Source organism: Nannobrachium achirus (assembly GCF_963921795.1).
Source record: "Nannobrachium achirus genome assembly, chromosome: 12".
NCBI lineage: Eukaryota > Metazoa > Chordata > Actinopteri > Myctophiformes > Myctophidae > Nannobrachium > Nannobrachium achirus.
Window position 1 is genome coordinate 34,440,846 of NC_137832.1, and position 127,411 is coordinate 34,568,256.

Genomic DNA, 127,411 nt, shown 5'->3' on the forward strand with positions numbered 1-127,411 from the left:
TAGTGACAAAAACATCCTGGCACTTGGACCAGAAATGTCCTTATTTATTCATTGGTATTTAGTTGATACCATTTATGACGGCGTTGTTGGTGCTTTTCAACAATATTCTCTTCTCTAGAGTCTAGAATAGATAAGATCAGTGGTTCTCAACCTGTGGTACATGTACCACTGGTGGTACTTGAGCCCCCCTCTGGTGGTACACAGAGGATTCTCCCAAAAAAGACAAAAGTGGAGTGAAATAATTATACTACTACTAGTAGTTCTGACCAAGCACTTGGTTGAAAAATGCTCTCAATATCTGTCTCAATGTCTGTCTCAATGAATGTCTCAATGTATGTCTCTCAATGTATGTCTCAATGTCTGTGGCATTGTGTGACAACTGCAGGAGTTAAAGGAGCAGTTCACCAATTATTTCTATCGGCTACACACCCCATGAAGCCTTGAATTCATGGTGATGTTTTTGTTGCATTCCTAAGCCAATAATTTGATGACGGGCGGAGTCAATGTCTCAATGAATGTCTCAATGTATGTCTCTCAATGTATGTCTCAATGTCTGTGGCATTGTGTGACAACTGCAGGAGTTAAAGGAGCAGTTCACCAATTATTTCTATCGGCTACACACCCCATGAAGCCTTGAATTCATGGTGATGTTTTTGTTGCATTCCTAAGCCAATAATTTGATGACGGGCGGAGTCAGTCCTATTGACCGATGACCCGATCATCAAATTATTGGTTTGTGCATAGCGGAATAGGATGGGATAGGTCTACGCACCTGTATTATGGAGAGACAGATATTTTATGAGGTGGTACTTGGTGTGAAAAGTTTGAGAACCACTGGTCTAGATCATGCTTCATTTGTCTGACCATAGACACACATTTTTCTAATCAGACTCATGGCGGTGCTTTAACAGGTCAATTCACGTTTAGGCCTATACTGCAGTCTTGCATGGCCCTGGGCGGGTCTGTTTGGTCCGGACTGTCCCTCCACTTTTCATGCTATCGACCTATTTTTTTGTATTTTTGTCTGTCTTTTTCCCCCATAGTAAGGGGATTTTATAAGATATTTGACCAATCTGCGAAGTAAATCGTTACCAAGACATTTCTTCACCAATGTAAAAAAAAAACTGATTTGTGTTTGTGTCCCATTCATTTATTATACAAGAAAAAAATACAAGGGGGTCAAACTAGGGTTTTTTCCTTGGGCTAAAAACGGACCCACAAAACGATGGTTTAGTGATGAATCATAACTTTTCACCGTTTTGTAGGGGCCATTTGTAGCCCACGGAATGTTTTTCGTGCAAAACAAATGCTTGCGATGGATTCAGCATCATGAAAACCCCCTAGTTTGACCCCTCACATGCTACTTAGAGCATATTTATTTTTTGACTTTTTTTCTGTAACAAATCATTTTTTATGAGGTTTCCCCCGGGAGTTGAATTTCAACCTTTTAGTACATAATTATTATTACACACCTTTAGAAACACATTGGTGAAGAAATTTCTTGGTAACGATTTACTTTGCAGATTTTCTTATGTTCCCCTTTACTACCAATAGTCCCAACGTTCCCATTGTCTTGCTGGATGTTGCCGTGACCAGCGACCCTCTTAGACATGCTAATTGCTCTCAATACACAAGTACTTCTGTGCTAAACATGTTCAACCGGTTATAACATCTGCCACTCTGCCCCTTGTTGCCCCTCAGTGGTGTAAAGTAACTGAGTACATTTACTCAAGTCAAGTAGCCTGCTGCACTTTTATTTTGTTTCTTTATGGAGTAGGCCTATTTCCAAGATTCAATAGCCTACTTTTACGTCTACTCCACTACATCTCAGAGGCAAATATTGTAGGCTACTTTTACTCCACTACAATCTTTTAAAAACAGTTAAGTTACTTTGCCAATTTCGAATATTATAAGGGCATACATTAACCACTTCAGCCCTACATTTAGGCCGCGTGTTTCCTAAACCCACCAGGGTTGAGTTATGGCCCGCCTCACGGAAACGCCCCTCTCAATAATCTTAAAGCCATACTGTGTAAGATGCCCAACTAGTGTTCATTAGCCCTATAGCAAACCGCGGTCGCGTCCGCGTCTTTCGGACGTTTTTCGTACCTTCAGACCCCCGCGTCTGCCTCCACCTCGCTGAGATCTATCTTTTAAGGGGTCCCTTGTTCCTGTGCGTTCAGTAATTCCAGAGATACGGACTCCTTCACCCTGCCTGGTAGGCGAAATTACCTAGAGAAGGGATGGTACAAACGGGCGACAACAAATATGGCTGCCATAGCGACCCCACTTCAAGATGCGCTGTGATTGGCCGGCAGTTGTATAACCCTCGCTGTGATTGGCCGGTAGTGTGATGACGCAATTTTGGCGCGAGATCCGGTCCACGGCAAGGATCTCAGTTTACATACAGAGAAGGCTTTACAGGCTGAAATTCACGGCGCGGATCTTCTAAAACTTTTGTGATTTAATAGTTAGGAGAATTTTAAGATTTGTTTTATAAAAAAAGTTACATAGTACAACTTTAAGTATGAAAGTGCATATGAACGTTAGTGCTCTTAGTGCAAAGCAATACTGTACCTACTACCTACCGATCCATTACAATAATACACACAGCATAATACGCCCAAAGCCATATCCAAACTATAACAATTTAACTGATAGCTTAAGGCCACAGACCCCGTTGGGAAACAAGTTTGTTTTAAGTCAAGTTTTCCTGTTACTGCTGCTGAATCGCACTGACAGAGAGTGAGCGAGCCGATCGAGGCTCGATCAGCAAGGCCGTCAGTGATGAAAAAAGTACTCACATGTTTTACTGAAGTAGCCTAAAGGTAGAAATGCTCTGTTAGAAGTCCCATTTTCAAAATGTAGACCTTGAGTAAAGACGTTTTGGTATCAAAATGTATAAATAAAACGTAGCCTATAGTCATTATGCAGTCGCATTGTGAGCTTGTATTTTCAAATGGCCTAAATGGGGGTTCGTGGCCAAATACATATCATTCTGGGGTTCCTTGACATAAGTTTGAGAAACACACCTGGTGGGTCTCACGAACAGGAGATCTACCTGGTTCTACCAGTACAGTAACATGATTATGCATGTCTCAAAGGTTAAGCCAATGTCTACAAAAGGCTTGTACAGTGAAACTTACTTGCTAAAGTGGAAGCCATTATATTTTTAATTTTTGGAGGATGAAACAGTGTGCAGAGACTTTATTGTTTCTTTAGATGTCGCGTTCAGTTAAGTTGTCAAATATGTCAGTAATGTATTTGTATATTTAGGTTATGTGTCATATCTACCATTATGCAACTTCAAAGCCTAAAAGCCAAACAGAAATGTAATTATCAACGACAAATACACAATTAAATCGTTAAATCGCCAATTATTTGAGTGACAATTAATCGTCATGTAAAATGTCATATCGTGACAGCCCTACTTTCTTGTTTATATTTTGTAACTGCAAATTGTTGTAGCTTAGACTAGAAAAATTATTTCACTGGTTTGTTCTTTGCTATGTGATCGTTCCAGTTTGGCTTTGAATGCAGTTGCCAACTAAAATACAGTTGCCACTCTCCCCTGAAGTAACAGAGTTCATTCAGCTGATTAAATATGTAGCACCGCCGGTAAGCAAGTTTTGCGACCCATTCCTTGTCATTGACGTACTTAAACTTATACTCGCGTCACCAATGTTCCTGATGTACACTTGGAAATCCTGATTTCGATCATCGCTGCTTGTCGCTAGCCGAGCCCTTAGTATGGGGCCAACCTAAATGGAGAAGATGCATGGTGCCTTGCCTAAGCAGAATAGTGGGAGAAATATGTGAAAAAGGTGTTCACTTCCGGCAGAAAGCGTGAAAATTTGCACCTAGGGGTATTTTTGTGCGCTGAATTAAAAAATTGACTGTCCCAAGCACTTTTCTCAAATTCACTTTTCTCTAATTCACTTACCGTACAGGGAAAAAAGACCCCCCAAAAATCTTCTTTAAGTAGCATGTGAGGGATCTATCTAGGTGGTTTTCATGATTCTGAATCCATTCCAAGCATTTGTTTTGCACAAAAAACATTCCTTGGGCAAGAAATGGACCCCACAAAACTATGGTTTAGTGATGAGTTATCACTTTTAACAGTTGTGTAGGGTCCATTTTTAGCCCAAGGAATGTTTTTCGTGCAAAACAAATGCTTGCAATGGATTCAGAATCATGAAAACCCCTTAAATAGACCCCTCACATGCTATTTAAAGAAGATTCTTTGGGGGGTCTTTTTGAGCGGTGGTCACAACGCTCCTATACGTGGCCGTGTGTGTGGGTATGTCTGTCTCCGTCCGTGTCTGTCTGTCTGTCTGTATGTAGCCTGCCCTACAGTACCTTTTATGACCACACATGTTAAGGGAGGGGCGCTGTTTTCAGGCCAGGCCAGGCCAGGCACACACACGCACACACACACACACACACACACACACACAGGGGGGAAGGGGGGAGGGGGGGGGGGGGGGGTAAGAGGGTGCTGTTGAGACTAGCCTGGGGGGGGGGGGGGGGGAGACAGAATTCATAGATCTAGAACACATAGAATTCATAGATATAGAACACAGAATATGTACAGTACAGTACAGGGTTGGTGGGTAAACCACCGCTCAGTTCACACGGGTGTGATTTTTTCCCTAGTATGGTAAGTGAATTAGAGCCACCAGATCCCATGGGAAAAGTGCTTGGGACCGTCAATTTTTGAATTCGGCGCACAAAAATACCCCTAGGTGCAAATTTTCACGCTTTCTGCCGGAAGTGAACACATTAGCCTATTTTTGTTACATATTTCTCCCACTAGAAGACCTGATGATTATGATAAAGGCAAGCCTGACCAGAGTGACTGCATAATGAGAATCTTGGCATATACAGTATGTGGCTACAAAACTGGTTATAATTGGTAACACACTAATTATCCTAATCACCCTTGTCATCATAGCAGTTAGGGCCTAACCTAAAAGCAGTGTTGTCAAGATATGAACAAAGGGGCCTAAGAACCTCCCCGTCTGTCTGAGTCACACAATACAGTATGTGACCTGTATAGGCAGCGCCGTATATGCTCAAGCTAAAGTACCATGCATAGTCATACATAAGGACCGCAGGTCTACACTAGAAACCTAGGGGGAGAGAGATTTCTTCCGTTTGGTCCGTTTGGCGTCCGTTTTTTCTCCCTGTATGTAGGCTACTGGACAACGCTCAACCCGACATATTAAAACCGATTAAAACGTACGTCTGAACTACCCGTGGCGAACTTTTGTCAACCGTGGGGGCAGTAATGGGGGCAGTAATGAGGAAAATAACTTTTCCATGGCACGTGGCGTGCCATGAACAGCGTTCTCATCAAGAGCCCATGGTAAAGGGAAACGGCAGTGAGCCTCGATGGAGTCTACCTAATATGTTGAAAAAGACCCCATCTATTCCTTCCTTTTATGTAGACATTGTCCTTTTAATAAGACGGAAAATATTAAATCCTGTTGGTTATTGATTAATCGCCAGATTCGAGAGATGGGGCGGGCTACTGAGTGTGGTTCATGAAGCCAAAATCCGTCTCACTTGCGTTTGGAATCGCTCTGTTCTGCAGCTCTGCTGTCTGCTCTCGTGTGCTGCGAGGTGGTGCAATACAGGCGCGCGCTCCCAACGGGAGCGGAATTGGAGCAGAGGGCGGGGCGGCCCACACATAACGTAGAGGAACTATGCATTATGACACAATTAACGTATGTGCTCTCTCACCCAAAACATACACAAAATCAAACGTACAGAACTATAAACAGCCCTTAAGATGTTGACAAGAAAATTCTACATGTGTGCAGAGCAAGTTAAGATCTTACTTACTTAATTCTTTTCATCCCAGGTTGGACATAGACATAGACATTAACTCTAAAAAGCATCTAAACCTATTTGATCAATTAAATCTTCCAAAAGATAGCATACTGCACAACTCTTTACACTGCACCCTTGGGTGCCAAGTTATTTAGGCCATTAGTTTTAGGTTGCCTATAATTACTATAAATCTAGGTGGTGTCATGCAAGCGACTTGTTTTGTAATACAGGACAGGAGTCAAAGGTATTGGCTTTAGGGTCTACACTTGATGTGCAAATGTGTTTGTCTACTAAATTTCCCAGAATGCCATTATCAAGCTGTTGACAAACCCATCAAACCTGTTTAAAAGTACCTTATTTTAATAATACTTAAAAATAAATATTCAACACTTCATAAAATACTGAAATAGTACAAATTACAATGTACATATTCTTTTTAATTGCAATGAATCAATTGCTGTTTTTGAAATGTAGCCTTTAACAGACTGTCCAGATAATGTAAAAAATATACAAATAATTTTGAAAATAGCAGATCTACAAGCTCACGAATGCATCGTGATGCGGTGCAGATCAGCTATTTTCAGTATATATACTTACTTGTCTTGAACTCAAAAGTATAATATTTGTCTTTGAAATGTCGAGAAAGTCAAAGTCAAAATATCCAAAAATACAAATACTAATTAGTAAAGTATGGATATAAAAAAAAGTACAGTACTCAAATACCGGTAGTAGTGTCATGTATGTAGTTAGTAACTTACTGTACCACTGGTTTTCATGTTGTGCGATACAATTTGACCCTGTGGAGGCATTGTTATAGCTGCCTTTTATTAAAAAGTTTTTCCTTTCTGTGGAGGAATTCAGACTATGCACCCCTTATTCAGACTATAGCCCCTGATACACGTAGCAATCTTTTCATCAATATCAACCAGCAACGACCAGAGTTGCCAATTGGGTATGGCTAGGTATGGCAGTTAAAATAAATTCATGCCTGTTCATAAGGTATTAGCCGGGGAGCCACAGGCCCAAAAGCTCAAAGAATAGGGTTTTACCTGTGACGTCATGACATACTTTTTATTTTTGTTTTTTCTATTCATTTGGTGATTAAGGTACACAGAATGAGAGGCCTGCTCTGCTGGAAACTCTGCGAAAAAAAGTTATGGCCATTTGTATATTCACTCCATCGACTTCAATATACAGGAAAGAAACACACCAAAAAAAATATGCTTTAAGTAGCATGTGAGGGGTCAAACTAGGGGTTCTTGATGATTCTGAATCCATTGCAAGCATTTGTTTTGCATGAAAAACATTCCTTGGGCTAGAAAACGGACCAAAATAACGGTAAAAAGTGATGACTCATCACTTTTCACAGGTTTGAGAGGCTGAAATCTAGCCCAAGGAATGTTTTTCATGCAAAACAAATGCTTGCAATGGATTCAGAATCATGAAGAACCTTTAGTTTGACCCCTCACATGCTACTTTTTTTGGTGTGTTTTTTTCCAGTATAGTGAAGTCAATGGGAAACTTTTTTTTCACAGTGTTTCCGGCAGAGCAGGCCTCTCATTCTGTGTACCTTATTGACCAAATTAATAGGAACTAGACCAGGTCAACCTGGTTGTGCCAGACCCCCTGTCTGTCATCATCATTTATGACATCATGCCTTTTGTAGGCATGTCATCATCATGTCATCATCATATATACCCTTTATATAGAAAAGGGACAGACCGACATTTGCTTATGTAGGCCTACCCATTTCATGGGTCTGGCAAAAACTAAAATTTGGAGTATGTCATGACATCACAGGTCTTCTCTAATTTTGGCACAGTGGCTCCCCGGCTTTGGCAACATGACTGGTGTCTTGCACACGTGAAGGCACAAACAGATTAATCCAATGACACTGCCAATGGCCATACCCAATTGATGCCTCTGGTCGTTGCTGGTTGATGAAAAAATTGCTGTGTATGAGAGGCTTTAGAGTATGGATAAAAAGTTAATTGATTTGTTAATTTAATAATGTGTTGTAGGTTAGAAGCTGGTGTAACATCTTGTTCTTAAATTTATAGCATTGTAAATAGCAAATTGTTGAGGGTCTTTATTTCTAAGTCCCCACTTCCAGGGTCATAGGCACAGCCTATGTGCACACTGTGCACAAAGACTTTAGGCCAGTCAACAGTCAACATCAATGCAACTCCTTGTAACTGCCAATGAGGATAATGGTTACAAGTAGTTGCATGCAATGTCTTTTTTTTTTTGCAACCAGTTGCATTGGTGCGGTCTGGCCTTAAAGCTTATGACATTTAAAGACTGCAGCTATTTAAGAACAGTCATGTGGAAGATGACTGATACAGACGGCAGGAATGCCTTTTCACAGAACAATGGCTTCAGTCATTCTTTTGTGGTACTTCTTAAGGGTCTAGATAGAACTTTCTCTCTAGTGAGAGGTTAATTGTTAGGTTAACAGAGGTTGGCAGACAAACTAACTAACTAACAATCAGTCAAGAAATGCCTGAATCCTTTCAGAAGAACCATATACGAAGTACCAGTCTGACCATGTATGCAAGTTCCATATTTAAATTCAAATCTGTAGACATTGTGAATTAAGTATATGGGTGGCAGTGGCTCAGGGGTAGAGTGGCCGCTAGAGTGGCCGGATGGGAACCAGTTCGATCCCGGGCTCCCCCAGAGGAAGGTGCCCTCCACACTAGGCGCGGTCACCGCCTCCAAGATTAGAAATTCATTTTCAATGAGAGGCGGGCGGCTTTTTCAGCCGCGCAGCGAAGTTTTGGGCCAGCGAGGAGAGCGGGCACGGTCCCATGAAATCCCCGCGAGCGTGCTCGTTTGTGCATGCGTACGTGGGCGGTGAGAGATGGATTGTGTTCATCTTTGTGAAATACCGCGCAGCGTTTACTCAATGAGCGAGTGTGTTTGTGTCTCACCGCGGTGCAGCCACCGCTGATACTAGCGGCAGCCCCTACGGTGAGGGCACCTTAGTGTCAAAATGTCCTTGAGCAAGACTCTGAGCCCCTAGTTGTTCCCAGTGAGCAGGTTGGTGCCTTGCATGGTTTCCTCTGCCATCGTTGAATGGGTGCACATTCTGAGTGCTTTAGATAAAAAGCTTATATAAATGCACCATTTAAGATTCATATGTAACCATTTTGTAAACAAATCATGAATATATTTCAACAAAATAAAACATTGTCCTACTTTGTGTCAAGTACAATGTACTACAATCATGTAGGCTTATGCAATTAGTGGTCTTATGTCGAGGCATAATAGATATCAAAGTGTGGTCTTTGGGACTGTGAAATATATCAGATTATCCAATATAATAAATATATTTGAATGAATTAAATGAAAACAGAAAGATGTCACCATTGTATATACCACCACACACCACAGTGTTGTTTGTCAATTGAGAGCCAAAATGAGTTATCTTTTCTCAAATTAATATACAGGATGGATTAGAACACACAATCTCTTTCCTTCCGTCCTACTCGTTATTACTTACTTCACATGCCGTACATGGGTAGTACTATTTTTCTTCACTATTCACAATTTACAAATGTATTTGTGTTGGTTGTTTACGGACCCCGGACCCGTATGCCCTTGCACTACGACCCAAAGTTGGAACCAGCGGATGAGTGGTGTAACATATTTAAAAAGCTGTGAGGAAAAAGGAAAGGATACCATGCCATGGTTGCATAAAAAACACGGATTTATCGCACAAAAATGAATGACAACAAAAATAATCACAATTAACCACTAAATTATTTAGTGGTTATTAGTGGCCAAGGCCACGAAGTGGCAAAAGGCCACTCATTGTGGGCTCGCCTATAAGGCGAGCACACTTTAGATGTTGTCATTGTGGGCTCGCCTATAAGGCGAGCACACTTTAGATATTGTCATTATTTACTAGGCAGGCAGTCAGTGCAAGTATCAAAAAACTTCGGTTCCTTTCTACTCCTACATACTTAGTGAGAAAATGAAAAGAAAAACATCAATGTGTTCAGCTTACAGAGGCGAAGTGTGCTATTATTTTTTATAGCAATCGGCCAAATGGTGGCGCTGTAGGAAGCCTTCGAAAGTGCGAACTTTGAACAGGTAGAGCTCATGCTGTGTTTTAGGTACAGCCATGAAACCTGTATACACTTATGCGTCTCCTCATGCCGAACAACTTTTACCCTCTAACTTTTGACCTCTGACCTTTAGGTCTCCCACAATTCGGAATTATATGAAAAACAGTAAAAATCTATCTCCTCCTGGGATTTTCGCGTCAAGTGCACAAAACTTTTTTCACATGAACTTTGGACCAATACGGTCAAACTAATCTCGGCGGATTTCTTTTAAAGTGAAATATAATTTTTTAATAATTTAATCAATATTGCGGTTTTATGCAAATTATTCTTTGGCCTCTAAATCATACATGCAAAGTTACACGTTCATGGCATTTGGCAAAGATGTGGAGGGTTAGTCAAAGTATCACTGAAACCAATTTTATTCCAATCGGCCAAAGGGGGGCGCTATACGAAGCGTCTGAAAATTCAAACTTCAAACGGGCATAAGTCATGACTCGTTTCGTTTGAAGACATGCAACTTGTTACACGCGTGCTTTGACTCAAGCGGAAGACATCTGTGTCGTTGTAAAGTAAGCTCCGCCCTCTGATTTTCCGCCATTTTGAGCAGTTTGTAAAACGCGTAAACCCGCTTTTATTCTGGAATTTTCGCGTCACGTGCACAAAACTTTTTTTACGTGAACTTTGGACCGATATCTAAAGATCTGTCAGATCGGATTTCTTTAACATTGAAACATGCTTTTTTAAATAATTCAAACAATATTGCATTTTTATGCAAATTATTCTTCTGCCTCTAAAACATACATGCAAAGTCACATTTTCATGACAAAATAGTGTAGAGGGTTAGTTCAAATATCACTGAAACCAATCTTACCCCAAATGGCCAAAGGGGGACGCTATATAATTTTGAGCAGTTTGTAAAACGCTTAAACCCGTTTTTATTCTAGGATTTTTTTTAGCAATTTGCATGAAACATTCTACACGCAATCTAAGGACCTTTATCTAACATGCCTATGAAGTGCACACAAAAAAATTATAAAATAATAATAATAAATATAGCTGCAAGCAGCGATAAAGTGTCGAAAGCCAAAAACACCTCAAATCATGAACACAGCCTGGGATGTGCGTGAAATCTTGCAAGCACATTCCCAATAGGTCAAGGAACAGATACCAACCTTCTCACATTGGCCTGTTATAGCGCCACCAGCGGGTCAACTTTTGCACAACACATTTTTGGAACAAAATGGACCAATCTTTGACGTCAGTAACGTCAAAGAGAGCACTGCCTGCGATCTTGACATTTTTTGCTTTTATAGCCATTGTTTTCTGGCTTGAAGCGAGCCCACAATTGTTTCGAAGGAACAATATTTTTCTAGTTTTCTATAGCAATCGGCCAAATGGTGGCGCTGTAGGAAGCCTTCGAAAGTGCGATCTTTGAACAGGTATAGCTCATGCTGTGTTATACATACAGCCATGAAACCTGTATACACTTATGCGTCTCCTCATGCCGAACAACTTTTACCCTCTAACTTTTGACCTCTGACCTTTAGGTCTCCCACAATTCGGAATTATATGAAAAACAGTAAAAATCTATCTCCTCCTGGGTTTTTTTCGTTACGCGCACGAAACTTTTTTTTACATGAACTTTGGACCAATACGGTCAGATTTATCTCGGCGGATTTCTTTTAAAGTGAAATATAATTTTTTAATAATTCAATGTATATTGCGGTTTTATGCAAATTATTCTTCGGCCTCTAAATCATACATGCAAAGTTACACGTTCATGGCATTTGGCAAAGATGTAGAGGGTTAGTCAAAGTATCACTGAAACCAATTTTATTCCAATCGGCCAAAGGGGGGCGCTATACGAAGCGTTTGAAATTTCAAACTTCAAACGGGCATAAGTCATGACTCGTTTCGTTTGAAGTCATGCAACTTGCTTACACGCGTGCTTTGACTCGAGCGGAAGACATCTGTGTCATTGTTAAGTAAGCGCCGCCCTTCGATTTTCCGCCATTTTGAGCAGTTTGTAAAACGCGTAAACCCGCTTTTATTCTGGAATTTTCGCTCCACGTGCACAAAACTTTTTTTACGTGAACTTTGGACCGATATCTAAAGATCTGTCAGATCGGATTTCTTTAAAATGTAAACATGCTTTTTTAATAATTCAATGAATATTGCAGTTTTATGCAAATTATTCTTCTGCCTCTAAATCATCTTGCAAGCACATTCCCAATAGGTCAAGGAACAGATACCACCCTTCTCACATTGGCCTGTTATAGCGCCACCAGCAGGTCAACTTTTGCACAACACATTTTTGGAACAAAATGGACCAATCTTTGACGTCAGTAACGTCAAAGAGAGCACTGCCTGCGATCTTGACATTGTGTACTTTTATAGCCATTGTTTTCTGGCTTGAAGCGAGCCCACAATTGTTTCGAAGGAACAATATTTTCTAGTTTATTGTGGGCTCGCCTATAGGCGAGCACACTTTAGTTCTTGTCATTATTTATCTATCATGCATACTGTAGACGGGAACTTCGGTTCCGTTCTACTCCTACATACTTAGTGAGAAAATGAAAATAAAAACATCAATGTGTTCAGTTTACAGTGGCGAAGTGTGCTATTATTTTCTATAGCAATCGGCCAAATGGTGGCGCTGTAGGAAGCCTTCGAAAGTGCGATCTTTGAACAGGTATAGCTCATGCTGTGTTATACATACAGCCATGAAACCTGTATACACTTATGCGTCTCCTCATGCCGAACAACTTTTACCCTCTAACTTTTGACCTCTGACCTTTAGGTCTCCCACAATTCGGAATTATATGAAAAACAGTAAAAATCTATCTCCTCCTGGGTTTTTTTCGTTACGCGCACGAAACTTTTTTTTACATGAACTTTGGACCAATACGGTCAGATTTATCTCGGCGGATTTCTTTTAAAGTGAAATATAATTTTTTAATAATTCAATGTATATTGCGGTTTTATGCAAATTATTCTTCGGCCTCTAAATCATACATGCAAAGTTACACGTTCATGGCATTTGGCAAAGATGTAGAGGGTTAGTCAAAGTATCACTGAAACCAATTTTATTCCAATCGGCCAAAGGGGGGCGCTATACGAAGCGTTTGAAATTTCAAACTTCAAACGGGCATAAGTCATGACTCGTTTCGTTTGAAGTCATGCAACTTGCTTGCACGCGTGCTTTGACTCGAGCGGAAGACATCTGTGTCATTGTTAAGTAAGCGCCGCCCTTCGATTTTCCGCCATTTTGAGCAGTTTGTAAAACGCGTAAACCCGCTTTTATTCTGGAATTTTCGCTCCACGTGCACAAAACCTTTTTTACGTGAACTTTGGACCGATATCTAAAGATCTGTCAGATCGGATTTCTTTAAAATGTAAACATGCTTTTTTAATAATTCAATGAATATTGCAGTTTTATGCAAATTATTCTTCTGCCTCTAAATCATCTTGCAAGCACATTCCCAATAGGTCAAGGAACAGATACCACCCTTCTCACATTGGCCTGTTATAGCGCCACCAGCAGGTCAACTTTTGCACAACACATTTTTGGAACAAAATGGACCAATCTTTGACGTCAGTAACGTCAAAGAGAGCACTGCCTGCGATCTTGACATTGTGTACTTTTATAGCCATTGTTTTCTGGCTTGAAGCGAGCCCACAATTGTTTCGAAGGAACAATATTTTCTAGTTGTGGGCTCGCCTATAAGGCGAGCACACTTTAGATATTGTCATTATTTACTAGGCAGGCAGTCAGTGCAAGTATCAAAAAACTTCGGTTCCTTTCTACTCCTACATACTTAGTGAGAAAATGAAAATAAAAACATCAATGTGTTCAGTTTACAGTGGCGAAGTGTGCTATTATTTTCTATAGCAATCGGCCAAATGGTGGCGCTGTAGGAAGCCTTCGAAAGTGCGATCTTTGAACAGGTATAGCTCATGCTGTGTTATACATACAGCCATGAAACCTGTATACACTTATGCGTCTCCTCATGCCGAACAACTTTTACCCTCTAACTTTTGACCTCTGACCTTTAGGTCTCCCACAATTCGGAATTATATGAAAAACAGTAAAAATCTATCTCCTCCTGGGATTTTCGCGTCAAGTGCACAAAACTTTTTTCACATGAACTTTGGACCAATACGGTCAAACTAGTCTCGGCGGATTTCTTTTAAAGTGAAATATAATTTTTTTAATAAATCAATCAATATTGCGGTTTTATGCAAATTATTCTTCGGCCTCTAAATCATACATGCAAAGTTACACGTTCATGGCATTTGGCAAAGATGTGGAGGGTTAGTCAAAGTATCACTGAAACCAATTTTATTCCAATTGGCCAAAGGGGGGCGCTATACGAAGCGTTTGAAAATTCAAACTTCAAACGGGCATAAGTCATGACTCGTTTCGTTTGAAGACATGCAACTTGTTACACGCGTGCTTTGACTCAAGCGGAAGACATCTGTGTCGTTGTTAAGTAAGCTCTGCCCTTCGATTTTCCGCCATTTTGAGCAGTTTGTAAAACGCGTAAACCCGCTTTTATTCTGGAATTTTCGCTCCACGTGCACAAAACCTTTTTTACGTGAACTTTGGACCGATATCTAAAGATCTGTCAGATCGGATTTCTTTAAAATTTAAACATGCTTTATTAAATAAATTCAATGAATATTGCAGTTTTATGCAAATTATTCTTCTGCCTCTAAATCATACATGCAAAGTAACATGTTCATGGCATTTGGCAAAGATGTAGAGTGTTAGTCCAAATATCACTAAAACCAATCTTACCCCAATTGGCCAAAGGGGGGCGCTATATCATTTTGAGCAGTTTGTGAAACGCTTAAACCCGTTAGGATTTTTTTTTTGCAATTTGCATGAAACATTCTACACACAATCTAAGGACCTTTATCTAATATGCCTATGAAGTGCACACACACAAAAAAATAATAATAATGAATATAGCTGCAAGCAGCGATAAAGTGGCCAAAGCCAAAAACACCTCAAATCATGAACACAGCCTGCAATGTGCGTGAAATCTTGCAAGCACATTCCCAATAGGTCAAGGAACAGATACCACCCTTCTTACATTGGCCTGTTATAGCGCCACCAGCGGGTCAACTTTTGCACAACACATTTTTGGAACAAAATGGACCAATCTTTGACGTCAGTAACGTCAAAGAGAGCACTGCCTGCGATATTGACATTTTGTACTTTTATAGCCATTGTTTTCTGGCTTGAAGCGAGCCCACAATTGTTTCGAAGGAACAATATTTTTCTAGTTTATTTATTTATCTAGTAAGTAGACGGGATTTTCGGTTCCTTTCTACTCCTACATACTTAGTGAGAAAATGAAAATAAAAACATCAATGTGTTCAGCTTACTGTGGCGACGCGTGCTATTACTTTTTACAGCAATCGGCCAAATGGTGGCGCTGCAGGAAGCCTTCGAAAGTGCGATCTTTGAACAGGTATAGCTCATGCTGTGTTATACATACAGCCATGAAACCTGTATACACTTATGCGTCTCCTCATGCCGAACAACTTTTACCCTCTAACTTTTGACCTCTGACCTTTAGGTCTCCCACAATTCGGAATTATATGAAAAACAGTAAAAATCTATCTCCTCCTGGGATCTTTGCGATACGCACGTGAAACTTTTTTCACATGAACTTTGGACCAATACGGTCAAACTAGTCTCGGCGGATTTCTTTTAAAGTGAAATATATTTTATTAATAATTCAATCAATGTTGCGGTTTTATGCAAATTATTCTTCGGCCTCTAAATCATACATGCAAAGTTACACGTTCATGGCATTTGGCAAAGATGTGGAGGGTTAGTCAAAGTATCACTGAAACCAATTTTATTCCAATCGGCCAAAGGGGGGCGCTATACGAAGCGTTTGAAAATTCAAACTTCAAACGGGCATAAGTCATGACTCGTTTCATTGAAGACATGCAACTTGTTACACGCGTGCTTTGACTCGAGCGGAAGACATCTGTGTCGTTGTTAAGTAAGCTCCGCCCCCCGATTTTCCGCCATATTGAGCAGTTTGTAAAACGCGTAAACCCGCTTTTATTCTGGAATTTTCACTCCACGTGCACAAAACTTTTTTTACGTGCACTTTGGACCGATATCTAAAGATCTGTCAGATCGGATTTCTTTAAAATTGAAACATGCTTTTTAAAATAAATTCAATGAATATTGCAGTTTTATGCAAATTATTCTTCTGCCTCTAAATCATACATGCAAAGTAACATGTTCATGGCATTTGGCAAAGATGTAGAGTGTTAGTCCAAATATCACTAAAACCAATCTTACCCCAATTGGCCAAAGGGGGGCGCTATATCATTTTGAGCAGTTTGTGAAACGCTTAAACCCGTTAGGATTTATTTTTGCAATTTGCATGAAACATTCTACACACAATCTAAGGACCTTTATCTAATATGCCTATGAAGTGCACACACACAAAAAAAATAATAATAATGAATATAGCTGCAAGCAGCGATAAAGTGGCCAAAGCCAAAAACACCTCAAATCATGAACACAGCCTGCAATGTGCGTGAAATCTTGCAAGCACATTCCCAATAGGTCAAGGAGCAGATACCACCCTTCTTACATTGGCCTGTTATAGCGCCACCAGCGGGTCAACTTTTGCACAACACATTTTTGGAACAAAATGGACCAATCTTTGACGTCAGTAACGTCAAAGAGAGCACTGCCTGCGATCTTGACATTTTGTACTTTTATAGCCATTGTTTTCTGGCTTGAAGCGAGCCCACAATTGTTTCGAAGGAACAATATTTTTCTAGTTATTTATCTATCAGTCATATCATACTGTAGACGGGAACTTCGGTTCCTTTCTACTCCTACATACTTAGTGAGAAAATGAAAATAAAAACATCAATGTGTTCAGTTTACAGTGGCGAAGTGTGCTATTATTTTCTATAGCAATCGGCCAAATGGTGGCGCTGTAGGAAGCCTTCGAAAGTGCGAACTTTGAACAGGTATAGCTCATGCTGTGTTTGAGTTACAGTCATGAAACCTGTATACACGTATGCGTCTCCTCATGCCGAACAACTTTTACCCTCTAACTTTTGACCTCTGACCTTTAGGTCTCCCACAATTCGGAATTATATGAAAAACAGTAAAAATCTATCTCCTCCTGGGTTTTTTTCGATACGCGCACAAAACTTTTTTCACATAAACTTTGGACCAATACGGTCAAACTAATCTCGGCGGATTTCTTTTAAAGTGAAATATAATTTTTTAATAATTCTATCAATATTGCGGTTTTATGCAAATTATTCTTCTGCCTCTAAATCATACATGCAAAGTTACACGTTCATGGCATTTGGCAAAGATGTGGAGGGTTAGTCAAAGTATCACTGAAACCAATTTTATTCCAATCGGCCAAAGGGGGGCGCTATACGAAGCGTTTGAAAATTCAAACTTCAAACGGGCATAAGTCATGACTCGTTTCGTTTGAAGACATGCAACTTGTTACACGCGTGCTTTGACTCAAGCGGAAGACATCTGTGTCGTTGTTAAGTAAGCTCCGCCCTTTGATTTTCCGCCATTTTGAGCAGTTTGTAAAACGCGTAAACCCGCTTTTATTCTGGAATTTTCGCTCCACGTGCACAAAACTTTTTTTACGTGAACTTTGGACCGATATCTAAAGATCTGTCAGATCGGATTTCTTTAAAATTGAAACATGCTTTTTAAAATAAATTCAATGAATATTGCAGTTTTATGCAAATTATTCTTCTGCCTCTAAATCCTACATGCAAAGTAACATGTTCATGGCATTTGGCAAAGATGTAGAGTGTTAGTCCAAATATCACTAAAACCAATCTTACCCCAATTGGCCAAAGGGGGGCGCTATATCATTTTGAGCAGTTTGTGAAACACTTAAACCCGTTAGGATTTTTTTTTGCAATTTGCATGAAACATTCTACACACAATCTAAGGACCTTTATCTAATATGCCTATGAAGTGCACACACACAAAAAAAATAAAAAATAATGAATATAGCTGCAAGCAGCGATAAAGTGGCCAAAGCCAAAAACACCTCAAATCATGAACACAGCCTGCAATGTGCGTGAAATCTTGCAAGCACATTCCCAATAGGTCAAGGAACAGATACCACCCTTCTTACATTGGCCTGTTATAGCGCCACCAGCGGGTCAACTTTTGCACAACACATTTTTGGAACAAAATGGACCAATCTTTGACGTCAGTAACGTCAAAGAGAGCACTGCCTGCGATCTTGACATTTTGTACTTTTATAGCCATTGTTTTCTGGCTTGAAGCGAGCCCACAATTGTTTCGAAGGAACAATATTTTTCTAGTTGTGGGCTCGCCTATAGGCGAGCACACTTTAGTTCTTGTCATTATTTATCTATCATGCATACTGTAGACGGGAACTTCGGTTCCGTTCTACTCCTACATACTTAGTGAGAAAATGAAAATAAAAACATCAATGTGTTCAGTTTACAGTGGCGAAGTGTGCTATTATTTTCTATAGCAATCGGCCAAATGGTGGCGCTGTAGGAAGCCTTCGAAAGTGCGATCTTTGAACAGGTATAGCTCATGCTGTGTTATACATACAGCCATGAAACCTGTATACACTTATGCGTCTCCTCATGCCGAACAACTTTTACCCTCTAACTTTTGACCTCTGACCTTTAGGTCTCCCACAATTCGGAATTATATGAAAAACAGTAAAAATCTATCTCCTCCTGGGTTTTTTTCGTTACGCGCACGAAACTTTTTTTTACATGAACTTTGGACCAATACGGTCAGATTTATCTCGGCGGATTTCTTTTAAAGTGAAATATAATTTTTTAATAATTCAATGTATATTGCGGTTTTATGCAAATTATTCTTCGGCCTCTAAATCATACATGCAAAGTTACACGTTCATGGCATTTGGCAAAGATGTAGAGGGTTAGTCAAAGTATCACTGAAACCAATTTTATTCCAATCGGCCAAAGGGGGGCACTATACGAAGCGTTTGAAATTTCAAACTTCAAACGGGCATAAGTCATGACTCGTTTCGTTTGAAGTCATGCAACTTGCTTACACGCGTGCTTTGACTCGAGCGGAAGACATCTGTGTCATTGTTAAGTAAGCGCCGCCCTTCGATTTTCCGCCATTTTGAGCAGTTTGTAAAACGCGTAAACCCGCTTTTATTCTGGAATTTTCGCTCCACGTGCACAAAACTTTTTTTACGTGAACTTTGGACCGATATCTAAAGATCTGTCAGATCGGATTTCTTTAAAATGTAAACATGCTTTTTTAATAATTCAATGAATATTGCAGTTTTATGCAAATTATTCTTCTGCCTCTAAATCATCTTGCAAGCACATTCCCAATAGGTCAAGGAACAGATACCACCCTTCTCACATTGGCCTGTTATAGCGCCACCAGCAGGTCAACTTTTGCACAACACATTTTTGGAACAAAATGGACCAATCTTTGACGTCAGTAACGTCAAAGAGAGCACTGCCTGCGATCTTGACATTGTGTACTTTTATAGCCATTGTTTTCTGGCTTGAAGCGAGCCCACAATTGTTTCGAAGGAACAATATTTTCTAGTTATTTATCTATCAGTCATATCATACTGTAGACGGGAACTTCGGTTCCTTTCTACTCCTACATACTTAGTGAGAAAATGAAAATAAAAACATCAATGTGTTCAGTTTACAGTGGCGAAGTGTGCTATTATTTTCTATAGCAATCGGCCAAATGGTGGCGCTGTAGGAAGCCTTCGAAAGTGCGAACTTTGAACAGGTATAGCTCATGCTGTGTTTGAGTTACAGTCATGAAACCTGTATACACGTATGCGTCTCCTCATGCCGAACAACTTTTACCCTCTAACTTTTGACCTCTGACCTTTAGGTCTCCCACAATTCGGAATTATATGAAAAACAGTAAAAATCTATCTCATCCTGGGTTTTTTTCGATACGCGCACAAAACTTTTTTCACATAAACTTTGGACCAATACGGTCAAACTAATCTCGGCGGATTTCTTTTAAAGTGAAATATAATTTTTTAATAATTCTATCAATATTGCGGTTTTATGCAAATTATTCTTCTGCCTCTAAATCATACATGCAAAGTTACACGTTCATGGCATTTGGCAAAGATGTGGAGGGTTAGTCAAAGTATCACTGAAACCAATTTTATTCCAATCGGCCAAAGGGGGGCGCTATACGAAGCGTTTGAAAATTCAAACTTCAAACGGGCATAAGTCATGACTCGTTTCGTTTGAAGACATGCAACTTGTTACACGCGTGCTTTGACTCAAGCGGAAGACATCTGTGTCGTTGTTAAGTAAGCTCCGCCCTTTGATTTTCCGCCATTTTGAGCAGTTTGTAAAACGCGCAAACCCGCTTTTATTCTGGAATTTTCGCTCCACGTGCACAAAACTTTTTTTACGTGAACTTTGGACCGATATCTAAAGATCTGTCAGATCGGATTTCTTTAAAATTGAAACATGCTTTTTAAAATAAATTCAATGAATATTGCAGTTTTATGCAAATTATTCTTCTGCCTCTAAATCATACATGCAAAGTAACATGTTCATGGCATTTGGCAAAGATGTAGAGTGTTAGTCCAAATATCACTAAAACCAATCTTACCCCAATTGGCCAAAGGGGGGCGCTATATCATTTTGAGCAGTTTGTGAAACACTTAAACCCGTTAGGATTTTTTTTTGCAATTTGCATGAAACATTCTACACACAATCTAAGACCTTTATCTAATATGCCTATGAAGTGCACACACACAAAAAAAATAATAATAATGAATATAGCTGCAAGCAGCGATAAAGTGGCCAAAGCCAAAAACACCTCAAATCATGAACACAGCCTGCAATGTGCGTGAAATCTTGCAAGCACATTCCCAATAGGTCAAGGAACAGATACCACCCTTCTTACATTGGCCTGTTATAGCGCCACCAGCGGGTCAACTTTTGCACAACACATTTTTGGAACAAAATGGACCAATCTTTGACGTCAGTAACGTCAAAGAGAGCACTGCCTGCGATCTTGACATTTTGTACTTTTATAGCCATTGTTTTCTGGCTTGAAGCGAGCCCACAATTGTTTCGAAGGAACAATATTTTTCTAGTTGATATTGGACTTCATCATTATTCTTCCGCCACTTTTTCTCTAGCGGCTAGACCGTGCAGTCGCTTTTTACGAAACTCGGCAGTATGGCAGAGGACTATGCCAAACGGCTAAAACGCGAAGCTCGCAAAAATCGGCCAAAGGGTGGCACTGTAGGAAGCCTTTGAAAAATGCCAACTTTGAACAGGTAAAGCTCATGCTCCGTTTCAGGTACAGCCATGAAACCTGTATACACTTATGCGTCTCCTCATGCCGAACAACTTTTACACTCTGACTTTTGACCTCTGACCTTTACTTCTCCCACCATTTTGAATTATATGAAAAACAGTCAAAATCTATCTCCTCCTGTGATTTTCGCGTCACGTGCGCGAAACCTTTTTTACATGAACTTTGGACCAATACGGTCAGATATGTCTCGGCGGATTTTTTTTTAAGTGAAACACTATTTTTTAATAATTCACTGAATATTGCAGTTTCATGCAAATTATTCTTCTGCCTCTAAATCATACATGCAAAGTGACACGTTCATGGCATTTGGCAAATATGTAGAGGGTTAGTCCAAATATCACTGAAAGCAATCTTACTCCAATTGGCCAAAGGGGGGTGCTATACGAAGCGTTTGACTACATGGAATCTTTTTTTTATTTTTTAACAAACATGACTGACACCAAATGTGTGGCTGTCTAGCGGTTAGAGCATAATGCCTTTTATGCAGAAGGTTGGTGGATCAAATCCCGCCTGGGGTTGATATAAGCATAAAACCATGACATTTGTTAGACTTGTACAGTTTGGGTCCTTATGGAGCCTTCACAAAAATGCCCCTCCTTGATGCATATTTTTATATCCGCCATTACTAAAGGTATTTTGCATCATAACTCCTGAACCAAGCATTATAATACAAACTATGTGATGTCTACACCTACTCTATGTTGTCATGTCCAAGGATTACAATGATATCATGTACCAGCTCAGTGGCCTAGTGGTTTGAGTGTCTGCCCTGAGACTGGGAGATCGGGGTTCAAACCCCAGTCGGGTTATACCAAAGACTCTAAAAAATGGGACCCAGTGCCTCCCTGCTTGGCAGTCAGCATCAATGGTTGGATTGGGGGTAAGTCCCTGCGACATGCTAGCGTTATGTCAAGGGGGTGTACTTGTACATCAAGCTGCCTCACGCTACAGAAACAGGAGATGGGCTCCTGCCCTACGAGCCTCATGGCTCTGCTGAGTCATATGGGCCTCATGGCTCGGCAAGGCTTACTATGTACAGCACCATAAACTGTCCAGGTGAATAGTATCACAGTATTTTATGTCTGTTGCATATAGGCCTACAGTCTTTTGCATACATGTTGTGTAGAGGCCAATTTGTGCTTTTACCTATAACCACCGATTAGTGTAAAACTTTGTATGCACACTTCCCAGAGGCCAAGGAAAAACCTGTGCCCTGCATTTTTCACATCTGCCATTTATAGCGCCACCAGAAGGCAGACTTACAGTATGTAAAACACATTCTTCGATATTACTCCTTCAGATTTTATCCGAAAATCACACAAATCAGTACACAGTATCTCTACAGTGATGTAATCATGACGGATTTGTCCGATATCATATTCTATCTAATTGGCTAACATTGAATTCCAAGGTTTGCAGGATTGCTCCTTTTTGAACAAAATGTCTCAAACGCAGCCTGCTATGTGTGTGAGATTTTGCACACACATTCCCACTAGGCCAAGGAACAGATGCCACCCTTCTCACATTGGCCTGTTATAGCGCCACCAGCGGGTTAATTTTTGCAAAACACATTTTTGGAACAAAATGCCTCAAATCCCGCATGCAGCGTCCGATTGCCGTGAAAGGCCCAAGAACACGTGGTACCCTTTTCACTTTGGCCTATTATAGAGTCACCACTAGGCAAAAAACAAAACAAAAAAAACACCTGACCTGCCGGAGACCTGTTCGGAAGAACACTGCTTCTAGTTTTTCTTTGATTTCTTCTTTGCTTTCCCTTGATGCTTTTTTGCTTTCCTGCTTTTTCTGCCGTGGCCACTTTATCGCTGCTTGTAGCTATATTTATTATTATTATTACATAATTCACCAGGAACGTTACCATTAGCTCTGGAGACTGGCAGGTTTAACGCCAAAACCAGAGGAAAGAAGATATTTTATGTTTTGGTTGTTGAAGCCCTATAAATATGATGATAGAGAGATATTCGTTTTCGTTAGTAAGATGTCTTCTTTTCATGGTGATTTCCTTGAGTTTGATGATTGTGGAAAAACCTGAGGTATGTTTTTGTTAAAGGAGCTTTAGTTGTGGCATATTTTAGACAAGACAGGGACATGTACTGTAGTCAGCAGTTATACAAAACAAACATAAGAATACAGCAGGTATGCACAGGCAAATATGCTTTGCACAAAATGTTCAATATCCCAAAGACTTTTTCCTCTCTGTGATGGACTGATGGTTGCATGTGGACCAGTTAGGGAAGAAGCCTCATTAACCTATGTTTACATTTAATATCAGTATCAATATGAACAGTATCACTGGAGGGGAACCTCATCAAGTTATGTCAGCAGTGAGCACCTGTTTACATTTAACCAGTGGTGAAGAAAAATGAAGAGAAATGGCATGTGTTTATGGAAGCAACGGCATACTGTGAAACACGTGTTTCGAACATAACCCCTGTTTGTTAAGTCCTGAAAGAAGCATATTTTGAGTTAAAAGCACACACACACACACACACACACACACACACACACACACACACACACACACACACACACACACACACACACACAGATATGAAGATATTTTAATTTAGAGAGGTTATTTTACAGGTTCCAGTCAGTGTTTTATGTCTTTAACGCTGATGATCACCGGTTCAAGTCTCACCTCATGCGGACTATTTAAATTGCGTATTATAGTGTTTGGAAGAGCACTGCTTCTAGTTTTTCTTTTATTTCTTTTCCCACTTTTCCCTTGCTTTCCAGAGCTGCTTTTTTGCTTTTTTGCTTTCCTTCTTTTTCTGGCTTGGCCACTTTATCGCTGCTTGCAGCTATATTTGTGATTATTTTTGTATAACCTACAATCATGTAACAAAAAGAAATAACAAAAATAATGAATAAAGGACACCAACAACTTATGCAAGTGGAAGCACACTCCTAAAGAGAACCACACTTGCCTGTCACCACGGGTAACCAACCACTTACAGTAGTACATAAGTAAAACAAACTACTTTTACTAGGAGAGGCGAGACAGTCACAAGTCACTACAGGTAACTCACTACACCTAAAGCTCAAGTAAACTTAGAACAAAAAAACAGGCCCGGATCTAGGCCAAATAGCGCCCTAGGCAAGCTTTCTTTTGACTGAATATGGTACATCTTTTTAAATCCTCTAGGCAGTCACAAGTCTTTGGCTCACCTAGGTAAAGTTCAGATGTTTTATAAAGTTAAAGACCTGAACTTTAGCATTCTATTTCTTATCTCTCTGTCATTGGGTTGAACTATTTGTATAACCCCTTTGATGTTTCTTTCTCTCTCCAGCACAGATTGTATTTGTTTTTTGATCTCAGAGTATTGTTTGTAGAACTTTTTAAATATCCCTTTCATATTGCCAAATTAAATATCTAATATAAAGAGGATTTCTTGAGGGCTGTGGCTCATATAAAGCTCATGGCCTACATTATGGGGTGGGCAACCTTTTCAGGCACAAAATAATTTGTTGTTTTCCAAGGCTGGTGTGATCTACAGAAAACCACTGCGGCTTTTATGTCCAGTGTGTGTGTGTGTGTGTGTGTGTGTGTGTGTGTGTGTGTGTGTGTGTGTGTGTGTGTGTGTGTGTGTGTGTGTGTGTGTGTGTGCGTGTGTGTGTGTGAGAGAGAGAAACTAATACATATATTATTTCCAGAATGTTAATAATAATGTAAATGACTTTTTATGCAGTTATTCACCCATCTAGACTGTCAAGCACCAACAATACATACAAACGTGTCTGAGGCGAGCTTTTTGTCTTGTCTTTGTCATAAAATGTCAAAATCAATACAAATACTATTGAAAAATATATATATAATAATGTAAATGACAATATACACCATAAAATCCTCAGTGTTATCCATTTGTAACTCCGAAAGTGTACAAATTACTGGTCCATTTTGTTATTCTTGTACACGCTCTTGAGTTTTGTTTTACTGTGTATTATTGTGTATGACATAGGGACATAAAACAGGAGACGCTTGTTGAAATCTATCCTTCTGCTTTGGTTTCAGGTGCATTTCTGATTCCCTATCTTACAATGCTGTTCTTGTGTGGCATCCCTCTGCTCTTCCTGGAGTTTGCCATTGGGCAGTACACTCATTTAGGACCGGTACATGCCCTTGAGAAAGTCTGTCCCTTGTTAAAAGGTGAGTATCTTGACAGACAGTGGTTTCTCACAAGCACAGAGATCATCTGAACGACTGGCTCAGTATAGCACTGCATTCACAGTAAAAAGCCTCAGTGTCATTCTGAGAAAGTACAAATGTAAACAAGTGGACCCACACAGTTCCATTTGTACACTCTCAGAGTTGTAAATAGATACGTTAACAGTGGTGATTTTATTGTGTTCTCTCTTTATTATTTAGTTGATCTGAAACAGTCCAGAAAAGAGTCATGGTTCTAGTATAGAGTGGCTACATGTGCACAAAGCCTGTCGCTATGTCAAAGGGTAAATGATTAGCCATGAGTTCAATTTTGTATGTACGGTAAACACTGTACAACACAAACAAGTTATTGTGTCTGTGAATAAAATGTATAATTATATGAAATACCCATTCCACAGGGGATCTTTAATGAACAATTTGGACCCACTTCACAACAACCAAATATATGAATAAATAATAAAGTGCTCATCATATAAGTACAGAGATTGCTTTGTTGACATTGACTACAGAGAGAGATATCCCCCGTTTCGGATGTTATCATGCCATATAATGGCCGTTATCTGGAGATATGCAGATGTTGTTGTTATTTATTATTCATTTTCAGTTTTATGAATTCTGTGTGCATTCAATTGGCATAATCTCCTGCTTATTTAAGCTTTGAGTTATATAGTAGTTACTATTATCTACAACATCTTCATACTATACACAATAATTGGTGTATGTCTGTAAGATTGGGTAGTTGTTCTTGATTTTTATGAAACCGTTGTGTAAGACAAAATGTACCCACAACTATAATATGTATAGTATTCTACCCTGTATTATGTTCATTTTGTTGTGTATGCAGTTTAATGGTATTTTCTTCATAAAATTGCTTTACATTCCCAGTTGATGGCTGAGAACTTGTTCACAACAAATTCAGAGTCATTGCCAGAATTGGATTGAATTCAGTGATTTATTAAATCACCTAAAGTTTGATCTATTAATATTTTACATAAACTCAAATACATTTTTGTTCAAAATCTGACAAGAGCCCAGCCATCAACAGTCCCCTCTCTTGGGTCTGACTTGCAAAGGCTTTCTGTGTCCTGTTCTAACTTACGGCTTTTCTCCATAGTTTTTATCTCCTCAAAGACAGAGATAGTCTACCCGGTCAAAACTTATGGGTCCATCACTTGATTTATCGCTCATTTCTGCCTGGTTAATGCTCTGTGCTAAGCGAGGGGCAAAAGCAGGTAGTTCTCTCTACATATTCTTCTGCTTATTATATTCCACATGGTGCAGTAGAATGTGATATATTTGTGAGTAATTTTCCCCCCACAAACATCTCCTGCATTCATTACATATCTTCTCAACAGTGTATACAAATACTACCGGGTGTATATAATAAATAAATACAAATATTACATTCTTTCTCATTTTACTCACGGACGCCTTATTATTGTGCCTGTGTACAGTAAAATCCTCAGTGTTAATTTAAACTCTTATTTCTTATTTACATTTGCTTCCATTTGTACACAAATAAATGCATTTGGGCCAGAGATCGCATTAGGCTGATAATTGGCGGTTTTGGCAATTCTTTAATAACAAATGTCAGAAAATACAAATCCCTACAGACATCCTGGCCGATAAAAAAAAAGAAACTCGCCAATTTATTATTATCACCACCAATCAGACACATTGCAAATCCTCTGCTCCTTCACAATTCTCTCTCTCTCTCTCTCTCTCTCTCTCTCTCTCTCTCTCTTTCTCACATACACACACACAAGCAAGATGGAGAGATTGGCACATATGAGTAGTTCCGTGTGGAACTGTTACAGTACCCTGTGATTGTTCTTTATTCTGAAGAAAATGTGATGATTCATAATTCTGTTGATAACAAAATGTGAGAATTGTAATGTAGCTAATTAATCTGCTTCTGCAAGATGAAGCTGTTAGGCTATAGTACATTTTTATATTTCTACTTATATTCAAATTGTTTTCAATAATCATGCAACTGTTGGCTAAAATTATGTTTGTCGTTGTCATGTATCATGGATATGGACGTTATTTTTCATCAGATATATGGTAAACTGTAATCCTTCCAGACATTGTGGCAGGCAGTTTAAAATCCTAGTGTGACCTCTGATTGGGGCATAATGCCTTCTTCAACGTGTCCAGAGTTTGACCCCCAGTCGGCTGGACTGTTTGCTGTGTTTCAGTCCCCTGCTCTCTGTCCAGCTGTCCTGTCTCTCTCCCTCACTGTCGCATTCAGAAAAAAAACACTGGGGATGTTACTGTGTTATTAACACCAGGAAAAAAACAAATATCTTAACAGCAAAAGTATAATAAAATAGTATAACAAAGTCTCTTAATAACTTGAACTAATTTTCTCATTTTGTGGAGCAAGCTTCTAACTTGACAATGGACTAGTTTTGACCCAACACTCAAAAGAGTTTTCCTATTATTAAGAGTGGTAAATAATGATTCAGTTTAGTTCAGCAGCCAGCTCAGAGAACAAGATGATACCAGGCATTATCACACAAAAGGATCTAAAGATTATTAAGCACATAGAGCATATACTATATTTGCAGAGGTAGCTGGAAGATATGAGTTATGACTGATAGAGATAGATGAAGACAGGAACAGACTGTGTGCTGAGCATACAGGCATATGATAAAGGGAAAGATATACAGTACATTATGTACATTATCTAATAAGGAGATTAATTGTATAGTCACAGTGACATCTCATCTCTGGGCCTGCAGTAACTTTGAGAGCAAGCATATCTACATGCTTACGCAGCTACTAGAATTACTCAATATAGTTCATTACAGAAACTGACGCAGGTTAAACCTCAACTTTATTACGGCATTCGTGATGACAAGACTGGGATAAATGGTGAACCTGAGCTCAATATAATGTCCTCCATGTACTGTGGTGTCACTACAGTACATTATGCTGTTATGCCATGTTGTTTTATGTTTTGTTTTTTCTTTTTTGATTGATTTTGTTTGGTTGTTTTTTGTTTTATTCCATTCAGATATTAGATCTACATTTGACTATTAAGCACCAGTTATCAGCAAATTTCATTTCCTCTTCCATATGAAATAGGTTCCTCTTAGCACAGGGCCTTCTCATAGCTTCACTGTGCTGGGTTGTTTTTGAACACTGCGTATTGATACGACTTGACAGGGAGAACTGAAACATCATAAGCCACTTGCAGTGTATGTGGTCGGCCAATGAAGCGGACAGATATTTTAACTAGATGAAACAACAAGCACAGTGACAACAATAGCAGAGCAGCTTAACATGGAGTATGGCCAGTGGTTCTAACTGATCTCTGAGCTCAGAGGGGCTTGTCTGGACTCTGTCATTGTGTTGACTCAGAGGTGTTTTTCAGCAGCCTTTCCCTCTGTATTTACCAGATAGGGAGATAACATCCATTGAAGCAGAGCATTCCATCCGATCTCTGACGAGCGGGCACATTTGGAGGATATAAGGGATGTGGGAAAATATATATCCGGAATACTCACACACAGCTAGAGTAACAAAAACATTATGTCATCTTTGTTGTTTTTGAATAATGTCTGGTGTAAGTGTTTTATGCAGTACGTCAAAGACAGAAAAGGCTTACTTAATAATGAGACCATAATATAGAGATTTACAAACTGAATGTAGGTTACTGCTGGCAAATGCATTGCCAACACTTTTTATTGTGTGTGTGTGTGTGTGTGTGTGTGTGTGTGTGTATTTTTTAAATTCTATTGTTTTTATCGACCAGCTAAACATTAATACAGTAGATTCGGAATATAACTTATTTCACTAGTTACAATATGTTTGGACATGCAGCAAATTTGCCTTGGTGAGGTTGGTGCAGAGTAGTGAACATGGTCCCATCCTCTTTTACAGTACACTTTAAGACATAATAAGACATAATAAGACAGAATAAAGCCATAATAAGAAATAATGTGTTGGTAATTAGAGCTAATATATTTTATTAGACAGAAACAAAGACAGAATAGTAGAAAGAGCGAATACATTCTCTGGCACCGTCACCTGCCGCGGAACTGCAGCGGCAGACACTGCCGCACGACCGCTAGTTCGACCAGCAGTCGCACTGCATCGTCGGCGATAGGACCTACTGGCGGGACTGCTGGTCCTATCGCCGGCGATGCAGTGCGACTGCTGGTCGAACTAGCGGTCGTGCGGCAGTGTCTGCCGCTGCAGTTCCGCGGCAGGTGACGGTGCCAGAGAATGTATTCGCTCTTTCTACTATTGTCTTTGTTTCTGTCTAATAAAATATATTAGCTCTAATTACCAACACATTATTTCTTATTATGGCTTTATTATGTCTTATTATGTCTTATTATGTCTTAAAGTGTACTGTAAAAGAGGATGGGACCGTGAACATAAGCTAATTACAAAGATATTCAGTCTGTCCAAATGCTCAACCAAAAACTCCAGAGGTACTTTTCATTCACTGACTGTCGTCTTATATCCCTCTGGAAGGGGGCAGACAATAACATTTTTTAGGATAATTAGTTCTAATTTGCTATAATATTTAGTTGAATATAGTTAGTTGAATATATTAAGGCTTTTGAAGGTGTAAATAGTATACAGTATATTACAGCAACGTGTATTAATGAGAATCTGGTGAAGAAAATTGTCATATTTGTATTTTATTTTAATAGCAGAGCTATTCATGACCTAAATCTGTTAATCCATACTGGCATTCAATATTGTATGTAATTTTGCCCCCTCACTGGCCCAAAGGACCGTTGTTGAGTTATCAACTTGTCACCTATAGAACAGGTTACATAATAAAGTAATGTGGGCACTAACATTCCAGACTGTGCCTCCACAGACTCACTTAACAAAAACGAATGGCATTGTTATTCACACATCACCAGAAGAGAATGCAGTGCAGTATCCACCGCGGCTGTGCACTGCTCATGCATGACTCTGATTCCTGCCTTTTTCAATCCATGTTACTCTGCAGGTGTCGGCTTGGCAACAGTTGTCATCTCCTTTGTGCTCTGCACTTACTACAATGTGATAATGTCCTGGGCATTGTACTACTTCTTCAACTCATTTGAAGCCCCCCTTCCCTGGCAGTCCTGTAACAACACTTGGAATGCCATTGGCAACTGCTCCAGTGGTTTCCCTGGCAATGTGACGCACCTGCAATCTGCAAGTCAGCAGTTCTTTGAGTGAGTATTCAGTATTCATCACCCTTAAAAATAATTAATGTGAACTGAACTGAACTGTACAGTACAATACAGTACGGTCATTAATGGGGACAAGAAGTGAAATTGCTGAAGTTTTAATTGTTTGTATCACAGCCTTTAAGTCAATGTGAAATATTTGTATGCAATAATGAAAATAACTTGTATTTGTATTTTCATACATTGTATCCATATCCTCCCAGTCATAGACTTCTGGAGCTAACCAGGGGCATTGAGGAAACTGGTGGACTTCGCTGGGAACTCCTTGGCCTTCTCCTGATGGCCTGGACCATTGTGTATTTCTGCATATTTAAAGGTGTCAAATCCACTGGAAAGGTTAGGGAAACAGCATTATTTATACATGGCTTGATGACTAGCATTAGTACAATTTAGGTGAGACTGTATGAAAAAAATAATATCTTATAACCTGGCTAACCTTTCAACCAGCCGGCTGTCAATCAGTTTGATGGAGTGTACTATACAGTACTGCATCCCAGAATGTCTAAAGGCAGCTCTTAACCGTGCCGACGTCGGCGACGGAAGAAGGCGGAAAGTGTCTGCTGCCGACAGGGAGCCATCGGGAACTTGTCGGCAAGAGATGCTTGCCGTCGATAAAGCCGCCGGGACCCGTTGAACTGAAACTGGCGATTTTATACACCAGTATATTGTGGGTTAATAAAATAGGCCTACTAAAGAGGTTATTCCAATCGCCGATTGCTCACGTGCACGCGACCGCTCCACTAGATGAAAAATCCACAAGCACACAACTGATAGCCAAATGAGCCAAAAACTACTCACTCTCCCTGTGTCCTGTCTCTCTACACACTAAGTATCAAACTAGAAAAGTACAATTCTGGGAAATTGCAAGTGTGGCTGGCGCTGACGCGAGCAATCCGCTGGGAAATGAATTCCGTCTTACCATTTATATTAGATATTGTGATGTCAATTGAAGTATGACCAATCCTGTCTGATTGGACATTATATTGTCCAATCAGAAAAGTTCCATTGAACTTGGACTTTTGGGGTTTTGGGGTTACAGAAAGGTTCTCTCGTTGATGGCTCTTTTTCTGCCCTGCAGGTTGTGTATTTCACAGCTGTATTCCCATACTTCATCCTGTTTGCCCTGCTGATCAATAATGTGCAGCTTCCTGGAGCAAAAGATGGCATCCTCTACTTTGTGACGCCAGTGTGGAGTAAACTCCTTGAAGTGAAGGTAAAATGGATTGTGTTTTTGTTTTTTTACAAAGCATGCAACTGAGGTCATTCCTGTAAATATGGTAAATACCCCTGCTAATGACATGTGTACTTTAAATAATACAACTTTAGTATAGTTTGTGTGCGTTTAAATTAATCAAGAACCAGAAGACATTTTCAAGTTACATTGAGAAACAGCATAACATAAAGGGGTAGTTCACCCCCAAAATGAATTCCTTTTTTTATTTATCAATTATGTAGACTTGAATTCATGGAATTTTTTTCCTAAGCCAATAATTTGAGGAGACTCTTTTTGTCTCCTTACTTAGGCTATTTGTGTCTCCATAGGGAACCACTGCTGGTTATCAAATTATTGACTTAGGAATGTTTTTTTTGGGGTGAACTATCCCTTTAAAGGACCATACCAGTGTTTACATTACCGCCAACAATTATTTCAAAGTGTTACTGCCTGTAGTGTAATTGTCTCTATCATGACTCATGAACAAACTCAAAGTCCTGACAAAATCACACAAGTAATCATGGATCAAAGTAAAACAGATTCACCCTATATTAAAATTGGCTTAAGCAAGGACTGGCAGGTGGAACTCTCATGTCACCATGACTCAGCCATAAATAGTTATGGCTGAGTTATGGCTGAGTATGAGGTAATGTGACATGCAAGAGAGAGCGAGAGAGAGAGAGAGAGAGAGAGAGAGAGATGATTTCCGTTTGCTCGATTCAGGTGTGGCTCATCCTCCTGACACACCTCCTACACAAGGCTATGTATAGGAAAAGTCAAATACAGTATGACGAGTATGTCACATTCTAAGCATCCTAAAGCCCTTTGCACACAGGCGCGTTTATCCGTACGGATAAAACGGACAATTTCACTTTTTAAAAAGAAAACAATGATTCTCTACGACCTCATGCACACCGGATCTGAATTGGCCGTGCGACGAGTGGCTGCGGCCGTGCGTTTTTTTCTCGATCGAACCCAGTTCGATTTGTGCGTCTTGTCGCATGCGGTAAAAAACTCATCACTCCTTTTATGACTCCTTTTGGGATCCGCAGCGCCGATTCCGCACAGCATTGCACACCAAATCCAATGCGTTTTATTCATGCAGCAAACGAAAAAAACGCAACTGTCCTGTGTGCAAAGGGCTTTACTTGGAGACCCAAAGTTTGATGTAATGCATCGAAGTTAATGAGAGTGTATGAATAAACACTTTATTTGAATTATTGCTGCCTTTGTGAAATAAACGGTTCGGGAAAATAATCATGTGATATGTCTTCTTTTATTTTACTGAACCGTTTATTTGACTAATGTCACCCTAATTCAAAGATTTGTTTAGTTATACGCATGTCCACTGGACTCTCAATGACATAAATGCATTCCTTCTTGTAGGAATTTCCACAGAAATTGAATGAAGGGCAGCAACAACAAAAAAAGAAAAACGCTCAGTGCATGTGTAAACACACCGTTACACAACAGGGTGTTCACCATTCCCATTTAAATAAATGTTTTGTTACGTTCTGGTGGGGCTGAATACAGACCTCAGAGATCTCCATACAGTATGTATGCACAGGGGTGTAGTGGTGTTTGTTTTCTGTCAGGATGGTCATTTAATGTCTTAATGACGTCATGTGCACACACGCACACACACGCTCCTACAGCTGATACCAGAGCATGTGAGCGGAGCGCGAGCGATGTTTTTGGAGCGGTGAAAGCGCTCCCAATAGACAGGTATATCCGTGGGTATGTCCGTGGGTGGCTGGGTGGGTGGGTGGCTGGCTGGCCGTGTCCGTAGCCTGGCAATACCTTGAGTGGCCACACACAACACACTAGTTAAAGGAGGGGCGCTGTTTTGTGCAGGCCAGGCACACTCACCACTCACTCACAGGCACAGTTTACACTCACTCACTCACTCACATGGGGTACAGCTGCTCAAATTCACCGCTCCACTTCGAACCGAGGTTTGATTTTTTAGTTGAGCGTGAGCGAGCAACTTTTCAAATGGGTCTGAGTGGCTTTGGAGCGAGGATTTTCCTCCGCTCGTTGGAGCGCCGACCCTCCTCCGCTCCTCGCCGATCCTGTTGGGGCCGCGCGCCACATGTTTCCAACAACGGAGCAGCGTGGGCGGGGTTTTCCCAGATCTCATGTGCGATTCCAAATAACACGACAAAGACAGTGCAGAGTGCACCCAGACCAGTCCAGCACCACGGAAGAGGAGAGCAGACAGAGAATTCCCTTTATCACGATTTCACTCAAGTCAAATGTATCTATATCATCCACACAAGTAGGCTATGTTTATAATAAACTAGCCCTTACCCGTTCAAAGATATGAGCTCTGAAATGATGTGCAGTGTGTGGGTTATGGGGTGTGCACTCGTGCACACAGTATATGAGGGATGGAAAGTAACTTTAACTGGTGCTTACATGATAATATGTAGGAGCATCAATGTAAGAAATACCCGTTTCGTTTAATGGCTACAGAGATACTGTGTACCGATCTGCATGATTTTTGGACAACATCTGTAACAGGGCCAGACAACCCCCCCCCCCCCCCCCCCGCGCGCCCCCCCCCCCCCCCCCCCACACACACACACACACACACACACACACACACACACACACACACAGCTGGTTAAACATGTTGCCTCATGCTAGATGCAGAATAGATATGCCTCATGCTAGATGCAGAATAGATAGTAGATACACCAGAAAAATGCTAATATACAGCATACGATTTGTGAAAGTGACAAACGGGCTTCACAGTTATGTCAGGTGTGTTCATATGCTAATGGTGATGCGATTTCAGATCAATTGCTCCAGCCACTGAGGAGAAACACTGTTACAGACGGACACTCAGACAGACGGACGGACGGACAGACATTCGGAAAATTATATGTTTGATAGCCTCACCACCAGCCAGTCAAAGGATACGATTTGAAATGCAAGTGAGACTGATGCTGAATGAAAAACACACGCCACAAGTCGCCTCCCTCTCGAATGTGGTGATTAATCAATAACCAACAGGATTTAATATTGCCCGTCTTATTAAAAAATACAATGCCTTAGATGGCGTGTTTTGTAACATTGAAGGCAGCTCTCCATCAAGCCGAGGCTCACGTTACAGCAAGCATTTGTGTTGGGAACACTTGTGGCAAAGCAAAGGAGAAAGTGTTTCTGACATAGTAGCAAAATACCTTTTTTATACGTCCTAACTATGAAAGGAAAGCCAATAGAAGATAGTTTACTCCCCACGCTTCAAGTTCACTCCCATGTCCAGTCCCACGCAGACCACACACACATGCACACACCAACAAGCCCAGCAACATTTTGGTTCACTGTGGAACCATTATTACCATTTATTCTGTAAAGTAAGCTTGCAGTTGCAGCCTATGAGTGACGCCACACCAGACATTGTCACGAATGGAATATATTAATTTAACCCAATATCGGCGACGGCGCAGTGCGCGTTTGAGTGGTTACACAAAAGATAAATCATGGCTATTCCACAGGCTGCCGTGCATGCCATGTTACAGAGAGATACCGGTAGGCATACTGGTAGGAGGCAGTCATAATCTGAAGGTTTGGAGCGTCAGGTTTTCTCCTTAACACATAACTCCTTATAGGACACACTTCACTGTATTAAGTTGGAGACCTCACGGTCCACGGAAAGAAGCACCGCTGCGCCGCCCCGCTTGCAGCCCTCCGCAAAATGCTTGCGCCTCACATAAGCGGTCGGAGTGGGGGTGAAGCGAAGGTCGCTTCAGTTGGATTTTTCCAAGTGGGGCGAAGATACGAGGCCACGCCCATTCGCGTCGCGCGTCGTCTCGTCTTTGCATTCACTTTGTATGTAATCGCACTGCTCGAACCACCCAGGTTTGAACCCAGCTTCCATCTCGCTAGATTATAATTGCTTGTCATTGTAACTTGGAAATAAAATCGGTGTGCATGTCCATGATAGCCTATATAGCCTACCGTGCTATGCTTTTATAAAATGTTTTTCACAGGGATTATTTATTAGTGTGTTAGCTATATATATATACAAGATGCACTAATTATGCAACATTATAAACCAACACACAACATGAGGTTTGGGTTATTGGCCTTCAAGAGATAGCAGACAATTGCAAAAGCTATACTGAGGTGTTTTTGCATCAAAGGTTAGGGTTAGGCGTAAAATTGTTGTTTTTAATAGCTGATTCCAAAAGATGTAAGCATGGTTTGCTGGCCTCTACTACTTAATGTTAATTAATATGCTGTAGGAAAAAAAGTTCACTCATAGTGCCACACAAAGGGCTCAGACAAACATTCAGGCACGCTTCAGACACGTCAGACATGGCAGCCTCCGTGTTCAGTTCACTTCTTTTACGGGAGAAAGGAGGAGGAGCGTCCTATTCCTGCGTGTTGACAACACTGAAGCTTGTGGCAAACGCAAGATAACATCAGAAATGGAAGTCTCTGACTTATCGGCACGCGTTGCAGATGCGGTGGTTGAAGTGCACGTGTTTCTACCGGCAACTTAAGGTGGAATGTTTTCTGGCATTAACGTTACTCATTGCATGAGTTGAGAGATGCCATGAATCAACAACACACCTTAAATGTCAATATGACAACTTTGAACATTTCATTGTTTTGATTGGCTCTCCTGCATGACATAGGGTACATTAACACATCTGCGTCAGAAGCGTTGTCGCAAACACACACCGTGGCGTCAGATGGTGCTGTAACTCTCCTTCACAAAGCAACAGCAAAGATTTGTTTATGGTTATGTCTGAGTCATAGTGACATGGCCCATCAGTCTGTCCTCCCATTACATTTTAATATAGAACTCTGTAAGAAGATTGTAACAGGCTTATGCACACAACAGTAGGTTTCGCAGGAGAAATGATGCAGGAGTATGATTCAATGGTACGAGCACGGAATGACAGTCAGTGTTAAACTTTAGTTTTACATGGATTTAACCTGGCTAAGAACCCAAGAACAGACAAGACAAGTATCAAGCCAAATGTAATATATGCCTGCATGTACAAAGGATATAAATTATATCCAACAGAAACCACAACACAAATCACAGCTGCTGCCGAGCAGGGGGGGTCCAGAGTTCTCTTCTCGGTGGAGGGGGGCTTCACCATTAGTGCAGTTCAGGTCAGGACACACTAGTCCGGGCCCTCGGGGACAATGCAAGTCAGAACCGATGCAAGTTGGGAATGCATGCCCCACCTGCTTATTCACCATTACTGCAATTTAGGACACCTGGCTATATAGAGTGACACACATTATTGCATTATTGAGAGAGACACAGGAAACTAACCAACACATCCAGTAGTTTAATTTCAGTATGTTAATGTCTAGCCGAACTAAATTCAAAAGGTCATGCCGAGAAACAAAAAGATAAATAAAACAATGTTGTTAAATTGTATAATTATTCCAATTTATATAAGGTTTGGAAAATGGTTGGCTGTAATGTAAAGTTTAAGTGAGTATTTGAATAAAACATGCGTTTTAAGTTATGTAATATGTACTGTACTTGAAATAATTAATGATTAGGCTCCGGTGTCTTTCAAGATATCCTTTCAAGGTGTGACACAACATGATATCTAGCACAGCAAACCCATGTTCCTTGTGTCTAGAGCTCATTTTGGTCCGTGCTCCTTTATTCTATTGACCGTGGAATTGAATTCAATTGGAATTACATACTGTATCAAGTAGAGCAAAATCTAAAAAAGTAAACTAGGCCTGGAACTTTGGCCTTGCAGTCCGGGCACCTAGGCTCTAATGTAGCCTGACAGTGCATTGTGGGTTTGAGTCCCGTTCCCGCAGATTTTTCTCTCCCCATCTCTCTCTCCCTGTTTCCTGTCCATCTCCACTGTAAACTACTAAAACAATTAAAGGCAGAAAAGACCCATAACCGCACTTTAGACTTTAAGTAACTAAAATCTATCTCTTTCTTTGTGGTATCTTATCAACATAGGTATGGGTTAACGCTGCTGCTCAAGTTTTCAACTCTCTTGGAATAGGATTTGGCAGCATGATTTCGATGTCCAGTTACAACAAGTTTAACAACAACATCCTTAGGTAATTATTTTGTATTTCTATGTATAATAGTAGTATAAAACATTGTTGCTATCCAATTGCCTGTTGTCAGTGGCAACCTAATTGTTTTAAAATGGTAGTTCTGGGAACAAGTAGACTTAATGTGTTTTTCGGGAGTTCGGTGGTCATGGGAAATCATTGTTTACTTTTTTTCTACTTTTTCTTCAGGGACACTTTAATTGTATCCCTAACTAACTCAGCCACTAGTGTCTTGGCCGGCTTCGTCATCTTCTCAGCAATTGGTTACATGGCTCACATCCATAACCTCCCTGTGGACAACATAGCTACAGATGGTAAGGTCTTTGTGCTTCCTGGGGTTTATTTATTGTCATTTCTGTTTGCCTTAGTATTAAACAAAGGAAGAAGACAGCGTCATGGAAGTTCTCTCCACCACAAGAAGAGCATGCGAGCAGACTAGTATATAGAACTAAGAGAAATAGACCTTGGAACATACAGTAGTACACATAGAATACAACACAGCAATTCAAACTTAATATTTGTCCAGTTTGTCTGTGTGATTCTTTGATTGTTTGTTAGCAGCTTCAGGAATTCAGGAATGGTGTTCAATGGTCCCTAGACTACCTGTTAAAACTTGGTTAAGGTCAAACATCAAACTCATTTTGGGGCATAATTTAAAATATTGTCCAGTTAATTGAAAACAAAATGCTATTAGGTAATCAATACAACATCCAGCACACCACTTCCTTAATCCTGCAATGGTATGCAAATCCCAAGTGTGAGGCATGACTTCACCTGCCTTAAGAGAGTAGGGCACTTTTGTTGTTACCCATTGGTGGAGCAAAGCTGGGTCTGACTGGCTAGACAAAGGTGGGTTACCGTAAGCCAGGTTTGACCCACCTCACCACATGAGGAAAGTGCTCACTTGCATTACTGTAGTATTAGTTCTGTTTAAAGGACAACTTTGTTTTTTTACAACAAGGGTTATTATTGTCTCCACCAGCCGAAGGCTGAGGGAGAGTATGTTTTCCCCTCCGTCCGTCCGTCCGTCCGTGCGTGCGTCCGTGCGTGCGTGCGTGCGTGCGTCCGTCCGTCCGTTTGTCCGTTACCAGCTAATCTCCGGCGCCGTTGGCCCGGTCGCTGCCAAACTGTGCACACACACTCCCTCGACACCAATTCAGAACCTCTGCCCCAAATATTTCACATGGGCCTGTTCTTGTCTCCACCAGCCGAAGGCTGAGGGAGAGTATGTTTTCCCCTCCGTCCGTCCGTCCGTCCGTCCGTGCGTGCGTCCGTGCGTGCGTGCGTCCGTCCGTCCGTCCGTCCGTTTGTCCGTTACCAGCTAATCTCCGGCGCCGTTGGCCTGGTCGCTGCCAAACTGTGCACACACACTCCCTCGACACCAATTCAGAACCTCTGCCCCAAATATTTCACATGGGCCTGTTCTAGCACCACCAGGAGGCCGACTTTTGCAAAACTAACTTTTGCCAGTACTCCTACAGATTTTGTCCAAAAATCACGTAAATCAGTAGACAGTATCTCTACAGTCATGTGATCGACATGGATGTGTCAGATTTTCCATATTCCATCCTGATTGGCTAAAACTGGCTTTCAAAGTTTGCAGGATTGGTCAGTTTTGAATAAAATGCCTGAAATCCTGAACGCAGTGTGCGATTTTGGTGAAATTGTGCATGCACATTCCCAATAGGCAGAGGAATAAATGCCACTTAAGAAAAATCAAATCAGCCTCATGGTGGCGCTATAACAGGCCGATTCATATTTTCACCTATAACTCCACCGATTAGTGTCAAACTTTGTATGCGCACTCCTTAGAGGCCAAGGTAAAACCTTTTCCCTGCATTTTTTACATCAGCCTTTTATAGCGCCATCAGGAGGCCGACTTATGTAAAACACATTACATGCCTGACCTGGTGGAGACCTGTGCTCGGAAGAGCACTGCTTCTAGTTTTAGATTGTAATTAAAGAATATAAAAGATGAGTGTTAAAATGTTTTTATTTACTTCTTTCTATCGTTTTAGAGATTTTAATTATTTTGATTTCAGTGGCTGGGGGCATGCGAACAAGTGGTCTTTTTACACAGAATAAGCCCATTCCCAAGATATAACACAACCTTTCATGGTTAGATGTGACTTATGGGGGCTAGTAGTGTTAATGTAAATAGCAATAAAGAAATTGCTGGCTTATTGTGTCTAAAAATACATATTTAGCCACTTGTACGCATGCCTCCATGCGTACGCATGCCCCACATTTTATCCCGCTACACGTGATAAACTGATAGAAAGAAGTAAACGAAAACATTTTAACACTCACCTTTTCTTTTCTCTAATTACAATCTAAAATATGAACCCTTGTTGTAAAAAACTAAAGTTGTCCTTTAAGGGCGTAGAGATAGTTGTGCCTGTTAACACTTGTTTCTAATAATATTTATAGAAGATATTATTAATATTAATCTATTATATTATATTATTAAATTCCAAGGTTTTAAAACATTTAACTGTGGGCAGAACTTGATCAGCTTTCTTTTATGATAAATTCCGCTAGAGCAGTGTGTGGATGAAATGTTAATTATTATTAAGTAAAAGGTCTCATTTCTCTTCTGCCCTGCTCAAGTTGGCCTAACATACAGTCATTCATTATTCATTGAAACTCCACGTTGTGTCTTTTGCTGTGGTGTTACATTGTCTCTCTCATTACATAATGTGCCAGGTGACAGGTTGTTTGTTTGTTCTCTCATATCTTTCATGCCATGTGTGATACATTATTAAATTATCTTTATATATTTCAGGCCCTGGTTTAGTCTTTGTCATCTACCCTGAAGTCTTCTCAACCATGCCAGTGGCTCAAGTGTGGGCCCCCCTGTTCTTCTTCATGCTACTTTGTCTGGGTCTGGATAGTCAGGTATGACACGTCTCTATCTTTCTATCTCTGTAGATCCATGTCTTTCTGGCATGAAGAAAATAAGAGTTGGAACTCTAAACTCTAAGAGCTAGAGACTGACTCAAACCTGAAATGAGGGTGTACTTCCAGGGGAGTATGCTCTGAGTTGAAATGAGTGGGCAGAGATTTTCTGTGCCCTCTCCAGTTGTAGTATAGCTCAATGTTGTTAGCGTACTCAAGAAATGTTATACAAGATTAGGACCATGTGGAGCTAGCTGTGGAGAGACACACACAGGGAACTACACACTCTGATGGATAACCGGATAGTGTGTTGACCACATAATTGCAACATTGCTTGAGTTACATGTTGTTCTCCTTTTTCCCCTCAACATCCTTTCTTTCTACACCCTCCCATTTAAAAACAAAAAACATCAATTTGGAGGCTACACTTCTATTGACAATGTTAATCATAGCTTTAGCTTTCAACCATCACCTGTATTGCACATTGTCCTGCTCACAAATTCATCATCAACAGAAAATACATGGTCAATTGTAGGAAATTCCAGGGAACTGAACAGCATGTGTCTGGTCCCAATAATTACTGTATATCTTGAGACAATCCTGAAAGTAGCCTCCTCTGTTGCCCTCTACAGGCTGTTTGCAGTACAGCTATAACTGCAGTTTCAACCAAGCACAGTGTGTCCCAAGAACATTGCTGGCATCAACGCCACCAAACACAACAACTGATATCCTCAGAGTCCCTGCTGCTATAGAGATGTTGCTCATGACTGTTCCCATGACAAGCTCCCCCACCACACCACCAACAAGACATTCTACTCCAGACCCTCCTACTCTTATTCTAAATAAGGTATAGGCTACTCAATCCACCCTGCAAACATAGAACATTTGATATCTATTCTATCTATTCTATCCATTATTTCCCCTCACATATTTGGACCTTATTGCGACCGAAGGTCACAGTTTACCATGAGAAACATCACAGCTTGTCCGCATGTAGACGTGTACACACCAGGGTTTCCGCTAGGCATTTTTGGGGCTGGCCACGTTGGCCGGCAGGATTATATTTTACCGGCCAATCAATTAATTTATCGGCCATATTATAATGAACGTCACATACGTGTTTGCAGAAGAGATACTGTATGTGCGTGTGCATGGTGCACCCAACTGATAATTACACCATTTTATGTTAGCGCTGGGCTCCTCTTTATTACGGATGCAATTGCAATCTTTTCCTGAAATAATAGCCTAAACTATCTACTTATGTAGGCCTAGATCGCTTGCCAAAAAAGAAGTGAATACTAGTTAAAGTGGACGCAACTCAAGCGAACCGTTTGCGTGCCCTGCCACACAGTGGCCTACAAATTAATAAGTTAATAGTATATGATTTTGGCTTCACGTCTCATTAAACCTTAATATGCATACAACAAAGGCTGCAAACATACAACCTTTGTTTTGTATTGTTAATGTTATGTTACGATGGCGCAAGGAGGAAGGTTGACTTGCCTCTGTTGCTTTGACCACCACAGTGGCATCACATCCATGCGATCAGAAAGTCATTTGCGTGCTTGTATAATTAATCCATGTGATTCCAAAGAGTTCGGGGCCCTTTTTTATTATCGTCTACTGGGTCCAGCTTGGTCTAGATTACCTCGGAAGAACCCCAGTTCTGTTCGGATCATAACACTAAGCCCACGCTGTATTGCGCTGATTTGGACAAGCTGCTGGAATTGTCAGCTGTGAAACGTGATGTGTGCTTCTCCATATGGCCGTCCTGCGTATCTAAAATAGCAGACATACAAGCTCACAGCGCGGCACGTTGCTGACGTGTTGTGAGCTTGAAGCTCTGATATTTTCAATGCGCGAAACCATCGTACGACGAATATAGACTGATCTAATGCGCACAGCGCAGCATGAAGCAGCAGCAGCAGCAGCAGCGGTGAGCTTCGCTGTCGTCAGACTCACAGAACATGATACAAATTTAAAATTATGATAGGTTTTAATGGTTGTAGCTTTACTGCTTTAGACAAATAATTATGTGAATAATAAGATTAAATGATAAAATAGCCTAAGAGGCATTTTCCCAGCCGGCCACGGTGGCCGGTGGACTTTATAATTACCGGCCAATTAAACATTTAACCGGCCAATGGCCGGTAAATACCGGCTAACGGAATCTCTGGTACACACGTGTACACAGCGGCAAACCCATAGTCCGGTTTGCCACTCTGACATCACGCTCTGACTTCACTGTGATGTCAGGGAACCACTCTACCAGAATGGGTTTGCCGCTCTGACATCACACTCTGGTTTCACTGTGATGTCACACTAACAGAATCCCTTTTATGCCCATATATGGAGTTCCCTGATGTCATCAATAGTAATGATGTCCTGTTAGAGAGATCCCTGTGATGCCAGGGGGAACAAATCCCTTTATGCCCATATATGGAGATATGGAGATCCCTGTGATGCCAGGGGAACAAATCCCCTTTATGCCCATATATAGAGTTCTCTGATGTCCACATCGCTGATGTCCACATCGCTGATGTCCACATCACCGCGCCCTTTAGGACGAGGTCGCTTGTCGCCCTGAGGCGTCATACTAGTCTACCTCCATACACTGTCACCTTTGTTGCTTAGAATGGTGGGGATATATTCAAAATGTAATTTAAAATTTTTATGTAACCTTTTGTGTAACCTAGACTGGTATAGCTAATTCCAAATTATTTTTGTTACACATTGGTGTGGTGAGGACCCAAAATGTGCAGCAGAAAGACAGGAGGTGATCAAAACCTAAGATTGGGTGTTTTAATACGGGTGGCACAGGCCATTTAATACAGGTGAACAAAGACAGGAGCTCTCTAACATAAACTTGACACAGTTAACCCACAACAATGACTGTCTGGGCAGACAGGAACATAGAAAAGAAAACTAAACCAGGAAACATAATACACATATTAGGAATACAAAACCTAGACAAGAGTCTCAGCCATGACACAAATCATGGGGGACTGCCCATAAGTCTGAAGGTTCATTAGTCTGAAGGTTCATTAGTCTGAATTTAGTTAGGGTTACTGAGGTTAAGGTTAGGGTTAGGGTGAGAGTTAGGCATAGTATTCTTAACAAATTCGGACTTATGAACCTTCGGACTAATGAACCTTCGGACCAATGCCATGGCACCGAAATCATGTTTTATTACACTTTGGACCGATGGTCCACTTCTTTTCCTCTGACAGTGAGGAATATGCGGCAGCCAGTCTTTATGAGTAAGGCAACGCAAATGCGGGGTACATTTCCAACCATTAAAACAAAAGAAGTATGGAATACAGAAATCGCTTTGATAACTGGAGCAATGTAAGACCTAGCCCTGAAACAACAACATTGAACATAGTAGATGTAATTTCCTGTGTTCTGGTGAGTTTTGGGAGTTTGATACCAAATCCTGGAGAAATCCAGGAGAAATGGCTGGAGGGGGCTGCCGCACCGAGGGGAGGCAGTCGTTGCGAAAGGGCAGGCGAGTGCCTGTCCTCGCATAACGAAGTTCCGCGCCCGCTATGCGGCACCCATTGATGTGACGGAACACCCCTTCATCAGACACGACAGGACCTGCACTGTCTCTTTGCGTGATGATGAGTACGGATGATTTACGATTGTCAGTATGACTGTGTGTCAACAGAAGCAGACTGCACTGCTCAAGTGCAGTACAGCCTGCCTTGTTTTAAATGTTTTAGAAGACTAAATGTCAACCTATTACAAATTGGGGGTGAGAATGGGTTTCTGGTTATTCCAGTGTAGGTGGAATGACCAAGAGTGTTGAAAATGGACACAACAGCGAATCCCATCGCGTCAAACGGGTGAAGCATGGTCAGAATTTGTGTGGGAATGTTCTCAGATCAGTTCCCTACTGAACGGTGCCCTGACCTAGCCTAGCACAGCTAAACTATCCACCCATGTTAACACAAGGGTTCACACAGTTAACTGCAGTACGTGTGAATATAGTATGGCTAAGCCAGGCTAGCCCTGACCAACCTGTAGGATTCACTAGTGCAGCGAAGGAGATTGCCCTCTACAGCCAGCTTTCCACCCACAAACACAATATTGTGTTCATGGGAACACCTGGCCAAGCCAGATGCCCCGCAGAGGATCCACACTCGTAAATTCCACGGCGGTTGGCAGAAACTTTACTCCTGTGCCAATTAAGCTCCATTTAATGTTTTTTAATCATGATAATAATACTAATTATGCACACGATGGAATCTTTACAATATACATGTTTGCAGAGCAAAATAGATTCAGAGGGTGCCACAAATTCATGTTCTGTGGCAGTCTTGCATGCAAGGTTGAGTCTAGGTTTTACGTAAATGAAAAGCACAGATTGCTGAATGTGATGGAGCAACTGTTAGGTCAGTGACACATGACTTGAGGTTACTATTGTTGACTCAATTCTAACCTCAATGATAAAATGACATAAAAGTGTATGGCAGTCTTGCCTGCAATAAGCTTCCATTCCAGGAAGTTGAAAAATGTCAACTTATACAAATGACAAAGGCTGTACTAGGATTGTGATTTTATATATTCGCAGAATCCGATTTGTTTGCATTCAGACCTGTTTCACTGTAAGTTAATGTGGTAGAGACTATTTTGGATGATCAATTCCTAATCCAACAGATCAAGATATCTCAACAATATTTGCATTACATAACAGCTACACTACTGAAACCTCTATAGCTTCTATAAATCAAGGCATTCCTTGGACATTTTACAAAGACTGAAACTAAATAAAAACCAAAGAAAAAAGTAAATGTGTAACTAAAACTACATATGCGCACGTTAACCTATCTAAAATTAATCAAATAAACATCAAACAAAAAACAATTCTTTCACAATGCTCTGACAACATAAGTACTCTGACAACTGGTGCAACGAGTTCTATATATTAAGCAAGCAGAGGGTGTTCCCAACGTGCATCTTTCAAGCAATTATAGGAAATGTGCTATACACTTAATTGCCTTGCCTATTGCCGAGTATGGCAGCTTCGATGTGAAACACAGGTTTCAAATCAATACACATCATTGTTTATGATCAGAGGCACACTAGTATGGCAGGCACATGGTACTTAAATCTTTCCTGGGTAGACTGCTCAAGTAATGAAGTACTGACAAAATAGCCAAATCTCTGTGCTACAGTTTGCCATGGTGGAGGTGGCTGTGACATTCATCATGGATGGTTTTGGTGCCAAGGCTCTACATTTCCTGAAGAGACAAGAGATGATTGTCCTGGTTGTATGCTTAATTGGCTTTCTCCTGGGGATTCCACACGTTACTAAGGTAAGTGGCAACCAGTGAAACCCTGCTGACAGGTCAGTCAGGCAAAACTGAGTACACATTTTAAATGTTAAGCTTGATTTATTCAACAGTATTGCTGGCTGAAAACAGATTTCTGTTGTTTTCGGTGAGCGACACCATCGTGCTATTGAGTATAAATTAGGCTTTAATGTTTGCCCTTCATTTGAACACAGTTTTTAACCTGGGTTGTCCTGTTCCTATTGAGATGCTGAGCCCTTGCCTTTCTATTTTCAACCAGGGGGGCATATATGTGTTCCAACTAATGGACCACTACACAGCTGTGGTTTCCCTCATGTTCCTGGCTTTCTTTGAAGTTCTAGCATTCTGCTGGATTTTTGGTAGGAAGCACATGAATGATTAATTTACAAATGCTTTTAAAGTTGTTGTAGTTGTAGTTTTTTTTTTTTTTTTAGATTAGTCTAGACTGAATACTAATAATATTCAAATATTTTGTCACATATTTATGTGTATGAGCAGTGAATATCTCATTTTATTGTAAAATATTATATTGCAATTAAAATTAATCCCCTCCAACACACAAGTGATGAAATGAAATTGTTTTTATTAAATATTTTAAGTATGACCTTTTTATAAGTGCATCCTTCTCCCCTCAGGAATTCAAAACATCTCAATTATGATAAAGAGGATGCTGGGAAAGCCTCCTAATGTGTACTTCCGCCTCTGTTGGTTGGTGTTCTCTCCCGTGCTGGTGCTGGTGAGTATCATGTGTATGATAAATGCTATGCATTTAACTTAATTCCGTAACTTCATAAAGTTCATCTTTTTGATGAGTGTTGTGGAATTATTAACACAGACTCTGGAAATTATTAAACAAAACGGACAATGACAGTCACTGTTGTAGATTATAACAAAAGTAGAGTTGCTGGTTCAGGCTACAATCCAATATTACATTCGGCTACTGCAGTCATGTCCTTGGCTGTATCAGTCCCCTGGCGGTTCTTATCTATTTAGTTATAGCTATGTTCTCGCACAACACATGTGACTAACATAACCACACCTATTGGCCTGGATGCCTTGTTTTTTCCATCTTTAATTCTATCATATACTTTCGCCTCTTTGGCCCGCATTTATTTATTTTGCACAACATTAGGTTCAATATGAACCACACACCAGAATGGAACGCTGTTATTGACATATATCTCTTTTTTGTGACCAATGTGGTCTGCAGTATATTAAGACACTTTTATTATTATATCAAACCAATCACATACTATAAAATCAGTGTCTAATTTACAAAGAACAGAAAATATTATATATTTAAAGGTTAATGTGTTCCTTCTATCTAGACTATCCTCATTTCCAGCATTGTCCAGTACACTCCTGCTCGCTATGGGAAGTATACATACCCCGCTTGGGCAGAAGTGGTGGGCTGGGGCATTTCACTGGTTTCCATTGTGTGGATCCCGCTTGGAGCTATTCAAGAGATCTATAACAACAAAGGCTCATTTATTGAGGTGAGTATGAGAATAATGTAAACTACACACTCACTTACACAGATGTAAAATGCTAGTATAAAGTGCAGGCTAAGTGTTTTTTTTTATTTATTTGTACTTCCATGTAGTGTATTGTGGTTTTACATGCTAATGAAAACTGTATATTTTAATATTTGCAAGTAAAGCTCAAAAAAGGACAAGAGTTGAAAATTAACAATAGGTATAAACTGTACAGCACATGCGATGCTCTGTATTGTAACTACAGAGCAATTAAATTGCATAGTCCCTGTCACATAAAACTCAAATATAAAATCAACCCTGGAAGTAGGTTTTTCATGCATTTTATCCTATCTAACCCACAGAGAGTCAAAACCGCAATGGTTACCACAATAGATTTTGAAGTCAAAGATCACTTGCCGGAGAAACAAGAAGAGAACAACCCAGAGTCAGAAGACTTATTTACATCAATAGCATGACCAAGGATACAATATATGTGATGTGAGGTACAAGTCACATACATCTATACATACATACTAGCCATGATTCATAACTCTTGTAGAGTGTGTTTATTTTGAAGACGTTTTCTCTCTACAAGAGTTATAAAAGGGAGTCAGAACGCTCTTACTGGGTGAGCCCTTCCGTCCATTTTCGGCTCCAAACATGTACAAATCAATATATAAGGTGCTCACCGCATTGTCGAAACAGTTTTCTACCGACCTGTACACTCGTCGGTATGTGTTAGTCCATATGTTTCCAATAAAGTAATGTTTACTCAAACTTGGAATCTCGGAATCGCTTTCCTTGTTTACCACAATGTTGGGTGAAAATGGCCAAACATATCACGTGATGTTGATTCCCACATGACATTTTGTAGGCGGAAGTATTCCGACGTTTTGTAGGCAGAAGCATTCCGACGAGGAAACGCAAGACACCGAGAAGTTTGAGTAAACATGAATTTATTGGAATCATATGGACTAACACATACCGACGGGTAGGTAGAAAACTGTTTCGACAATGCGGTGAGCACCTTATATTGATTTGTACATGTTTGGAGCAGAAAATGGACGGAAGGGCTCACCCAGCAAGAGCGTCCCCGCTCCCCTTTGTAACTCTTGTAGAGAGAAACGTCTTCAAAATAAAAGCACTCTACAAGAGTTGTGATTTATGGCTACATACATACATACATACACACATACACACACACACACACACACACACAGTACATACATACATACATACATATATACATACATACATACATACATACATACATACATACATATGTTTCGTCATTATTTTACACTTTAAGAAATGTGTAGTTAATATGAGTTCTTTCACTTTCAAGATTGTAACAGACTGAAAAATGTCACTGAGGCTATTCTCAGCACCAGCGACGGTGCTGAGAATAGATCCAAACCTGCCAATAAACTTAAAGGTCAAATTTAAATGATCAGCCATCAGTATTGGCTGAGTTCACTGTGTAACTATGGTTCTGTGTATATTGGATGACATAGGTGAAGCTTTCTCTATGAGCCTGTGTTTTTCTACGTTGGTGCTCACACACTTTAAATCAAAGTATTTTTTTATCATTAAGGGGGGGACTTTGTAAATTCACAAAGTCTTGTATACATTCGTTAAGTTCTGGTAAACTCTTGGCCTCTCCTGTTTCTCTTTATTTACTCTAAGTGCTCGCCTACACCAGTAGTGCCTTTTGTCAGATATGCTGAAAACCTGCACTGAAAATAAATGCCAATGGCACTTCAATATTTACAAATGATGCAACAAAGAATCCAAGTTATATAGAGGTGTCTGTTAAGGGTTATTTTGTGTGTCCACCAACGTACTACTATTGTCAGATGAAAATGGCTGATCTCCGTTTTATGTGACCCTTTTTACATGTCTCTTGACATAGCCTACTACATGGTCATGGTCAAAACATTGCATAAGAACATAACATAAAAAATGTATGATTAGCAATCTAAAATAATACTTAATATTTTCTAGATACAAGATTTTCACCTGACAGCAGCAATTTGGGGGACATTCTGTCAAATGCCCGGCATCAAAAACAGTTATTTTAGATAATAATAGTATTTGATGAGACAACCCAAAGATGACTTTTTATTTATCTTTTTGAATGGTACGTGTGAATATCTGAAGGTGATTTAATGTAGAAAAAGTGATACAATTTAGTTCACTGTTTACGCTTTGCTCATTCTTTGAATAACGCTACCTGTAATTTCTATGTTGACCAAAAAGGACAAATTGTAAGCTATTAACATAATTAATTATTTTTGTTTTCTTAAGTTTGACAAAGGTGTTATGTTAAGAAGTGATGAATGATGTTACGAGAGTTCTGTAGAACTGAACAACAATCTGTGGCTCATGGTATTCATATCCTGCTTGTGTTATTACCTGCAACTGTATCATTCATCGTCGCTGTCGCGCAGGAACCTTGTATGTCTTAAAACCTTTACTTTAACCTGTTGCTATTCAGGAAATGGAGTAACAATCGTGTGTTCAATGGATCCAATGTTATTGTTTAGTCACAATCTCTCGTTAATACATTTCATACAACAAAATATAAAATAGGGCATTACAAAAGAAATATGAAATATGTTATTACAAGGTTTCTGCCCAACAGCGATATTATGCTGTCGTGATTTTACAGTTCTCAAGTTTTTAACAATGGGAAAGCCTACAATTCTTCATATTCAGAGTTCAGACAAGGACCACTGAATCTACATAGTAAAGCATTAAACTGCCTGGTATCTGTACTGTACACTGTACACATGGGAATTTATTGAAAAATGTGTTTGTAAACATTGTTTTAAGTTAAGCCTATAGTTTTATTGTATGTACTCTTTCTAGGATATTGCTACAGTGGCTGTTTATATACATATATATATATATATATATATATATATATATATATATATATATATATATATATATATATATATATATATATATATACTATCGTTACAGTTATATAGTTATATATAGTTAGTTATACATGGTTATATAAAGTTATTTTTTATTTTTTTACATTATCTTATTTTTCGACTCTTATCTCTTATCTAGAGAAAAAACCTTATTATCTGAATGATTTTGTTTTCACAGTAGTAAGAACAGCAGTGAACAATTGACAATGTTGGATTAAAAGTGAACAATGGTCAAGAGTTCAATTGTTCACCTTTTAACACAAGTTTACAATACAAAATGTTTTAAATTAACTGTGCTGCAATTTCTTCAATTAAATCAAACCAAAGCTGCATGTACATTTCCTAAAATTGTATTTACTAAACAAACGTGCATATGGTAATACAGGTAATGAGTCTGACTAAAACATGCTAGCATTATTTGTACAGATGGACATCTTGCCAGGTCCGGCTGAATTAGAAAGCTTGGTGGGCGAGGTTAGGCTGAATAGGAGTGCCCTATTGTTAGCAAAGGGGGGGAAATGATTAATGTAATGCACTCATGCATTTGAGAGCATTGTTTCATTGATGCCTCAGATGGACCACTAGGTGGTAGTATAACACAGGAGAAAGTGTGAGCGGATAAAAGCCATCAGCATGATCAACATTTTCCCCATTTCTCTTGCCTATGCTAATTTCTGTACTATTTCACTTTTAAATTATACTTATACTTATCCTCGGTTGATCAATAGTATAATACACACTCACTCATTCCTTGTCTAATTATTAATTATTATGTCTAGTTATTTTAATGTATTATTACCAAGTGATACTTTCATCATCTTGGAGGTGCATTCTGCATGCCCTTGACAATCTAAATACGCTCTTCAAACACAGGGGAGAAGAGAAAGGAAAAATATGACAGCATTTGATTTTAAAGCTTGCCAAGTTAAACCTGCAATATAACGTTGTAGTTTTACCCTGGATTTCAACCCTGGTCTCCTGCGCAAGTGCTGAATTTTTTACACAACCACACAATACGTTGTATTAACATACTCTACTATACATACAATATAACATTTTGTTCACAAAATACATCAACAACACAGTATGACCTTAATTAGACTTGTGTTTGAGTAGTCTGGTACCCTGAAAAGCAACTGTAATCAATATTCTCTCCCTGCCCCCCTTGTGACAGATCATGGGCACTAAATGACCACATGAAGCGTTGTTAGATCAATAATCATGGACTTTGCAGCCCAGGGGGCAATAAATGAATGGCTAGGCATGGCAGGGTGACAGCATATAAGTCTGAATGGTAAACGAAAGGGGGAGATGGGCCACTGGCTAGCCTACATTATCCTGCAGTACATTAAGATGTATAGGCTATAACAAAAACAGAAGGATATAATGGCAGGGACTATAGAATGAATAGCATGGATGGATCTCATCAATGTGAGATGACGACTCAGAAAGACAAGAGTAGGGGTCCTGGGGAGGCAGGAGGCCAAGAGCAATGTACGGTGTAAATTAATTTTACAGAGAAGCCCAGTACATCCACTCTGATAACAACAATGTTTGTGTGTTCGATAGGGTTCACTGCCTGTGAGAAATTACAATAACAGGAAATAAAAAAAAAATGCTGAGCTGGAAGAAAAATGCTTGTTACATCGTGTGAATAAGAATTTTTGTGCCATGTACAAAATAGCATTTTACATCTATTGTTTTCATCTACAAAGTAAATATGAACAATCTGTATGGTAGAGTATGTTAATACAATATAAGTTATACAATGTTGTATTTTGTAAGATTGCGTCAAAGGTCATGTCTCACCTAGACACAGGATCTGACACGAATTTTGACTTGAAGCATCCACGTACAGTAGTTACTAATAGGCCGTGGATATACCGTTGTTCCCTATTGAGCTTGGCACATTTCCTGAGGCAAGCTGCCCAGATCACACATGCAGGGCCGGACTTACCATAGGGCTAGGGTGGGCACGCGCCCGGGGGCCTCAGGGGAGGGGGGCCTCAAAAAAAAAAAGAAAAGAAAAAAAAAATGTATTTTATTTTTTTCCAAAAAATGTAGTAGGCATGATCGCAATCGCGAAATTCCATGTTTAACCCCCATACCAACCCCATCTTTCAAACATGGCAGCCATGTTTGTTTACATTTCAAGAAAACATAATGGCTGCTAGCTCATGAATGCCTGAACGGATTTCCATTCGGATTTTTTTGTTTGAAAGCTGTGAACAGTGTGCACACACACGTGGTGCATGATCTAGGCATGGGCATGCATGATCGGTGCACTATGAATTACATGGAAGTCTATGGAGAGGGAGGCCGTGTGGAACTTGGAAGCCATTTTGAAAAGACCCTGAATGAGTTAATTTAATGATGACATTTTAAAGTATTGCAATCCAAATAAAGTGATATTTGTGTTTAGTTACAGTACATTTTGTTTTATTACGGTAATAACATTGAGAACTTCTGCTCTGCTGGCCGCACTGCATGTAGCTGCAGTCTAGTGCAGTCTAAAGCCCGCCCACTCTATGTATCCTGTACTTTCCACACACATAGGCTACACACATGCACTCAAACTCCAATTCTGTATCCGCTTTAGACCCTTCCAATGAGCCAATGCACAGTCAGATTATGCACGGGCCGGTCCGGAGGTGAGGTCACGGTGTGGTCAGGTGGACCGGAGGTGGAATTTTTGAGGGCCTCTTTATTTCCCCTTGCCCAGGGGCCTCATGTCATATAAATCCGGGCCTGCACACATGTCACACGTGTCTTCTTATTCACTCTCAAAAAACGGCTGCAATGTAATGCATTTGAAACTACATTGCAGTGCACAATGCACATCATGGGTGATCACTGCTTGCCTCCTGTGAATTGCATTATTTTTTATTTTTGTCTATTTTCTGTTAATTTAATTGCTGAGTGAGGTCAGCAGACAAAGTGACGTGAGTGAGATAAAAGAAAAACTGGGTGAAATGTGCCAATCTCAACAGGAAACAACGGTAAATGAATATGCATTAACTTTGTGGGCCAGAATGGATGGTTTTCAGATATGAACTTCTAAGTGTAGGAGCCACTTTTGATATGTGCTCAAAGAGGAATTACATGAAAGAGCAGGTGGGCGCCTAGACATCAAAAGAAGATTCTCTTGTGGGGAAGAATGAGTGCCATTGTGGAGAGGCATGGAAAATATCTCCTTGTGTCCTGCAGGATTTTGGTCTTGAACACTGTGAGGAATTCACACAAATACAAGGCAGCTTCCTTTTAGATAGGACATAACACTGTTTTCATTGGTTCAATCCAGACATTTTCTCTATTCTCACAAGTCCTAGTAACAACTAATCCTTTTGTATTTTTTATTTTGTACAAAAACCTGGAGCCTGTGATTTATCAGTTTTAAAACATCATACAATTAAATGTGGCAAATCAAATTCATATTAGGCAGCCTTTTGTCTGATGTAAGCTTATCCAACCTACTAATTCAGTATTTATAGAGATGGAGGGTAGCAGGAAGAGACAGAAGGTGACACAGTGAGATAGCTAATCACTGGGACTTATTGGACCATGAAGTGAGTCAGCCCAATTCTCTTGGGCATGATCAGAATTGATGATCACACATAATGGACCAGCCATGTGCTGACTTGAACTGCCATGGGATATTTCACTTTCATCTACTCGGGCTTTTGGGAGCACCCCGGACAGTTTTTAAGTCGCTTATTCAATATTTAGATATTTGATATTAATTTCATCAGACACGTCCCCTTATATACAAACCTGTAGGTGCATACTGCATGTGGGTGCATACTGTGTGTGTGTGTGTGTGTGTGTGTGTGTGTGTGTGTGTGTGTGCGCGCGCGTGCGGTGTGCGCGCGTGCGTGTGCGCGTGTGTGGTGTGTTTGTGAATTTGCATGCGCGTGTGAGTCTGTGCGTGAGTGACGTTCAGTGTACACAATCTGGGCTATAGGCCTAGTGGTCCAGGCTAAACAACTTAACACCCTGCAATTTCCTGAAGACATGTGAACCCCAATTATCAAAATGCATCCAAAATAAACTAGAGTGATACATCTGGAGACAAATAGAGAAAAGGCATTTGCCATGGGCTAATGTGTATGCAGTGATTCTCAACCCGTGGCCTCGGGACCCACTGGTGGGCCTACGGAGATATTGCAAGTGGGCTCCAAATTGGCAAAATACTATGACTTTAATGATAAAATGAATATACAAATGATAATGTTTAAAATATGTCATGAATAACTGAATGTAAAATGTTGTGTTATGCAAAAACTGAAATATGATTTCAATGATTTTAAAATGAAATCAAGAAGTAACATGCAAACAATTCTGTCAACAGTCTGACAGTTTAACGGAAGCATAATCCTAATCTGTATTTAAAGCCTTAACATAATCATTAATACTTATTATTAGGCTGCCTGACCCAAAGGAATTGTTGAGATTGACAGTGTGTGATAGGTATATTTATTCCTTTAGAAAGTTATCCTTTTCCAGAAGACTCAGCTTCCACCCACAGAGTAAAACCACAGTCAGAGTCAGAGTCAAAGAAGAGGCAGCACAACAATAAGTTTGTTTGAAGTAATTGTATTAAGAGAATAGGTCAGAGTTCAGCGTACAGTACAGCAATTCACCCATAGTGCCTTCTGCCTAATAGACAGTAGACATGATGGGTCCTAACATGATGATGTAATATGGTGACAAGTGGTCACCTCGTGGGCTGAAATGACCTTCATCAGTGGACAGAACACAACAGAGTTGTGTAATCTTGTTGTTGACAGCTCCTGCCGTCACCCCATAAGGATAAAGATTGTTTACTTAAAGATGGTTTACCAGTGAAATATCAGACACTTGTCCAGTGTCAAGGTAGAAGAGTTGTTTTAATAACAATGTTAGAACAGGGTTTGTTTTGGAACACGGAGTGGCAAACAGCACAATTAATAGATGATCTGTTCTGTACAGTAGTTTGACCTTTAGACAAAATCGGTACAATATTATATTAATATTATAGTAATAATATTAACCAAACTTTTCCAACAGTGAGATTCATCAAATGCAAACCAATCTAACTCAGAATCAGTTTTACTAATATTTGCAGAAACAATCATCTTACGTATCAGTAGTCAATATCAAATAACTCCTACTCTTGATAGGGGATGTTTTAAACACTAACTTCAACCAGTTAACTCTGTTTTGGCAGACCTCAACCAAACATCATGTTGCAGCCGATAACAAAAACAACAACACCAATAAAATAATAGTAGAAATAATAATAGAAAAGAACAGTCCTAAACCAGTCCTAAAGACTAAACTAATGATGAAGATTACACCATGATGAATGTGTGTGGCTCTTCCATATTTCGATGCTTCTGATCTTTAAAAGACTTACAGCATAAAAAGCCAGGAACCATGATCTTTTGCTGCTGCTTAAACAAGGGAGATGGAACATATGTTGTTTCACCATATGCATCCTTTATATAATGTGAGTTCTGTGCTCTTCGCCACATGGTGCACATCTGTACTGAATTAGATAACTACTCCCATAGTTCATTCACAGGACATGACATTTCACACTTAATAAGCAAATAATGGCAATTAAAACCCCTTAAAAAATGCTGGTTGCACATTACACAATTCTGGCCCTGATTTATACAATCTGGGGGATCTGAAAACCTTCATAAGTTATCAACTATTATTGTACTGTTGACACCACCTGCTCTTTCATTTGTTTCTGTGGAGTTGTGGACTACATTGGATGATTGTCTTTTCTGGGGTGCTTTAAAGGAGTAGTTCACCCCCAGAATGACTTTTTTTCTATTGATTACTCACGCCATGGAGAGTAGAGTTCAATAATATTTTTAGTTTTTTATCGCATTCCTAAGACAAAAATGTGATAACCATAAATTTACCCCCATTCGTTCCGGATGGGGACCCGTTTCGAAACGGGTCCCCATCCGGAATCAATGGGGGTAAATTTACTCGAATCAAATTTTTGTCTTAGGAATGCGACAAAAACCCAAAAATATTATTGAACTCTACTCTCCATGGCATGAGTAATCAATAGAAAAAAGTCATTTTGGGGGTGAATACTCTTTTAACTGTGCACTTGCATCATGCATATAGAGAGCTCTCTGCTATGCTCTGTGGTGGATTGTTACAGATCATAACGGGATGGTTGATTTGAAGCAGAACTTCAGTAGAGTGATGAAAAATAGTGCAGCATGTGATTACTCTCTGCCTCCCTGTCTTTCTCAGTTATCATATACTCATGGTCTACCTTCCTTGATCTTTCTCTCAGATTCCTATCATTCATATTTTTCTGTAAAACAATAGTTTACGACTGTAACCCCGGTTATCTATTCGATTGAGATGTCTCTAAAGAGGGCCCAGGATGCTGACATGCGCCTTTCTGGGTGCTGCACACCTTTACTAGAGTAGGCTAACTGTAGCCTCCACTATCCGATGGGACTATGGGAGAGTCTCTGCTTTGTTATAGGCTTAGCGTGCTGTATAGCCATAGTGATCTTATCTTCAACAATATGAAAAAAGTACTTCATATTCATAAGAACAATGTTTGTAAAACTACAGTAGGCCTAAGTTCTTTTTAGGGTCTAAGCTACCCCCCTCACTATTGCTGCTACAGAAATTCCTCATGGGGCCTTATCTTTATTATTATCTTTATCTTATTACAATTTACAATAGGCATAGCACATCGGAATAAGCAGAGTAAGCATGAATCAATAAACAAGGCAAATACTGTCTGTCACATACTATAAGTATAGTGCAGAGAGAGCCATGTAGTGCCTCAAAAAACTAGGATACCAAGTAAGCAATGAATCAAGCATCTGTCTAAATAACAGCCTACTACCTAAATAACATTCTTAGCATTCTTAACAAAGTGGCAAAAACACAAGAACAAGTGACCAAGACACATCTGCACTGTGAACTAGCATTCATCGAACAAACGTGACAAGGCGAGAGAATTTCTAGGGTGTGAGGTTTTAGTGAGCCTGCAGTTTTGACTGCAATGGGGAGTTTATTCCACAGTTTGGCAGCCTGGAAGAAGGAGAAGAGTCTAGGAGAGTTGTCCAGGGGGTTTTAGGGAAGGCTCGGACATCATTCATGGGTTAGTTCTTCTAAGTGAGTGTTAAGGGTTGTAGATCTTTTATAGGGGCACCATGCCTTTGGTTGCCTTGTGTGCCAACATCAGTGTTTTGTACTCTGGCTGGCAGCAAATTCTATGCCAAAGAAGGGAAGAAAAAGGTTTAGGGTTAGGATTATTTAATCAAAATTATCAAATGAATCACAATCACAATTGTTTCATAGTGATTGAAAGATAACTCCAGAAAACTCTTAGCCACACTAGCAACATTGAGAGGCTGAAAGAAAATTATTGTCTGCCCAGCAACACATTCATTTGTCTGTGTAAAAAAGAGAGAGATTTGTCTGTTGGATTTATGCTGAATGCTTAAAATAATCCCTTTAATTATTAATATTCCCACTAATGAATTCATTGTGCCCTCTTAATAATGCAGGGTCTATTTTTTGGAGTTTTCAGAGAGGCTGTTGAATTATTCATGCTAACAGCATTTACCGTACCAGCCAGGTTTGATGAAAGAGTATAGCTATTTCAGCTAAAGCTGTGCTCATATCTCCTAATAAGAAACACTAAGGTAAAACTATTTTCATTGACATCAAGCCCTTGTTCAGTATGACATTGACTTCATTTGTGGGCAGTTCATTAATATACTTTGTGCTACAACTCAATATGTCATGCTGCTGTCATGTGCTGTTTAACAGCGTATTAATCAGGTTTCACAGTGTTCTCCAGGCGTGCTGTATGTTTACGTGGCATGGATGGCTGTCACGAGGGACTATTCATTTTACTTCACACAAGATACTCTCAAAACAGCTTACAATCATAAAGAGACAACATGTATGCAATGATAGGCTGTATAGTACAGTAGCTTTAGATTTTGACTAAAGATGGAACCAGTGATCCTGATTTCGATTTGTCAGTGTGCATTTTGTGTCTATATATGTATCAATGTTAAGTCATCTGTCACTGCTACTTAAGACATATACAGCTGTTATTATTCATGTGTACAGAGTGAGTGATTTAGTGATAAATAAAAAAGGCAAAACAATTGAATACCAAGAGCAACCTTTGATAATTTTAATGTCTGGTCTCCTCTTTGTAAATTTGATATGCTCTGCCTTGGGACAGGTGAGACAGGGGCCTCTAACTCTATGTACTAGGCAGAACGTTTTCACTACTAGTTACAAGTTAGTTAGTTAGTTTGTTTGTCTGTCTTTGTTTTTATTTTGGCAACATCTGCATCCCCTAGTGCAGGGATGGGCAACCTTGATGATGGCGAGGGCCACTATATTTCCACCTTCAATCCAGAGGGCCACATTGCATATTGTTGCGTCCTACTTTGTCATTCTAGTATCTCATACAAAAGAAGCAAAAATAGCAGATCTACAAGCTCAAAACGCATCGCGTTGTGATGCGTTTTGAGCTTGTAGATCGGCTATTTTTGCTTCTTTTGAATTGGAATCCTGAATTATTTTTTGTTATTTTTTAATTGGAATCCTGAAATGTAACATTTTGATTTAATTTAAAAACGTATTTAGTTATACACTCATGTTAACTTTATGAACTTACAAATACAAATAAATACAAATACATTGGACATAAAAAATACATAATGGATACTACTAGACATTAAGCTGATGGAATTAAAGCAGGTCATGTTTGGAATTGTAACAGCTGAAATCAATAATATATCAGTATTCCGGTATTAACCTGCGGGCCGCATTAAGCAAAGGTCCGCATGTGGCCCCCGGGCCGCCAGTTGCCCATGTATGCCCTAGTGGCTTGTTGAGCGGTGGTCACACCGTCTCCTATACGTGGCCGTGTGTGTGGGTATCCGTCCGGCCGTCCGTCCGGCCGTCCGTGTATGTAGCCTCAAGCCTGCAGTACCTTTTCTGACCACACATGTTAAGGGAGGGGCGCTGTTGTTCTCTCACACACACACACACACACACACACACACACACACACACACACACACACACACACACACACACACACACACACAGGGGGGAAGGGTGGGTCAGCATGTGTGGTCAAGTATTATTATTATTATTAACAAACTGAATGTTTTAGGGTCAAATAAATTAGAGTGTGTGAAGAAACTACAGCATTGTAAAGCACACTAACCCCGCTGCACCCACCCAGTAGTGCTGTTGCACAGCCTCCACGACCACCGCTCAGTTCACACGGGTGTGATTTTTTTTGTTTATGTCCTCCTGTGCATAATGTGGTGTAAATATTGTAAATAAACTAAAATGTCACTTCTTTTTCTTTATTCGCACGTCGTGCTCAACAGTCACGTAATTCCATTCTTACATTTTTATGTTACAAACTCTCCCCTAAGGGTTCGTAAAAAGCAGGGACAAGCAGAAAATAAGATGTATTATTGTTTTTTTGAGATGCTGGGAACTGTTTTAATGTTGATCACAGTGTGGATCTCTGATTGGCCCCAAGGGAGGATAGCAGAGATGCAATACATCAGTCACACCTCAGATCAATAGACATGACTGTGATAATGTGATTATCAGCTGATTGACATCAATAACTGACTGGCACCGTCAGTTGCAGTATATCCCAGCAGAACAGCAAAGCCGAAGAAGCTCCTATCTCTCATGTACTGATATTACTGGAATGTTAATTGAATAATTCATTTTAGTTGAATCTGTGCATTTTTTTGCTGAAAAAAGTATTTTAATTGTTATTTGTGTGTTCAGTGATGCAAGGCAATAGCCTAACAATATACAGTATGGCATGCGGGGATTCTGCTCTAAATCTACAGCCTCCCGGAATCCATTAGAAATTTGTACTTTATGGATCCCTGTTGTAAATAATAGTGCATGTGTGGGTAGATGCGTGCGTGTGTTTCAGTGTGCATGTCCTGTGCAGGAATATAATTGTCAAATTGTAACATTTTAATATTTTCAGGATCTTTCCCCTCCTACCAACACATGCATAAAACTACTACTAGCACTAGGCTACTGATAATTATTATTATTAGTAGTAGTGGTAATTTTAACTGAGGGGCTAATGCTCACATTGTTGTAATTGTAGCATTTGTTTGTGTCACTCAAAGGCAATTTGCACTTTAAAAGAAGTAACAATGTGAAGCTTGAGGCTGACTGTTGGAAACATGGTTGAGATGCTGACTACTATCGATAAAAGACCCAGGCTTTGAAGTTTTACAGCATAACTGTGTCGATTTCATGCAATGTGACGAGGTAGGATTACACACCACTGATGTTTCATTGTTTTCTGAAGCACTGGAGGCTATATTGAGGTTCCCACCAAACAGGTACACCTGAGTGGATCTCATCCCATGTGACAATTAATAGAGGCTTACAGCTTCAAAACATTCCTCAAGAACAAGCACAATGACCCAATGACAATGGTGTTTTGAAAGCTACAGTGTCCTTTGGGTGTTTTCATTTCGTGACAGGCTCTGTCAAAGAAACTAAACTAGATAATACCAGTCAGTGGCAGTGGGGAAAACATTTACTGTTCACACATAAATATTAGGTCGCCACAGCCTTGCGTGCAACGCTGACACCTAGGCTGAAGGTATTGCTATCATCACAGGGGCTTTGAGGTTGTATGGGATTCCTGTTTACCCTTCCTGCTATGCTGGGAAAGGCATGGTGTGACAGATGAGGTAGCCTTCGTAATTCACGTGGGAATGCACCAACATAGTTGGATTCTATCTATATTGTGGCTCCACTGTAACTGCTCCTATACATTTCTCACGTGAAACTCGTTACCACACAAAAGCTAGGCTAAGAACATTCTCTCCAGCCCTCTCCATTCCACCGCCGCCCACCCCTCGCCAACATAATCCCATGAAAGAGCAGGTCTTTTACACAATGAGCACTTTATCATCTGTTTACTCCTCTCTTTGCATGTGAGGGGAATATCAAGCAGAGGACACACACACATACACACTCAACGTTTGCAGGCTTATGACGTATATTCTCTGACCCTTTAGGGGTGGACAGAGGTCTCATCTCCAGCATAGCATGATTTAGTTGCCACTTGTGGCCATCGTCATGCTGTTCATGACCTCTAAATGCTGAGAGAAGTACAAGAAAAATGGAAAGAAGAGAACCTCATATGTTGCATAGAGGTAAATATACGGAAAAGGAAAACCTACGTAAACATAGTATATAGCCTAGAAAACCAGTAAGATGCCCCTGAGGGCGAGAAGCAACGTCGCGCACGCATCAATAGGGTGTGCCAAATGTAGTTCTAAGAGCGGACATTTCTTGGGTCAACACAGCCTTAGGTGTTCTGATTAGACTATAGCATTTAGTTCTATGCAATCAAACAATTGAAACACCTGTGTTTTTACCCAAGAAATGGCCGCTAAGGACTACAATGACGTAGCCGCTGGCACATACTATATGCCGACGGGACGGTATTCCGACACTAAAACTAACCCTAACTCTAACCCTAAACCTAAACCTAACCTCAGTAACCATGACGAGTAACTAACCTGCCGACGCTAGTCGGAATAGCGGCCCGTCGGCATATTGAGCGGACCCTCCCGCCGGGGTGAGAGCTAGCCTGGTTAATAAACCAGACTGCACAACACCACCCCCTGTTGGTAAACGAAGTGTGTGATAGAGTCTGACGCTTGCAGTCAGGCTAGGTGAGAGCAGACTGCTGGGCGAGCGCTGGTGCTTTTGGCATGGGATCAACTTTGACCAAAAAAATGCACAGACCTGGTTGGTTGTTTAAGTTGGACAAAATGTGGCCATATTTGACCAAATATGGAGATGTCTGACATCATAGAGGTTTGATGTCATAGACCACATGAGACTGACACACAATATGTCCATATATGGGCATTCCCCGATATGGGCTATGTCCATATATGGGCATTCCCAGATATGGGCTTAATATTGATGACATCAGGGATCTACATGGGAATAAAAGGGATAGTATTAGTGTGGTTGCCCTAACAGAGCATCATCTTGGAATGCCCATATATGGACTTAATATTGACATTTTTGGGCCGGGTATAGGGCGTAAAATGTATGCTAATTAGTTAGGCCAGACGGACCTCGGGCTGGCCCAGTTAGGGCCTGGTTAGGGCCTAGCCTTAATTTTATGGCCCGTTGAGAACGCTGAGCTGGTCAAGTCATCATTATGATTTCAGAACAGGTCAGCTATATCCTTCTGCTGAGCTGGTCATCATTGTGATGTCAGAACAGGTCAGTGCAAATTAATTCTGTCTTGGCCATTCACTTGCAACATCATTGTGATGTCAGAAGAGCATGAGGTGTGACAGACAGACAGACAGACAGACAGACAGACAGACAGACAGACAGACAGACAGACAGACAGACGGACAGACGGACAGGCGGATGGACAGATATGAGCTGGAGGTTTTCATACTAAATAGCGACCTACGATCGCAATAAAAGCATATAAATATGCCCCCCACAATGGCCCACATGTCACATCCCCATGACCCAAAAAGAAAACAACGCTTGCCCACCTCAATTGTAAAATGCTGTTGTTTGGAAAGTGGCAGGATTGTTACTAAGAGTGTCAGTGGTAAGGTCAAAAGTATTCAACTTGGAGCATCCTGCATCAAACGTAATCAGCAAACTATACTATAAAAACAGGTCATTGCCAAGTGTCAGGGTGGGGGCCTGGGGGGTCCCCAGTTCAAATATCATTTTGGTAGGTGCCCAGTTCAAATATCATTTTGGCAGGTGCCCAGTTCAAATATGATTATTTTGGCAGGTCCATTTGGTTCCATTCCATTTGTATACTGTCAGAAATAAGGGAAGACCCTGACATTTAAACATTTGAGAAACACTGCTCTATGACATGATGCTGCTTGAATTCTGCTGTGTCATCTCCATTGTGCCAGACACTATACCCTTTAATAACAGGCCAGCAGTAAGTCAGTAATCACTGTGTTGGTTATTCAAACTATACTGTAGGTAGCTCTTGGCGCCAGAGGGGCTTAAGTAGGCTGTCTATAACCAACTTTAACTTTGCAGAGTTGCATTCTCATTCATATCCAGTTTCATTTAATACCTCCATGGATTTTAGCTGTGACCATGTAAGCACACTGCCTCCCCTAAGTAACAAGAAATCTTGTGAAATAAAATGTTGTCAACCAATCATCAAGGACGATGATACACAAAAGAAGAAGAAGTCTGTCTGTCTGTCTGTCTGTCTGTCTGTCTGTCTGTCTGTCTGTCTGTCTGTCTGTCTGTCTGTCTGTCTGTCTGTCTGTCTGTTTGATCGAATACTTTATTAGACAGAAATGCAAACAGCATGAGTTGCAGTCACACACGATGCCATCATCTTTCTATATAGAGGTGAGGGAGAGGTGAGTTTACCTCTCCCTTTGGCCTCCAGAAAGATGGATGTTCAGGCCTGTTTTTGAAGGAAGCCAGTGATCCACAACATAATAACTGTTTATCAGAATAATCATACTGGCATTATTCATATCTAATATAAATTTGCTTAAACAAGCTATTTATTTATTCTAAAGAGGACTAGTTTGCATGAATGGCCCATGTCTCTGGTTATCTGCACACATTTATATGTTTGTGCATGTGTGAATTTTATCATACAGTAATTACAGTGACTTTCATGAGCTGTTGGCTTGCTTGTGAATGTTGCCACATGGCTATTTGCGTGAAGTCGAGCTGGCCTTTAAAGATCTGTGTAAAACACTAATTATAAGACAATTAATGAAATGTCAACATATGTAGGAGTAGTATGATAAAGCCGATCAAAGAGAAGCTTTGCTGGTCATTAGAAAGGATAGTCATCATGTCACTGAATGTGACAAGCACAGTGGCATAAGAAATCCCTCTGCATATAAACGAGACATCTGGACATGAATGTGAGAGGGGTAAATCAAGGATACTATGCAACACCATTTTAAAGTAAGAGCTGTGAATGTTTTATGGTTTGAATGTTAGGAGTTGGATCTTTGTTCAAGGTAATGTGTCTGCCGTTACAAATAACCTTCAGCAAGGTATTAATCCCTAGCAAACACCAAAATATCACCATGCAGTATTACCTGTATCTATCTATACAGTATAATGAAGTGGTTCCCAAACATTTTAGCTCCCCGGGATCTCCCCAGGACCCAAAATAGTGACAATAACTTCTTAAAAGTTTATTTAAATGTGTTTTTTTTTTTACATTTCTGAATTGTATTATTTATTTAATTTACATTTTCTAAAATGCTTTGAAATCATAATAATACAAATATATTTTCATTAAGTTGGATCTTTGTTCAAAGTAATGTGTCTGCCGTTTGGCCCCGACACCGTTACAAATGACCTTCAGCAAGGCATTCATTTTACATTTTCAAAAATGTTTTGAAATGATAATAATAAAAATAGAAAATGTGAAGCAAACGGAAAAAAGGGATACTTACTCACACAACCCACAAATGGGTTCCGACCCATAGTTTGGGAAACAATGGTGTAATGTATTAATTCCCAGACAACTATGACACTTATCCTAAGCCCTGTGATCCGTGGAGTTTTACACAACCACTAGAAATGGGCACTCAGCAAAGCGCATTGCTCCACTAGGCCAGGTGGCTTATCCAGTCCTGTAAAATGTGACATTGGCACTGATGATGTGCAGAAGGTATGGCATCAACCCAAAAAAGCATATACTGTATGTTGTTGGACGCATGCACTTATATAGTAAACATTGTGTGGTTATAATGACAGGATGTCAGAATTGCATTGATTACACTATGCATATAGGCTTACTTGTGTTTATAATGTTTTTAGATTAGGTGTTGTTATATTGGAGCAATGGAGCATAAAACACCCGTTGGTCTTATAGCAGGATTGTCTGATAACATAACTCAAAGAGTTATAGTAATCCAGTATCTGACTTAAAGTCCTGTTCGCAATTTGGTGTTAGGGGAGTTTCTCACCTGAACTGAGTCAGTGGGTCCCTAGACATGAATAATCACAGAGGTGCTCGTCCGCCATAGTGCCAGGAATGGCGCAATGGCCATATCAAATATGGCTGCCATCGGCTATCATGAAAATCCAACTTTTCTGTTTCTGGGTGTATATGCACATGTAATACCTCTATTTGGACTAATTGTGGTGTGGGGAATTCATTTCTGATATTGTTTTGACCATTTTGGGTGATTTGGACCTCAAAAGGTCATGGTCAAGGTCATTTTGCTATTCCGAAGACCGTGGGCCATAACTTGGCCATTGTTAGGAGTAAAAACAGGTGCAGTAGGTCTAAATCAACTAATGCTGACATGTATAATTCATTTCTGACATAGTTTTGACCATTAAGGATCATCTTGTCTTTGAAATATCAATGTCAATGCCATTTTACAAAAACGATTTTGTTCATTACTTGCACTTTTATAGTATTTTTTGTAAGTTTGTTACTATTTTATAGTAAGTTTGTTTTGTTTATAACAAAAGACATACTAGTGAGAAATACAACAAGTGAACATCCACATTTAACTTTAAAGGGGGGTTTAAAATGGGTGTTTAAATGAGCAAATAAGACTATTTACGAATAAAATTGACAAATAAAAATCACACACAAAAGCACACACAAAATTAAATAACAATTTCCCTCAAAGTGCACCATATTGTGATTGTGTGCATCCAAGTTAGTACTGTATGATGTGTTTTTACAGGATGTATTTGCCATTGTTCCATGGCAAAATATGATGCACCGATATTGGGGCGGCATAGCTCAGGGGTAGAGAAACCGTTATTAGAGCACGAAGGGTTCCCGAAGGGTTCCCAGTTCGAATCCGGGCTCCCCCTGAGTTAATGTCGAAGGGTCCTTGGGCAAGACTCTGAACCCCACATTGCTCCCGGTGAGCTGGTTGGTGCCTTGCATGGTTTCCTCCGCCACCGGTGTATGAATGTGTGGGTGAATGTAATGCACAATTTCTGTAAAGCGCTTTGGATAAAAGCGCTATATATATGCACCATTTACCATTTATCCATCAGCAAGGCAGCCATATCCTCGAGAGTCGAAGTGTTCCTTGCATCCATCCATGTTCCATTGGTTCTAGTCTTTCCTCGGGTTCCTTGGCTGTTGCAAGCAGGTAGCAAGACATGCACTAGAAAGGTGCCTTGTTGGTCTCAGCAGTTGTACTTCTCTGCTACCAATGCTGTGTCTTGTTCTGTCAAGGTCTTTGCCTCTCCAAAGTTTGTTAGATATTGTATTCGGTCAGAAGCCATAGCTGCATGCTTAGTCCCCACCTGGCCCATGCAGTCATCTCCAGTTTCCAAGGCATATGTCCCCTGATCACTGTCTTGGCTAGTGGTGCTCCAAGATGAGAGACTGCTTGATGCTGTAGAAGCATGTGCCGCTGCACACCTAGTGCCATACTGCTACCAGATCTACTTAATCCCCAGTGCTTGGAAGTATCACTACGACAACTCTCTGGGGTCCACTCATAATCCTGGCGACCCATTATGCCCTCCATTAGGTTAGGATTATGGGTAGGTTTAGTTATAATAGGGCCAGTTGACTCCACATGTACCAGCAGCTTGGTGACAGCCTCCTCAATCTAGTTCAATCTTTGGGATCTCTTCACCTCCAGCCCCTTTTGCAGGGAGCCACTCATCATCAGAGATAACAGAGTCGACAGACCCATCCCTCATCAACTTTACAAATTCTGGGTGTCTGAGGAGAACAAACATCTCTCCAGCTGTGTGTTCGGAATATGGTGTCCATTCAAGCTTGTGGCGATGTAGGTAGAACGGCTGCCTCCTGCTTATTTGTCGAACCCCTAACTGCTCCCGATGAGCACCTTGCATGGTTTCATGGTGTGAATGTATGTTTGAATGTGTGTGTTAATGGGCGAATGTGAAATACATTGTACAGCGCTTTGGAGAAGAGTGCTATATACTGTAAATGCAGTCCATTTACCATTATCAGCTCTGTTGTCTCTGTTGATGATGTCGCTAGTGGAGAAGAGATCCCAGACATCTTGAATAGGATTGAGGAGGCTGACACCTTGATCATGTACAGCCTCCATTATAACTAAGCCTATCCCTAACCTTCACTAACCTAATGGTCAGAATAATGGGATGTCGGAACTATGAGCGGACCCCAGTCTCCTTCACGTTACTGCTATACTACACCCCATATTTCCAAGCACTGGGGATGAAGGAGATCTGGCAGCAGTATGGCACTGGTGAGACTCACTTCCACTGCATCAAGCAGTCTCATCTTGGAGCACCACTAGCCAAGACAGTGATCAAGGTACATACTGTATGCCTTGGAGAAAGGAGAGGATTAAACATGTAGTTATGGCTTCTGACCAAGTACAATATCTAACAAACTTTGGAGAGGCAAAGACCTTGACAGAACAAGACACAGTATTGGTAGCAGAGAAGTACAACTGCTGAGACCAACAAGGCACCTTTCTAGCGCATTTCTTGCCACCCAATCTGGGAACCCATCGTCAAAGAAGAAAGGGCGACACCTATCGGTCGGCCTCGCGTAGCGTTCTCTGAGGCTGTTCTTGAGAGACTACTTGCCACCTGCTTGCAACAGCCAAGGAACCTGAGGAAAGACTAGAACCAATGGAACATGGAACAGGACATGACATAAAGGCTTGTCCTGTTGTCCGGGACAAGTGCCCATACTATGGAGTGGAGGGAGCAAGGGGGTCATTAGCCGTCCTTTTGTTATTATTTCAATGTATGACATTTTTATCCGGACAAGTGACTTTTGTCCCCAGACAAGTGAATGGGAAATATACTTGTCCAAAGGACAACTGCCTCAAAAAGTCAATGTCAAGCTCTGATGGATGGAAGGAGCACTTTGACTTTAGTACACTCCTGCCATGTCTGAAGCAAGACACTCGACACTGATGGAGTTCTGTGCATCATATTTTGCCATGGAACAATGACAAATCCATCCTGTAAAAACACCTCATACTATACTTGCATGCACACAATCACAATATGGTGCACTTTGAGGGAAATTGTTATTTAATTTTGTGAGTGATTTTGTTGTGTAATTGTATTTGTTACTTTTATTCGTAAATAGTCTTATTTGCTCATTTAAACACCCATTTAAAACCCCCCTTTAAAGTTAAATGTTGATGTTTACTTGTTGTATTTCTCACTAGTATGTCTTTTGTTATAAACAAAACAAACTTACTATAAAATAGTAACAAACTTACAAAAAATACTATAAAAGTGCAAGTAATGAACAAAATCGTTTTTGTAAAATGGCATTGACATTGATATTTCAAAGACAAGATGATCCTTAATGGTCAAAACAATGTCAGAAATGAATTATACATGTCAGCATTAGTTGATTTAGACCTACTGCACCTGTTTTTACTCCTAACAATGGCCAAGTTATGGCCCACGGTCTTCGAATAGCAAAATGACCTTGACCATGACCTTTTGAGGTCCAAATCACCCAAAATGGTTAAAACAATATCAGAAATGAATTCCCCACACCACAATTAGTCCAAATAGAGGTATTACATGTGCATATACACCCAGAAACAGAAAAGTTGGATTTTCATGATAGCCGATGGCAGCCATATTTGATATGGCCATTGCGCCATTCCTGGCACTATGGCGGACGAGCACCTCGGTGATTTTTCATGTCTAGGGACCCACTGACTCAGTTCAGGTGAGAAACTCCCCTAACACCAAATTGCGAACAGGACTTTAAGCCAGATACTGTATTATAGAGCGACAGAATAAATGCATCTGTTTGTAATAGCAATATTAATATTGTGGGCTTGCTGAAAGGCGAGACCAGTATGTTACACCAAAACCTTATAGGTCAAGTTTATTCTGCTAAAAAAATGACTACAGTACAAAGGCAGGGCCCTTAGCCAATGAGGAGCAGCATTCTTGGTGACATCACCACCAACAAGTGCGACCTGATATAAATAACAACAAGTGGGCTCGAGACGTATGTTATACCAAAACTTTATAGACCAAGGTTATTCTCCTCAAACAAATGACCGACAGTACAAAGGCATGGCCCTTAGCCAATGAAGAGCAGTAGGCCTAAAGGGTAGATCTTTGTGCCCATACATGGTGTTCCATGTGAGCCCACATTGTTTCGTAAGAACAGGTTATTCTCCTCAAACTAGACCAGGTCAACCTGGTTGTGCCAGACCCCCTGTCTGTCATCATCATTTATGACATCATGCCTTTTGTAGGCATGTCATCATCATGTCATCATCATATATACCCTTTATATAGACAACATTCCTGGCCGATTGCAGGAGGGACGCCCCGCCCCCAAGTCGAAAGGGAACTTCCGGGTTCTCTCTGTCAGGCATGCATATAAACGTGTTGCCAAGTCAATTTATTTACCTAAACTATCTTGTTTTTTTTGCTTATTTATATTGCAAGAGTTGGCTTGTTTGGCTTATTTCTCTCACAAATTTTGGCAACACTGCCCAGCGCTGCAGTAAAAGATTATGACAATGAACTGAAAGGGTTAAACCAACGGAGGTTTTTTTTCCAGCTGTCAGATGGTGCGGTGACTGCGGTCATGGTCTCTTGATATGCAAGCGCACCGCTATCTTCGATGTTTTTATTCTATCTACACCAGTTAATAGTATTGATGACATCCTTAACATATCCTAAACTCAGCAAACTCCCCAGAGAAGCAGCACGACTCACAACAACAACAACAACAACAACAACAAGGTAAAACTCTCATGCTAGCTAATTAGCCTTGTTAGCTACGATCTTTTACTGTATGGGGACTACTCTTGTTACAACTAAGTACAAGTTATTTTCACTTGTGACAACACAACATTGATTATAATTGAAATACAAGCTCTTCGCTGTTGTGTTGTATCTGTGAATGCAATTGTTTTCTGTCTTTCAGACCTGTACTGTACGTCCAGGACCAATGAAGCCAGATGTGAGGGTCTCCTCATCATATTTATTGCAATAAAATATTTATACACACTTTTCTTTGACTTGTCCATGCCTTTTTTTTTTTACTGTTGAGGGTTTCAAATGTTGTACTGTATATTGTGTTATTGAGATAAGGAATGTTCCCAATGATGCTTTGAAGGAATGCTTTTAAACACTTGTCATTTTCAATTAATCCAGTTTGTTTTTGTATCTATTAAAGCCAAATGTATTCATTGTTTTGACGTGACAGTTTAGGATTTAATGATTAAATGAGCATTAAATATGAATGGATATTTATATTGCCTTGATTAGGATTAAATCGATGATTTACAGTGATATAGTGAAATGAACACAGCATAGGATGCACATAATAGGTGGGCTAATGTGTATTATGTCTATTCTGGAGTGGGTTGAGTTGTTGACAGGCCTATTTGTAAAAACATTAATGCATATCACACAACACAAGCCAACTGTGACTTCATCCCAGAACAGAGGAGAATGGAGATGACAACGTTTGACATGATCAACCAGCGTTCTGAAGGGAAAAGGTTTGCTAGCTAGAAATCATACAACATTCGCTTCCATGAAATACTGATTAGGTTCAATGCTTGCTTTCAAATACACAAATCTGTTTATTTGTAGGCCTATATCAATTCAATTCAAAGGAGCTTTATTGGCATGAGAAGACATGTTTATATTGCCAAAGCAAGTGTCAAATAAAATAAAAACAGTTTAAAATGGCGAACATATAATATGACATGCAGTTGGAGGGAGTACAGCATTGTGTAAAAAGCTATGTCGCATTGTGACATTTTATATATATATATACAGGGTATAAAGCTTTTGAAACAATTTAAATAGCGTTATTTTTTAAGAAGTTTGCATATGAAAAAAGGTAGTTTCATGACAGTACACTAGTACAAGGTCAACTAAAAGCATACGCCCAAGAAAGCCTATGGCAATTGTTTCAATTGAGATCTCTTTTTTTTTTCCTCCAACTCATAACATTGAATGATGGCAGAACAGGTGTGTATCGTCACAACTCATTTATTTATCAGCAGAGTGGATGAGTGTTGCCATTAAGTGACATTGTTAACATAAGTTACAAAGTAAAATTACAAAGTAAAACAATCCCGTCTCATTAGTTAAGAGGAGAATCAGATCAGATGAACGTAAACAGGAAATCGCGCTACGATCAAGCCCAAAAAAGGGCTTCCGGTCGGAAGTAGGGGGCGTGGCCAGGCATGTTGTCTATAGAAAACCCGGACCGACAGACATTTGCTTATGTAGGCCTACCCATTTCATGGGTCTGGCAAAAACTGTCCGACAGTACAAAGGCAGGGCCTTTAGACAATGAGGGAGCAGCGAGCCCACACCGTTTCCTAAGAACAGTATTTCTATTATTATTATGTTATTGCATCTAACAATGTTACATAATGTTCCTTACAGCATGAGGGTGGTGCAGAGGCTGTGACAGTTTTTGAGCGGTGCTAACCGCTCTTACATGGCTTTCCATCCCCCCGTCCGTCCCTATGTGCCGCACATAACTGGCCAAGCTTTGTGGGACATTTTGAGCATGTACCTGTATATAAATGTCATTTCACACTGGGTATGTTTTTTTATTATAAACAAATGCATAGATGACATGACTGTGATTAAAATCACAAGAAACATGCTAAATCAGCAACCCTGACAAATCGGACACAGGGTGGTCCGCTCACTGCTAAGGATCGGATATGCTTCTTTTAGAGCACTAGACCTTACCCGTTCGAAGATACCGTATGTGCTCCAAAATATGTGCAGAGTGTGGGTTATGGGGGAAGTAACTGTAACTGGTGCGTGTATGAGAATATGTGGGAGCATCATAATGTAAGGAGCAGCCAATGGAGGTGTATATTTATGATGGATACAAATAATCTAACAGCACAATTAGATGAATAGAAGTATGGGGATGTATGCGCTTGCTCCACATAGTTTTTCCATACCCGTTGGAAGATGAGACAGTTACAACACATCAAACGCACCCGGTGCATGCGTGACCCGTGCATGCATGCAACCCACGTGACGTGTGTGTGAGAGTGTGTGTGTAAGAGTGAGTGAGAGTGAGAGAGAGAGAGAGAGAGAGAGAGAGAGAGAGAGAGAGAGAGAGAGAGAGAGTGTGAGAGTGAGAGAGAGAGAGAGAGAGAGAGAGAGACGAGACCGAGATCATGTACATTCCTAACTTTTGGTGTGTGCGCGTGCATGTGTCTCATCACTGCAACATTCCTAACTGTGATAGAGAGGGGTGTGTGTGTGTGTGTGTGTGGGGGGGGGGGGCTACAGATCCCATGGCCTGGAGGAACGGACCGTAACCCTGACAACAGGCTGTAGAGTTGAACAGAAGTGGTGAAGAAAACGCTAATAAACTGCTTGCATTTTGGAAAAATGCAAATCGGGCTTCCTCACCGTCTGTATAATGCCAATGGTCAATGCCATCATGGCATTGACCATTGGCATTATACAGACGGTGGCATTATACGACAAATTTCACATGGCATTGCCATGTGAAATTTGTGATCATTTGCTCAAGCGAGTGAATAGATAAACGTGGATAAGCATGAGCGTTAGAGCGTTAGAGCGTGAGTGTGTGAGTTTGCTCATTTAATAGTTAGATGGTGAATCTGCAGCAAAATGAGACACTTTAATGACAACAAGGAAACACTGCGTCTACAGAAACTGCTGTTGCCAACATGCTCCAGCTGACCCTGTCCCATCTGGAAAACAAGAACATCTACACCAGGATACTGTTCATTAACTTAAGCTCTGCTTTCAACATGATTATACCACAGCAGCTGGTGGAGAAGCTGTACGAATGGTGATGATGTGGACTGGACAATGTCACCTGCAACTGGATCTGGGATTCCCGACACAGACGGCAAACTGTCAGAGTTGGCAGCAACACGTCAAAATCCACTCTGATGTACCTTAACTGCTCTACTAAATTTAACAGCAATCACATCATAAAGTTAGCAGATGACACCACAGTAGTAGGCCTCATCAGAAGATGAGTCTGCTTACAGAATGGTGGAGCAGCTGATAGTCTGGTGTAGAAAACACAATCTCACCATCAATACTGACCAGTAAGACTCCCTAATCGGGAGATAAGCAACTGTCAGGTCGCATACACAAACTTTAGAAGGCGGGAAGGAGGGAATATGGGAAATGGGACAGATCCATGTTGATGACATGACTTTAGAGATACTGTGTATCTCTAAATATTTTTAGAGATACACATTTTAGGGCAAAATCTGTATAGGAGCAGTGTCCAAAAATGTGTTTTGCAAGAATCGGCCTCATGGTGGCGCTAGAAGAGGGCCATGTGAGAAATGAGTGGAGGTTGTGGTTTGGCAGCCAAGGAGTGTGTGTGCAAAGTTTGGCATGGGGGAAACAGTGGCAGAGATATGAGTAGGGCAAAAGTGTAACGTGATATGACATGACATGACATGACGTGACGTGACGTGACGTGACGTGACGTGACGTGACGTGACGTGTGACGGACAGACTGACAGCCGGTGGAGGTTTTAATAGTAACTGCGACCTGACGGTCGCAACAAAACCAAGGAGATGATTGTCAACTTTAGAAGGGCCTCCTATCATCAGCTTTAGAAGGGCTTGCTATCAGCCATCAGTGGTCCTGTCATGGAGAGGGTATAGCATTAAGTTCCTGGGGTGTTGCTGACGGATGATGACCAGACCTTAAAGCATAATAAGGTCGGCAGGTAATGCTGCAAAGCAGCCAGCAAACAACAAACGCGTTTCGGCGTTACGCTGATGTAGGCGTAACGCCGAAACGCGTTTGTTGTTTGCTGGCTGCTTTGCAGCATTACCTGCCGACCTTATTATGAAATAAAAAAAGAGCCTTTAAGGACTATTCCGGAGTGCTGGTGTTCTCTTTTGAGACTGTTCTTGTAAAGTTACGTTTCCCGACCGTGCACCCGGTAAGAAGCTTAATATTGTTGAAACGGGTTGGAGTCGTGCGCGCACCTCTTCTTCAAACAGACCTTAAAGCACCACTACGATCATCAACAGGGCCAAACAGTAGCTTCACCCCCTCTGCTCTGCAGATAAAAGAGATCAACCTTTCCACCCCAGCCACCATCTTTCCTTAACCATGGCACAATTGAAAATATTAAAATATACTCCATCGCTTCCTGGTTTTGCAACAGCATCGTGGATGAAAGATACCAAATAAAAAAGCTGAATATATCAAGGGAGAGTGTTTTCTGCAGGTCTTTCAGTCCAAGCGTATCAAAGGGTGCGTTCGGAAATGCGCACCGGGTGTGTGCTCAATGTAGTGAGTGCCTAAACCCAACTCCTTATCCTAACCCTAACCTCAGTAAAACTATGCCTAAACTCAACCCTAACGCTAACCCTAACCTCAGTAAAACTATGCCTAAAACTAACCCTAACCCTAACCCTAACCAGACCCGGTGCGCATTTCCGAACGCACCCTTTGATACACTCGGACTGAAATACCTGCAGAAAACACTCTCCCAATATATCAATGGTGCCTTGCTGCCAGCCATGATATTGTACGTATGTAGCCTCTTCACAGCTTCCAGCATTATCAGTGACTGATTGATTCCTCTAACCAACCTGTTCGCAGAATTCAATTATTTGAACAAATTGAGAGGTGTTGTTAGTAGACACCTCTAAAAAACTATTGCATTTATGGCAAACATTTAGCTGACTTTCCCTAATTATGAAGCTTATCTCACTGACCATTTCATTTCAAAACCTCCACCGGCTGTCAGTCTGTCCGCCACGTCACACTTTTGCTCTACTCATATCTCCGCCACCATTGCCCCTATCCATGCCAAACTTTGCACACACACTCTGTGGCTGCCAAACCACAACCTCCACCCCTCATTTGAGTAATTTCTCACATGGCCCTCTTCTAGCGTAGCGCCACCATGAGGCCGATTCTTGCAAAACACATTTTTGGACACTGCCCATACAGACTTTGCCCTAAAATCACGCAAACGATACACAGTATGTCTAGAGTCATGTCATCAACATGGATCCTTCCCATTTAGCGCCACCATCAGCCCGATTTTTTATCTGGGTTGTTAGCGTGAAGTGCCCTCTGACCTGGCGGGGATATTAGGCCTAAAGCAGAATGCAGATAACCCAAACTTCTTCAAGCTTTTTGGACACTTATATATATATATATATATATATATATATATATATATTCTCTTTTATTGTGACAGCTTTTTGACACTTTATGTATACTTATTTTTATTGTGCCTTGCATTTTTTGACTGTACACAACAGTAGCCAACTTTTTTATTTTTCTTACTTCTTTGTAACTTGTAACCTTAAACTGACTGCTGTGCTGCCTGTAAACTGATTTTCTCCCTTGGGATAATAAAGGTATCTATCTATCTGTCTGTCTGTCTGTCTGTCTGTCTGTCTGTCTGTCTGTCTGTCTGTCTGTCTGTCTAGTCTATCTATCTAATCTATGATCTATCTATCTATCTATCTATCGATCAGCCTTGCTCAAAGGCAACCAACTTTGCGCTTAAAAGTGTCTGCATTAGCCAGTGTGCCAGCGTTTAATATCCATGTGTCAAGCATAACCATGGAAAGACTGCATTTTATGAAGAGTTCTTTAAAAACAGATGAGGTGAAGTTATTCACATTTATATATAGCCTAAGAACTTCCCTGGCCAAAGGCGCCAGTCCTGTCCTGGCCAAAGGCGCCAGTACTGTCCTGCAAAACGTCTGGTAAGAGAGGACAGGCCGCAGGCGGCATCTGTTCTGTTCTGTTCTGTTCTGTTCTGATCTGACTGAGTGTAGAAGGCTACTTGACTTCAAAATCACAGCCGTGGGAATAATTTATCATTCAAACATCTGTGGCCAAGGCAGGCCACGGTATGAAATTGCACATGGGGATGCCGTGCCGTCACTGCGCCTTTTCCCGAGCGCTTGCTGTGTCTCTTTAAACGCAGGCAGTGCTGTTCTGAGTGCGCGGTGCGGCGCGGTGCATATATCCGCAGGATTTGACAGACAGACGATTTTGGGAACGAGAGAAAAGACAGGTTGACTCACGCTGCCTGCATCAAATCGGACAGTCGACTGCGACGACGGCTCTGACCTAAATAGATTAAAAGGGCGTTTTAAAGCCTGGGACATGTGTAGACCTAATTGTGGCGTGGAATTTAGTCATCTGCATTGCTCCCTGTTTTCCTCTTGGCTGTAGTGTAGGAGCGTGTAGTGGTATCTGCGGAGGAGTGCGGACGCGCTACAGCGGGTTATTAAATAGAACGGGGGTTCATTATGGAATTGATAAACTCGTCTTCAAGCAAACGGTTTTAAATCCAGTCAACCAGCAGTGATCCTGCTAACAAAAGGCAATAATTAACCGACAGCCGACTACAGTTTTTCGACGGTTTGTTGAATTGCCTTGAAGATTAAAACATGTATGTGAGAGATGACCATCATCGACATCATATCTGAGTTGCATTTTGTGAATTTGGAACCATCACATCATCTGCTGAATCGGGTTGTTAGCCTCGTGTTTGCTGTTGGATTCTCTACAAGTTAAGGTAAGGCACACAAAGCCTACTTATCGAACTGTATTGTACGACAATCACAGCTAAATAGACTATCGTATTAGGCTGAAATTAGGTTTTCATCAACCACAAGTTATTTTTACCTTACATTTTAGGAGAACCTTTGCAATGGGGGATTATTAATTTCTTGGCTAGTTGGATGCCATTATTCATTCGTAGTGTTTTTGTTTTAATAATAGGCTAATTCGTAATTGTGCCTCTCTAACCTGCACTAAATTGACTATCGCTTGCTTGAGCAAAATGATAGGTTGCCTTGAGAATCAGTACATTTCACTCACTTACCAAAGTGAGAAGCTGGTGGGACTTTCATAGCTTCCTGCTCAAGCAGAATTAACCTGCATGTCTCGATCTTTCACACATTTTATAAAGCAACAACTCCAACAATATCCACAGATAGGCCTGGTTATATATTAGTAATAGCATGTGAGAATATTTGACTGGGATTATTTCAAATCACGGATATTCATTATTGTCATTATTGTAACTTGTAAGCCTATATGGTGCATGCATGGGAGTCATCAATGAATTTGGAAGAACATGTTTGTCTGCAGCTTTGAGCCAAGAAAATAGCTACCCTGGCCCACCAGCTGCCTAACCTCAGTACATAGTCTACACAGGCTTTTTTCCCAGGTTGAAAAATAACCAATGCCTAGCTCATCAGCTCATCATAACTTTATTGAACTGACTGCCATATGGAACCCATCAGCATGTTCCCCTGAGCACAGTATTGAGCCAACTGGTCCATGTTGAGGCTTTAAAACAGCATTGGCAGAACATAAGGCTGAATACCAAATTCATTGATTATGGTTGATGTGCTGGAGTTATTATGTTGGTGTTGCAGCAAGTAGGTTAAAAGAGCACTTAGCTGTCCTGCAGCCTTGCGCCCAAGCCATGGATAACTGATGGATAGTGCGGGGTTCCCCTGCTTCAAAAACTGTAAACACTTGGTAGGCCTTGTGTATATTATATCAAGTATCTGGCAGTAAATACATAACACATCTGGATTATTACATTCGTTTTAAACAGTGCCAGCAGTGTGCTAGGCCCTGAAATGACTACCACAAGGTGGGAACAGACTCCAGACATACTGTCATTGTGGCAAGAAGTTACAAATGCATCTGTGTATGTGATAATATCCCCTTTGTACACACAAACATGTGCATACACTGTCTTTCCTGATATTATGCAGTGTTTTCTAATATTTCCAGTGTTATTTAAATATGGCTTTACCATAAGTGCATCAATGTACTTAGGAATTTATTTTTGATCATGCTCCATATGATGTGTGCTTTTAAGGCAAAGCATGCCACAGAATTGTAAGACAAAAGTATATTTTTGATGTGGAATTGAGACGAGATTATCAAAGACTTAGCTCTTAGTATACTGGGAGGCTTAAAAGTACCTCAGATATGAAGCCGGCTTGTGGTGCTATTGGATGACCAAGCCAAGCAGCACATTGAGAAGGCTTTGAGTTCCTTCAGAGCTTATGTGCCTTCCTTATCTCTTCATCCTCTTGGCGACCTCACAGTGACACGTCATGGATCATAATCAATGGCCACAGGCTTCGAAGACTTAAAGGAATTAAAGCTTATTTTCTTGTGGTTACCACTATTCTGGTGAAATAACACCAGAATAGTGCTGGCTGTATGTATATCTAATGGTGTACTTTCTTGTGATATATCATCATCAAGAAAGGATGCCAAGATCCTCATTAGAGCTGGTATGAAAGGCTATAAAAACTGAGCTGACGTGGGCACTGGGCAGTGAGGTGTTGGAATTGGAAAATGTCTCCTTACTTTTACCTTGGCATGGTTTGTCAGTTATCACAATCTCAACGGTATGCATGGGAACAGCATGGGATTTTAGGCATTCAACTCTGTTCTTTCCTTGAAAGACTTAACTTTTTGATACAGGATACTCTTCAAGAATCCTGCATGCATATGATATCTCTGGCAGGTTTTGTGCTTATACCAAGATTTACCTGACAGTCAGATAATCACTGCAGTAGGGCAATATTGTCATTAAAGCTGTACTACCGGTACATAACTTTACTGTTCTACCATGGATTTGAACCTAACAGGTGTCCTGTGCAAGTGCTGCAATCGTTGCCACTGAGCCAATAGAGCCCGCCTGCTCGCTTGCTGCTTTTTTTGTGAACAATTTCTAGCCCCACTGGTGAGATTGCAGGGCTCTAAGGATGCCACTGTATGACATTTCAAACAACGTTGGTCCAGCTGGGTGTAAGGAGCAGTACAACATCTAGGGCAGGGGTGGGCAGCTTTGATGATGGAGAGGGCCACTATATTTCCACACTTAAGCTGGTTGCACACTGCTGCGTTTTTCGTTGCGAAATGCGTTTTTCAGGGCAAGGAGAGAGAGAGAGATAGAGAGAGCAAGGGACCGAGTGGTGCGCGAAACGGGCGGCAGTGTGCAAACGTGACTGACATAACGTGAGGTTGATTTTTGAGCGGTGGTCACAACGCTCCTATACGTGGCCGTGTGTGTGGGTCTGTCTGTCTGTTTGTCTGTCTGTCTGTCTCCGGGTATGTAGCCTGCAGTAACCTTTTCTGACCACACATGTTAAGGGAGGGGCGCTGTTGTTCAGGATAGGCCAGGCATAGGCCAGGCACACTCACACACAAACACACACAGGGGGCACACACACACACACACACACACACAGGGGCACACACACACACACACACACAGGGGGCACACACACACACACACACACACACACACACACACACACACACACACACACACACACACACACACACACACCACCGCTCAGTTCACACAAGTGTGATTTTTTATTCACGCGCTCCGAAATTCACCCCGATATTCGCCCAAAAAACGCAGCAGTGTGCAACCTTTACTCCAGAGGGCCACATTGCATATACAGTACTGTCAGGCAGAAACTTCTTATCTCCATCCTAAATGAATGCCCTACTTCATCATTTTATGTCACACAATGTATGTGCTCTAGAGGTTGGACTCTTTAGTGTTATTATTCTTATGCAAGCAATTCTACCTCTTTTATGAAGCCATATTGATACCTCCCACAGTTTATTACCTGAATGCATAACTGATGTGTATGTCTATATCTATATACGGTATATATATATATATATATATATATATATATATATATATATATATATATATATATATATATCCGTGTGTGTATGTGTTAAAAAATATAAAAATAATTAGAGGACTTGTAGGACTAATGAGATGTCGGACTTATGGGCAGTCCCCGGAAGGAGGCACCGCTTGCTCCACCTCGCGCCCAAAAACGAGCGCCCCCTGGTCTCAATCTCACAGAATCGCAAAAACACTGTGACATGATGGCTGAGGAATTAAGTCAGGAGGATAAGGAGATGCTTTAAGCACTGTCATAGATATAGAGACCAGATTATTAGTTGTCCAACTACTGTAACAGTGTCAGCATGATGGCACTCATATTGTAAAAACGTGATTTTCGTTTGCCCTTTCCATAAGTAAAAGTAAGCACAGTAGCCCTTTCTCTTGAAACTCTTTCATTTTGCTATAATTCCTGTAGTTAGAAATCATTTAAGAACCTCCAGGTGGCATATCCCATCTGCGTTTGTGTAAAGCACTTTGAATTGCCTTGTTGTTGAAAAAGGCTGACATATTGTTCCCAAATTCTATTTGTTAAATTTACCAGCAGTCTTGTCTTATCACTGGTGTTAATGTGTTATGATAATACACTCAGGTGTTCTTTGCACAGTCAAGGTCCCATGTTTGGCATCAGTTCTGGTTTCTCTCAGTCTCGCCAGTTCTGAGCTTCCAAATGTATGTATAGAGTATGACTTCTCAGACCAATGTGAATGGTAAATGTCAAACACTAACAGCTCTGGGGATTCATGAGATTATAGCCGTGGTATGAATGGGTGGGTCCATGTACCGGTATGTGTGTGGGAAGGACAGAGTATGTCACCAAAGATGTAAAAATATAGATAACTCATAAGTGTCTTGTGTTGACAGCTGGGGGGCCCGGTGTAGATGATGCTTATTGCTATGGATGCCAATGCAAATTCATATCAAACAAACGCATCATGAAGTTTGTGTTTGACAGAAGCACTTTGAATGTCCATTCAAAAACTAGATATATTTATAAGAGTGGCACATTCTCTATGATCTATGGTTGCAATTGTGATAGGGCAGAGTCTGCAATTGAATTTACACATCATAACTGTAATTGTTCATCTTGAAATGCAACCCTGCTTGCTTGTTCTTTCTTGAAGTCAATCTCAGCTGCTCAATGAGGTCTCTGTTTGTGCTAAGTGGCTGTGCTTCTCTGTACCTGGTTTAGCAATGGGGCGCCACAGGGCAACTCCCATCCCTGTAAATAGAGACTTAGTTTACTGGCTCCGCTTTCACTAAATTGGTGGATAAAGAACATCGTTACTGGCGCCAGTGTGTTGCTCGGAGAGTTATTTAACTTTGGCCAATGTTTGCCCTCAAACCAAGGCCCATTGATGTTTTACCCTCAATTTAAAAAGCTCTGTCATTTTAGTCTAATTATAGCACATTCTGCAAATTAATTCCCCCATTAAAATGATTAGTAATAGCTTCATAGGCTGATGAACACTGGAGCATGAGGGGAAAAAATTATATTTGATGATATTTTGTGCTATTTTGCGATATTCTGTTTTCTTGGTCGCCCTCGGGAGAGCCCTCCAACAGTGTTTCCAGTCATCTCAAATCCTCCATGCATCTGGCTAGATTGCCAATACATTCCCCCCCAGCATATTTCTTTAGTATGTTGCAATTTGTTGCTGTGAGATGCCCTCATAATTAATGCCTGTGTGTTGACTTCCACAGTACAAGTTTTCTGACTGGGAGCTCCGGGTGTTTGTGGCAATGACTGAGTGACTAGCCTGATGCTATCTTCTCACTCACCTTTGTTAACCCCCCATGCAGATGCTTGTTGCTAACATACTTGTCCTGCTACGGTAGATGTGTAGTACTGCATACACAATTCTAGTGTACAGTAGCATGGATCCATCCAGGGACCTCTGCAGGGCTAGCCTGGCATAGCCAGCCTATATACTAATGCAGCTAACTAACTGCAGTATATACATACATACATATACCGGTACATCCCCTCCTTGTTTTAACATGGGTGGATGGTATAGCTGAGCTAGGCTACTGCAGGGCAGGCTTCAGGATCCAGCATTCACACCTTTTTTGGTGAATCCTGTGAGCCTGTCCTGGACAGCAGTCTCCACAAGTTAAAACAGAATTGACTGGGTGGACTTCCACACAATGGCCATGCCATTCTACTGATGTACGTAAATGATATAGGCTTGAACACAGTTTGTATTTTCTTAGTCATCGGGCATGCAGCTTTTTTTTATTTTTATGAATTTGACATCATAGCCAATAGCCATATCAACATGATGTCCCATAGGGATCTCCTATTTTTTAGAACATCCTGTACACATCTAACATATAATTCACCAAATGTCTGAGTGAGTGTCTGAGTGAGTGTCTGAAACAGCGTTTCTCCTCAGTGGCTGGAGCAATTGATCTGAAATCGCATCACCATTAGCATATGAACACACCTGACATAACTGTGAAGCCCGTTTGTCACTTTCACAAATTGGCCTCATGGTGGCGCTATAACAGTCCACTTTACGTTTCGGCCTGTAACTCTTGAACCGTAGGTCGGAACATTAAAATTCTTTTTTCCCTGGATTCCTTGGGTCAATACGCATCTCCCGATATAGGCCCCGCCCATTTGCGTCAGGATAGATTTTCCGCCATTTTGAATTTTCTCCAAAACACACTTTTTGCTCCTTTTCCTACATATTTTCTTCAAATGTCACGAAAATGGGTACACATGATCTCTGAACCCATGCAATGAACATAGTCAAGGGATATTTTGATAGTCCATACCGTTCGTTCGTAACGGGCCTCCAAAGTTAGCGGGAGGGGCCCGTTTTGCAAACAATAGCCATAAATCACAAACAAAACGTCGAGTCAACACTGAATTTCTGCCACAGGTTGCGGGTGGCTTACTCAACGAATCCCCAGAAGCATTTCCAATTCGACCCGTAGAGGGCGTCACAAACGCGCAAAACGTAACCGTTTTGTTCCAAAACGCGTTTTTCAGGCGGACCGACCCTCTCAAAAAGAAACACAGACCACTCTGCGGATGGTCTCACGGTCCAAACCGCTGCACACACACACACACACACACACACACACACACACACACACACACACACACACACACACACACATAGCCATTAAACGAAACGGGTATTTCTTACATTGATGCTCCTACATATTATCATGCAAGTACCAGTTAAAGTTACTTTCCATCCCTCATATACCGTGTGCACAGTGCACATCCCATAACCCACACACTGCACATCATTTCGGAGCTCATATCTTTGAACGGGTAAGGACTAGTAATTATATTGTTATATGACTATATATCCGGCATATGGATTGTACTATGAAGAAGAAGGTTTGGAAGGCAAGAGTTCCGATAAGCCCTGTTCCTTCCCAGTACAGCAGGATTCTTGGTATGATGAAGGCAGTGCAAGTGGAGCCCCCGGTCTGTCATGGTTCAGATCTCCCTCATGCTTACTGGGCCCTAATGAGGCTGTCACAAATGGCTGTCACAAATGTGTCAATTTGCAGTGACATGAAGTACAAAATCGAGATGCATCCCAGACTGTTCCATCACATTCTCCTCATATTGCAGTACAATTATCACCACCAAGTAACTGGATATTCACGAGTTAAATGACTGAACTACACTTGGATATGGCCTAAGTCATTAAAGCATAAATGTACAACATTCCCATGATAATTCTGTGCTCTATAATTATGCCTACTGGGATTTCATCTGAAAGATGTGAAGCACTGTCTATTTATATAACACTCCTTTAGGTAAGGACATCCATTATTATACATACAGTACTGTAGACCTCCATGTTCTTAATCTCCAGCTCTAGAAGCATCAAATTGGCTGAGTTTAAGTCCGGTTAAGACTGTGATGGGGGCCCGCTGCACAGTGGTCTCCATCTGTCTGTGAATCTCCAGGTTGGCAGATATGTTTGGTGGCGACTATAGCATGCTCGGTCAAACACAAGTCTGTCTCTTTGGCACGTCAACATTCATCAGCTCCTTCGATGGTGACTGTGCATGTGTCTTTGCTGGGTTACATGCCTGCAGGGGGGAGTACAGTGACTCAGCTCCGGATCCTTTGCAGTGCTTCACTGACTCCTGGTTCAAGCGTCGCCTTGTCTGCCAATCACAGCAACTTAACATGAGGCCTTGCTTGCCTTGCTGCAAGGTTAGACTGAGGCCTAAACACCGGTGGCATTCTCTGCTGTGTAAGCTTCTCTATGCAGCATTAGTCATGGGGACTCACAGCCTTGGGCTGGTTGCAAGGATTATAGTGGTGGTGGAAAAGGATCTGTGTCTTCCGACGTTTTAATCAGGCTTCAGACTCTAAGTGCCTAATCTGTGTTTTTAAGTTTAAATAAGATGTATTTAAATTCCATTTAATGGAACCATGGCCCTGGTGGACAGAATTCATACTGTACACAGCCGCACTCTTAATCTCGCTTTCTTTTTCCTTGTCTGTTTGCATCTTTACACGCACGCACGCATGCACATACACACAACAGATACTCTCACCGTAGATACAATACATGCTCATGCACACATTGAGGTGTGCATGTACGTATGCACGCACGCACGCACGCACGCACGCACGCACGCAAACACACACTCTCTCTCTGGTCTCCCACGGGTTGTTAAAGCAGGACAGGAATACTGTGAGCATGTCTTATTTTATTCATGTACTGTAGGCGAGGCTGCACCACTGAGGCCTGCTCTCTCCAGCAGTCACAGTATCTGTATACACACAAGATTACCCTCCCTTTGTAACACACACACACACACACACACACACACACACACACACACACACACACACACACACACACACACAAACACACACAGTGCATACATATTATCATATTCCCCAGTGTATGCACATAACTGCTCAGCTAATGCAGAAGTGTCCCTTACCCAATTTCCTATCTGTGTCATGAAAACTAACAGCAACCTTAACAGCCTGCGGTTAATGCCAAACATATACAGTACACACATTCGTTTTTCTTCCAGTCGGAGACAAAATAACCTGCGTAATTTTAATTTGCTTCTGTATTGTTGAACCGAGTTGGACCCAGCACCCTTCTTTTGTTGGAAGGAAATAAAAGGACAGAGAGTTGATCATAAACAACAGTGGTCTGAATATATACTGTAAGAACAATATGAACAACAAAGTCAGATGCAAATACATAGCAAAGGGGTCCAGGGATAGACTTTTGGTGCACCCTGCCTGTTTTTGCGTCCAGAATTGCATGATGCTGATAAGAAAGCATGCTTCAGTGGCCATTTTGCAAGAGTACGTGCAGAGTACCCTATCCCTGCCTCCCACTAGTCAAATGGGTGCATCCTGTCAATTGCTCTCAGTTCACTGCTTAACGGGACCAATACCCTGCCTCGCATTGCAGATCATTCTGCACGGGAAAAAGATCAAAACTCTTATGTAATCTAGTTAACAGGAGAAATACATCGCCTCACATTTCAGATGTACAGTACAGATAGAATTACTACTGTACTTCAAAGAAAAACTCTTTATGTCGTCAAACTCTTTTGGCTGCAGTACCCCTTTATATTAATCTCTGTAGCGAAGTACCCCCTTCCCCTGACTTTTTGCTTATCAAAAGCTCATCAAAAGTCCATTTCCAATGCCAATATGTCAAAATAAACGGCATAATGGCAAATAAACATTGCTTTCTATTCAATAACAGTTCTACTTTGGTTTTACAATTTATAGATGAGCAAAGACTGCCAATGTTTTGTATTTGTATTTGTACCCATAACAGTAAAATACATCTGCCCATTTTCTTCTGTACCTCTAGGGGTACACGTACCCCCATTTGAGAAACACTTGTCTAGACGAATGCATTGTATACCATAGTCTAAAATATGCAAGCCAGTATACTTTTTTAAAGATTTGTTTTGGGGCTGTTATGTCTTTATTGATTGTACAGCAGACTGACAGGAAATGGGGAGAGAGACAGGGAGCGACACGCTGCACGCAGCAAAGGCTGTTGTGAACGGGACCCGAACCCGCGACGCGCTGTCAGGCGTTAGAGCCTATAGTGCTATGCACTGGACCACTGGGCCTGGACCACTGGGCTCCCCGCAAGCCTGTACAGTATACTTGATCAAAAGCCAAACATCACGCCTACAGGTCAAGGACTTGGTTGTGAAAATTGTGAGAGGTTTGGCGTGCTTGCAGCACTGGGACAACAGATGAAATGAGGTGGCACTGGCATCAGGTGTATTGCCACTGTCGTTTTTCCACCTTGGAGAATGAGGTGAATCAGCACAATTCAAGTTGATTGATTTCTTTTTTGAGCACAAAATAGCTGAATGTTCTCCTAATCCCTGTTGCTTCTAACTTTCCCTCATGCTGAGACTGCAACATGCTTTACCAGGATGTATTGTTTGATGTAATCCTAGCATATGGTGCTCTGTGGATAGCGATTTCCCCCAGACAATGTGCACAACATGCTGTAATCCTCCATATCTATTTACTTTAAACAAAGCATTTCTGCTTTGTTGCTGATAGTGACAGTGAGAGAGAGACAGGAAATGCCAGGAGAGAGATGGGGGAGGACTTGCAACAAAGAGCCCTGGGTTGGATTCGAACCCAGGTCAGCTGCGGGAAGGACTACAAGCCCCTCATATCTATTCCAAAACATAGACTGTCTAACATATGTGTATGTGGTATATGGGATCGTGTTTGTATCAAAAACACTTTCAAGTTGTTCAATGGCTCAATATCCAGAGCAACTGTAACTAAAGAGAAATACATGCTCCTTCAGACGAGATCTGTTTCAGACGGGCTTTCGGAACTAGTTCAGAGATTCAGGACATCTGAGGGTGCAGGAGCTTTGAGAAAAAGTTCTGAGATCAGCCATCAGAATTTATGAATGACGTCAATATGTAGTTGAGTCCCTTTCCGAAAACTTTGGAAGGACAGGAGCATGTTGTGTAGGTCAAGTGCAAGGCCACATTGTGAATGCTTCAAGGAAAGGAAGGTTTTGGCAAAGGGAAGTAAAGATTTATGGACACTGCTCTCTTGAGATCCAGCTGGCAAGTTTAAGCCTTATCTCAGCATAAAATGATCCACTTTAGTGTGTGTGTGTGTGTGTGTGTGTGTGTGTGTGTGTGTGTGTGTGTGTGTGTGTGTGTGTGTGTGTGTGTGTGTGTGTTATTAGTTTACTGTTTAAGAATATATTATTTGATACGATTTCTTTCTATTTCATGTAAAGCTGCTATAATTTTTTTATCTTGTTTGGTAAAGCACATAGTAACCATGTTCAGAAACCATGTTATTATGTATAAGTATTTTTTAATGTATTTTTTAAACGTAAACATTTCAGGAAGAGAAAAAATATATATTTTAGTCAACATTTTCGGTTGAACAGTTTTAGACTAAATGGACTTAAAGGGATATTCCACTTTCAAAAAAACTTGGTCATTTTATCATCTAATCAGGCTTTTATGAACAACCTGAATAGTTTTTAATTTGCTTCATTCAATATTTAGATATTTGATGTAAATGTTACCAGGCCCTCCAGGCCCAGGGCCTCTCCCCACACACCATCTTCAAACTTCATTTTAAGCATGATAGATTCATTAAAAACACCCTTCCGGCATTTTTAATAATTATTTCATTTTTTCCATTTTCCCAAATAATTATCAAAAATAAATGAAAAAGGTTATGGATAAAACACAGCCTGCTCACATATTAGGAGGGTAATATGAGTCACCAGAAAAAATAATGTGTGTTTTTAATGAATCTATCATGGTTGAAATGAAGTTTGAAGTTACAATGGGTGTGTATGTGGAGAAAATCCCATAAGCTGTTTCCCTGTTGAAAAGTGGAATATCCCTTTAAAGAGAAAAAAAGGCCATACACAACATTACATCTTTTAACAGTACTGTAGTACAGTAGCTCTAGGTTATAAATACTTTAGTGATTTACCCGTACAGTTGAGTGGTCTGTAAATTATTAATTGGAGTGGTTCAAAAATACATTCTATATGCACCATCAAGGCATCCTTGTATAATTATGGTAAACAGTCACTATTTGACAAAGTTAAGCCTCGTTCTCTGATGTGTAACTGTTTAGTTTCCTGTTTGTCCAAGATGGAAAAACAAAGTAGGTTCTTCTCAGTTAATAAATAACTGCATTTCTGAGTTTCTGAGTTGCTAACGTGTTGGTGTTTCTACACTTTGCAGTGTGTAGTGGTTCCACAGTTCAATCATGTGCTGCTGAAAATTGCCTTAATTTCTGTGCAATCCATTGTGAAGGTATTTCCTATTTCTCTCCTTGTCTCTTTTTCATTGACTACACACTTGCCATAATGCCATAGCCCTCTACAATCCTGACTAAAAGCAGAGAAGAGGAGAAACGGGAACAAACGGTTAGTGGAGGTGTGTGTGTGTGTGTGTGTGTGTGTGTGTGTGTGTGTGGTTTCTTGAAAAAATACAGATATTCTGTGGGTCCTGAATGAAGATCTTTGTATGGTTGGATAGTGGAGGATCATTCGATCTCCCATTGACAGCCACTCTCCATTCAGCAGAACTGCAGAATAATTACTTCTTTTAGAGAGCCATTAGAGAGGGCCAATTCACGCCATTGTCTCCCAAATGTTCATCTAGATAACTAACCAGAAACTGGAAGCAGTGGCGATTGAGAGTGGGCCCGAAACACACAGCTATGGAATCTGAGCTATTTTCCTTGTTTTAGAGCTCCATTGTGGCACAATGCACATACAGTTATAAAATAGTGCCAACTCTCCCATATTGTCAATGAGATGTTTTGTTCTCAACGTGTGAAGGTGGAAGGGTTGCCCTTCCGGCATTCTCCCACTCTCCATCTTGCTCTCCCTCCCATGGACCCAATTTTAATGCTGGTCTATTCTGTGGAACAAAAAGACTGCTGATTCAGCTTGTGGAAATGGTCGGTGCAGCCTCCTGTTTTGATCCTGCCTAATTGCACTTCTCTGCTCTTGGGTACTTTCTGTAATCAAAGGAAAGCTATTCACATTGTCCTCCCCTTTTCTCCATATCCACCATATGCTGTCTATGGAGATATTCATGCTCAACAGTAAGGAAGTTTTGCATTTCATTACAGCACTATGGCTTAACATTACTATGCACTGGTTGAAAGAGAGGATTACAATATTTTGTGTCCCTTTAATTTATGTCTTCTCTTTCAGAATAAAAGGTCACCAGTGTGCTTAATGGACCATTGAGTATTATAAGGATTACAATGAGATTTTTCCCTGCCACTCTGGGCTTAATATTTAATCTTTATACTGTGTGCCTAAAACCTCTTCCTCTGATTGGACTATTCTAGTGTCCCATTGCCAAATGCACGGTCATTTGTAATTAACCTTAGGCCTTTGCAAAGTTGAAATGGTGGTGCCAATGAAAGCATTTGCTTCTTGGCAACATTAGTCAGTCCACACTCATATCTCTCATGAAGAATGAAAGAAAGTTATTAAGTGGAAAGTTTTCATCAACCTAAATTAATCAAAGATAAAGCAAATACCCACCCCAGAGCCAAACATCAGCTATACAGTAATCAGCTTTTGAAGTCTACTTGCTACAGTCTTGAGGAAGTTGTGGTGCATGGCCACTACTTGAAATAACAACTGAACTTACAGTATTGTAATGTAATGTTTCCTCATATATTAGCAATGTAATGAATCACAACTCAAGTCAGCTTTCATTCATCTTGGAATGTGAGAGATGTAGTTTTTATCTTTTGAATAAAATACACATTTGCTTTGGTTACACAATTATGGTACATACAATACCATACATTCATGCATAAATTCATGCGGTAATACCTCATTATCAGGAATATACATGATTTTACAGTGGATCGTTTATGTCCACATGCATTCACATTACAGCATTAACCACGTAAGTAGATCAATGGGAATCATGACTTAAGCATGTTTTCTTCTTAGCAGATAACTACCGTACAGAACAAAAGTCAGCCCACCACACAGCGCAGAGCACATGTAAGCTATTAAGTGTTAGTCATTATCTACTTATTTGTTCATCATGATTGTGGCCCTTGAAATAAAGTGGTGAGTTGGTCTTCATTTAGGACTAATGTACTGTATGTTAATTATTAAATATTAAGTAATGATTAAATTAAGTATTATCAGCATTAGATCCTCAAAAGAGTCCATGTTAATGGTGTGAACTACTACTGTATTTGATTTGCCGTATTTGATCATCACTATCAATTACATTATCAGATATTTGGAACAAATAGCTTACAAACCTGACGTTATACGTACAGGGAGATCAGTTCACCACCACTATAGTTCAAGGGGCACAAACATGACGGAGTTCCCCAGGCCCCTCCTCTTTTACCTCTACACCAAACCTTTCTGTGAAATCTACTACTTTTCACCAAATGTTTGCCCCAGAATAAGGACGCTCGGTTTTAATCTAGAAAGTTGACACATGAGTGCATACCTCTGCTGGCACTAAACAATTGTGGACATTATGCTCAGTTCTACCTGGCAAACCTTCATTCCAATTGACACGAAACCTTTCAATCGATGTGACATCAGTTCCTCCTTGACCACGACCGACATGTATACAAAGTTTATGTTGTGTGTATCTGTTCCTTGCTTATGTGCATTTTCATGAGAAGCCACTCCCACCAACCCAACCCACTTCGGCCAATGAGTGTGAAAAGTTAATCAGTTCTTCCTTTCCTCCATGCCCAAAGCTTTCCACAAAGTTTTATGCAAATCCGTTCATACCTTTTGGACATATCCTGTTAACAGACAGACTAACAGAATGGCTTGAGGACCCCCCCATCCAACTCTGTTGATGGAGGTAATGATGTCTTCACTTAAAGGACAACTTTGTTTTTTTACAACTAGGTTTCATATTTTAGATTGTAATTAGAGAAAAGAAAAGATGAGATGATCATTTACTGCTTTCTATTGTTTTAGCGATTTTAGTATTTTGACTTCAGTGGGTGGTACAAGTGTACTAAAGTGGCTGAATGTGTCTTTTTAGACATTTCTTTGTTACTATTTACATCAGCCCCCATAAGTCACATCTGCACATGAAAGATTGCGGTGGATATTGGTAATGGGCTTATTGTGTCTAAAAAGACATATTTAGCCACTTGCATGCAAAATCTAAATTGTTAAAATTACTAAAAAGATAGAAAGAAGTAAACATTTTAACACTCATCTTTTCTTTTCTCTAATCTAAAATATGAACCCTTGTTGTAAAAAAACAAAAGTTGTCCTTTAATACATGTGCTTTGTGCTGTGGTGGGTTGACTTTGACTAGTTCATTATAGTTAGAACTACTAAGAATGTTAAGAATATTACATTATCTTGCTTATTAAGTCATCATTCCTGTCTTATGTGGACTAAAGCAGTGGTTCTCAATTAACCTTTTCAGGCCGCGAACCCCAAAATAATCCTATTTTAACTGGGGACCCCCCACCCTGACGAGCACTAAGAGTTGAGGCAATACATTTTGTATAACACGCTTCTACACGAGGCGTTGCGAGCATGTAGTTCGACTATTTTCACAATTTCTGCCTCTAATATTTGACAATTTGGCCAATGTTTAATTTGTCGTTTTAGAGGTATTCAAAAGTCATTAAATTGTAACTAGAAATGTGCAGATACCCTCTATACACTTAAACTTTGTGTTGGTTTGTTTACTGTTGAGTGAGAAAACAATGTTGCACATTAAGTTAATCGTCTGAGGACCCCCCAAAATAATTTGGAGACGCCCTTGGGGGTCCCGACCCACAGGTTGAGAACCACTGGACTAAAGCACTTAATGCGTGTGTGTGGACAGATATAGCAAGTGTCTACGCCAGCTCTTTTCAGAATTGCTGTTTAAGCCTCAGAAGACCTGCAACTATCTTGAGATTCTCTAGAATGTCTCCACGGATGAGCTTCCAGAGGCTTTGAGTGGTCATTGGTAATTAATTGTCTCGGGCACCAAGCCAACCATTATAGCCGGCACACACCAGGATCAGCCACCAGTCTAATTAAAATGGTTGGCATGAAGTTGAGAAGCCAGGGCTCCAGCACCCGTTCTGGCAACAGTTGCCAGATACAAAAGCAAAGAGAAGTAATTGGTTTGGCACATTGAAACAGTGGCACACAGCACCGGTCATGGGTCATGCTCTCCTCTAAGAGTTGCCATCTGTGTTGGGTGAGCTGTCTTATCGCAGAGTGGTGTGAGTTTGGCATCTAATAGACCCATATAACCATTTTCATTACATCTAATTGCACAGTACTGTTTTAATAATATATTGTGTCAAGGAATTCCTGCCTTCTCTCATTGTTTGGTTCATTCATACCACATGCATTGAAAAGGTGATGTGCGCACGCGCGGCGACAGACACAAACACACGTACTCACACACGCACACACGCACACACGCATGCGCGCGCGCGTGCGCACACACACACACACACACACACACACACACACACACACACACACACACACACACACACACACACACACACACACACACACACGCGCGCACAAACGTATACACACACGCACAGGCATGCATATGATACACTCAGATACAGTATACTATAATATACTATGCAGCAGTACAGTACAATGCTAAATCCATATTCTATATTCATATTATTTATCCTCCATACATAATAGAATGGTACACACAAGCTTTCTTTCTGACCAGCATCAGAAGGAATCCACATTCAAATGGATGCCCTTGAAAACCTGTATTCCAAGGCTCTGACTCTGAACTGTCCCATCAGCTGAGTTTGCATGGTGTACAGCAGGGGACATGCAAACCCCCTGTTGTAGATCTGACGCAAACACATACAGTGTTATCACTGGGGGAGGAATGTGATCTTTAGCTTGATTTGATTTAACAAACACAACTAATGCACACTGGCAGGCCAAACACACCAGGATAGCGGAAGGACGGGCCCCAGGGTGAGGGGAAGGTCAGGGTAGTTAAACAGGACACTGCAGCTACAGTACAGCATGCCATTAACCCTTATGTTGTCTCTGTCACAGCAATAGAGGACCACTTACCTGGATCCTTGTTGTTAGTCTACATAACCATATTGCTCTGATGGATGGATGGATTTTATTTTGTCATTGAACACAAGTGTACAGCAAAATGATGTTTAATGACATCAATCCAATGCAGAAAGAGCCATAGATGTGTATTTTCTATACTGACCACACATACAGTACAGTAGACAGAGGAAGAGAAACTGAGAGAGGGAGAAAAGAAATTGGGGAGGGAGAAAAGAATTGGAGAGACAGAGACAGAGAGATAGAGAGAAAAGATTCATGAACAATTTCCTCTCCTGCTGACAGCGGCGCCAGAGCACCTGATACCCTCTTGTTCTTGTCCTTGTGGGTTCTAAACGTTTGAGTGCTGCAGTAATGAGTGTTTCCGCTCTCCATTACGGTTAATGACTACTATCAGTGGAACCTTTTGCCAGAGACCAGAAGTTGCCTCTCTGGCCTGTTGAGCCCATCTTCCCCTTTCCAGCCCCCAGTGTCATCTCACAGCAATGTTATTTTACTCTTATCACTGTTGTATTCCTCTGTCGTGTTGGGAAAACGACTGCCAAGTCCAACACAAGCCATGGGAGGGTGTTGATTCCATCTAATGTAACTCAGCTGGAGAGAATTGCGCTGGGGAGCTGAAGGTCTAAAAGTTTAAAAAGCCTCACCCAGTTTCTCAAGAACTGAAAGGAGTAAAAGGGGGTCCTTTTTTGGCAAGCTAAAGACAAAGGAATGGAAATTAAATACATGTGGACAATTCAAGCCAAACCACATTTTTCATGCTCTCCATGGGAAAATAGCATTCTGGGTTTTGGGATCTGTATGCTTCTCCAGTGTTCCTATTCATACTGTATCATCTTGACATTTGGCGAATGAGAAATATTCTAGAACAATGACGTAACAGAAGCACTGTTTGTCCTTCCAAATTATTCCAAGTGATGCTCACATATATTGAGGAAACAAAGCCTGTCTTGTACTTGCCATGAACATTTGGTTATTTCCTTCTTGGCTATTGACCATAGTCATATACTCGGTGTGGGAAACAATCCAGGTCCTGTGGGAGGTGCGTCATAGGTGAGTGTAGCCCCAGCAGGCATGGGCCTGTTCCTGGTCAATAAGTCCCAGGGTAGATATGAAGAATATTTATGGACTGACCCACAGCGCTATTTGCCCATGGCACAAGCTGAGCTGGCTGTCGGCCTGGCCGGCAAAGATTAACTTTGACACCCATCCCCTCCTAAATCCACTCTGATTAAATATTTGCTGGCTCATTTAATATGAATGTGAATTAATGACCAGTCAGTGAGTTTTATGTCTGCTCCACTTGAGTAATGAATCAATCCCACAGCACCTTAAATCCCTGGTGTGCCTTACTTTTTCTTATTAATAATTTTAAAACCCGGAAAATGTCACATTCTGACTTTCATCCAAAAATCTCCCTTTTCAGTGCTGGAAGTTCATAAGGTTCAGCCTGCACTGCTGTCAGCACAGAGCACACAAGTATGGGGAAGTTATGATCACTGACCTTAATGTGCAGCACTGCAGACTTATGGGAGAGCTGCCTGTGTGCTCTGATGAAAGAAGCCATACAAATCCAGTCTGTGCCTCACTGTCTACTCTGAAACCTCTGAAGTGTGTGTGCACACACTCATGTTGCTGTTATTTGATCCTACAAATTAGTCCTGAGTAGAGTTCAATTTCATTTTCGTTAGTGGACGTGAATAATTAAAATTAGGCCTTGTTTGTCGGTCTACTATGTGTAACACATAGTAGACCGACAAACAAGGCCTAATTTTAATGTGTGCCTATTTAGTCTCGCGTAGCCAGACGATCAGAGATCTCTGCCTATACTGATATGTCTGGGGAAATCTCATTGAATGAGGCTTGGACGCCAGAGAAAACCAGCGGCAGCAAACATACTGCTTTGAAAACCAATCCTTATCTATCTATCCCATATGAAGCAAAGACCCTGAAGTGTTTGCATTGGTTCTGTGGAGCTTTTTTGACATTTCCGAATAGTTTCCACACAATTTTAGCACATTCATTGAATTTAGATGTCACCAGACATATCACATCTCTGATCATCTGGCTAAGCGAGATTAGTTTCTATAACTTTCTCCATGTTCTATTTTTTTTGCAGACATAACTACCTTCTGTACAGATAATGACTGATCCTGTAGTAGTGCAACATACACTCTTGTGCCTGCTTGCTAATGACCACAGGTCCGCTACCCTAGGGCCAAATTTACTCATGTTCAGGATCTTAACACTGCCTGAGGAGGCTTGATTTTAGGGAGCATTTAGGGAATGTGGCATCTCAAATACAGTGTTGATAGACCAGGATTGTATACCAGCATTGTTTATACCAGTAAGACTCCCTAATCGGGAGATAAGCGACCGTCAGGTCGCAGCGGGATTTTAGGGCAAAATGTGTAGGAGCAGTGTCCAAAAATGTGGTTGAAAAAAATCGGCCTGATGGTGGCGCTATATGGGACATCCATATTGATGAGATGAGTGTAGACATACTGTGTACCGATTTGTGTGATTTTAGGGCAAAATCTGTAGGAGCAGTGTCCAAAAATGTGTTTGAAAAAATCGGCCTGAAGGTGGCGCTATATGGGACAGATCCATGTTGATGACATGAGTGTAGACATACTGTGTACCGATTTGAGTGATTTTAGGGCAAAAATTGTAGGAGCAGTGTCCAAAAATGTGTTTTGCAAGAATCGGCCTCATGGTGGCGCTAGAAGAGGGCCATGTGAGAAATGAGGGGTGGGGTCTCCGCGCCGCCGAGGCGGATGAATAGGTACCGGCCCCGGCTCTCCCGGTGGCTCCTAGCCCGAGTTACGGCATTTTATGTGCGCTGCAGTGGCAGGGGGTCCTCCACTGGGGGCGCCACCACTTTTGCATCCGTTCTGGAGCACCAGGAGTCGGTGGTCCCCCGGTCATTTGGTCATTTTTGCACATTTGGTCATTTTTTACATCTGGGGGTCCCCCAGGGACCTGGGGGTCCTTGGAGCTCCGGGGGTCCTTGGAGGTTGTAGTTTGGCAGGCAAGGAGTGTGTGTGCAAAATCTGGCATGGATCGGGGCAACGGTTGCAGAGATATGAGCAGGGCAAAAGTGTGACATGTGACGTGTGACAGACAGACTGACGGACGGACGGACGGACGGACGGACGGACGGATGGACTGACTGACTGACTCACAGCTGGTGGAGGTTTTGACAGTAACTGCGACCACAGGGGGGCATTTGGAAAGGAGAGGATGGCAAAAATAGCGAAACTAGCAGATCTACAAGCTCACAACATGTCTTGACTCCCCTTTCTTTCAAAACCATTTCATAATAGGAGGCTGTAGCCAGAGGCTATATGGCTATTTTGGACCCCAACATTTTTGGGGTCCTTATCATCTCAACAGCTATATAAACAGTGGTTTCCAAACCTTTCCATGACGACACAGTATAAGTCTGTAGAACTGCATTAATCTTAAATACTTCTGCCACACATTCTTATAATCAGCATCCCCAGCATTTAACTCAGCCCCAATCATCATATTTCTGTTCATTATGCTGTTTACTTAACTGGTCAGAGTTGGACGTATGAGACCCAGATGAACAAGACTACGCATATATGTAGTTTCAATGTCATGGATCTTGTCCATAAACTCACTCACATGGGTCTTTTACTTGAATGTTTTGAACATCTGTGAACTTAATGTGATTTAACAGACTGAATACATTTTGGAATATAGTATACTGTATATTATGCAAATATAATATAGACAGAGAAGTGTTGAGAAAGAAGACTGCATATTGCATTCTTTAATTTTCAGCTGTTACTCTACGGCAAAGTTAGTTAACAGCAGCACATAGTTATAAAATGTACTCAGCCGTACAGTACTGTACTGTATGTGGTTAATTGGCAAAAGTCAATAATAGTCAATAATGAAAAGTCAATGAGGTCTTGGATGCTTTCATGCTTCCTGGTTTTCTAGAGAAGTGGTTCTCAAACCTTTTCATATCAAGGACCCCCAAATTGACACTTATTAGCCCGCAGACCCCCATTTATTGTGTATTGCAAAGTCTATGTTAATTTAACTCAGAGAGTGTACAGGGTCCATTTGGTTCCTAACTAGCTGGGGACCCCCTAGAACTCCCTCAAGGACCCCTGGGGGTCCCCGGACCCCACTTTGAGAACCAATGTTCTAGACCAGAGCCAGAGAGTAAAATGGACAGGCTGAGAGACAGGCTGGGGGCTGGGTCTTGTGGTGGGCTAAGTTTCAGGTAACAAACGTTTTTTGTGGACTTTACCTGAGGCAGACAGATAGCTCTAGGGGTGAGTGTCCCCTCGAATGTTCCGGGAAATTCCACGACCCTGAAGTGTTGCATTACGCCTGCCAATTGTACCCCGCTCAGTGTCCTTGAACAGAGAGTCCTTTCAAAGTGATTGCAGACGATTTAGGAGATGAGAATTCTGAATGGGAACATTATTTCCTGTTGATGAAATCTGATCAAGTCAATTACTAATATTCTCTGGACTAATCTAATCATGGCCAAAGACAAAGATTATGTTAATATTGTATCCAAGGAAATAATTATCTGGTATATCAACCAGAACTATGCTTTGAATTTCCTTATGTCTAAGAAACTCTTGCGTCTCTATAAGTGATGATTCTTTAAACCTGTGTATCTGTTTGTACTTGGTTCAACTTAATTTAGTGCACGATCTAATTGATGAAGATAACTGAAACCAGACAGTGTTTAGCTTCCATAAAACATATACTGTAGAAACTAACACACACGCACGCACGCACGCACGCACGCACGCACGCACGCACGCACGCACGCACGCACACACACACACACACACACACACACACACACACACACACACACACACACACACACACACACACACACACTCTCTCTCTCTCTCTCTCTCTCTCTCTCTCTCTCTCTCTCTCTCTCTCTCTCGCAAAATCACAAATCATAGCTCTTGGTTATAAATGAACACCATGCAACAACTGCACTGCGATAAACCTGCAAAGAAAATACAAAATAGAGAAGAGAATATACAAAACCTTAATGTCTCAACTATAATTAAAGCTCAAGTTGCACAGCTACAGTGAATAATATATACAATTCTGTGATTGACCACAAAAGCTTAGCCATGCATTTGCAGTGTTGCAAAGCAGCTGTTGCTTCAAGCTGATGTTCTGTTTTGTCTCTTTTTGCACCTGCAACATCACTTAGGTGTGTGGTTTTTCTTGTTCTCATTCTTGCAGATGGTGAGTCATGACCTCCCTCCCAGATTGCACCAGTGAATGGCCGGTCACACAAAAGACGCAAAAGGCGACAGGATCTCAGCGCAGCCAGTAAATAAATTGGAGGGAGAAAGTGCAACAGTAAAGCTGGCATGGCATGTCTGTAGGTTGAGGACTGGAGTGAAAGCGGTGTTCGGTGATCATCTTTCACTCTGAGCCACTCACCTTTCATGCCATGGCCCTGCGACTAGTGCTCAGGGCTGGGCTCTCAGAAGGGACGTAGACTCAACGAGGACACGTCGTCGAGCACCACTCTCTGACTGCACAGCACACCTGGATAAGGACCCCAGTCACCCCAGCCCCATGAGCCTGAGCAGGCACACACTCAGAAACTGCTATTTGGTGTGACCTTCACGCAGAATTGGATTAAGACATTTTAGCCACTGCTCTCGCTCTCTACATTTTAATTGGCCTTCTGTGAGTTCCAATGCCTCTTTGAAGGGGGGCGGGGTGACAGGGCTGTTACTGTCTGCTGCTTTATGAGTCTTCATCGCTTACTGTGTGAATGCGTGATTGAGAGGCAGGGGAAGGCAGCATGGCCAGGCCTCTGCTGAAGATACAACGCTATTTCCGCAGGAAACCGGTGCGCTTCTTCTCCCTCATCCTCCTGTATCTGACTGCTGGCAGCCTTGTGTTCCTTCACGCTGGCTTCGTTGGGGAGAGCTCTTCGGGAGTCAGCGGGGGCCCTGTGGTTTTGGAGATGGGAGGCCGAACATCGCCCTCAGACGGCCGGGGGCTGGGCGTCATGGGTAGCAGGGTGATTAAGGAGACTCGCAGGCCTGGCCGGAGGTATGGTCCTCCGTGGATGAAGAAAGCCGCACAGGATGGCCAGGACATCGGGGGCAGAGGGGGAGACTACACCAGCAGCTGGAACCGTGCCCTCAAAGGACGTAATGCCAAAGACACTGATGATGGAAGAGGTGGGTCATGTACTGCTACTGGTTCTCTGCCAGCAAACACTAGATGCACTTTTGCAATACTGCAGTGGTATTCATTTCGTTTTGGCAAAATCCCCTGAGTGCTTCTCTCAGAATTGTAATATTTAAAACCTGTCTTGTTAAGCCTAAAATGAATAGATGGTAAGATGCAAAAAACATCACTGTAATATAAAAACTATAGATGCTAATAGGAAGAAAAAGTATATTTTATAGTTATATGCATGGGGCTGCAGTGCTATAAATTAATGTAAAAAAGGATCGAGGTTGCCTTTGTGATGTCAAGCTGCTGAAGTATGTTAATAGCTGGAGATTTTACCTGGAACAGTAACTGGCTGTACTTGCAATGTCTTTAAAAGGAGGCAGTTAGAGTGACCTTTCACCTTTTTTACTTAAAGGGCTAAAGTCATCAAAGACGTTCTAACCCCAATCTATAAACTCCATATAACAATTATTTATTGATTACAGTATATATATATATATATATATATATATATATATATATATTTTTTTTTTTTCTTCTTCTTTTTTACCAGAGATGGTAGAAAATGGATTGAATTTGTGATGTCATGATAATAATCACTACAGCCACACCACCATCTCAAAAAACATTTGTTGATCTAAAAACAAACAAGAAAACTAAAAATAACAATAAGGTCAGAGATGATTGTGAGTGGTAGAGATGTGCCGATTGATCGGTGAGTGATCGCGATCGGCCGATAATGGCTCTATCGGTATCAGCTTTGCCAATCGGCTTTGCCGATCTACAAGCTAGATCAGCTATTTTCACAATATTTATCTGTGGGACTGAATGTAAGCTTTAACTCCTACAAGTTGAAATTGATACTAAAGGACCTCAGCCTGCAATCTCCTATGTTTATACTTAATATACAGTGTCAATGTTTTGTTAGAAGAATCATTAAATATATAAATGCTGCTACAGTAACACAATAAATAGAAGAATGTATGTATTTGACGCTGTCATCGGGAATATCGGTATCGGCAGATACTGATTCCAGTTGATCAGTGATCGGTATCGGCCCCAAAAAACGCAATCGGAGCATCTCTAGTGAGTGGTTGCTCATTGGAGGATAATCGGCTGAATGCCTGCTTTCCAAAGCAGATGGCTTTTGGAGCAGATATATATATTTTTTAAAAAGCGTTCACTTTTGTGGCCCCTAGTGTGTGTACCCTGTCTGCAGTAATTAACCTCTTGGAAAAAGAGCAGGCACTGCAGTGAAATGATGGGCACTCATTGAATGTTTTGGTTCCACGTGGCTCCCAGTAGCAGCTGGTGAAATGCAGCGAGAGCCAGGAGAGATCAGCGCAGTGGAAACTGAGAGGCCTACTTCTCTCACAGGCTGTCAGGGTATTTCTCTTCACTCACCCATAATAATGTCAACATGGCTACTGCAGACCATTGTTGAACTGCTGCGACAGCAACCCATATGAATTCTTACCTGGGTTAGAGAGACACAGGGGAGTTAGTAGTGTCTAGTGTGCAGAATTTGATGGAATAACATTACAGCTATTGCATTCATAACGTTGGAATGTTTTTAGTGCTAACATGGTATTAAGCATATCGTCGTTGTCGGGGGTGGAAACCTTGTATGTCCAAAACCGTTTGTTTTGTATTTATCATTTTTAAAATGATTTAAACTAGTGAAAACAGCCGATCTACAAGCACACAACGCCTCGCACCACGAGGCAGTGTGTGCATGTAGATCAGCTGTTTTCACTAGTTTTGTGCGACGGCCTTGTGTGATGAAGCAGTGCTCTACTTTGCGAAAACATTTACAAATTTGAAACTTGGAGATACAAGGTTTCTGCCCGACAGTGACGATATCTCTTCTGATTATGGGTTCAGGAAATGTTTACACTGCACATTCAAGACCCCCCCCCCCCCCCCCCCCCTCGAGTCAGCACCAAGCCTAATTTATGCTCCGCCGCACGATGGTGTTGTGTGCCAAGAACGGCAGAGAATAGCAGACCACAAGCTCTCAAGTCACAACGCATTCACGACAAAGTATGAATCAGGCTTCAGAAGAACGTCACCCTCCTCAAGCCTTTCTTTTCCCCTTTCCTCTTTCTCTTCCTGAACCACATGACCACAGATGAGTATGATGAAAGTGCAATTAAAGGCATCAAAGCCTTTCTGCTTTCCCCCACTATCCACCAGTACTCTCGAGTGCACTGCAGCTGGCTTCCCAGCCTTTACAACTCGGTCATGCTATGGTTGCATAGCAAGGATACACAGTAGTCAGGCGGACTAGTACAGTGGTTGTTGATATGACCCAGTGGATAATATGACATTATTCTAGAAATCATACATATTCTAGAGCACAGATTTAATACACAGATTGTATGGGATTCAAGGAAGCAAGCAGGTAGTGGTCACATACACCTGTCATTCCATTATGAAAGACTTAACTCTTGAAATTAACCACTTATGCTCTATTTAATTTCTCGGCTATTTGAAAAGAGGCAATCTACAAGCTCACGATGTGTTGCAACCCGAGCTTGCATGACATGTATAACTATTTTGTTTAAGATTAATTGTGAGATATTCTGAGGAGTTTTGAAAAAACATTTTGGGATGTCACAGTGAAAGTGGTTAAATTAAAATGGATACATCTAGTTCATGTTCATAATAAACCTTCAAATATGGAACATTTACTAAAGTGCAGCTGCATTTGTATCGGTTTCCTCTGTAAAGCAGATTAGTACCCAGCTCAACAATGGTTAGGAGGAAGATTATATCAGAGGACCTGCAGCACACCACATGCAGCTCAGCCCCAGACCTTTTAGACTATTACAATTATAATAATGCACCAGGTTAAGACCACGTCCCTCCCCCACTTAGCTATTAGCAGAGATTTAAAGGGGTAATGGGGAGATGGCAGAGCACAGATGGTGAGAGAGGTTTGGTGTTGTTTTGAATTGCAGAGCCCATGTAACCTCGGTGAAAAGAGCAGCGTTTTAATGAGCAGGAAAGAAAGGCATGGTAGGTTTGCTGTGTGAGGCGCAACATTGCCTCTCACTGTCCATCCCTCCCCCCACCACACACACCAGACTTCTGCCAGGGAAATGACTGCATTACAGAAACAGGCCACTAGAAGGGGTTGGATCTTTATAAATAAATTAGGATGCTGCTCCAGTTAGGGCTCTGTTCACTGGACTGTCCTGTGTAACACTGAGTGTTATACACCGTTAAGGTCTTTCAGTGGATATCATGGTCAAATATATACTTGCCATTTGTAATTTAAAGGGCCCAATAATGTAAATTAGCAACATTTTCCTTATTGCTTGTTAAGGCCATTTCTTTATTGTGTTATTGTATTGTAGTTTCAGTATATTGCTTGTTTCATGTACTGTATTATAGGCCTATCTAACTTGTGATTTGTTTGAAAACCCTTTTCCAGCTAAGTACGTTGGCTGCTACATAGACAACATACAGAAAAGAGCGCTGAGGGGCACATCCTTCTTGGACTACAAGAAAATGTCTGTTTTCCGTTGCCAGGACAACTGTGCAGAAAGGTACGACTATGACAGTCAAAAGCACACACCTTCTCTTTGCCATGTCTCCCCTTTAATACTCACTTATTCACTGTAACGCAAAAATAAAACCCACGACACATGTAAACAAGGATGGATATGGAAATCAATTGACCTCAGTGCAACTGTGCTCCTAGCCTCCACGTCATGCCTTCCTCTCTCTACCTTCCACCATTCTCAGAACTTTGACTTCTTTTCCGAGGAACAGATGCCTTCATGGAATGCTTCCCATTATACCACAGATAAAGAGAAAAGCGAATAAAATAGAACGAAAAGGGGTGTGTGGGGGCGGTTTGAGCTTCTCCCTAATGGCCCTCGAGTTCTTTCCTCAGAGCAGTGAGTAGCTGTAGGTAAACAAAAACAAACAAATGAGGGAAATAAGCACAATTTGCAGCAGTGGTGGAAGCTTCATTGACAACCATGGGCTATTGCCATGTGTGTTATATTCCCTTATTATACAGACAGAAAGTGATGCAAGTGTATCTAGATCTACTGATATACTGTACTGTACTCCCTTCTGTGCTTTATGTCTATATAGAGCAGGGGTCTTCAACGTTTTCAGGCCAAGGACCCCTTAGCTGAGAGAGAGATGAAACAGCGACCCCCACTGCATAGTGTATAAAATTGTGTTGCAGATTAAAAATGTTTTTATTGGCCCGAATCGTATGAAAGAGCCCAACAGCACATGGTTGGTTCTACAGACTCCAAATTTCGCACACAGATAGCTCAGATATTTGCCTACGTTCTTAGCTAGGCCTCGACCCGACCCAATATACGGTTTTCTGGAACCAGCGCAAAAGGTTCGGAATCTCCATGTGCGGAGTCCTGACTACTAATTGAAGCCAATTGAAGCCGAGGCGAATTGGCCAGAATCGCATGAAAGAGCCCTGACAGCACATGGTTGGTTCTACAGACTCCAAATTTCGCACATAGATAGCTCAGATCTTTGCCTACGCTCTTAGCTAGGCCTCGACCCGACCCAATATACGGTTTTCCTGAACCGGCGCGAAACGTTCTGAATCTCCGTATGCGGAGATGATGTCTGACATCGGGCTGTTCCGGAGGGACCGGAGCAAGCGCTGACTCATTGTGACATCACTTCATAAAAGGCTCTGACATCACGTACGCCACATGAGTCAACAAAAAATCTCTGTGAGTGTGTATGTATGTATGTAATCCGCGTATCTCGAGAACCGTTCGTCCCACCGGCTTCAAATTCGGCACGGGTGTTCCCCACGGCAGCAGGTAGTACAGTGCCTGGCCTCGACCTGATGCGCGATTTTACGGAACCCGCAGCGAAAGGTTCAGATTCTCCGTATGCGGAGCTGATGTCTAACATCAGGGTTTTCCGGAACCGGCACTGTGTCTGTAGAGATCTCCATTTATGGGCATAAAATGTATGCAGACAGACAGATACAGATATCTCCATATATGGGCATAAATGGACAAAGGCAAACAGATGGTCAAAACGGGTCCTATGACAACAGGTATAATGGGGTTTGCATTACACAGACTTCGGCACGCGCGTTCCCCGCCGCAGCACGTAGTGCAGTGCCCGGCCTCGACCCGACCCGATATGCGGTTTTCCGGAACCAGCATGAAAGGTTCGGAATCTCTGTATGCAGAGCTAATGTCTGACATCAGTGTTTTCTGGAACCGGCACTGTGTCTGCAGAGATCTCCATATGGGCATAAAATGGATGCAGACAGACAGATATCTCCATATATGGGCATAAATGGACACAGGCAAACAGATGGTCAAAACGGGTCCTATGACAACAGATATAATGTGGTTTGCATTAAAGGGTGGGGCATTCATTCCCTATTTACATCGTTCCTGAGTAGGCCGGTCCCTGACTAGACGCTCGGCCACCCGACAGACAGATACAGAGATCTCCATATAAGGGCATAAAATGGATGCAAACCTAGGGGCATAAATGGACACAGGCAAACAGATTGTCAAAACAGGTCCTGTGACAACAGGTATAATGGGGTTAAACCCAGGCCCTAACTTGCCAAGGCCCTGCTTGGCTTTACTAATTAACATACGTTTTATGCCCATATATGGAGATCCCTGTCCCAATGTCATCTATCTGAGGGTCATTACTATCTGAGGGTCGAACTGCGCAGTCTCTGTGATTTCCTTTCCAAATAATGTTAATTTCTCATTACTACCTGTCATGTCTGTGTCCAGAGGTTACCTGTATGCAGGCCTGGAGTTTGGGGCAGAGTGCTACTGTGGCCACAAGATCCAGGCTCCAAATGCATCAGAGAGCGAATGCAACATGGAGTGTAAAGGCGAAAGGAGCAACTTGTGTGGAGGAGCCAACCGCCTATCCATCTACAGGTTGGAGCTAAGCCATGAGTCAGCACGACGCTGTGAGTTGATCCCTCAACAAAGCCTCCTACAAACTAAACCTTGTTGTCCAGACTATTACAAGTCAAGTCGAATGAAGTCGGGAGATCAGTCAGTTGAAAGGTGTGAAAAGGTTGCTGAATGCAACTGCATCAACAGCTAGTACTAGTGTGATGTAAAAAATAATTAAATATTTTTCAATAACAAACACATGAACATGCCACTTAATTGTGCGCATTTGACAGGCGCCAACCCAGCCTTTAGGAATACGTGCAGTGAGAAATAACACCTTCCCCGGCTTCCCTCCCCAGACCATTAGTGTTTGTACTAAACAAAGCCGGATGCACCACCACGGTGGATTCAAACCCGGGCACTTTACCACTGTGCCAACCGAGTGAACCTTTACTGTGTCTGCATTTTGAGCAAACATAGAGGGCTGTAGTGATATACAGTACCATACAGTCTACAGTATATGCGCTGTATTCAGACAAAATACTACCTCTGTATTGCATTTAAGAAAGGGCCCCGCTAGCAAGGCCAAGCAAGCAACCAGAGAGCTCTAACCCCTCTCTGTCCCCTCTCTGCCACTCCGCTGCTATCCGACCGTCGAAACGACCAAGCTTGCTGGGTTGGCTTTCAGTTCCTCACTGCAACTTTGGACCCAACACAACAGTGTACACACCGTCTATTCAACTTCAGATTATCGGCCACAGATGCTTACCGCTGCCAACATTGGGTTTGTGTGTTGGGGGGCTTAATGCTAAGCTCCCTCTGACTTTTAAAGGTATTACATGCTGTTTCATTTACCATATTCAATCACAGCCATGTACAGCAGCAAGGTCATTTCGTTATACAAACACAAGATAGCACTGAAATGTATTTGATCCAGCTAATACAAAAACGTCCAATGATTGAATGTATTGACTGAATACGCTGATGCTATTTCAATACAGGACATAGTCAGCCTGTGTGAATTTAGGAAATTATTTTTCGGGATTAAAGTCACAGTTGGGTATGACTTGCTCCGTTGTGTTTAATTCTTCCTCTTGAGAGCTGTGCTGCCTAGTCATGGTCTGCATTATAAATACACTTTGTCTGCCACAGGATCACTGACGGAAGGAAGGAAAAGCTCATTAATAAAATACACCAATTCCGAGCTCCTGTAGTTTGAGACTGGTGTGGATGTGGCTTTGTTTAGATTAGCACCATGTTACTGTCTCTTTGAAAGGAAATGGATACACCCTGCTGTTGTGTTTAAGGAAGTCAAGCCCACCAGACCAGGGTAACGTGCACATCCTCATCAACTCCTCTTACAAATAAATGCTTGCCTCGACCACTTGTCTTCCTGCTTATTGCTGTTTGTTTACTTAAGAGTCGCGTAGAACCACGCTGTTGGTTTTTTCATTTCCCGTTTTAGTTGTTTTGAGAGAACTGCTGATCATAGCTGTCAATGTTTGGGTATTAACCCCTCACCCTAATTGTCATGTGAGCCATGCTGAGTAGGCTACATGGAAAAGAAGATACAAAATGAGAGGTGTGAACTTTTGTAACATTTGCAGAGCAAATACTCATTCAGACACTACAGCCACTACATGCCATTGCTGTATTTTTAATGACATGCTGGTGAAGCTGAAAGACAAAGTGGAAGTAAAATACAAAGAATACATTAGTTCAGGATCGAAACGTTGTCAGCCAAATAAAGACGTTTTTGTACCTACTCGGGCTGTGTGGGCTCTCTTCTCTTTGAACTGAAGCCTCTTTAGCCCAGCACCCACCAGTCGATGTGCGTTACCTAGTTCCCTAGGCCCCATTTTTGAAGTAAGTAAGAAGTAGGAGATCAATGTCCACCATATGAATCAATGAGGGCTCAGTGCGTGGATATGGATTAAGCTTATTCATGAACCTGGTGTTAGTCCAGACCTGAGCCTGGTGTTAGTCCAGACCCATGGTCCACACCCATAATCATACAGTAAGATTTATTCAACACAGCCACGTTTTGTCATGAACTTGGTGTCAGTCCATATAAACAAAGGAGACCACACACAACAATTATAGTGTAAAAGTAAAAAGATGTATTCAACTAAGCCCCATTTTGTCATGAACCTGGTGTCAGTCCAGACTGACAAAGGAGACCACCATGTAGTCGGGGACCCAGTGCCCAAAATGGGAGGGGACCTGTGATTTTCTGCCGTACTTTTTATTTCTGTTTTATCTATTAGTTTGGTCATTAAGGTCCACAGAATGAGAGGCCTGCTCTGCCGGAAACATCGCGAAAAAAAGTTATGGCCATTTGTATATTCACTGTCCCATTGACTCCACTAGAAATATTAATAAAAAACATCTGCTTTAATTAGCATGTGAGGGGTCAAATTAGGGGTTCTTCATGATTCTGAATCCATTGCAAGCATTTGTTTTGCATAAAAAACATTGCTTGGGTTACTTTTCGGCAGCCCAAAACTGTGAAAAGTGGGAAAAAAGTGATGACTCATCACTTTTGACTGTTTTGGGGGGTTGATATCTTGCCCAAGGAATGTTTTTCATGCAAAACAAATGCTTGCAATGGATTCAGAATCACGAAGAATCTCTAATTTGACCCCTCACATGCTATTTAAATCAGACCTTTTTTCTTTTTTTAATATTTCTAGTGGAGTCAATGGGACAGTGAATATACAAATGGCCATAACTTTTTTTCGCGATGTTTCCGGCAGAGCAGGCCTCTCATTCTGTGGACCTTAATGACCAACCTAATAGATAAAACTGAAATAAAAAGTACGGCAGAAAATCACATGTACCCCTCTTTTCTTTGAGCTTTTGGCCATGTGGGTCCTCGACTAATGTAATCATAGGGTAGAAAATCACAACTAGTGTGAAGTGAGCGGTGCTGTTTCTATTCTGAGTTAATTTCATCACACGAAGCTTGGCCAATGTGACCCTGGGTGTACAACAAACTTTGAGCGCTTTGTGCCAAGATGTAGGCCAGATGTAGGTCACGCTTCAGAGCCCGGACAAAGTCAGATGTTGGAGCTTAGCTCCTCCCAGGAGCACTGCTCATAAATAAATAAATGTATTAATTTAATCCAAATTCTGACACCAGGTATATGCGAAGACAAGAGAGACCACACAACCATATGGTAAAGGTGAACAGATTTGTTCAACTAATAGTAACAACCAGACAGATTAGTGTGCTACCGGTATGTGCCATGTCTGCCATATCAAATCATCTGGAAGTTTAAAATAGACATCAGTGATCAGTGGATTCATGTGTATTTCATCCTCCTGAGTTCTGACACACCGTGTTCTGTTCTGTCCACCAGTCTGGTCACACCTGCACAAGAACAGAAGAAACACTGGACAAAATGGTTGATAATATGTTATCAACATTTTAGCCTATAAAGATTTCCACATGTCGTTGTGACTTTGTAGATCGGCTATTTATGGCACTGACGTATGACAGTATAAGTTACACATAGTCTTGTCTATGTTGTTACATCATTACCACGGCAACCAATTCAGATAGGGCGATGATATCTGAATACATAGATCTGGTCCGATCTCTTGCAAATCTCAGTCCTAAAGATGAGGTTTGAGATAGTAATTTACCTGCAGTCTGAACAAAGCCAAGAGCCACAAGCAGAGTGGAACGAGTCATCACAGAAGCTATCCTCAATGTATCTAAAACTGCAACATACAGTACATTATTATTCATTTAGAGCTATTTTGCTCTGCTCTCTGTGTTTCAGATGGGAGTGCAATATTCAAAGGATGTTTTCACAGGCCTGACAATGTGACTTTGGCTCTTCCCATCAGCACCATCGTCCAGAACATGTCTGTGGACAAGTGTGTGGACATGTGCACCGAAAAGGTGAGGAAGAAGTGTGAGCCGTAAAGTCCTAATTTACGCCTTTCAGTACAAAAGTTATTTCTGGCGAGCAGCAAGTGTAAATTAGCCATTAGTTAGTGTGGTTTGTTTTGCTATCATTTGTAGGGTCATCAAGAGCAAGTTTTCATTAGAAATCACACCCAATGTGAAGTGAGCGGTGGTCGTGCTTGCATAACGTCTTCAGACTAGGATATAGGTCTAGGATGTAATTGGTGATGTAATACAGGCTAAACACACACACACACACACACACACATTGCTATGGCAAAACGCTTAGGAAAAAGTGGCTACTAGGATGTAATTGGTGATGTAATACAGGCAACACACACACATTGTTATGGCAAAACGCTGAGGAAAAGGTGGCTGCTATGGCAAAACGCTGAGGAAAAAGTGGCTACAGATAGGTCTAGGATGTAATTGGTGATGTAATACGGCTACACACACACACACACACACACACACACACACACACACATTGCTATGGCAAAACGCTGAGGAAAAGTGGCTACAGACACACGCACAGCCACTCTATGGAGCGGTTTACCACCGCTCAAAAATGCCATTTACCTCTTAAAGCAGCGAATAATTATTTCAATGAATAACACCGTATTTCACAAAAAGATGGGCATTATTAATAGAATATCACCTTATTATATGTACCCTGGAGTCGGGTACGTAGCGCACTCTGGTTGACAAGTAGTACTGCCTGAATATCTCAATATCTCCCATGGTTAAATGGGGATTCCCTCTCGTGAGTGGAAGTTGTTTGGTCTCCCTCATCATGGTAGACCAGGGTTCAAAGACCGGGGGTGTTTATTTTGTGTTATTAATTTGCATTAATTTAAACTGCTGTTTGTGTTATGAGTAGACTGAGCGTGATTATAACTGAGGCGATGAAGCAACAAAATGTTCAAAACAAGGTCGACTTTTTCAGCACGAATGAAATCATCAACCTGTATGGCATCACCAAAATAAAAGTTTGGTAAACTTAGTCCATACAAGTACATAAAATGTATGGATTGCAGGTTTAACCACAACCAAACAAGACATTAACTTGAACAATTCCCTGTCCCTAATGCTTAACAATTTTGCTGCCATTTTAAACATAGCTGTAGTAAGCAGCTGCCAAATTGTCCTTACCTTTTAACGTGGGCACGTGCACGCATCGTGCACAATCTGTGCGCGACTCATCTAGTAGACTGTAGACTCGGTGACAGCTTTCGAATAAAAAAAACCCCATTGAAATAGACATATCCGTTGCCACGCTGTATCCCTGCTTATCTGCCAGTGTTTACATGAAAAAACATTGAAAAAATCCAGTTGTGCGCTATGGTAACACGTGGACACGTTCGCGCACATAGCAGACGATATGTGCGCGGATCATATGCCAGGCGGGCACAAGAATCGAAAAGCTATCAAATAAATAAAAAAATGGTGAAAAAAGACGTGAAATGAACGTGCAGCTCCTTCCTCTGTTTACAATGTAAACAGATGGGATGGAAGCTACGATGGGGCCTTGGACAGGATACGGAAACCTAGATCCGGTCCAAACGGGAAATACGACCGGATACAGTTAGGGGGCGGGCCTAAAGTCTCCGAAACGGATATATACAGCGATCATACTTTTAATCGTTTCATAATGATTAAAGCTAATTAAATTTCCGGGAACGACGTGCATCGCAGAGAGGTACAGCGGGAAATCCCCGGTTTCAACAGGGATCGCAGAGTATGAGTTAAAAGTAACCCTAAATGTATCCCCTCACCCTAAACCTAAACTCCTAACTGCCGAATCCTAAGCCCAATCTTATCCTATCTAATCCAATCTCCAACAAACGCTTGTTGTTGTTGTTATTTTTCTTCCTCTTCTTGAAAAACAAATCGGTCGTATACGTTCTACCATTTTGCTGTTGTTCAAATTTTTATCCAGACAGTTGACTCAGCATGAGCTCTGATCATCTGACGGTGGCTTGTGGAGGATGCCACGTTTGCAAAATAGGTTTACAGAAGTAAAAACATATGTACAATTGTTATTTTCGTGCATAGTTCGTGCATCGTATTGTTATTTCCATAGGAAAAAAGAAGTAGTGAGATAAAAAATAATAATATATCAGTAGTGTGCTCACCCACAATAATAAAAGAGGGAGATGTTTTTATGTAAAAGATAATGAATTCTGCCAATTATTCCAATACTTTTGCAATGTTGGATGTTTAATAGTGAAATGAAAATGAGTTGATTTGACATTGAAAGCTATATTTTTGTCCATGCCCTAAACTTCTTTATCTCTTTTACTATTCTGAAAAACATTTTAAAATACTTCAAATAGCCGATCTACATTGACATGTTGTGGGGCTTGTAGATCAGCTATTTTAACTATTTAAAAAGGTTTTTCTGATCATCTGATGCCTATCATAGTACGTGTTATTTTATGTTATATAACATTGTCATTCAATGTTATACAGTATGAGTTAAAAAAAGGATCTCAATGGAAACAAGCCTCGGCTTACCTGAGCAGTAAACTGTGCTGTCATGAAACTGTACCTTTTCCTATGCAAACTTCTAATAAATACTTCAGTCAATCAATCAAAATTCAAAATAGTAAAAAAGGCAAAGATGTTTAGGGATAAGGGGTAAGGCGTGGACAAAAATAGGGCCCGGTCGGAATATACATTTTGTATTTGTGAACAAAAATACATTTTCATTAATGTTTTCTTTTCATTCATTCCAGCACCTCATCTCAACTTTCATGATAACATTAGAATTCCTATGCTTGTGTGAGGACTAAGGAGGAGGGAAAGCATTCATGTGTTTATGTCTTCTGAACGGCCATTTCCTCTCCCTGTAATCTAGGAGCAGTCAATTGCTGTCCTGGCTGGAGACAAGTGTCACTGTGGGTTCCCGACAAAACACTTCTCCCTTCACGAGCTGGAGGAGGAGGACATGTGCCTTCACCGCTGCCAAGGGGAGGAGTTTGAGAGCTGTGGCAATGAGGAGTACTTTGTAGTGTACCAGACACAGGTTCAAGGTAAGCGTTTGTTTTGGTCGTTGTGCCAATTATTTCCTCTTCACACACATTTCTGTGTGTTGACGCTGCTGTTGTATCCTACTGACTCACCTGACAGTGAGGAGCCCCCACCGGGAGGACGTAGACTGGGGCCTCCATCCTATTCCTCCCACCAACAATCCCTGCTGACAGGTGCCGCCCACCCTGTAGGATTACATGCAGTAACAATAATTACCCTGTCTGTGTGTGAATGAGAAAGAGAGTGAGAGAGATTCATGCACATGTAGGTTTAATCTGTTTTTGTCATGCAATGACAATCCTGAAACCCTTCTGGTTTTTCTTTACACTGCAGATTCCTGCAGACATACTGCTGGCATGGAGATATTTCCTCTCACACAGGTGCACAATAGCCATCAGCCGACTGTTTTGTAGGGCTGGGCGATTAATACATTTTTGTGTGGACAATGTAAAAAATAAAATCATCAAATAGATTTTCACTTTAATTAAGGTCATTATGTGGATCTCGCTCATTAGAGCCCTGCACGGGGCCAAAGGTCCACAGCCCCGTCCTAAAAGCCTGACAAGGTTCTGCAATAACCTCTGTCTGATGTGCACTTTGAGTTGAAAAGAGCTTGCGGCTTCATTTTCACATGGCCCATTTATGACACAGTCAAGAGCACTGTTGTTGACAATGTTCATACGGTGACAATTTAGCTCTCCACCCCCTAATTACGTACTGTGGGAGCAAAATAGCTGCTGCTGCGGCCACGGCCAGTTATCTGACTGGAATCTGCGACCAGGGTGGTTTACCAGGCTACCATTCCACCACATTATGGAGAAGTTTCAATCTGTCAGCCATCAGGCTGTTCAACAAAATAAAATTTCTGTAACCCACCGCAATTTCCGTCAATATATGTTTTCTACGCTTGCATGTGGCTGGTGGTGAGCAGTGCTTCCTGAGCACTGAGCAGAGCTGCTTTTAAGTCTTTCAGCAGAACTATCAGGTCAAGTCATGGTCATGTCTTGCACAAATCTCAAATTTGATAACTCAATTCTAAAGACTGCAACAGAGGAAAAACCCAAGCAGAAGTGAATACTACAGTATCTTCTAATGCAGACATTTAGACCTTTAAAGCTAGCCTTACACCCGCTGACTCTCAAAGATTTTAAGTCGTAATAATATCAAGACGGGTCGCGGCGCGCTCCTGTCATTCAGTCGTTACTCAATCGTAAAGATATGAGGTGGTAGTTTGACCTGATTTTTACCTCGACATGAGACTCAGATTCTGTTCCGAAAAGATCAAACAGGTTTAATTTTCAAGCAAGTCGGGCCAAGTGAATGAGTACAACCAAAATGGCACACTAACCAAAAAGCCATTAATTTCCCAAGAGGCTGAGTTGCCACCCTAGCTGCCCTGCCACCACTTGGTTGGTGCAGCTATAGCGTTATTAGCTACAATGCAACAGCCCTTTATTTGTCAGAAAGTATTCCAAGTATTCGAAGTTGATAAAGGATCAATCTGCGCCAGCTAGACTATGGAGAGGAGAGACACGTGTGAACGAGAGGGCGGAGGGTGGGGTGGCGTGGTGTGTGTGTGTGTGTGTGTGTGTGTGTGTGTGTGTGTGTGTGTGTGTGTGTGTGTGTGTGTGTGTGTGTGTGTGCGTGTGCGTGTGTGTAAAAGTAGGCCTACAAAGCATCACGATGCGACACGTTCGGCTATAGATAGAGGCTATTGATAGAGTAGAAGTAAAAGTACAGAAAACTGAAAATAGTCAACTAAAGTACTATAAGTAAATGTACTTAGTTACTTTACATCACTGTGTGTGTGCGTACGTGCGTGCTTGCGTGTGTGTGTGTTTGCGTGTGTGTGTGTAGTCAGAGATCGAATCATGGGAACACATGGTTATAGTATGGGCCTATTTCGGCAAATAAAAGGGAATATTGAACAAGTGAGTCTTTACAAAATCTCACATCTAGAGACTGAAATATTTGAAAAACATTCAGAAGTCTTTGGAGAGTATTTTTTTAAATAGTGTGAGAAGGTAGTCTTTTAAACATCTTTCCAAAATCGTGTCAAAGTCAGCACGTTTGAGAAGTGCACATAAGCTGTACTTAACCTTTCACATTCTTAACAACAGAGCATAGCACATAACAACCAACAAGAGAGACATTGTATGAGGAAGCTGGAAAAGGAGAAATCACACGTAAATAACTTTCAGTCTGACTCATTTCTTCGAGGGCCTTCCATTGACGTAGGATAGGCTAACAGCTGCCGATATTTCACCATCATTAAAACCACAAGCCGCCATCAGATGATCAGAGTCAAAGCCCTCTTTCTTAAATTTTGTACATTTTGTGGTTAGGAAAAGGAAATGCAATAGGCGACTTTGCATTTCCATTATTATCAGCTTCAAAGTGTTACAGGAAAGTTCCAATAAAGAGCTGAATAGACAGGAGACCCAACACACTATACAGTTTCAGTTTCAGTTTAGGCATTTAGCAGACGCTTTTAATCCAAAGCGATTTACAATAAGCAGATAACATCACAATAATAAACAAGATAATATGTCAGTACATCATCAACAATATAACAAATGCAAATGGATATCTATCTAGAAAAAACACAATATAATCAAAGTTCTAAAAACCTAAAAAACAAAAACAAACTAGCTTCATGTATGGTCATTGATTTTTTTCTGTAGTGCTAAGGGTTTAGGTGGAGTCTGAAAAGGTGAGTCTTCAGTCCACGGCGAAAGCAATCAAGAATGTCAGATTATCAAGCTATTTTAGGTCAAAGCATTAAGTGCAAAATAATAATAATAATAATAAAAGTATATGTGAATACAATAAAAATTACTACAGGAAAATAAGAGCATAAAATATGTTATCGTATTATTTTTGTAGAACTGTAATTATTGAGTTTCAATGGGTTTATAATAATCTGATGCCCTTTGTGTTTATGTACCCTCAGATAACCGATGTATGGACAGACGCTTCCTTCCCACACGTTCCAAACAGCTGATAGCCCTGGCCAGTTTCCCTGGGGCCGGGAACACCTGGGCTCGACACCTCATAGAGCTAGCTACTGGCTTCTACACTGGCAGTTACTACTTTGATGGCTCACTGTATAATAAAGGTAGGCTTCAACATGGAACCTTTTGATGGTCTTTTGGTGCCCTGTAGCAGTCAAATGAAGACTAGTGCTGTGCACCAATAAGTCATGTTTTAAGTTGCCGAGTTTACACTATTGTTTGTGCCTCCTTGTCTTTGAGTCTGTACACATTACAGTACACAAGACATTGGAACTGAGCGCACCGTTTATTCAACATTTAACATGATTTACAGACCAACGGACCATAATATTATTACTGCACTGCACTGGATTATACAGTTATTTTGCATAATTTCTGTGTCATAGGTTTTAAAGGGGAGCGAGATCACTGGCGTAGTGGGAGGACGATCTGCATTAAGACACATGAGAGTGGAAAGAAGGAGATCGAAACCTTTGACTCCAGCATCCTGATGATCCGGAACCCTTACAAGGCCCTCATGGCAGAATTCAACCGTAAATATGGCGGGCACATTGGCTTTGCCTCACAGGCCCATTGGAGAGGGAAAGGTGAATTGCTGAAGTCATGGAGATCTCTGTATCTACTGTATCTGTCTTTTATGCCCTATAGAGGTGTCTGTATCAGTCCTTGACCCTTTTATACCCATATATGGAGAACCCTGATGTCATCAGCTTATAAGGGCATATCAGTTGGATTAGCGGTTCTGGACAACTGGATATCCATATATGCCTATATATGGGCAAATTGGTCGGATCGTCTGAACTACTCGACAACGGGCATCACACTCCCTCTAGTCCTTGCTAGGCCCATATATGCGCATGATTATATATAGATATAGATACATGGATACAGGCACACAAACACAACATATATATCTCTTCTATTCTCATGGTATTTCAGTAACCATAGTAATGCTTATTATCCTTCCTGCCACAGTCTTCCTGTGTCTGTGGTTACATCGATTTTTGCCCGAAAGAAAAAGAGATGCATGCAGAGGGCATCTCACGCTATGCAAACAGCAGCAGATTTGACTTGACATTTCTTTATTTACTGGTGTAGCGATGATGTGATGATGAAAGAATGGAGAGAACATTTTGACAGCTGCCACTTGCAATATTAGTGAGCAGCTTGTGAGTCTGCGTGACATTGTGTAAGAGACCCCAGCTGAGGCATCTCAGTGCACTCAGCACTGTCAATGGAGGCTGTGGGCCACAGGGGATGATATAGCTACTGACAGCTAGTATAGCCGCTTTTAAACCATCTTTAATGTTTTCCACAGTTTTATCTTTCTCATATACAGCCACCTTTGACATTGTGTGTACAACAGTCGACCAACTGGTGCAAGGGTAAAGTTCCTGCCCACCAGCTGCCACTGTGGAGTATATTATATGGTCCATATTCTGCATAGACTATACAAAATATGGGGGGAATTGGCTTTTGAATTGTGTGTGGGTCTGAACAGTGTGATAAGCCAATTGCTCAAAAAACTACCATATTGTTTCTGCTCACCATGGCGCAAAAGATACCTCCCTCATTATATTTTGTAAAGACAGATTTGTTAACTCAGCAGAAGTTTTACTTGTTTTAATATTCCCTTTTAGTACCAGGTACTTGCTAATGCAGCACAATTCTCACTGGCCATTATTTATATGGCTCATCACTTCATGTGGATCATTATTATTGTAAAGAAATTAAGAAGTGAGGTCAGGGTTCTCCAAGAAGTGGTCCTAATGTCTTTAGACCTGGTTGCATGCCGCGTCGCACACCGAAAATAGCCGATCTACTGTACTATCTAGCTCTCAACACATTGCATCGGTAGATCGGCTATTTATGGTGCACAACAACGGCGCACAAGTAAGCATAAATCAGTAACTGTCCAACTTCAATGTGACATGTCTGAGGAAGGACTTCATAACTACTGACTGTCTGAACATCAAACTTTATCTCCATTACTACTTGACATTTAGTTGTTTTTCTTTTTGTTTGTTTTTTTGTAGTTGTGATACCATTGTTGTGATTTTCCCTCCTTGTTGATTTTTCCCCCCTTCTCATGCAATTACATTTTTATCTTTATTCTATAAATTGTTGTTAATTATTCTGTATATGGATACAAATAAATAGGAGTTACTTAAGATACAAGACACTTTTATACCTTTTAATTTTTCACTGTTTTTGTTATACAGAGTGGCCTGAGTTTGTGAAGAACTACGCTCCGTGGTGGGCGTCCCACACCTTGGACTGGCTGCACCATGGGAAGAACGTCCATGTGGTTCACTTTGAGGACCTCAAGAGGGACTTGTTCTCCAAGCTTAAGGGAATGGTCCTGTTTCTAGGCCTGGAGGCTTCAGAGGACCGTCTGCTTTGTGTTGAGGGTCAGAAGGATGGTAACTTCAAGCGATCCGGCCTACGAAAGCTTAAGTATGATCCTTATACTCCTGAAATGCGTGCTGACATTGACACACTCATCAAAACAGTCGATTCTGCCCTGAAGAAAAGGAATATGTCTGGAGTTCCAGAGGAGTACAAGCCAAGGTGATATATGGGAAACATATTATTTTCAGAAATTAATTCTCTCTTCCCTCCCATGTCATTTTTGATTGATTTGGACAGCAACTTCATCCTACTCATTCTAATAGGAGTGGTAATTACTTGCTGTAGATTGGGAAGTCATTTAAGGACTTTATGAGAAACACTTCATTTCCTGCTCTATGCACTGTACTGTACTGGTATGTGGACATGCCTTAACATGAAGAAGCTGTGACCTGTTTTGGAAGCGTGTGTCGTTTTCCTTCCCGATCGTAGTAACTTGGCAACGCCTCCTTCTGTGACGCACGCAGAACAGCGTTGTCCCTAGTCACCCCATAAGTGTCATTCCAAAAGAATAGCACTGGCCGGCTTTCCTCCGTGGGGGGTGGGGGGTGGGGTAATTTATGATTCTTTGCAATGTTCGTCACGGCGATTCGCACACATTTTAGATTAGATAAATAAACAATGGCGGGAGAGGGATTCCATCACAGGGATTGGTAGTCTAATGCTTAACGTTGCACGCCACAGAACAATGTGCTATTGCAGGGGTTAGGGAGTTATTTAAAGCAGTCCGCACATGTGAGAGGCAGTTACGTGTGCGTTACATTAGGGGACGTTGTCAAGTTACTGCAATCGGGTAGGAAAACGACACACACGCGTTTTGGAAGCACATCTAAGCTCATTATGGCTGGATTCTTTTCAGCCGTTAAAAAAAGTGGACCTCATCTAGAAGTTGTATTAACACTGAAACTGTGTTATATGAACTTATTTATATGCAGAATATGAATTGCAATTATGGAAAATGGTCTGCTGCTATCACGGATATAGACATCAATCTCTCTTTGTACATGCAATAATATTCCCTCAAAACTTCAGAATTTAATGTCCAAACTTTTTGCTGGGTAGAAAACAAATGCAATATGCAGCCGTTTTACTATAATGTAAAGTTATTGAATTTACAGGATGAAATCTAAGGATTAGTTTTGTAAAGGTAAAGAACATTATTCTTTTTGTAACTCCCATCAGAGATGATTAATGAATGCCTCTAGGACACTGGGTTGAAATCATTTTAAGAAGTTGGAACATCATTTATCTAATCTTGAATACTGATTCTTTTGGTTTTGAAAATGTTGTGTTTTATTAACACTGGACTAACTGCAGAAATCCAAAACACATTTCACTGTGCAAGATTTACCCCAAAGATCAATTAAGTATTAGACATTCTATTCTAATTTACAACATTAGTTTGATAGTAGTAGTATTCATTCCATCATAGTTTTGATGACATTTGCTTATATAGAATGAGCATAACCATTTTCTCTTTTGTTAGTTGCTTTATTAAAATACAAACTATACAAAAATACCCACTGGTAATATTCAGTTCCATAACAGTACATAGAAGTGTGAAGCATTTAATTTGGTTTGTGCAGGCCCCTTCTCAGTGCCATTTGCATCATTCTCTGCCATACATTTAAAAACACAGGTGGCTAACAGCCATGCAAGATTAACTTCCATATATGTATATTTTTATAATGTCTGCAAAAACATATGAAAAAGAACAACAACATACTAATGCAAGAGAAAAATAGAAGAAATCATTTCTATTTTTGACACATGCTTTATCTTTTAGTGACTCTTGCTCTCACAGACTGGCACTTTTGGAATACGGGAGTAACTTTTGAATGTATTTTATATAGAATGAATGTAATGTGATATGATATGGCCCAATAAATAAGAGAAGAACCTAGTGTAATATTGTTTATGGTAGTTGAAATTGCAATGGCATGTTGCTTAACACGAGAAATAAAATACCAGGAAGACGCACTTTGTTGTTCAAAAGAGAAAACATATTCTGTCAAATTAACTTGAATATATGCCCAAGATTCTCCTATTATTAAATGGTATTTGATGATGCGATTGCGGTGCCTATTCTTTTCCATGGTGTATGTATTGCAAGAGTGCACATTTATCTCAATTCTTGGTAAATAAGGTGCAGGTGTCAATGTACTTTAATGCATGTACTGGAAAAAGGCAATTGCTGTGCGGCGTGAAATGCAAATGTCTTTGAGTGTGCACCAAATAACAACATTGTAACTAAAATTTTAGCTTTTCCGTGAGACAATAGTCTCATTAGACCATGTCAGTTGAATACATTATGTTTCCTTGATTTACCATCTTCATTTTGTTGAGGAAATGCAGAGCCAGATCACTCAAAGCATCTGTGAGGATAGATGTGTGGATGAGTAGGACATTGCAGCCTGACTTCTTAATCTGTTTGACCAGGTTGAGGATGTAGGCATGTGCTCTCTGAGCACACTGTCCATCTGGGCATAGAGCAACGTACGCCACAATCTGGTTGTCCATGTCCATTTTGGTAGGGTACAAGCAAAACTGATTCAGGCAGACCCAAAATTCTCACTTCACTTCAATACAGATACAGAGAGCTAGATTTGATGCAAATATTTGTTTGCTAAATAATTTCAAGGAAAAAAGAAAAAGAAAAAAAGAAAGGAAAAAAAAAAGGCAAGAGAGACATTTATCAATTGAGAATATACTTTCTAAAGCTGAGAAACAGAAATAGATCTTCTACTCGTTGCTCTACTTCCGGAGGGCCCGTCTTCGCTGAAAGCACTTTCAATCTTTGAAGCAAAAGAGCTAAACAATTTCTGCTTCACATCTTTGCCCATGAATGCATAAAGAAATGGATTCATGCAACTGTTTGCGCTTGCAAGAGTCACCGATATCATCGTTCCAGTTGAAATTAATGTGTGGTGAGACTGACTGGGGTTGATTTCTAGTAAAATAAAGATGTGGTATGGAAGCCAACAGATGACAAATGTGACTACCAGAGCAGTCATGACTTTGAAGGCCTTAGTGGACTTTGTGGCGAATTTGTTCTGTAGCCTTACAATGATAACTGTAGAACACACAGTGATGATTATCAGTGGAAATACAAAGCCTAGAACAAAGCGAAAGACCGGGATACCTGCATTGGTGTTGGGTAGCAATTCAAAATTGTTGTAGCATTTAGTAACCTGATTATCTGTGAGAATATCCCGAACCACTAAGGAAGGAATGCTTAGCAGCATAGAAAAGAGCCAAGCAACAACAACTGCAACTGCAGCCTTTCTCTGTGTACGATTGTTTTGGGCCCAAACCGCACACACAACAGTCACACAACGGTCAATACTGATTATTACCATCAGGAAGATGCTGCTGAACATGTTGAGGAACAAAACAAAGGAGGTGAACTTGCACATTAAACGTCCAAATTTCCAGGATCCTGTTGCTGTCAGTGTTATGTTGAAAGGGAGAGTTGCACAGTAGATGAAGTCGGAGAGGGCGAGGCTGAGGTACCACGTTGTGTTGACCGTCTTCTTTTTCATCTTGTAGGCAACAACCCAGATAACCAGGCCATTACCCAAAATCCCTAGCAGGAAGATGATCACATTTATCACAACCAGGATGACACACCCTGCTTCGTTAATGCACAATGGTGAAGGTTTCTCCAAGATAAATGAAGGTGGATCAGTGTAATCGTAATCAAACGTTGTGTCATCTTCAGCACTGGTAGTTAACAGAGTCTGTGATGGCACAGATGTCATGGTAGGTAACGGTGATGACACAGATGTCATGCTGCACTGCTGTAGAAAAGGAAATACATTGATATCTTCAAGTAAAGTACATTTCTGTCATACCACAAACATATTTATTTCACTTGCACGCTTTGTGCTGCAGAAAAATAAATAAATAGATAAACACTTACCTTTTTTTCCTAATATTGTACTGTATACTGACTGATGAATATTTTCACTGTGGTGAAAAGGTAAAAGAAAAAAGCGTAAGCTTAAGAAGACTTATTGAACTAAAATTACTATGCACTTTAAAAGTACATTTAAAGTACAAAAGTACAAGTAATCGAGTAGACCAGTGAAAAAGGACAAGGCAGAAATAATACCCTCACCTCACACAAGACCAGTTCAGTTCAGAACAGACCTGGGTATGCAGTAGTACAATAAATGAAAGGGGATGTCACAAGTAACATTTCCTGTTCTAACCACTCTTACAGTATGTGTAAGATTAGATATGAGCACACAATATTGCCATATACCTATTACTGTTAACAGTTTTCTTATATCTTTATTTGAAAAGCATTGTTTACACTGAAAATACAACAGGAATTCAATCAATGTTAAAAGTATTTGTCAATTATTTGTCAAGAAAAAGACTCAGAACATCATTAAAGATAGCAGCCATCCTGCCCATTCCCTGTTCTCACTCCTCTCATACAAAAAACGTTACCAGAGCATCAAATCGCACACGACTCGTTTCAGTAATATTTTTTTTTTTTGCCCAGGCAGTCAGGTTGCTCAACGAAGGATTGAAAGTGAAACATAGGTAAACATGGGCACTGTACGCATTTTTAAACTGTACACTGTTACACTGTATGGTATTGTTGTTCTTGGGACTTGTTTTGTGTGGCCTGCATGGTATGCGGGTCCACACTCTCCTCGGTCACTGTGACCATGTCTTTGTGTAATAAGGCTGAGAGTGCTCCTGGCACGAGCATTTCATTGTATCTGTACTTGTATGGATATGTGTGACAATAAACCTGAACCTAAACCTGAACCTGAGCATACATGTTTAAGGGCATGGTCACACCGCACTAATATTCAACCTACCTGTCAGAATCCGTAGAATAAGTGCAGTGTGACCATGCCCTTAGGTGGGTTCTGATATAGCAGAGAAATTATAAGAGATAAATGTAAAAACTCAATTGCATTGGTGTTTGCATGAATTAAGAGAAATATATTTAAGTGGTACAATCACAACACACTTTGCTTATGTGGTAGATTCTGCCGATGATTTTCAATGGGAACAGAGCAGTTTGTTGCCATTCAGATTTCCACAAAAAAAACTCTTAAGTTCCCATTGAAAAGCATTGGCAGAATCTGCCGCATAGGCGTGGAGGTGTAGATTTATCATAGACGTAGTCATCGCAAAGTGTTGGATCATAATCCATTGTGAATGTGACCTAATAATGGTATTTGAGTCAAATTTCCTGTGAAAAGAAAACATCCCAGAGGATGTAGACAACTAGAAAAGTATCAAAAAGATGTGTTTGATATAGTTTCATAAAAGATCAATATCATATATACTTACGGTAATGCGTTGGGTGCTGCTGACTTGATGATGTCTGGTCACATCTCCTTTTTGACAAGAGCACAATGTTTCGATGCCCTAGATGCTTTCACTACTGCATTTTGATTACTGGACTCTCCCAGTTATTCTTAGAATTTCATAAAATGCCTTGTGTTGAATTTATTATAAATGTGACAATATCATTTAATTCCCATACCCTGACTGAATTTAATTAGGGATGCACCGATATGGAATGTCTTGGCCGATACCAATACCGATATTTGTTTATATAGTTATTTCCCCCTTTTGTGCCAGGGAAACAAATACATCTTCATTATAAGAAATAATGACAGACCTGGGTATGCAGTAGTAAATGAAAGGGGATGTCACTTCGCCAAATTTGACCCGAGTTCATTTCCTGTTCTTGATTATTTTTCTGTTGCTAGAAACCACTAGCAACTATGTGTGAGATTAGATATGAGCACAACATATTGAAATAGACCTGTTACTGTTAACAGTTTTCTCTTTATTTGAAAAGCCATTACATTGTTTACACTGAAAATACAAGAGGAATTCAATCAATGTTAAAAGTATTTATCTTTTAGCAGTGCTGAAAATGTGCTTGTGTATTTTAGTGATTCCCAACCTGTGGGCCAGGGCCCACTGGTGGTCCATGAGGGTATTGCAAGTGGGCCTCCAAATGACTGGCCTACAAGGTACACTACAGATGTGTTCACCCAGGAGAAATCATTTTAAGCAGTGCTGTTTGAACGCTTTGAGATTTTCAAGTGAAAAAAAAAGAAAAAAAAAGAAAAGAAAAAAATTATATATATATATATATATATATATATATATATATATATATATATATATATATATATATTATACAGTATATTATATATATATAAACTTTATTACAGGCTCAGGGCCCACAGGGTAGAAAACAATACATTTACATTACAAACATAATAAAAAAAAAAAAACAGAAACAGTACAACGGTAAAACAGTCCAGCCCTACAGTATATGGATGGATGGATGGATGGATAGATACTGTAGATGAATAGGTACTGTATGTAGCTAGATAAACACATTACCACTGTGTGTGTGTGTGTGTGTGTGTGTGTGTGTGTGTGTGTGTGTGTGTGTGTGTGTGTGTGTGTGTGCGCGCGCGCACACACGTGCGTGCGTGTGTGTGTGTGCGCAAATATGTGTTTTTTATGATCTAGAAAACATTGCTATGCACACACTATTTTGATATTTCCTCAACAGTCCTTTGAATCAAATCAGAGTAGGATTGTAATTAGCAGAGATGACAGTAAATGGATATTAATATAGCAGCTTTAAATTGTTTACTGTACCATTTATGGCAAGCAAATCTACCCAAAATGAAATATTAGTTTTCTAAATACAAATTATATCAACCAATCAAATCATGGATGGACAATCATTCATCACAAAAATTACAATGCTAAAAAACTGATAGTAGCCTACTTTTCTGACACAATTTTGTATTTCCACCTCTAGATAAAACAAAACTGCACTGAAAAACACTATAGTGTACAATTGTACATAGGATACATGTTTTAGGTGGGTTCTGAAATAAACACATTGACAGATTTCCCATTGAAAAGCATTGGCAGAATCTGCCGCATAGGCAGTTTGGCCGACTGGCCGTACCCTAAAAGTGGAAACCTAAATTCTAAACCTTTAAGGATCTAAAATGTAGGCCCTCTTCGAATTACAAAAGGCTGGAAGTGGAAGTGTGTATCTCTTCTGATTTAGGCCAAACATTCCACCAGGCTACTTTACAAGCACAGACCTGAATGACTTAGGCTACTCTCATAATCCAATCTTCCAATTTAAACTACATAGTCCTGCTTTAGTGGAGCTCATTTCCCTAAAAGAACATAATGTGAATATATTTTGGTGTCACAAGTGAAATAATTGGGTCATCCGTTGAACGATAGCAACAAAAGACCATTAACTGATAAATGTGTGCATTATACTGTATGGATCCATAGTATTTAGCCAGTTTGACACTAGATGCGTGTGGAAGCCCTGCCTTCCATGGAGCTTGACCTGGAGAGATAGCGGCTGGTTGTGTGGCCATCCTCCCCTATAGCATTTGCAATCTTTGACAGGACAGAACTCCTGAAACTCTGCTTGAAATCACCACCCATGAACACATACAGCACCGGGTTCAGGAAACTGTTGGCTGTAGCCACAGATGTGGCCACTGTAAGTCCCATCTTGATGTACTCATTGTGGTAATGGGGCTCCAGGAGAACAAATACATGGTACGGCAGCCAACATAAGACAAATGTGGCGATGAGGGCTGTCATGACTTTGAAGGGCTTGGAAGACTTGTTCATCCTACTAGACCGAAGTCTCACCATAATGATGGTGTAGCAGATTATGATGATGAAGAGTGGGATAACAAACCCTCCAATGAAGCGGCTTACTGCGATGGTCTTGTGGCTGTACACATCAGATGTATATTTGTTAAAGCATATCGTCTTCCCCAGATAGGTGGTAATGTGTCGGAAAAACATAGCTGGCATGCTTAGCACAATGGAGACAATCCAGGCTAAGACAACAGCCACAGACGCCTTCCCAATAGTGCGGTGGTTCTGGGCCCACACTGGAGACATGACGGATACACAACGGTCAACACTGATTATGACCAGCAGGAAGATGCTGCTAAACATGTTCAGGAACATCACGAAGGAGGAGAACTTGCACATGGCGAGCCCAAACATCCAGTCGTCTGTTACAATGTGGGTGATGTTAAACGGTAGAAAGGCACAGAATATAAAGTCAGAGATTGCAAGACTGAGGTACCAGGTAGTGTTGATGGTCCTTTTCATCTTGCAGCCAGCAATCCAGATCACCACACCATTGCCACAGATCCCCAGGAGAAAAATGAGCACATTGATCACCATCATAGTGATACATGAGGCCTCCTTGAAACACGTTGTATTGTGTGTGACAACGGCCTCCTCGTGCAGTGAAGAGTTATCATAGACGTAGTCATCGTAAAATGTAGAATTATAATCTGAATAAAAATCCATTGTGACCTGTATTTGGGTCAAATTCCCTGTGAAAAGAAAAATAAAGAAAGAAAAGAAAAACATTTTTTTAATGACATGACTATCATCCCAGAGGATCTACTAGAAAAGTATCAGAAATATGTGTTTGATAGTTCCATAAAAGATCAATATCATACTTACGGTAATGCTTACGAGTGCTGCTGACTTGATGCTGTCTGGGTCACATTATGTTCTCTCAGCTGTGTTGTCTCCTAACATGTCAATCAACATTACATCTCCTTTTAGACAAGCAGCTGATTTCAGCAGTTTCACAATGTTTCCATCCCCCAGATGCTTTCACTACTGCATTTTGATTACGGGACTCTCCCAGTTAGTTTTAACCTTTCCTAAAATGCCATATGTTGAATTTATTATAAATGTGATGTGACAACATATCATTTAATTCCTATACCCTGAATGATTGTGACCGTAGGTCGCAGATTAGTATGTGAACCGTCACAGCTTGTCCGTATGTACTGTATGTATATCTCTGTCACGCCTGACACTGTGGTTCTATGGGTTTGTCGCTCTGACATCATGCTCTGACGTCACTGTGATGTCAGGGGAACCACTCTTAACAGAATTGGTTTGCCGTTCTGATATCACGCTCTGGCTTCACTGTGATGCCTATATATGGAGTTCCCTGATGTAATCAATATTAAGCATATATCTAACTGGACTTCATAGGGAATGCCCATATATGGAGGCCACATCGGCCACATACCACACTAACAGAATCCATATATAGCCAAAACAGACGGCCAAGACAGCCCACATCTGTGTGGCTGGTTCTACAGACAGGGATCTCCATGTATGGGCATAAAAGGGTATGATGTCAGATGTCATAGACATCATAGGACTTTCATATAACGATTAACTGAGTAAGCATGTTTGGGCTCTCACAGCATATCTCCATATACAGTACATGGATCTCCATATATGGGTACCAGGGATCTCCATAAATGGGTAACTGGTCCGAAATACATCACTGGCCATAATGAAGGGATGCATTCATTATCTGTTCAGGTAGGCTGCAGATAACCAATATACCAACATAGCCAGCGCAAAATGTGTGCCTATGAACAGCTAAATATCGGCTGTCATCGTTAATGTCAGCTTTATTTG

The 127,411-nt window shown here is 40.9% G+C and overlaps 3 protein-coding genes across 3 annotated transcripts in view; 2 read left to right on the top strand and 1 right to left on the bottom strand.

The window, feature by feature from the left end:
• The window catches only part of LOC308295540 (sodium- and chloride-dependent GABA transporter ine), a gene marked incomplete at its 5' end in the record, with an annotated part of 49,711 nt that extends 804 nt beyond the window's left edge, over positions 1 to 48,907 (top strand). Inside the window, 12 exons of the mRNA XM_080738592.1 lie at positions 25,316 to 25,450; positions 30,447 to 30,657; positions 30,876 to 31,008; positions 31,751 to 31,885; positions 37,848 to 37,951; positions 38,138 to 38,262; positions 40,734 to 40,846; positions 46,027 to 46,167; positions 46,424 to 46,523; positions 46,800 to 46,900; positions 47,493 to 47,660; positions 48,002 to 48,907. Of these exons, the coding sequence (XP_080594718.1) occupies positions 25,316 to 25,450; positions 30,447 to 30,657; positions 30,876 to 31,008; positions 31,751 to 31,885; positions 37,848 to 37,951; positions 38,138 to 38,262; positions 40,734 to 40,846; positions 46,027 to 46,167; positions 46,424 to 46,523; positions 46,800 to 46,900; positions 47,493 to 47,660; positions 48,002 to 48,115 (1,580 nt within the window). The 3' untranslated portion in view covers positions 48,116 to 48,907. The remainder of the gene's footprint in view (positions 1 to 25,315; positions 25,451 to 30,446; positions 30,658 to 30,875; positions 31,009 to 31,750; positions 31,886 to 37,847; positions 37,952 to 38,137; positions 38,263 to 40,733; positions 40,847 to 46,026; positions 46,168 to 46,423; positions 46,524 to 46,799; positions 46,901 to 47,492; positions 47,661 to 48,001) is intronic.
• A 28,140-nt stretch (positions 48,908 to 77,047) lies between these two features.
• wscd2 (WSC domain containing 2) lies at positions 77,048 to 121,583 on the top strand. Its single transcript, XM_080738243.1, has 10 exons — positions 77,048 to 77,169; positions 98,691 to 99,649; positions 103,087 to 103,201; positions 105,413 to 105,597; positions 109,315 to 109,436; positions 112,303 to 112,477; positions 115,429 to 115,593; positions 115,876 to 116,076; positions 117,712 to 118,060; positions 121,448 to 121,583. The coding sequence occupies exons 2-10, from the start codon at positions 99,265 to 99,267 to the stop codon at positions 121,461 to 121,463; spliced, it is 1,713 nt and encodes a 570-aa protein (XP_080594369.1). The 5' UTR covers positions 77,048 to 77,169; positions 98,691 to 99,264; the 3' UTR covers positions 121,464 to 121,583.
• A 3,653-nt stretch (positions 121,584 to 125,236) lies between these two features.
• LOC308295335 (chemerin-like receptor 1) lies at positions 125,237 to 126,449 on the bottom strand (the record flags this gene model as incomplete). The annotated part of the gene is made up of 2 exons (XM_080738385.1): positions 126,428 to 126,449; positions 125,237 to 126,294 (listed from the first exon to the last, which is right to left on the bottom strand). The coding sequence occupies exon 2, from the start codon at positions 126,266 to 126,268 to the stop codon at positions 125,237 to 125,239; it is 1,032 nt and encodes a 343-aa protein (XP_080594511.1). The 5' UTR covers positions 126,269 to 126,294; positions 126,428 to 126,449.
• Between the last annotated feature and the right edge of the window lie 962 nt (positions 126,450 to 127,411).

What these genes read in the sequence shown, in the direction of transcription:
- wscd2 (XM_080738243.1), top strand. Translation starts at nt 99,265, where the DNA reads ATGGCCAGGCCTCTGCTGAAGATACAACGCTATTTCCGCAGGAAACCG. An exon ending in CAGGACAACTGTGCAGAAAG is followed by an intron (nt 103,202 to 105,412) that starts GTACGACTATGA and finishes GTCTGTGTCCAG; the next exon opens with AGGTTACCTGTATGCAGGCC. An exon ending in TGGACATGTGCACCGAAAAG is followed by an intron (nt 109,437 to 112,302) that starts GTGAGGAAGAAG and finishes CCTGTAATCTAG; the next exon opens with GAGCAGTCAATTGCTGTCCT.